This window comes from Rosa chinensis, chromosome 5 (genome assembly GCF_002994745.2).
Source record: "Rosa chinensis cultivar Old Blush chromosome 5, RchiOBHm-V2, whole genome shotgun sequence".
Taxonomy (NCBI): Eukaryota; Viridiplantae; Streptophyta; class Magnoliopsida; order Rosales; family Rosaceae; genus Rosa; species Rosa chinensis.
Window position 1 is genome coordinate 28,229,873 of NC_037092.1, and position 144,179 is coordinate 28,374,051.

At 37.6% G+C, this 144,179-nt stretch overlaps 5 protein-coding genes, 3 long non-coding RNA genes and 1 other non-coding gene across 31 annotated transcripts; 7 read left to right on the forward strand and 2 right to left on the reverse strand.

Annotated features, from left to right (window-relative positions):
• Positions 1 to 32,660: 32,660 nt before the first annotated feature.
• LOC112201597 (plant intracellular Ras-group-related LRR protein 6) lies at positions 32,661 to 41,649 on the forward strand. The gene is made up of 21 exons (XM_024342505.2): positions 32,661 to 32,896; positions 32,990 to 33,053; positions 33,142 to 33,278; positions 33,372 to 33,458; positions 34,239 to 34,314; positions 34,582 to 34,656; positions 34,801 to 34,870; positions 34,962 to 35,039; positions 35,142 to 35,202; positions 35,298 to 35,376; positions 36,060 to 36,150; positions 36,723 to 36,783; positions 36,865 to 36,932; positions 37,200 to 37,270; positions 37,534 to 37,671; positions 39,011 to 39,115; positions 39,340 to 39,464; positions 39,625 to 39,721; positions 40,192 to 40,266; positions 40,984 to 41,039; positions 41,318 to 41,649. The coding sequence occupies exons 1-21, from the start codon at positions 32,832 to 32,834 to the stop codon at positions 41,388 to 41,390; spliced, it is 1,752 nt and encodes a 583-aa protein (XP_024198273.1). The 5' UTR covers positions 32,661 to 32,831; the 3' UTR covers positions 41,391 to 41,649.
• A 3,000-nt stretch (positions 41,650 to 44,649) lies between these two features.
• Positions 44,650 to 44,720, forward strand: TRNAG-GCC. Its single transcript has one exon. It is a non-coding gene; the product is annotated as a tRNA-Gly (tRNA).
• An 11,963-nt stretch (positions 44,721 to 56,683) lies between these two features.
• LOC112167202 lies at positions 56,684 to 60,072 on the forward strand. 3 transcript variants are annotated; one of them, XR_005800377.1, is made up of 4 exons: positions 56,684 to 57,088; positions 58,141 to 58,192; positions 58,726 to 58,948; positions 59,574 to 60,072. It is a non-coding gene; the product is annotated as an uncharacterized LOC112167202 (long non-coding RNA). The 3 variants fall into 3 exon arrangements; XR_005800376.1 differs by having other exon boundaries at positions 58,726 to 58,965; positions 59,574 to 60,071; XR_002923642.2 differs by lacking the exon at positions 59,574 to 60,072 and having other exon boundaries at positions 58,726 to 59,105.
• Positions 60,073 to 68,524: 8,452 nt separating this feature from the next.
• On the forward strand, positions 68,525 to 69,940 carry LOC112165102. Of its 7 annotated transcripts, XR_002922632.2 has the most exons (6): positions 68,525 to 68,807; positions 68,888 to 69,094; positions 69,177 to 69,209; positions 69,308 to 69,444; positions 69,534 to 69,599; positions 69,818 to 69,940. It is a non-coding gene; the product is annotated as an uncharacterized LOC112165102 (long non-coding RNA). The 7 variants fall into 7 exon arrangements; XR_005799772.1 differs by lacking the exon at positions 69,177 to 69,209 and having other exon boundaries at positions 68,528 to 68,745; positions 68,859 to 69,120; XR_005799771.1 differs by lacking the exon at positions 69,177 to 69,209 and having other exon boundaries at positions 68,530 to 68,807; positions 68,888 to 69,120; positions 69,797 to 69,869.
• A 149-nt stretch (positions 69,941 to 70,089) lies between these two features.
• Positions 70,090 to 78,135, forward strand: LOC112165101. 11 transcript variants are annotated; one of them, XR_005799767.1, is made up of 10 exons: positions 70,090 to 70,152; positions 70,267 to 70,336; positions 71,132 to 71,724; positions 73,728 to 74,517; positions 75,454 to 75,612; positions 75,960 to 76,133; positions 76,250 to 76,389; positions 76,492 to 76,542; positions 77,115 to 77,166; positions 77,705 to 78,135. XR_005799767.1 is itself a non-coding variant. In XM_040506314.1 (8 exons), the coding sequence occupies exons 5-8, from the start codon at positions 76,267 to 76,269 to the stop codon at positions 77,902 to 77,904; spliced, it is 426 nt and encodes a 141-aa protein (XP_040362248.1). In that variant the 5' UTR covers positions 70,090 to 70,152; positions 70,267 to 70,336; positions 73,728 to 74,517; positions 75,454 to 76,133; positions 76,250 to 76,266; the 3' UTR covers positions 77,905 to 78,135. The 11 variants fall into 11 exon arrangements, 8 of the variants coding, with proteins under 8 accessions (XP_040362248.1, XP_024157283.1, XP_040362250.1 ...); XR_002922627.2 differs by lacking the exon at positions 75,454 to 75,612 and having other exon boundaries at positions 73,728 to 73,841; XR_005799768.1 differs by lacking the exon at positions 75,454 to 75,612 and having other exon boundaries at positions 73,728 to 73,838.
• A 2,057-nt stretch (positions 78,136 to 80,192) lies between these two features.
• Positions 80,193 to 85,051, forward strand: LOC112165634 (PH, RCC1 and FYVE domains-containing protein 1). 2 transcript variants are annotated; one of them, XM_024302221.2, is made up of 7 exons: positions 80,193 to 80,543; positions 80,656 to 81,222; positions 81,911 to 82,123; positions 82,949 to 83,059; positions 83,567 to 83,935; positions 84,041 to 84,148; positions 84,382 to 85,051. In XM_024302221.2, exons 2-7 carry the CDS (start codon positions 80,887 to 80,889, stop codon positions 84,721 to 84,723), a joined length of 1,479 nt encoding a protein of 492 aa, XP_024157989.1. In that variant the 5' UTR covers positions 80,193 to 80,543; positions 80,656 to 80,886; the 3' UTR covers positions 84,724 to 85,051. The 2 variants fall into 2 exon arrangements, with proteins under 2 accessions (XP_024157989.1, XP_024157990.1); XM_024302222.2 differs by having other exon boundaries at positions 80,198 to 80,543; positions 81,914 to 82,123.
• A 2,072-nt stretch (positions 85,052 to 87,123) lies between these two features.
• LOC112164966 (CBS domain-containing protein CBSX5) lies at positions 87,124 to 88,846 on the reverse strand. Its single transcript, XM_024301336.2, has 2 exons — positions 88,414 to 88,846; positions 87,124 to 88,209 (listed from the first exon to the last, which is right to left on the reverse strand). The coding sequence occupies exons 1-2, from the start codon at positions 88,746 to 88,748 to the stop codon at positions 87,330 to 87,332; spliced, it is 1,215 nt and encodes a 404-aa protein (XP_024157104.1). The 5' UTR covers positions 88,749 to 88,846; the 3' UTR covers positions 87,124 to 87,329.
• Positions 88,847 to 104,533: 15,687 nt separating this feature from the next.
• Positions 104,534 to 113,365, reverse strand: LOC112202500 (mediator of RNA polymerase II transcription subunit 18-like). Of its 2 annotated transcripts, XM_040519598.1 has the most exons (5): positions 113,234 to 113,365; positions 112,371 to 112,441; positions 111,876 to 111,975; positions 105,020 to 105,077; positions 104,534 to 104,909 (listed from the first exon to the last, which is right to left on the reverse strand). In XM_040519598.1, exons 2-5 carry the CDS (start codon positions 112,404 to 112,406, stop codon positions 104,549 to 104,551), a joined length of 555 nt encoding a protein of 184 aa, XP_040375532.1. In that variant the 5' UTR covers positions 112,407 to 112,441; positions 113,234 to 113,365; the 3' UTR covers positions 104,534 to 104,548. The 2 variants fall into 2 exon arrangements, with proteins under 2 accessions (XP_040375532.1, XP_040375533.1); XM_040519599.1 differs by lacking the exon at positions 113,234 to 113,365 and having other exon boundaries at positions 112,371 to 112,577.
• Positions 107,915 to 111,107, forward strand: LOC112202501. Of its 3 annotated transcripts, none has more exons than XR_002937401.2 (3): positions 107,915 to 107,978; positions 110,515 to 110,633; positions 110,724 to 111,107. It is a non-coding gene; the product is annotated as an uncharacterized LOC112202501 (long non-coding RNA). The 3 variants fall into 3 exon arrangements; XR_005810833.1 differs by lacking the exon at positions 107,915 to 107,978 and adding an exon at positions 107,988 to 108,736; XR_005810834.1 differs by lacking the exon at positions 107,915 to 107,978 and adding an exon at positions 107,989 to 108,736 and having other exon boundaries at positions 110,534 to 110,633.
• Positions 113,366 to 144,179: the final 30,814 nt, after the last annotated feature.

The window sequence follows — 144,179 nt, forward strand, 5'->3', positions numbered from 1 at the left end:
GATTAATTATGTAAGTCACTTTTTTATCGTATCTCAACAATTCACCATTCAAAATTTAGTACTTTATGACTAGATTACTTATAGAAATTATCAGCCAAATTATAAATCGCAAAGCTTCTACCACAAAGATTTAAAGAGGTAAACGCAAACTCAATATCAACCGTCAGACTTTGGCTAATTAATGAAAGAGAATTTGAAAGCAACACTACTAATTAATCATAAAAATTTGGAACTTTTTAAAAATCTCTTTCTTTGCATTCTTTTTTGATATGTTAAAGAGGATCAAAATTTTATATAACTTAATTCTACATAATTTTTTACTCTCTCTGTATACTTGAACTAACCTAATAACGATTTGCACATTTGATATTCTTGATATTCTCACGGGTGATGATTGTAATTAGAGCGTAATGATATCGAGGGTTTAGAGTGTAATGCTATAGTTGCCAAATGCAATCTATCCTCTGTTTTTTCCCAACTCCAAAATCTGCTCACATGTGGCATGTGAATCCTTTATCTAGCCACATAATAATACACATTTAAGTACAGAAGAAATTATAAGAATGAGATTATCCACAGATCCATGCAACTTGGAACCTGAGATTCATATGAAAATTAGAATTATTTATTTTGTCAACCATAGAAAAGAAAAAAAAGAACCTGAGGTTAGAGATAGAGGTTAGAGATAAGTCTTAAAAAAGAACCTGAGATTCATATGAAAATTAGAATTATTTATTATGTTCAAGTGGGACGATAGAGGTTAGAGATAAGTCTTAAAATAATTAATTTGTACAGCATGTGAAAATCATTCGATGAAACATTTATGGATTCAAAGAGTCCTTAAATGACAACCGCGTGAAGATTAGGTACAACATTGTAACATATATCCAATAATGGTACCCGTATTAGTCTTATGTAGTTAAAAGGATCATGTGAAAACCTTATAAATTAATTTGTTTTGGTAGTATCTATTTTGGTATATTAATGCATCGATATATCAATATTAGACTGCTTAAAATAATAACAAACCAACTTAATTAATTTAGTGGTAGATTAAAGAGAATTGGTCTACCAAAACACACGCTTGTCTACCACACAATAATTTAGTCTCTAGATGATGTTAATGAATTGAAGACTTTTCCTTGTTTTGCTATGAGTTTAAACATTGAGTCAACTAGCCTTTTAATTAATTACAATAATGTTTTTAAAAGATCTGGAAAATTATTCGAATCTGATATATAGGTGTTAGTGTTTTACACTTAATTTCCAGGCATGAATATATTAAAGCAAGTAGGTATGGTTTATAATTAGCCTTATATGCTTAATACTACAATTGAAAATGAATTTTACTTCCCCGATTAAGCTCAGGGCCAGCCGGCCAGCTAATGCATACAAGAAAGAAGACTAGAAGAGCCAGCCAGTCCAAGAAAAAAGAACTTACGCACAAAAAGGGGGAGGAATATAATTATTATTGTTTATGCTAGCTAGCTCAATATATAGCTATTGCCAAGTACGTGCATGCATCATGCATGATGTAAAATAGCGAGGCCTACAAATTAGCTGGAATTAACAATTAGCAACTACTAATTATTTAATTAATATACGCAAAATCAAGGGCAGTTAGTTTTTCCCTACTGCATGCATGTAACATATGATCATTGTCAAAACTAGTGTCCTGAGTCATGACAGATGGGCAAAGAAGATCAAATGTTGTGTGGTAGTCCTGTAAGATCAAATATGGACATAACACATATCATTATAAAGTAATTGATGATTAGCTTAATATAAATCCTAGTTTAACATGGATACAAACAGTAAATCAATACTTGTAACTTAATGAAGCAGTGTATCTATTCATTAAGGTAAGTAATCATATTCTTAGTCTGCAAGAAAGACTACAATGAAGTGTTACATTAAGAATCTAACTAGGAAACCTAAACCGATATGGATAGCTTTAATGGGAAGCTTCTTGAGGTTTAAGTCACCTATATATACAGATGAATTGGTCCCTGATTACTACCGACGTTTTGCATATTGTTCTGTCCATTGAGAAGCAAGTTGGTAAGTAACAGAAGGCTATATTCAGTGTTCGTGGTTGCAGCATAAGATGGAATCCATGCCAGTGATTGCTGAAGGTAAGCCTTAATCCCTTTTATGATTAATTGTGTGCATATGTTGTGAGCATGTATATGGTTATTTTACAATTGGTATCAGAGCATAGGCTCACAAGTATCAAAATCGTTTTAGGGTTTTGCAAAACAAACACAAAAAAAAAAAAAAAAAAAAAAAAGGGGTTTTTGCTTTACGGACCAAGTCACTGATCAGGTAACTGACCATGTAACTGGTCATGTAACTGATCAAGGTAAGTTACTTAAGTCAATTGCTGCATCTGGTTAAATATCAAGTTCACGCTTCCGCTGTGATTTTTAGCAGCAAATTGGGGAAAAAGCAAAAACAGGTTTTTCTGTGAAATTGATTTCGATTCATAGCATGATAATTGTGTTTTTGATTGTGCTCAAGAACCTTAGTTGCATTCCCGGCGTGCGTTAGGTTAGAGTAGATGGTGACCGGATGAAATTTACAATTTCTTGATTGTTCCGTGGTTTCTTGGAATCAAATCAATTTTGGTTATGCTTGAATATGCATGTTGAATTGATTGATGATATGGTATTGTATCTGTGATTGTGTAAAATTGCATGAAGAACAAAAATCTCCCAGATTTTGTTTACACATTATTAAAATTGACAGATACGAGAGCTTAATTTTCTTACAAGGATGAATCTGGGTAGAATATAAAGTTAAAAGCTCATGGGTTTTGTGGTTTTCTGTTGGCATAAGTGATTATGATGCACAAAGCATTCTTCATTGATGTTGGCAGAAAACAATGATCAGGTAACTGACCATGTAACTGGTTAGGTCACTGACCATGTAACTGGCCAGGTCACTGACCATGTAACTGGCCAGGTCACTGACCATGTAACTGGCCAGGTCACTGACCATGTAACTGGTCAGGTAACTAATCAAGTACCTGATCGAGTGACAAAACTAAAATTGTGTTTTGTGTTTTAAAACAATGCTTCAGTTTTATCTTCCAAAGAAGTGGTCAAGTATGGTTTTAGAATACAAAATAGCAATATGCATGCTTGATGAAAATAAATTCGGATACTTAGAAATTTTTCTTCTGTCTAAAGATGTGGATAAATTTCTTTGGATAACTTGTTTTCATTGAACATGGTATATTGATAAAGAACTCCAGAATGTTATGCTTCTGCTCAAAAGTGTTGCTTAACATTGTTTTTGGTTATGGACTGATATGAATGCAAGTATGGATTGTTTAGGTTTTCTGTATGTTCTTGTTTTGGTTGCTTAAAGCTAAATAAAACGCAGAAAACTTAATGTTATTTTCTTTACAAATTAAGAACTCACATGAATTTTTTGTTTTGCTCCTTAGGTAACTCCTACATGAACTTGAACAGTGTCTTGATGTTAACTGGAACCAACTATAGAGCTTGGCTAGATTCTGTAGAAAACTATATGGGAATGCATGAGAATATAGACTATTGCTTTACTGAGGATAAGCCTATAGAGTTGAATGAAAAGAGCACCAAGAAAGAAACTGACCTTTACAAGAAGTGGCATAGATCCAATAGAATGGCTAAGAATCTCATTCGTACCTCTATGTCCAAGACTGTCAGGGGAAGTATAGAAGAACCTGAGCTAGCATCAGATTTTCTGGAACTCATAGGTGCTAAGTTTAAAGAAAGTGAAAAGGCAGAAGCAGCTAGACTAACCAAGGAGTTTCATGATTTGAAGTACATGGGTTCAGGGGGAGTTAGAGAACATATTATGAAGATGATCAATATAAATGGCAGACTCAGGGAGCTCTTGATGGGGGTTAGGGATGAGCAGGTAGTGCATTATGCACTTCATTCCTTGCCTAACAGTTTTAGTCATCTTAGGACCAGTTACAACTCTCAAAAGGGAAACTGGACTTTAGATGAACTTATATCCATCTGTGTTGATGAGGAAGCTAGGATCAAGGAAGAAAAAGAACCTGCTACAACCATAAATCTTATAGAGAAGCCTAAGAAGAAAAAGCCCCAGAACAAGCTCAAGCCTACCAAAGCCATAACTAAGAGTTCAACAGCTGCAGTGGCCAAGGAAAACAGGCCATTTAGGTTCAAGTGCTACTTTTGCAAAAGAGTAGGTCACATGAAAAAGGACTGCACTGGCTATAAGAACTGGTTAGCCAAAAAGGGTAAGATTTTTTCTAATACAGTTTTTTCCTTAGAAATTAATCTTATAAATGTTGAACCACAGTCTTGGTGGATAGATTCAGGCTCACCTATTCATATTACTAATTCTTTGCAGGGATTCATAAGGAGCAGAATCCCAAAAAGTGATGAAGTGAACCTGTGTGTGGGCAATGGCATGAGAGTGGCAGTCAAGGCTATTGGCACCTTAAAGCTTGATCTAGGATTAGGAAAATTGTTAGTTTTGGATAATGTTTTTTATGTACCTTCCATGAGAAGGAATTTGGTTTCAGTTTCTCTTTTAGTAAAATCTGGTTGTAGGCTTGTTATTGATAGTAATGGAATTCTTATTTCTAAAAATTCTGTTCAAATTGGTTCTGGTGTTATCTCGAATGATTATTTACAGTTAAGTTGTTCAATGGCTCAACAAGAAATTTTACTTGTTGAAGATAACACAAACAGTACTAGCACTTTAACAGGTGTTAAAAGAACCAAACTAAATGAAAAGTCTGCATTTTTATGGCATAGAAGACTCGGCCATGTTTCAAAAGAGAGACTGAAAATTTTGGTGAAAAACAACATCCTAAATGAACTTGATTTTTCTGATCTAACAGACTGTGTTGAATGCTTTAAGGGAAAAATAACTAATACTAGAAAGAAGACTGCATATAGAAGCCAAAATTTATTAGAACTCATACACACTGATATATGTGGACCATTTAGGCATCAAACTATCTGTGGGAATGTGTATTTTATCACATTCATTGATGACTTTTCTAGATACAGTTATATTTATCTACTTTCAGAAAAGGCACAAGCATTGAAAGCCTTTCAAATCTTTAAGTCTGAGGTAGAAAATCAACTAGAAAAGAAAATCAAAACAGTAAGGTCAGATAGAGGGGGAGAGTTCTATGGAAAGTACACTGAATCCGGCCAACAAAAGGGTCCATTTGCCTTGTTTTTGCAAGACAATGGAATTAAAGCTCAATACACAACACCCTATAATCCACAACAGAATGGTGTTGCAGAGAGAAAGAATAGGACTCTTTTGAACATGGTTAGATGCATGATGTGTACAACTGGTTTGCCTAAATTTCTGTGGGGTGAGGCTTTAAAAACTGCAAATTATATTTGCAACAGAACACCTAGCAAAGCCATAGAAAATACTGCTTTTGAGCTTTGGTGTGGCAGGAAACCTAGTCTTCATCACTGTCATGTTTGGGGATGTCATGCAGAAGCTAGGATTTATAATCCAAGCTTGAATAAACTTGACCCCAAAACTGTTAGTTGCTATTTTATAGGTTATCCAGATAAATCTAAAGGCTATAAGTTATATTCTGCTCATCATTCACCTAGAATTTTTGAAACACATCAAATAAAATTTCTAAGTGAAAAAGTTCACAATACAAACCTTGAGGATTTAACCTCAGTTTTTGAGGAAATTGTGTCAGATGAGAATTTAAGTGTAGCATTGCCTTTAGAACAAGATGTAACTGATCATGTCACTGGTCACGTAACTGACTATGTCACTGACCAAGTAACTGTCCCTGGTCGAGTAACTGGTCAAGTGACTGACCATGTCACTGACCAAGTAACTGTCCCTGGTCGAGTAACTGACCAAGTCACTGACCATGTAACTGTACCTGATCAAGTCACTGCCCATGTCACTGCCCATGTCACTGACCATGTAACTACCCAAGTAACTGTACCTGGTCAAGTCACTGCCCATGTCACTGACCAAGTAACTGACCACGTAACTGGTCAAGTAACTGAACCTCAAAATCCTCCAGTAGCTCAACCTAGAAGATCACAGAGAGCAAGAAAACCAACTTATGGGGGGGAAGAGAGTGACTACATTGTTTATCTACAAGAAGCAGAAATTGAAATGGACTGTGCAGAGGACAATGATCCAACTACATTTAATCAGGCCATTGAAAGTAGTGAATCTCATCAATGGCAGCTAGCAATGGAAGCAGAAATTAATTCCATGAGTCAAAATGCAGTTTGGGAATTAGTTGAACCTGACCCCAACCAGAAGCCTATAGGTTGTAAATGGGTTTTCAAAACCAAAAGAGATGCAAATGGAAATGTAGAGAGACATAAAGCAAGATTAGTTGCCAAGGGTTTTACACAGAAGGAGGGCATTGACTTTACTGAGACTTTTTCTCTAGTTTCTACAAAAGACTCGTTTAGGATAATCATGGCTTTAGTGGCTCATTTTGATATGGAGCTGCACCAGATGGATGTTAAAACAGCTTTCTTGAATGGCGAACTAGATGAAGTGATTTATATGAGGCAGCCAGAAGGGTTTGTACAAGCTGGAAGTGAAAACTTAGTGTGTAAGTTAAGAAAATCAATTTATGGCCTTAAACAAGCTTCTAGACAGTGGTACAAGAAATTTGATTCTGTGATTTCTACTTTTGGATTTACAGAAAATCTTGTTGATGAGTGTGTTTATTTGAAGACAGTTGGGAACAATTTTATTTTTCTGGTACTCTATGTGGATGATATACTTTTGGCTAGCAGTAACATTAAATTGCTTAAAGATACTAAGAGTTTTCTGTCAATGAATTTTGACATGAAAGACTTAGGAGAAGCATCCTATGTACTAGGTATTGAGATTAAAAGAGATAGGGCACAGAGACTACTTGGTTTGTCTCAACACAATTATATTACCAAAGTTTTAAAGAGGTTTGGTATGGAGAAGTGTGCAGCTGGAGAAGTTCCCATGTCCAAAGGAGATAAGTTAACCAAGAAGCAAAGTCCCAATAGTAATGTTGAAAAGGAAAATATGGAGTCAAAGCCTTATGCCAGACTTGTAGGAAGTCTCATGTATGCGCAAGTCTGCACTAGGCCAGACTTGTCTTTTGCAGTAGGGATTTTGTCAAGATTCCAATCTAATCCAGGCCATGAACATTGGGTAGCTGGAAAGAAAGTGTTGAGATACCTGCAGAGAACTAAAAGTCACATGCTAGTTTATAGGCAAGTGGAGGATCTGAAACTCATTGGATTCTCAGACTCGGATTTTGCAGGGAATTATCCAGACTCCAAGAAGTCGACTTGTGGATATGTGTTCATGCTTGCAGGAGGTGCTATTGCTTGGAAAACTATGAAGCAAACTCTTGTTTCAACTTCTACTATGCAAGCTGAATTTATTGCAGTATATGAAACTGTGTGTGAAGGACTTTGGATTAGGAATTTTCTCATGCAGACCAAAGTATTGAGTCACATTGTGGCTGGAACACTTGTGATTTATTGTGACAATGAGGCTGCAGTTTTCTTTAGCAAGAATAGTAAAAGGTCAAATAATTCTAAACACATTGATCTAAAGTATTACAGTGTTAGAGAAAGAGTAAAGCATGGTGAAATAGCTGTTTTGAGTATTGACACAAATTCACAGCTAGCAGATCCTTTCACCAAGGCCTTGTCAGTAGCAGCATTCCAGAAGCATACAACAAGCATTGGAGTTTTAGCTAATCTAGATGCTTAGGTTCAGTAGAGAGTTAGTCCAATTGGAGCAATTTAAAATTTTAAGGTTCTTGAGTTCTTGTATTTTTAGTTGTGATATTTTTGACTTTTGTTTATCACAACTTATTTGTAATGGCAGTTTGTTATTATCAATAAAATTTCGAGGTATTTCCAAATATGATTTTGCTGCAGCTTTATTGTTTTATTTTGGAAATTATCATCTTGTTTTGAATGTCATACTTGCTATCAGATGGCTTAAATCATGTATAGCATGATGTTGAGGTTCAAGCAATAATTTTAAGCCATCAGTGTTCAGTAAATTTGCTTGAGTTTCTGGTTTTAGAAACATAAAGTAGGACCTAATATATGTTTACTTGTTGATACACATTAACATATATTGTATCACTTCTGGTTTGACATATGTGGATTGCAGGAGCTTATGTTTGTGGTTTTGAAACTCTGCATTTTTGTTAAAATGTATACTGTTTCTTGCTCTGCATAAGTAATTGTGATCTGACCATGTTGGAATGGATTTTCGATTTGAGTTTGTTATCTGGAGCGCACTTCAGTAAGTTAAGTAGGTTTTGATGTTCTTTGGTGCAAATCATCGAGCATGATATGTGTGAGTCCAAGGGGGAGATTGTAAGATCAAATATGGACATAACACATATCATCATAAAGTAATTGATGATTAGCTTAATATCAATCCTAGTTTAACATGGATACAAACAGTAAATCAATACTTGTAACTTAATGAAGCAGTGTATCTATTCATTAAGGTAAGTAATCCTATTCTTAGTCTGCAAGAAAGACTACAATGAAGTGTTACATTAAGAATCTAACTAGGAAACCTAAACCGATATGGATAGCTTTAATGGGAAGCTTCTTGAGGTTTAAGTCACCTATATATACAGATGAATTGGTCCCTGATTACTACCGACGTTTTGCATATTGTTCTGTCCATTGAGAAGCAAGTTGGTAAGTAACAGAAGGCTATATTCAGTGTTCGTGGTTGCAGCATAAGATGGAATCCATGCCAGTGATTGCTGAAGGTAAGCCTTAATCCCTTTTATGATTGTGTGCATATGTTGTGAGCATGTATATGGTTATTTTACAAGTCCATTAGCGCTAATTAGGTGATCAGATAATACTTTCTGGTACGTACCATTGCTTATCACCAGATCTCCTTTAGAAGGTTCCTAACCTCGAAGATGAGGAATATATATTTCTTTCAATTTAATTAGTCTCTAATTCGTGAAGCAAATGAGACTTTGAGATCGTTTGAGTTGGAAGCCATGTATGCAAACAAACATAGCAATTTCACATTAAAAAAATGGGAAACAAGTTTAAATTGCAATACAAACAAACTTTCCAGGATAGACTGTATCATTTCTTCTACTTGAATATTTAATAAATTCAATAAAATTTGCAACTTACTTGTGGCAAAGTAATAGATAATAAACGGCGATATAACAATTTTCAACAATTATGAATTATGTATGTAACTCAACGGTCAGAAAAGAAATTAGCTGCGTGCTGCATCAAATATTACTGCCACGTACTTAAGCCTTGAGGCAATGTCTATGATGAAATACCTCGATAATTTCATAGTTTTTCAAGCTAGGAGCAGCGAAGACCTTCACCTCTTAATTTCCCTTTTAAGAAAGTATTTTTTGAGACTTCTCCCATACATATATAGTACGCATGCCTTTCACACTTCTTCTTCGAAATATGCATGGCACTTTGCAAAGCAAGCAACTACCACGAGTACGATTTATTCACGCCATGCGGTGACGTACGTGCTACCAGCTAGGTGATTGTTTTTTTTTTGGCAGTTTCAGGTTCTTATACAAATTGACAAATAATTAGGTTAAAGAACAGTGTTAACTGTTACTGTTCTTTAGGTCAACGAATCGTACCTGCTAATATCTGCCTAATCCAGCTAGCTAGGGATCGATACATATTCGATCTGGTCGATGATCTAGCTGGCTTTTGAGAGGTCTAAACTTCTCCTTTGCTTTTTTTTTTTTTTCAGAACTTATTTAGTCGGCCTTAAAAAAATAAAAATAAAAATTGTATCATGTACATAAAATCACCAAAACTCTTACAATCATCAATCGGTCGTGGCCGTGATAAGTTCATGACCGATAGGTTGTGAGTCTCGTAAGGAGCCAAGAATGTCGGAAAAAAATCCCTTCTCGATCATTGGTATGCATTCTGTTATTCTCATGCATGAGCTTTATTTCTCTCGGTTAACCCGTTGAGCTCCAACTAAGATGGATTCATTTTAGGACGTTACTTACATCCTGCTATAAACTGATTCTCATCGCTTAATTTGCGTTGTATATTATATACTTGCTAGAGCTAGCTAGGCAGAGTGGGATAGGATAGAATTATAGATAGAAATTTGTCGATAACAGCCTAGCTATTAAAGACCAGCTGATTAAGAAGGCTAATATATATAGTGATTCGACAGGACGAGCAACAGTGACATTGTGCCAATAACCCATTATTATGGCAAATTTGGTCACAAGTCGCAATAGTAGTGCACATGGTGTGTTAATAACTTTCAAGTGCAATGCTAAAGGGGTCTGCTTTCTGGTAATAGATAATGTATAGGGCAATTGAGAGACAGCGTAACGTTATCGATGAGCTTGGACTTGGACTCGGCTTGATTATGTACACTGGTCAATTTGATGTCAATGTTGAGAGGTTTGAGGTTAGACTTTCATTCAATGACTACCCTAATTAAAAAATTGTGCCTATTGCGGTTTAGATAAAATATTTGCAGATTATGTTCATCTAAAAAAGCATTGAAGCTATCTTCTTCAAAACAGGAAAACTAAAACCGTAGAACTTTAGTGTCAAGACGTCTCGATACTAAAATCATTCGAGTAATTAGAAGACTCTGTGATTACTCAAAATGAAGTGAGCTTAATTAATAGATCGAAATCCTCCAAGTTGAAGGGGGTGGCGGGGAAGGAACCCTAGTAAAACAATGTTATTTTACGTTAGGAAAACCAATCGAATCGATGAAAGATTAATAAAATTGAAAAAAAAATAACATGACCAAAAAGCCACAAATTTGACCCCAACAGGGCAAAAATGTGATACTTGACTAGTGCTCGACTTCTAAATACTGATCACTTTCACTTGCAGAAATTTTCTTATTACCAACTCACCTTTAGCAAGCAACTCTTCTTACACATTTCATTAGACCTGTAAATGGATCGGATTTTGATCTGGACCCGCTCCAGATCAGTGACTATTGGACGGTTTGGATCGAAAATTTTGATCCGTTAATGATCCGAATCAGTTAACCCGTTTATTTAACGGATCAAATGCAGATTTAGGTCGATCTGATCCTTTAATGATCCGCCCCGTTTTCGTAATAATAAAATATTATTTTTAAAAAAATATATAAAATATAAAATTGTTCAAGTAAAACCCTAGTTTGTGTTTGGCCCAAACTCTAGGTTATTTGCTCTAGTGGTAATAGGGTTAAATTAGAAGGATTTAGATTTCTATTCAATGTACGATTACTTTCCTTATATGATTGAGATTTTATACATTGTAATCCTCTATATAAAGAAGCCTCTATTATCAATGAGAACACACAGCAAATTCCTTTCAAATTCAGTTTCTCTACAACACGTTATCAGCACGAAGCCCTAACCCTGATTCAAGAAGTTAAAAACCTTGAATCCGAATACAAAACCTTGAACCCTTTTCTGCCTCTACCTCACACATTGAAGAACTCGATCCCAGGAGTCCAGAACCGGCTGCCCCACCCCAAGAACCTGCCGGAAACTTACCAAACCGCCCACCGGAAGCTCCATACAACTCGCAGCAAATATTTCACCGGTTCACCATCTTCCGGACCTCCAATTTCCACCAAATTTTGGTAGCAGAAGCTCATTGATCTGAAGTTTTAGGAACCAGAAGAAAAAGTACAAAAACCGGCCTAAAAAGGGGTGAACCGGCCACCTGAGCTGCTACATCTGGAACCGGCAGAAAAGAATAAGAGAAGAAAAGAAAAAAAAAGGAGAGAGCAAAAGAAGCCCAGAAGCCCAAGCCTATTGACGCAGACCCCACCGCCACGTCAGGACCCTGATCCACTGCCACATCAGCACCCTTACCACTGACACGTCAGCATACAGGGACCCACTGCCACGTCAGCAAACAGGGACCCACTGCTACGTCAGCATAGGTCAACAATCAACAGTCAATAGTCAACCTCCGGTCAACAACTTTCAGGCCGATTTCCGGCCACTTTTCGGGCGACTTTTTCCTACCAATTTTTCCGGTCAAATTTTCCTGCGACCTATTTCGAGGTATTTTTTATTAAACGTTCCCGTTTTTAGAGTTTTTAAATTCAATTTCTCTTCTTTTTCGGGGACTTGCAACCTCCCTTCTTCTACCCCCCCTTCTTTATCATAGGGGAGACCAAATTAAGCCGAACTGTGGGGGTTCGTGCTCACTCCAAGTTTGGAGCTTGTAGAGTTCTCCAAACTTAGAGTTTGTCAAGATAAAACGATCGACCACAAACATCATTGTTTCGATCTAATCCAACCCCTCTTGGAATCAAATTTCTTGGAAGTGACTACGCTCGGAAATTCCTAATTTCTTGGAAGCAACTACGCTCAGAAATTTTATTTATTTTCGTGGTAGCCTTTTTCCCTCCGAAACTAACCCTAATTTCTTGTTCTCTTTCAGGATGAGTAGCCTGAACAAATTGGACTTTTCTCCATTGGAAACAACTGGCTTTGAATATCACAGGTGGGTTCGTGATATCCGCCAGTATCTCAAGGCCGATGAAATCTTGGATACGATTCTTGAGCCTAGCCAGGACGTGCTAACTGTTGAGCAAGCTCAGGCTTTGGAAGCAAATAGAACGGCCTTAGAGGCAAATAAGGCGAAAGTCATCATCCTAATGACTCGTCATATGGATGATTCGCTCCAGTACGAGTGTATGAATGAAGAAGACCCCAGAAGGCTGTGGGTCTCACTCGAAGATAGATTTGGCAACGTCCGTGACTCTCTGCTTCCTGACCTAGAAGTGAGATGGCATAGCCTCCACTTCTGTGATTTCAAGTCAGTTCTTGACTACAACTCAGAAGCATTTTGCATTAAATCATTAATGGAATATTGTGGTAAAGAGATCACAAATGCGATGTTGATTGAGAAGACTATCTCTACTTTCCCTGTCTCTGCATTGATGGTTGCTAAGAACTATCGAATCGATGTCACTGCAAGACGAATTACAAGGTTTCATAAGCTCATTGGAGTTATGAATGTCGCTGAAAAGCATGACAACATCCTTGTGAAGAACTATAATTCGAGATCCGTGGGAACAGAGCATATTCTGGAATCCAATTATAGTCGCGCCCCAAAGAGAGGGCGCCAAGAGCGAAACCCTAATCTTAGGAATACATTTGGACGTTCTGGTCCATATAATCGCTCTACTTGGGAAGGTAATCTCCAAAATAGGCGAACACGGAACCGAAGAGGTAAACGTGGAAAAAGAGAGGCAGGCAACGCCTCTGGCCATGTTGGTGGCGCCACCAACACTAAGAGCCATCTAAATGACACTTTCAAAGCACCTCAATCAATGGAGTTTGAGCAAAGAGATGTATGTTCTCGATGTGGAGTGTCTGATCATTGGGCACACATTTGTAGAGCTCGTGGAGAAATTGTCACCGCCTACAAAGCATATTGTGAAACAAGAGAAGCTCACTATATGGAACAAGAAGATCAAGAAGATGATCTAGAGTGAAGGGTTAAAGACTACAAATCTGGCTGGGATCAATAGATCGCCAATTCTGTTTATGTCTTTGTTTTTCCAAGAGATGTAATAGGCAATTGCCATATATTTTTGTAGTAAATGCCAATGGTTTAGCTTTTCTTCAAAGTAGGCTCACTCAAAGTAAGTGTGATGTCTAGGAAGGTTCTGAGATTAGTGGTACTTAAGCAAGCCTTGCTCCACCGACATCTCTCTACTCACCTGGTCACATTTATTTTTGAATTACCGAAAGAAGTTAGACGACTACCATTGTTTTGCATTAGCTATCATTTTGGATTAGATTTTGTTTAGTCAAAGAGACAAAGATGTAACTCTGTTGGCTTATGAATAAAATTTTGAGTTTTTTATGACTCCATTTTGATTCTAAGCATATGACTTTTGTGACTACGATGGCTGGGCCATTAGTATTAATTCAAGGACATGGAATAGCCCCAGTTCCACTTGCCAAATGACACCTTAATTACTGTCACAGAAACTCTCTAGGCCTCTAGGGCGAATCACACCTATGAATAGCCAACGGATTCCAAGCGAAAGCTCATGTAGAGAACGGAAATGAGTTCCTTTGCAATACCTCTAATGATTGCGAACAAAGGCGCATCTTAGAGAAGTTTATGTGTCTCTCTAGTGGATTCTATGCCACTATTTGAGCTATTAATCCAATAAAGTTATGAGAGAATATCTCTTGGATTTAGACACATATTGGCTTTGTCACGACAGGATAGATCATCCTAGTCATGATATGATTATCAGTCTACTAAAGACTTCACATGGACATCATTCCTTTCGAGCGAAACGAAGCATGAATCAAAAGTTGATTTCTGGACTAAGTGTGACCGACGTTGCTGCCTAGGGCACCACCTCCGTCCACCACCAGCCTGGGGCTGGCACAGTCCCTATCCATGACACCATGGATAGCGTCCATCATGGTGATGGCGCCCCAAGTGATGCTGTCATCACCAACTTGCTTCAAATAGCGTTTCAGATGCTCAGGCCTAACCAAAATTCTCATTGGTTACTTCTAAAGCCTCTCGATCGTTTTATAAAGCCCGTTCCTTAGGGAAATTAGGACTAAGACCGTCCTATGCAAAGGAAATGAACATACTCATTCTGTTCTTACATAGAATCCATGGGGATTCTGTGGATTGATTCAACCAACTTGCGGACGCTTAAATATTTCATGATATTGGTTGACACGCAAACACGTTGGTCACATGTTGTGCCATTGTCCACTTATAAATGATGTTTATGCTACACTCCTAGCACATATCATATGACAGCGGGCTCACTCCTCAGATCATCCTATTCAGTCAATTGGATTTGACTATGCTAGAGAGTTTATATCGAAAGACTTTCGATGGATATTGCAATGGGACTGATGTTGGACATCATATTCCCCTGTACGCACCCAAATGGTCTTACGAAAACGACTACGATGATAATCTGGACATTGGTAATGCGCACCAATCTCCTTATATCCGCTTGGGGTGATACAATATCGCATGCAGCTATGCTCATTCGTCTACGACCCACCGCCACTCAATGTACCTCTATGTTACAGTTAGTGACTGGGTACAAGTATCGTACTTAAGCATATTTGAGTGAGCCATTTATGTGCCACATGCGCCGCCACAACGCTCTATGATGAGTCCTTACAAGACGAATGGGCAACTATGTTGGATTTGAGACTCCAACAATCGTCTGTCACTTAATGCCCTTGCAAGGCGATCTCATTACCGCTAAATTTGCGGGTTATCACTTTGATGAGACAATCTTCCCATCGTTCGGGGGAGATAAGAACACGGATGTTTAGCAAGAACAATAGGGATTGTCGTGGCCTGTCCCCACCATGTCTCATCTCGATCCCTGTTAAAGTGACGAGATCACACAAATATGCTGCAAACAAACCTGCAAGGGAGGACGTCCCTACGAGAGGACGTAGCGCCACCCTACACGGAGGTGGGCATGGCGCCAACGCCAAAGAGAGTGGCACTATGGCATTACAGGCCATGGCCCCAGCTAGGATGCGTGGGAGGCCCATGAGTTTGAAGGATACTTTGGCACATTCCAATCATTTGATCATCAAGACTCAAAATCCGTCTCATGAGAATCTTCCGAATTATGGTTATCGTTGGGGCACGCCTCAAAGTCAGAACCTATTTCTGAGAATATAGAGCTCTATAAAAATTACACTAGTGTACATGAGACATGGGATAGAAACTCCATCATAATTGATGATGTAGTTGCGCATGAGTTTGTTGAGTCAGATGATATCAAACCACGCTTTTTGATGAATGAATGCCAACGGAGAGAGATTTGGCCTAAATGGAAAGATGCGATCCATGTTAAGATGGATTCTCTAACGAAGATGAAGGTTTTCGAGCTAGAGATGCCAACACCTCCTAACATAAAACCTGTTGACTAATAGGTCTTTGTTAGAAAGCGTAGTGAGAAAAAGAGGTGGTAATCTCGCCTTATGGCGCAAGGCTTCTCATAAAACGCCCTAAAATGGACTACGATGAGACAGATTCTCTCGTATTGGATGTCATTGCACTCCACTACCCTATCAGTTTGGTAGTTTCCGAATAACTGAACATGCAGCTTACAAATGTGGTCACTACGTATCTCTATAAGGATCTAGATACGGAATATACATGAAGGTTCATGGTGAACTTCATTTACCCAAGTCAAGTGGCTCTAGACCATGGAGCGCGTTTACAAAGAGGTTGAAACGCTCGCTAAAATGACTACTTGATTGGGAGGGGATATGCCCACTCATTTCCATAACAAGTTTTGGATTCCATTGCGGTTCATGTTGGACATGATCTTCATTAGAAGCCCTTAAAGGGTTAAGGGAAACCGCTGAACACTTGAAATTCGATTTTGAGATTAAGGATTATGGGAGAACACGATTATGACTCAGTTTGGAACTTGAGCATCGTGTTGATAGTTAGTCATTTTGACAAAGTCAAACCTTCAAGCATCCCCATGATCATCCGTAGTCTTGATCCTGAAAATGATCCTCTTCGTCTAAAGGATGATGACGAAGATGTGCTAGAGGCAGAAGTGCCTTACTTGAGTACACTAGACGCATTATTGTACTTAGCTCAATGCACAAGACCGGACATCTCATTTGCAGTGAACTTGTTAGCTAAGGTATAGCTTTACGCCAACGCGACGTCATTTTAATTAGTGTAAAAGATATCTTTCAGTACTTGAGATGTACGATTGATATGGGCTTGTTCTATCCCTACAGAGAGATGATGGATTCGGATCCATCACACACCAGAAACGCCGCCAACGTTGGCCTGCATGCTCTATCCCTATCCCAAAACGATATAAGTGTTTTGGAAGGTTTTGCTGATGCTGGGTACCTCTCTGACCCACAAAAAGGTCGCTCCCAAACTGGTTAAGTGTTCACCATGGGAAAAGACCATGATATCTTGGAGGTCTACAGAACAGACTGTCGCTATATCTTCGAACCATGCAGAGATTATTTCTCTTCACGAAGTGGTTCGTGAATGTTTATGGATTGGATCCATAATCACGCATGTTCGAACAATTGTGGTTTGAAGTCTACCACAAGATGAGCCTACGAGCATTTAGGATAATGCTGTTCGTTTTGAACAAATAAAGCTAGGCTACATCAAAAGCGACAACACCAAGCATAATCAGCAACAACAGACTCTCCTCAAGATCAAAGTGAATTAGGTTCAATCTGAGGAAAATATGGCAGACTTGTTTACTAAGTCATTGCCCAAATCCACGTTCCAGAAACTTGTGGCAAGAATTGGCTTGCAGAAATTATCTGAATTCCCATAATCATAGTCATCAGGGGGAGATGTCTACATGTTCACCTCGAAACGTGAAGGGTGTGTTGTGCTCTTTTTCCCCTTCGACCGAGGTTATTTTTGTCCCACTGAGTTTTTGTTACTCGGCAAGGTTTTTAACGAGGCAACGAGAGAAGCACCGCGTTTGGGCAACACAAGGGGGAGTGTTCAAGTAAAACCCTAGTTTGTGTTTGGCCCAAACTCTAGGTTACTTGCTCTAATGGTAATATGGTTAAATTAGAAGGATTTAGATTCCTATTTAATGTACGATTACTTTCCTTGTATGATTGAGATACTATGCATTGTAATCCTCTATATAAAGAGACCCCTATTATCAATGAGAACACACAGCAAATTCCTCTCAAATTCAGTTTCTCTACAACAAAAATAGAAATATTTTCTAATTCAAATTTTTTGCAGAAATCTAAGGGACAATCCATCACCCAAGATTCCAAGAAACATTAAGAATTTTGATAATGTAATTCTACTTTTGGTGATATTTTTCATGTTGTTTTAATATTTTATTAATATCTTATGAGGTATCATGATATAAATTTAATATTAATATTTAAAATTTTAAAATATTTAAAATTATAAACGGGTCGAATTAGCGGATCGGGTATCTGTTAATCCGGCGGATACGGATTTGGATCGAGCTATCAATGATCAGCAAGGTTAACGAAGTGGGTTTGGATCGAATTTTTTTTTAAGTAAGCGGATTTGGATTTAGATCTATCCGATCCAAATCCGGTCTATTTACAGGTCTACATTTCATCTAGAGATGGCAAATGGATACGTACTCATGATACTTGGTGTCACCATCAATCCTCCATTTTCTTCTCCATACAAAGAAGAAGAGAAAGCAACTATTTGATGTGTTGTAAATACCCATAGAAATACCCATTCGTCGTCCCAAACTTATATCTTGTTGGGGAAATTACTGGTTACGCCCTGTACTTTGGATATGTCGACAGTTCAGTCCCTGCTATTCCAATTTTAACATTACTCCTCGCACATTCAAATTTCTCCCAATTTCGTCCAAAGTGACTATTTTACCCCTCACCTTCTTCTTCTTCTTCTTTTTTTAATTTTTTTTTATAGCTTCTCTCTCACACTCTCTCTCTCTCCCCTCTCCTAAAAGCAAAGAGAGTAGCCAATTTGGAACCAGTTTAGTCGCAAGACCAAAACTGACCATAACCACCACCACCAAGCTCTCTCTCTCTCTCTGCTGCAATCTTTTCTTCCTCTTGTTCCTTTACCCAAAACCTAGCTCATCAAAAGCCTTTTCTTCTCTTTTTCAAGCCACCATAAATACCACCCATTCCTTCTCTTCCCTAAAATCTTTCGGCGATTAGATTGCGAAAATCTCAGGAAACCCAAAAACCAGAGTCTCCTCGCCGATGGTTCAGTGATCCGGGAAGTCTACGCAGACAGCCTCGTTCCCCGTCGCCGCGGGGATATCGGCGCACAGCGTTAAGGGGGCTGATAGGTCGTGATCGAAAAGCCATTGCTGGAGGCGACGATGGAGGACTTTTTGGACAGGCAGGTGGTCGGCGACGGCGACGAGGGGGAGTTGGTGGTGGAGGCCGGTGAGCCGATGCTGAGGATTGGGATTGGTTTATTAATCTCAGTGCTTCAGATTGATTGTTTTCGAGTAATTTTGAGTTTCAGAGAAAGAATTGGGGTTTTGTGAGTTTTGTGAAATGTGGAATTGCTATTTTGGGTGTTGGGATTTGTGGGTTTTGTGAGGATTTTGGTGGTGGTGAAGGTAGGGATCTGGGGGATGTGCAGGTGGTGTTTGCGGCAATGATGACGATATAGGTGGTGACCGGGAACTCACCTTAATCCCACCACCATCTCCAGAATTGGGATTTGTGTTGTGTTACTGATGATAGCAATTTGAAAAGCAACAAGGCTTTGGATTCAGGCCCTCCGACAAGCTTCCACGGCTGCTTATAGGGGTGTGCAAAACACGGTACAAACCGGCCAAACCGATCAAAACCGACCGGTAAATATGGTTTGGTTAAGGTTTTTTAACTTTAAAAATTGAAAGGCGGTTCAATACCAAACCAAACCATTTATGAATTGGGTTGGTTTGGTTTCTCTTTTCCTTAAACCGCGGAACCCGAACCGACCGGTATGTTTGAAATATAATAAGAAAAAATGTTCTATATATATATATATATATATATATTTGTCCAGTTGTTGTAAGTAAGTTCTAAATATTCAATTATAATTTTATTCTCAAATGATATACTACCATATCGCAACGATTTATTTGATCCTCTCATATCACATATCTCAATCTCTCATTCTCTAACCTTTAATACACCATATTAAGCCAGTATTTATACCTAAGCCATCAAATAATTCAATCATTTTGGATCTATTCTAGATTTTGGTTTTTTAATATTAGTTTTGGATTTGATTATTGTATTTTAAATTTAGATTATGCTTATTTAATATAATTTTTATTCTTTAGATTGAATTTTACTAGAATTTTTTTTTTTCATAAATAGCATGTTAATATAATATAGGTTAAAACCGCCTAACCGACCGAACCAAACCATCTTTAATTGGATTGGATTGGATCAGGTTAAGCTTTTTTTTTTTAATGACCGGTTGTCCAAAATGCTTAAACTGCTCACTTTAGTATAGAGACGGTTTAGAGTCAAAACCGATCCAACCCAATCCGTGTGCAGCCCTAGCTGCTTACTCTAATTTATGGTTTGTAAGTGTAGATCATGTAGTTCAAAGGAGTCAATTATGGTTTTGAAGGATTCAATTCAAGAAAGAGATGCTCATTCTTTTACCAAACCAATGTTTGTATATTGTTGCGGTTCTGCTTCATCCTGGCATCCTGTATTTTCGAAACTTGTGGGAAATATTGTTGCCATATCAAGCCTGAAAAAGAAGAGGATGAGGAGATTAGAGAGAGACAGAGAGATCGAGAGAGAGAGGAGAAGAAAAAAAAAGGAAGTGAGGGGTAAAATAGTCATTTTGGACCAAATTGGGCGAAATTCGAATGTGTGAGGAGTAATCTGTTAAAATTGGAATAGCAGGGACTGAACTGTCGACACACCCAAAGTACAGGGAGTGACCAGTAATTTCCTCAATCTTGTTTTTCTAGAACCGATCAAATATATAGTATGAACCTTGACTACAACGTATAAAATTTGGTGAATTGATTAAGTTGTTGCGTCTAGTGGAAACTGATGGTCGACCAAGCCACAGAGCGAGGAGCTCCATCAAGTTTCCTTTGCATCTTAAACCTCTTAGCAGGAGTGTAGGACAACAATTGAAATTAAAGATAAGCAACACAATCATATAAAATTCGTAAGAACAAAGCAGTAACTGGATTTGAATGGTTTTTGTTTTGGTTATCATTTTCTTTTCTTTTTTATTACAAGGATGCCCGAAGGCTAAGGACAAAACCTAAATCACAATTAATCTTGGCTTAGACAAGCCCAATAGATCAGATTCCAAAAGAGGCAACATCAGCAGGAGGGGAGCTAAAGAATCCATAGCCAGGCGCATAACCATGCCCAATATTTGCTAACAAATCAGCCACTGAATTACACTCTCTGTAAACATGGGTAAGGGACACATTCCAATCCCTACTCAAAAACTCTTGACAACTTGCCACGATACTATAAAGAGGATGGAGATGATCAATAGGAAAGAGAACCAACTTGACTGCAACAAGTGAATCCATTTCTATTTTCAACTACCAAGCCATTTCCATTCCTTTTAGAAGCCCCCAAAGTTCAGCTTCAACAACTTGACCACTGCCCAACTTGGCAGAAAACCCATTCATCCATTCACCCTTATCATTTCGAAGGGCTCCTCCAGCACATATAATCCCAGTATTGTTATGCAAACTGCCATCAACATTTAACTTGAGCCAATCCTGAGGCGGAAAATGCCAACACAGATGAGCCACCTGTCGTGAAGGTTTAGCATGTGTAATCTTATTTGCTTCAAAATATTCTCTGGTAAACTGATGAATAATTAAAGAAGGCCAAACTGGAAATTTAAAAGTATGATCCAATATGATGCTGCACCTCCATTTCCATATATACCAAAGCCCCATAGCAAAATAGCAACACCAAGGAACCTCATATTGCATTCTCACAGAGGACTTTAAATTGATAAGCAACCAATCATTAAAGGGAAGGGTGTAAGTGGAAGAGAACTCACTTGTAGGATGGAGGGCAGACCAGATCCTCATAGAAACAGTGCAGTCTTTGAAGAGATGGTCCAAGGATTCAAGCGGGAAGCTGCACCTTGGACAATAAGTATCTATAGCCAAACCTCTACGAACCCTGACTTCATTTGTTAACAATCTATCATGCACAAGGGTCCATAAAAAGGTTTTCACCTTAGGAGGAACTTAAAGCTTCCAAATAAAGTTCCATGGCCATGGTTGAGGTTCCAAATTCAAAAACAGAGAGTGATAAGCAGATTTTACAGAAAAATTACCATTCTGAGAGAACCTCCATATGATCATGTCATCACCACTTCGAATACCTCCTGCATGCGGACTCAAAATTTTTAATTTCACATCCTCAGATAAGAATTCTTGCACCCAGTATAAATCCCATCCACCATCACCGAGAACATCACACACTCATAGCCCTTCAAGATTGGAAGGAATAGGCTTCAAGGCTATAGCAGACAGAACACCAAGACCTGCCCAATTATCATTCTAGAAGGATACTTGCGTACCAGATCCAATCCTCCATTTAGACCCCTGAGGGAGCAGTTGAGCTCCATAATGGATGCATTTCCATGTACTAGAACTAGAAGGAAAAGGTGATGAGAGCTTTTGCATAATACAATCATCTTTAAGATATTTTTTATTCAAAGCCTGAGCCCACAACCCTTGTTCCTATTGAAGAATCCTCCATCCAGTTTTGGCTAACAACGCCTGATTCATCATACATGTCTTCTTCAATCCCAACCCACCATAACATTTAGGTTTACAGACCGTATCCCACTTCACAAGATGAATTTTCTTCTGTTCTTCAGTGTGTCCCCAGAGAAAGTTCATGTTCAATCGATCAAGAGTATTACAAATGGACATAGGAAGTCTTACTGATTGCATAGTATAAACTGGAAGGCCAGCTGTAACTGATTGAATTAGAGTGTGTCTCCCAGCCATAGAAATGGTGTGGCTTTTCCATGAGGCAAGTCTGAGTTGAACTTTTTCAACTAGGCCTTTATAAGTTTCAGGAGTAACTCTCGAGTGTAACAAGGGCACTCCAAGATAATTCCCTAAGTCATCTGTTAACGGAGAACCACATATATCTAATAATTGAGTAGCTAGGCCTTCCTCAGTATTTGGAGAACAGAAAAGGGAGGATTTCTCAAAACTGACTTCTTGGCCTGAATTTAAGCAAAAGCAATCAATACAATAGCGCATCACATCAGCTTGAGAAAAAGAATCCTCTGCAAATAATATCAAGTCATCCGCGAAGAAAAGATGAGAGACAACAGGACCATTTCTAGAAATTTTCATAGGTTTCCAGGTACCTTGCTCCACCTGAAAATTAATTAAATGCGAAAGTTTCTCCATACACAAGACAAAAAGGTAAGGGGACAAAGGATCCCCCTGCCTTAGCCCACTCTGTAGACTGAAAGTTTCAGTAGCTTCTCCATTAACAATGACTCTGGAATTAACAGAGGTAAAACATTGGATCATCAACTGTAAAAGTTCACCTCGAATACTCACCTCCCAGAGCACACTTTTAATAAATTGCCATTGCAGCTTATCATACGCTTTAGCAAGATCAATCTTCCAAGCCATAAACCCAAGGTTCCCTTGTGAGTTGCAAAACTTATACAAAAGTTCTTGAGCTACGATAATATTGTCAGTTATATTTCGGCCAGGAATAAAACTAACCTGTGTAGGAGAGACCAACGTACTCATCATGGGCCTTAATCTTTGCACAATGATCTTTGAGACCACTTTATATAAAGTATTGTAAAGACTAATTGGTCGCATCTGCTTCATAGAGAGAGGGCTTGCCACTTTGGGAATTAAGGCAATGAGTGTGTTATTCAGATTCTCAGGAAGCTCGCATTTATCAAAGCACTCTGTAACCATCTTAATAAGGGATCAGAGAGATAGAGATCGATCGAGAGTGGATATATAATTTACATTGAAGTTATTTGCTGGTTAATTATGATAATAATCATTGGGATTGATTTTAGTCATTCTCATTGTACTAATGAAAAAGAGGCTCCCTCTTCTCTTTCACCACGTATGTTGCTTTCTAAAATATCATCGATCGATCTCCTATCCATTCAACCTTTCAGCAAGGTGATGTTTGCAGTAAGATTGAGCAAACAGGGGATTCCCCCGCCCCCGCGCCCCCCGCCCCTGCCCCGCCTCAAGTTTCCCCCGCGCCCCGCGCCCCCATTTGGGGATATTTTCAAATGGGGATACCCCGCCCCCACCCCACGGGTAATGGGTTCCCCGCCCCCGCCCCCGCCCCCCGCATTGGTCAATTTCTCTATATGAGGTTTTTTTTTTTTTTTCCTTCCTATTTTAAAATTCTATTTTTTATCTTTTCAGATTTTTTCTTTCCTTTTTTGACAAAAATAAATTTTTTTATTCTTTTTATTTTTTTTGACAAACAATAAATTTTCTCTATATGAGTACTTCAAAATCCGACTGAATAAATGTTATAAGAAACTACTTAATCATATTAATTGACAATTAATAATCCGACTGAATACAAAAGTTGGTGATCCATTGAAATTCTACTTAATAATCGTACATTAATCATTCTAATCCCCAAAATCCTACATTCATCAATAATTCCGTCTTCTTCCAATGTCAATCATAAAGAGTGACGTTATCCTTCATGGTCTCGGCTAAGTCAAAATCATCATCAAATGTGCTATCGCCTTTTGAAGTAATTCCTGCAGCTGATAAAAGAAAAAAATAATTTGTGTAAAAAGAGTATGAGTATGCATATATAATAAAATTATTATTATTGTATACCTTTCATTTCATTCCACATCCAGTCTCGGGCGCACATAAGAGCCTCCAAGGTGTCTGCATGTAGACGGCTCCGATGGGAGCTCACAACTCTCCCACTAGTGCTGAATGTCGACTCTGAAGCAACAGTGGATACCGGTATAGCCAAGATGTCTCTCGCCATGGCTTGCAAGGTGGGATACCGTATTCCATTAACCTTCCACCATTCCAAAATATCAAACTCAGGGGAAGTTCTAGTTCTTGGTATCAGCTTCTCTCCCAAGTAATCCTCTAATTCAGACTTTAGGCTATCCTTCTTTTTCTTACTAGAAACATATAAATCGAAAGATGCCAAAGAGTCGTCATCCAAATCAAAAGGTAATGAAGATGGAGAAGCTGAAGACTGAGATGATACCTGACCGGCTTTGTAGGCTTAACTGATAATGCTTTGTCAGGTTATTTGTCAACTCTGTGATTCTCTCAACTTCCGATGAGTGCCGCTCTTGATAAATCAGAGGAAAGAAGTACTCAATCAACTCCATCTTGTACCTTGGATCTAATATGGTTGCAATAGCCATCATGCCATGAATGGAATTCCAATACTTGTCAAACTTCAATGACATTTTCTCCGCCATCAACCTCACTTGAATGTGTTCGGACTTCAACCAATCATTGATCCCAATTTTGATATGGCACACATTCGGGAAATAGAGATTTGCAGTTGGATATTTAGTCCCAGAAAACAACAAGGTAACCTTATAAAACAAATTCAACTTATCAGCAATTACCTTTGTCAGTGCCCAATCTTCTTCACTTGGTATAGCCTTGTACTCACGCTTCAATCGGGGGAAGACATCCTTATACTTCAATGCTGCGTGTAGCATAAGATAAGTTGAATTCCATCTAGTTCGGCAATCCAAAATCAACTTAGTTATGCTCTTGAAATTCATTGTTTTCACCATGTCTAAAAACTTCTCTTCTCTTTTTGGAGTTGCCGTCCAATAGGCCACACACCCTCGAATCCTCTCAATAGAGCCACTGATCACCTCCAGACCATCTCTCACAATTAGATTCAATATATGGGCACAACACCTCATGTGAAATAGCTCTCCATCTACCAACTGTGAACTAAAGGAAATTCTTCCTAAAAGATCATCCAGCATTGCATCATTTGTAGAACAATTATCCACTGTTAAAGCGGACAGCTTAGCATCAATCCCCCACTCAGTCAAGCAATCCATCAAAGCATTAGCAAGTACTTCAGCTATATGCGGACACGGCACATATATAAACCTATTAAAGAAACAAATACATTTGAGTAGGTATGGTTGGCCATGTAAGACAAATTAAAACAAGTTGAAGTTTTAAAAAAAAGGGTACGATTAATATAACTAGCCTCACAAGCCGACTATTCAACACCCAAGCATCATCTATGAAATGTGCGGTCACGGTCATGAAACCCCTCTTTTGGTTGTTTGAAGTCCACATGTCTGTTGTGATTGCAATTCTACTACTATTCGTACTCAACAATTGCATTGTTCTCTCTTTCTCGTACTCATAGATCTTTATGATATCTCTCTTGATCGTGAATCGAGAAATAACTCTAAACAATGGTTGTAAAGAGTAACAAAACTCCCTGAATCCATCATGCTCAACCATGCGCAAAGGATACTCATGTTTTATAATCATGTGTGCAAGCAATTTTCTTGACTCAAATTCATCGAAATCATACCCTCCAACCTTGACAGATGCAGACCCATGACCCTTTTTTCTTTTATTTTTCAACTCGGGGCATGATTTATGATGTCCATGTAAACCATGTGTCCCTATTCTGCCCCCACCAGCTATGACTTTACTACAATACTTGCAAATACACTTTCCATCTGCTTGTTTTGTAAAATGATTCCAAATAGCTGAAATCTGTCTCCTCTTCTTACTATCTGCATCACCTTGAAGCGTTGACTCTATCTCATTTTCATTTGAGATTTCAATTGGTTCTGCTCCACTAGCCTCTGTGTATGTCAATTCCATATTTATACACCTGTCAATCATACAAAAAATGACAAAGCATTATTGAAAAATAAAACAAAGCATTAATACAATCAGCTTAAACGAAAATGTTAACTCAACAGGTTTCTTACAATACTCACCAACAAGTAGATATAGAGCTTACAAAATAGAGATTATACTGTGCAATACAAACTAAACTACATATGTAATTGCCAATACTATTATGCATTTACTTGTCAAATTTGACACCTAAACGAAATCTTGAAAAATTTGAAATTCATCTGCACATATAAAAAGAATATCGACTTATCCATATTGCAATCATAAATAAACAATAACAGAGATAAGAATCATACACCCAAGTTTTTCCTCAGCTTCAGTGTGCAACAAAAGCGTCCCTGCCTCTAACCAATGCATAAAAGCAAGCAGCGAAACCACAGTCTGCATCTCAGACTTCCAATCACCATGATATCTAAACAAAACCAACACATCAAAAGCCAGTTCTGCTCCTCAGAAGCCGAAACTATCAGTCCCCGATTCTTTTTCCTCCCCAACCACGAACTCACAGCTCCATTCGATTGATACACTGATCCGAGAAACACAAAATATCAGACAAAAAACAAAAACTTCCAGTAATCAGAAACCCAAAACAGAGAGCATACCTCAGAATCGAAATAGCTACCTTTGACCTCTCACTTAGATCCCTCTTCAGTCAAAACACGAACAGAGCTCTAAACCCTTAAGCCCAGATTAACTTCTTTACTCCTCGATTTCTCAGATTCCAAAACATCCATGCTTTCAAGTGAAGAAGATACTCTAAACCAGTTCAAGTGAAGAAGAACCCTTAAGCCCAGAAAGAAGGGAAAACCCAGAAGAATGAGACAGAGGTATAGGCAAGAATGAGGCGGCTCTTCTCGTTGAAGGTGGGAAAGAATGAGACGGAGGTCTAGGTTTTCTGTTTTTTGAGATTGAAAAATAATAGTTCTTAATTAAAAAAAAAAAAGAAAAAAAAAGGGTAAAGTGGGGAACCCGCATGGGTAATGGGGAACCCCGCCCCCGCCCCCGCACCCCCGCGGGGGAAATAAGTCCCCCCATCCCCGCACCCGCACCTGCGATGGGGAACCCCACCCCTCCCCCGCTTGACAAATGCGGGGAAAACCCGCGGGTACCCCGCCCCCCACCCTCGTTTGCTCATTCCTAGTTTGCAGCAAAGGCGTGAGAGGAAGCTCGTGAGCGGAAGCTTGGGGGTGCCGTGAAGGCGTGAGCGGGAAGCTCGATGGTTGCCGGGAAGGCATGAGCGGGAAGCTCGGGGGTGCCTCTAAGGCGTGAGCTGTAAGCTCGTGAGGGGGGAACTCAGGGGTGCCGCAAAGGCTTAAGCGGTAAGCTCGTGAGCGGAAGCTCGAGGGTACCGCGAAGGCGTGAGCGGGAACTAGGGGGTGCCGCGAAGGCGTGAGCGGAAGCTCGGGGGTGCCGCGAAGGTGTGAGGGGTAAGCTCGATGTTTGCCGCAAAGGCGTGAGCGGAAGCTCGGGGGTGTCGCGAAGGCGTGAGCGGTAAGCTCGTGAGCAGGAAGCTCGATGTTTGCCGCAAAGGCGTAAGTGGAAAGCTCGGGGGTGCCGGGAAGGCATGAGCGGAAAGCTTGGCGATGCCGCTGAGGTAAGAGCATGAAAAGCTCGGAGATGCGACTGAGGCATGAGTGTAACCATCGCTAATTATGCTGGGTTGTATGTATAAGTCCCCAAAGTCCCCAGTCAAGGAGGTTTTCTTGCGGGGTTGATACCAAAGCGTGGCTTTATGCCTTATTATGAGCATAATTAGTGCAAGTGCGTCATCCATCTAGAATTGGTGGGAGCGAACGTTTATGCCCTTTCGGGTAGGCCCTAGCTAGGCCCTCCGAGGAGTCCCCCACTCCTGGCTATAGACCTCCGTATGGTCGGAAAATTGTTTGATGAGGGGAGCTATATATAAGCAGTGGGCGTTAGATAGCAAACCTAATCTTTGATACCTAAGCGTCGGGGGTTAACTGCCAGATCAATGACTGCCTTGGGCTGCATTAACCATCCCTTTACTCTTTCTCGGAGGAGAAAAGCTTGACTTCAATGTCACGTAGCGGTCATTGTCATTATAAGGCATTGCCTTACCGCTTGGCAGTTGGTAGTGGACCATAGACTCGTGGAGTCTAGACCCGTTTAGGTTTATTTTTTCCGTAGGGAAATTTGACCAAGTATGGTGCCCGAAGGCTAGACAATGTGTTTACATATAATGTACATGTAAATCTTGCTTAATTGTATGAACAACAAATAAGTATGGTATAGCTTGTTTAAGTAAGCATCACATGTTTATTTAATTGGGTTGCAATTAAATAGAAGCATGACATATGTGTATAACATGTACTTGTAATAAAGTTTGCTAATAACATTTTTATTTGTTTTGAACATGCTTAAGGATCATGGAGATGTTTGAAGCATGGCAATAGTATGACACTAGCTCAAATTGAAAGAGCGTAGAAAAGAAGATATAGTTACTTAACTTATGCCGATTTTGAGCGAGTTGGAGTTGGAATTTATATAAGTACTCAAATCATGTTGGAGTTGTCCAAGCATGACGCTCCATTGCTTTGGCGGATAAAGTACTCCGATAACGTACATCAAATCGTAGTTGAGGTATCATTTGTAAGTAGTTTGGATGCTCAGTAGAAATAGTTGAATTTCCTTGAAACAAAATAGATGATTAATATGTGGATTTGTAAAATCAACATCAATGATTTGCATATGTACTTTGATAAGGTTTTAAGCAAAGTGTACAAGCAAATGTTGTTTCATTTGTGGGTTTGTACCATGAACTTCAAAGTTTAGAGTGAATAGCTCAATTGTATGGGAGAAATAAGCAAAACCCATTTGAATGTGTTGATAGTATTATGAGCATGGTAGCATATGTCTAGCAATTAAGCTATAGTTGTGTGCAGGCGTATAGAAAACATTAGCCAAGTTCAATTATATGTGCCCATGCTTTATGAGTGTTATGTGTGAACAAGGCATCCAAATAAAAAGTTATGTATTTGTATGTGGTATACAACTATCGTAGTTGATACGTGTAGCATAGACAAGAGCATATACGTGTGCATGATTATAATGTTGTGTCATGCTATTTGATAACAAGTGTATGCAATCATGGTCTAATTGCAGCACGTGAGAGTGTAATTGCATCAATGCATAAAAAGTTTGTACAGGAGACAAGCAAAACTTAGATGTGGCATTGAATTATTAACCATGCATCTGTTGACCAACTGTTCTAAGTTAGTTCATCCGTGTGAACACCTAGGCACGTGAATAACCAAATAAAGAGATAAGAAGACTTATCTTGATGGTTGGCTCTGCTGCAAGTTCAGTGAAGGGACCAAGTGTTCCATTTAAATAGATTCAAAGTGGAGGCTCGGTGAAGAACGTGGGGATGAGCAAGGTTGACCATCTGCAGTTGATGGCTGCCTTTTGGCGGTTTCCTGAGAGCTCAACGATGAACGCTGTTGTCGACGGAGAGAATTGCTCTCTGGTGCCAAGAGAAGAAAAGATGAGTACCGCACAACTGGGCTGGTCAGCGGAGGAGCTCAGAGGAGCCTTGGCAGAGATGCGGATTGGAGGAGCGATGTTCTGGCTAGCGGCGACGGTTGGTTGAGTCTGATCAGATTAGATGTGCCCTTGTTGGTGCGTGCCGCTAGGCCTACTGAGCGGAGTTTGGTGATGGTTGTTAGCCTCTTCGGGCGGAGGATGGCCGCTAGCCACACTAGCGGGGGCGTTGGTTGCTAATGTTAGATGTGATTGGAGTTCGGCGGAAGCTCAGAGTTTGGCAGAGAGGATGATCGAAGATGGAATTGGTGTCCAGAGTAATTTCTGGGTGTCCAGAGCCTGGTGGAGGATCCCAGCGACGGCTGTTTGGCGGTGATTTGCCCCGCGGGTTGGATGCAGCTGAAGTTGCCTAGCTGAGGCTTGGCTTGCTAGAGGTGTACAGTGTGGCGGAAGATGGCCGAATGGAGGCCACTGGTGCCCAGCATGTGTTTTTTTTTTTTTTTTTACCAGCGGAACTTGGTCAACGGATCTTTTTTCGGCTAAGGATGACTAGCAGTCAGCGGATGTTTTTGGCCAGCGGTTTGTCGCTGGCGGAGGCTCTTGGAAGGGCTTTGGCTAGCAGTGGCTTCTTAGTGGAGGTGTTGTTCAGCGGAGACTTGCCAACGGAGGAGTTGCTCAGCGGAGGATGCTGAGCTTGCGTTTGTTTCCGCTGGGTGTCTGGCGCTGACTATGATTGATCAAGATTGGAGTGCCTAGCACTGATGATGATTGAAGAATGGTCATGGGTGCCCAGAGAAGTTTTCTGGGTGTCCTGAGTAAATTGGCACTCCAAGTTTTTTTTTTTGAATAAGTAGTGCAACGTTGACCTTTTGTTGTTGGCATTGACGAGCCCTTGCGGGCGTTGACCAAGCATTGACCTGTCCCGATGGGCGTTGACCGGCCCCGATGGGCATTGACCAGCCCTTATTTGATGTTGACCGAGTGTTGACTCGAAGCTTACGGGTCAAAGTTCGTGGAAGGTAACGAAACCTTTGTGTTGACTTCCCACAGACGGCGCCAATGTTAATGTAAGTGACCGATGGGTCTAATTAAAGTAAAAGAGAGAGAGAGAGAGAGAGAGAGAGAGAGGGAGAGAGCGAGACACAAGAAGTATAGTGATTCGTCTCCCGCATTTGCGGGAAACTACATCCACTTGAAAGCTTAACTATGTGTGTTGGGCCTTGCGGCCCAAGATGATTACATGAGATGTAATGGGATAGCTTCTAAGTGTGAGGAAGGGTCTCTTTTATAGGTAAGGGAACCCCTCTAATTTACATGTTCTTCAATGTATGCAAACCCACTATTCTAGTACTGTAGAAAGGCTCATTATGGAGGTAACTTGGCAAGGTCGAGAAGGTGGCTTCCCGGCGAGGCATTGGCCGCTTCCGACTATCGTGGCGTAGCTTGGACATCGGGCTACAAGATGCAAGTCGCGGTTGGGCCCCACCATGGCTTGTGGGCCCCCCCAAAAGGGTGTTACTTATATTTGGTGATGTTGCAAATCCTCCATATTGTTGGAGGTATGTACAGCTAATAAAAACATTGTAATCCTTGTTCTCATAAGAATATTTCAGCATATGTGTTTTTAATAACTAAATGTTAATTTGATAAACATATCACACTTACATGGGATGAAGATGTGAGAGTAATGCTAGGTAAACCATTTTTTGGTAGCACATGCATCTCATCTTATGTGGCAGCTGATGTAACATAAATCCCAATGAATGAAAATTTCATTAAATGATGTGGTTATACCACATCAACTGTCAAATAAGGTGAGAAGCATGTTATTCTTAAAAAGATGATTCACCTAACATTATTTAACGTAACATCTTATGTGGCAGCTGATGTAATACAAATCTTAATTAATGAGAATTTCATTAAATGACGAGGTTATGTCACATCAATTGTCATGTAAGATAAGATGCATGCAATACCCCAAAAAAGGTGGTTCACCTACCATTATTTGACGTAAACATTTTAACATGAGTGACTCATTTCTGAATTCCATCTTTCCTCACTTTATTCTCTCTCTAATTCACTCTAAACATTCAGAATTAGTTAATCACGACTCTAATTCTGAAATTCCAGTTCCAATTCTCTCTCTGCGATCATCGAGGAGGCTGGTGAGGATAGAGGTGGTTGGGCTGGGCTTATGACTTTGGGCCCTTGTTGGTGGGCTTCTGGTCTCTTTTGTTTAGGTTGTTTTGTTTATTTTATAGTTATTAGGTATTTGTCTAAAATAAGTCCCTAAAATGCTATTGTAGGGAGAGTCTGGCTGAATGTTTGTGCATGCACTCAAAGTGTCTTGTTTGTCATAGAGAGGATGCGAGTCACTATCAAACAGACGCAAACTCCTAGTAGTAGGATGAAACATAGTGTCGCCGGTATAGTTTTGGTCGACAGCATACTGAGAAAACAGGTTTATTGGTTATATGGCTTTGTATGAGCTTAATCTTTCCGTTGTGTCACTATTGTGAAGCAAGTGGTGTTGTCTAGATATTTGGTATGTCAATCCTTGCTAGTTGGTGCATGATTGAATGCATAAGATTAGTAGAGGCTCCTGTTATTATTCAGGATGTTTTTCTCAATAGGCAATATTAATTGTAATTCGGAGTTTAGGTTTTACGTCTCTGTACTTTATTCAGCAATTTCATTAATGAATGCAGGTTTGATAGCATAGACACCGGCTCCTCTTAAAAAAAAAAAAAAAAACACAACATGTACTGTGGGAAGTAGCAAATGGAAAAGGAAGCTCTGCTCTGCTAGTCTGCTATGTCCCAATTTGGTCACCAGTTATTATCAGATGAAAATCACGAAACCAAGCCAGAGACTGAAATGCAGATCTAAAACCTAACACAGCTCCCGCTCACTACATTTCCATGGATCGGGTCATCAAAGCCGCCAGAGCCTCCGGTTCTCTCAACCTTTCAAGTCGCTCTCTCAGGTAACACTGAAACCGATCGCTGCACTATGATCCATTATCATTCTTCTTCATGATTCTCTTCCGCAATCTAATCCCTAACACATCGCTTATTAGGTTCGTGCCCGATGAGGTATACAAAAGCGTGAATGCGGTTGGTGAAGACGAGAAGTGGTGGGAGGTAAGTTTCTTCGTTCTTGTTTTTGAATTTCGGAAACCGGAGCTTCTAATTTTGAAGCGGATTGATGTGAGCTGTTACTTGGTTTCAGGCTGTGGAGCTACACAAGCTGATTCTAGCTCATAATGAAATTGAATTGCTCAAAGATGAGCTGAGGAATTTGCCTCTACTGACTGTGTTGAATGTCAGCCACAATAAACTTTCCGAGCTTCCGGCGGCAATTGGAGAGTGAGTTCTCTTTCGAATTGTAGTTAGTCGTGTTCTTGCTTAGTGATCTTTGGCTATGTTTTTGTTATATTGAAATGTTGGACCATTTGGCAGGCTTACCATGCTGAAATCGTTAGACGTGTCATTCAACTCGATTCTAGAGCTGCCTGAGGAAATTGGATCAGCAACTGCTCTTGTCAAGTATGGTTCCTTATACGGATATATATACTATGGACACCAGTAGAGTTTATCTGTTTGTTATTGCTGTCCGTGGGTGGGAGTGCATTCCTCTTGTGTCTTTGTTGTTTCATTGTACTTGAGTACGATAAGGGACGACTTGAAATGGAGGCTTTGAGTGCGGTACCGTTTATTATTGGTAGATTTCATATATAGCAACCAAGCTGCGGAGGCTTGCTAGACATCTCTTTCTTTTTGTTACTGTGCATAGGTTCATTTACTATCCAATTAGGTTCTGCTTGTATCACTTCTCACTATGTCCTCCCCTGGCCTTTTAGTTCCATAGGTCTAGAGGAAGCGGCCTTTACTTATCAATACGTTTCTTAATGTTTGTTTGTCAAATGTGAGATATATGAGCTTCTACTAATAATTTTTGGAAATCAAAATAAACATGAAACAACCATGTTTTGAAATAGAAGGAAACTAGAATCTCTGTCCCAATTAACTAAAAGATTGGCACGCTTTTGAGAAGGTTGGCAAGCGTAGATCCTAATGCCAATGGTGCTTTAATTGAAAGAAAGGGATTTTACAGTTTGTTGCATATATAATGTGGAGAAATGCTAAGTTTGCATTTCTAAAAGTTGCCCCCACTACCTGTTAAGTTTTGGAGTTACTTGTTAAATGATGCCTGCCCAATTATCTTGCACCTATTTTCCTGGTTGTGGTACCTTACTTCTCTTAATAACTTAAGAGCTGAATTTCCCCCACAGTTTGAGTTAATCGAGCTGCTGTTGATCCTTCCAGATTTGATTGTTCAAATAATCAGCTTAAGGACCTCCCAAACTCACTTGGGAGATGCTCAGATCTATCAGATTTCAAGGTACAACTATACTTGGGTTCACTATATAAGTGTTTGTGTGGGCATGTCCATTTGGTTAGTAAAATTTGACCCAGGAATGTTACCTAACGTTGTGTTGTGTCCTGCCTTAATCTATATGCCAAATTAACGTATTATATCAATGCCATATCCAGTTTTGGTAGAATATAATTTATGGCACTGAAGATTCTGTGATGTTTTATTCTTGCCTCGCTTTGTCAATGTGATGTCCAGTTGTTTAGAAACTAAGTTATGGCACTCTTTATACAGGCATCAAACAATGTTATCATCAGCTTGCCAGAAGATCTAGCAAATTGCTCAAAATTGATGAAATTGGATGTGGAGGTATGGGAAAGATTTGTACTTTCAGCACCTGAGGATTGTGAATTAGTCCTTTTTGTTGTTCATCTTTTTTCTTTGTTGATGCAATCCTTAGTGATTGATAATTTTTGGGGCCTATAAGCGAATTTTATCATCTGCATGTACCAGGGAAACAAGTTAACAAACCTATCTGAGAAGTTGATTGGATCGTGGACTTTGCTTACAGAACTCAATGCATGTAAAATGTCTGCAGATTTACTCATTAAGTGCTCATCTCTATTTGCACATCTTTAATATATTGAATCATTGTTTGTTATTGGAATATGCAGCAAAAAATCTGCTGAGTGGAATACCAGAGAATATTGGAAGCCTTTCTCGTCTTATTCGTCTTGACCTTCACCAGAACAGTGAGTCAATTTGAAATGAAAGCCATTAAACATCCTTTCTCTACTCTCCTGCAAGCCATGTTCATTTTTCATTAAGTTGCCAATGTTTTACGAGTTTTGCAGAAATTTCAGCGATCCCAGTTTCAATAAGGGGTTGTTGTTCCCTTGCGGAGGTCCACATGGGGTACCGACTTTTACATGGTCCTTTTTTTAGGAGCATATGGCAAGATAAATTTTGCATCTTTAAGATTTATCTGTCCTTGTAACTTCAAATTTCAGGAATAATGCACTCTCTACTTTACCATCAGAGATGGGGGAACTTTCTCGCCTAGGAACTCTAGATCTGCAATCAAACCAGGTAGTTAGAATTTCATTTTATTTTTGTTCTATAGATACTGTGAACTTATGTGGGAAGAGCAACTAATTTCTAATGTATTTTGGCTTGAGGTATGCTGATCCTTTTTCTTACAAAGTTGCTGAATCATGAGATTATAAATATATTTCTTGCATCTCTATATAATTTATGTTATTAAAGTAAAGTATATCCATCTATTTGGAATTATTAATTGTTACTATATCAGACTATAGTAACAATCCCCTCAGTGCCATAACAAGCACTCGGCCATCCCCCTCCACTCAGTTTAGGAGGTATGAACCCAACCCATCAATTGGGAGCTACTTTGACCTTGTGAAATCCATGGGTAAAACTATAGAACTCATTCTTGAAACTAATTGTTTGTGCCCATGGTTTTACACTACATATTGCAGAGGCACCCACACAATGTAGACATAACCTCATTATACAAGAAAACAACTTAAGGGAAGGGATGGATAATCCTAGCTACATTAGGAATCAAAGACAACTTATTAAGCGGGGATGGTGACTTTACTTATTTCCAAAAAGACAATTGCTAGCTCAGAAGATTAACTAGTGGGCTTTTATTTGGGGTTTTGACGTTCTAAAAACTACATGAGTTCTTGTAGAAGTTCTACGTCATCTTTGGATTTTTCAAGTCTGCTAAGTGCTTCATTTGTATGCAGTTGAAGGAGTATCCTGTGGAGGCATGTAAATTGCGTCTTTCATTATTGAATCTTTCAAACAATTCATTGTCTGGATTGCCCCCTGAATTGGGTAAGATTAGCTTGTTGTAGGTTTGATTGAACAATATATCTGGTATATGATAGCTCAACAGAAATTTTAAAATGTTGCATAGCTTTTGATGCTCTAAAACCCGCTTGTTTTGTATTTTACATTTTGAGGTAAATGAAGGAAATAGAATTCTACTCCCATACACCCAGTTAGGAAACAAACTGTTTTAAGCATGGATGAGTCCTATTTATTTACGGAAAGACCACAATGTCCATCTTTTGCAGCACCAACATGTCCTACTTTAACATATTAGCTTAAAAAGATCTTAACTTTTAAAAAATAATGCCACTAGTCACAGTTTTCCAAAAAGAGTAGGGTGCTTTAAAAACAATTGGGGTTTAAGAAATGTCTGGATTGTATAGTGGCAGAAGTTGGTCTTTTACTAAAATATAATGTGGCACAATTTAGTGCACTAGTTTCAGCTATATCTCGTATAGATGTGGTGAGAGAGTGTGGGTGAGAAATTAAAATGATAACTACCCTGAATCATTATATTCATCTCAACAAAGCTCTAATGTATATCTTAATTCGCTCAACTGTTATTCTTTGTTTAGGCAAGATGACTACCTTGCGAAGACTTTTACTTACCGGAAACCCAATACGAACTCTACGAAGGTGAGAGGCATTTTGATTACCCTTTCTTACATGATGATTCTCTTGATAAGTACTTAACCAACCAAAATTTTTCTCTCCCAGTACATTGTTGTCTGGACCAACACCTACTTTATTGAAGTATCTGCGAAGTAGGCTTTCTCAGAATGAAGGTACAGTCATTTGCCTACTTATGCAGTAGCATATTTTTTGCCTGCTTAACATGCTAATTGTTTACTTTTCCGCTGTATTGCATGTTAGACACTCACTAAAACTCAAAAGCTTAAGCTGTTAGGGAACATGGTCAATAATGCATGCAAGAGAAAAAAATTTAAAGTACCACAGGGTGATTGTCTTCCAGTTGCAAAAACTCATCATAAATTAAGTTTTGCACCAACTACTGTCTTAATTGATTTTTACGCAAAATTCTAATATAATAGATCCTGAAGCTTCAACTACAACAAAAGAGGATGTGATTGCCATGGCAGCTCGATTGTCTATTGCTTCAAAGGTACTGCTCTTTAACTTTTCTGAAGAGGATAAGCTTTTCTGAGAATGATGATTCTATAGCTTCTTGTGATTTTGTGTTGGGTTGGGGGGTACCTAGAAAATACTAGTATCTCTATGCCCTGTATATGGTTTATGTCTGAGGTTGTACTATACACCCCTGTTCATGATATTGGTTATTCTAGTATTGAGATCAGAATTCACCTTTCATTTTATTCTTTGTTTTCAATACTGGACATTTATGCTCAGAAGTGGTTTTACTTTCAGGAACTTTCTATGGAAGGGCTGGGTTTGAGTTCTGTCCCATCAGAAGTATGGGAATCGAGTGAGGTCATAAAAGTCGATCTAACTAGGAATTCCATTGAAGAGCTCCCAATTGAACTTTCTTCATGCACCCACCTCCAGGTAAATTGTCTTTGTGCATATATCTGTTTTTAATAGTTGAGAGGAAACATTGCTAAAGGAAGTCCTGTTTGTATGAACGCTGCCTTACTAATTCATGCAATACCCTGAGAAAGTAAGAAGAATATATAGGCTGTCTTGGGAACTCTGTGAAAGGATAAATAGGGAACTCTGCAAGGATAAATAGGTTACAGTTTGGTTGATATTATTTAAGACTTTTAGATAGGGTTGCCACTTGGTTTGGTAATTTCCAAACCGACCGAATACCAACCGATATTTTAGGTTTGGTAAACCAATTTTTTGGTAACCGAGACCGATAAAACCGAAATCGAAAATTACCGAAAAAGTTGGTTTGGTTTTGGTAAATACTGAATTTACCGATTATCTAAATATTAGCTTTATATACTATAGTTTTAAGTACACATACATGTATATTAAGAAATAAACATAAAAATTGTCATAATAGTATGAATATAACTACATATACTACATCAATAGTACATGTATCTTAAGTAACCTGGTCAAAAATGGTTAAATCACCTAGTTTTATCAAATATGGCTAAAACTTGATGTCATATGTACAAAAAAAAGCTAATAATAAGTAGATGAATACAAAGTTTATGACTATAAAATTGAAAAACCTAGTATTGCTTATTCTAATTTATATTACAAAGAATTAATTGTTCTAAAGTTGGTAATACTGAAAACCGAAAAAACTGAATTTGGTAGATATGATTAAAAACCGAAAATTTGGGTTGGTAATTGGTAACTCAATTTTGAAACCGAAAACTTTGGTTTTGAAGTTGGTAATACCTAGAATCGATTCGAACCGACCGAGTGACAGCCCTACTTTTAGAGTACAATAAAGGAGATTTTAGTAGGATTTGGCTGCTTGGTTGATCCACTTCTATTATGCCTATTAATCACTAGTGTTGGGATTATGTCAACTGACGGATTTACTTCTTGGACATTAGATATTTACTGCAGTAAGGTCATATTGTTAGTTTCTTTTATCAATTATGAAATATGGAGCTTTGGTTGGTTGGTGCTATAAAGTATGGTTATGCAGGCTGCTTCAAATTATCCAAACTCGTAGTCAGTCTTAATGCTTCTGAATTAAGCCCTCCATTGATTGATATTTTGTTCTCCCTTTGAAGTACTTTGTATCTCTTTTCAATGAAATATTCAATCATAAGTGGCAATATCTTATTGGTTCTTGAATCTTTGATTAGTGGGAAGAAAGATGGGGTGGGGTGTGGGGGGAGAGGTTATTAGGGATTTGCATATTGTTAAGTTGATAGGGTACGCCAAGTCATTAATCTATATCTATGTCAACGTGCAGACACTAATCTTGTCCAGAAACAAGATTAAAGAGTGGCCAGGTGCAATTTTAAGCTCACTTCGTAATCTTTTGTGTTTGAAGCTGGACAATAATCCACTAAGACAGGTGAATACATGCAACCGGTACATTCATCGTTTCTTGTCTTGTTAATATATTAACCCTGATAAAAGATCAGAGGTTTAATGAGAAACAAACAAGGGATGTGGTCCAGGAAAATATTTTATTCTCAAATTTCCAATATAACTACTCTTGTATTCCAAAAACTTAACTTGTCAAGGAAGAGGGAAACAATTTATATGTAGCTAAGAAATCTACTTATTGACTTGTAGATACCATCAGATGGATTCCAAGCAACCCCCATGCTTCAGATTCTGGATCTAAGTGGTAATGCAGCTTCGTTACCAGAACACCCTGCATTTTCTAGCTTACCGCATCTGCTAGAGCTTTACCTGAGGTTAGTGTACTTGTGACACACACTCACTTCGAGAGTAGGTGTGCATGTGTATCTGTGTCTGCTTGTAAATATTGGTTTTCAATAATGTCTATGCTTTTTGCATATATCTATTTTCCACAGTTTCATCATTAGGCTAAGCTACATCTATTTCACTTGATAGACGAATGCAGCTACGCGAAGTCCCATCAGATATCTTGAGTTTGCAGCAACTGCGGATCCTAGACCTCAGCCAAAATTCCCTGCAGTCAGTTCCAGTGGTAATATATTCCTTGATTAAGAAACAAGTATGCATTACCTTCATAGCTTTAAACTTAAAAGACTTGTTAGGAGACGCGTGATTTTAAGATATTGAATAGGAGTCATCTTTTTATGCCAAGGAATAAAAGCTATCTATTGCGTGCAAACTTATGCTCTTAGATTTTTTTTGTTTTGGTCGAAAGAAGTGCTCTTAGATTGAGGCTGACTTCCTCATGATAGGATAGGAATGCGTCGGTAAGAATATCATAACGATCTGCTTTCTGTTGTATCTAAACAAGTGCTTTAACAAATGCCACATTATATATGGTATAAGTCATGCTTTAATATACTAGAGAAAAATGGACACTTCACAGTTCCAGTGCTAATTGTAGGTTATATTCAACGTTCTTAAATCATGTACTTCTCATTTATTCTTGTGTTAACTCTATTGCTATTCACATTTTATTGTCTTCTTAATAATGGCATGCAGGAGTTAAAATTTTTTACTTCACTCACTGAGCTAGGCCTATCTGACAACAACATATCAACACTTCCTCCAGAATTGGTCAGTATACGAGAACCTCTTGCTATTGAGTTGATCTTATATGTTGTGACTTCAACTGACTATAAAAATTAGCAGATTGATTCTATATTATAAAGAAAATAATCATAATAAGACTTATAAGTTTGACTATATAAAAACAGTGCCCACTTCATGAGGTTCCTGCCGTTGCAGAATCTAGAGACTGTCAGATACTAGCTCACTTGAGGAGAGATTGTTTCTCATTTCGTACCATGGTTGCAATGGAGCAACCTTACCAGGCAAATTGACTATGTAATTATAAAAAAAATCCTAGGAGCATGGGTTTGTGGAGTTACCATGTAATTCTAGATCCATTGAATAACCACCTTTTTGGCTCCTATAAAGTTCTACCTAATAATTATTCACGTGTTCCTGTGTTTACACTTTACACCAACAAAATATGGTCCTGCAGTGTTCGGCTTGGTTCAGATGAGTGAGAAATCACTCCGACAGTTTTCTTTCTTAGTCAAAACTTAACTGACAATTTTTTTATCAATCGATTTCTCCATATGCAACTATAAATATTTTCTTACTCTTCTGAATTTTTCAATCAAAATTGACTTGTTTTATGTACAAATGTCACATTATAAATGGTGCACGAGTAACCAGATGCCACTGACTTGGCTGTTAGCTCAAGTAATATGTTTATGCATACTTGAGTTGTTACTGTATTCTAAGCCTACAGATTTTTTTGATCAGGGTATGCTTGAACCCAACTTACAGGCCTTAAGACTTGACGGAAATCCATTAAGAAGGTATGCTACACTTTTCCACATTTCCTCCTATTTGCCATTAATTTTTTGTTGTTAATAGTACCAAACTTCCTACACAAACAGAAAAATTAAGTCCATAAATATTCAGTGTTATAACTGGTTCACTGCCAATCTCCTCGCACTGTAAAAACACACCCTGAAGACTTTCATGATAATACAATTCATTTATTTGATAACTTGCTGTTATAGTTCCGAGATTGCTGGTTCTAATGCATCATGATTCATGATCCTTATCATTTTCTTTGCATATACTTAAACAGCATCCGGCGGACGGTTTTAGATAGAGGAACCAAAGCTGTTCTGCAATATCTCAAGGACAAAATCGTGGAATGAGTTCTGCTTACCTCTCCCTCCTTGTCCAGAACGTGCCCAGAATCTTGATTTCACGAAGCATTAGGTCGATGCTTGTATCATTGTATCACTATGTATGACAGCTTGTTCCATTTGAGTTTTCGGATTGATAGTTTTCATTTTCAAAATACTGTAATGTCTGTTGTTTTATTACTGGCGTAATTGATGCCTGAATTTCACACATGTATAATGAGTATAACGATACCACGGGATCAGATAAATAACTGGCGTTGGATTTTCCCATTCTCTCGTAATGCCGTTTAGCCTGAACTGGTGTTTCAGAAAGCTCTCAGGTCAATTATAAGGGGATTCCAGGCCCTTAAAAGAAATAATAACTAGAAGTAGATGAAAAAAAAAAAAAAAAAATTCGCTACTTTAATGGTCAGGAGACTTTAACCTCATCACCGGTGCTCAATTGTACATTTGTACTAGTCAGTTTTTGAAGTTCAAAAGAAAAATGATTCTTGAAGGGTAAAAGAGAAATTTACCATACCTGGCCTTTTTTTCACCTTTATTGAAACTGAATCTCCTACAGGTTTGATAAGGTCACACTGCAGTGACTCAATCGAAAGAGAACAGTCCAGTGACTAAGCTGTGTGGACCCCACGGCTTCGTCTCCTTCATAACCACAGCGGTCACGCCAATTCAGCCTCACTGCTCCACAAAATTTCTCTGCAACTGTGTAACCGATTTCGTTTCACAAAGCTTTTGAGTGAGAGAGCGACAATGGTGCTGGAAATCGCCGTCAAGTTCATGAGGCCGGAGCCTCGAACCGCCGTCGAACTCGACGTAGTCCCAAAGCTCTTCCACAGACGCGCCGTCCACGACCTCTACACCGTCCACGTGGACTCCACGCAGATCCTCACCGTCGCCACCCGCGACGACAACATTGCCGGAAAATGGCTCACCGAGGTCCTCAAGTCCACCTCCTCCAACACCAAGCCGCTGAACCCTAACCCCGAGTTCAGGCCCGACTCCATCTTCGTCGGCCTAATCGCCGACATGGACTACGAAGTGTACGGCCCCGGCGGCCTCCAGGACCACCCCTACGAGCTTCTCACCTTCTGCGTCGGGTCCCACTGCCTCATGTACAGCCTCCCGTGGCCGGACTACCCCGGGACGCCGAAGGTCGTCAAGGCCTTCTTTGAGAACCCCAGGGTGGTGGTGCTCGGAAGGGACATGGCTAAGGTGGCGAACAAGCTGAAGAAAACGCACGGGATCGAGATCAGGAAAGCCGTCGATCTGAACGAGCTCGCGATCCGAGGGATGAAGAGGGACGATCTGGACCTCGGCCGCTACGATCTGGACCGCCTCGCCATGACCGTGCTGGGGAAGCACTTCGACGTCATCAGGCCGGAGGAGAAGCTCTACGAGTGGTGGACCTACGAAGAAGGCATCTACGGCCAAGACTCGTACGACGAGCGGCTCTGCGACGAGAAGGTCAAGTTCAGTACTCTTGACACCCATCTCTGCTTGTTGATCGGCACCGCGCTTGCGGAGGCCATTCACGGTGCTCGGTTCTCCGGCGCCACCAAGAAGAAGAAGAAGGCCACCAAAAGGAGCCAGTAAGTAAGCCGGTAGTGATTGCCTGGTCTGCTAATCTGGTTAGCATTAATCTCTTGGTTAAGTGGTTTAGGGTTTAAACTCATCAGTTGAATAATTTCAAGGTCGTTGTTAATTGTGTTTGCTTAATTAGTTTCTTCTAATTTGGACTCGGATCTACTCTTAAAAATCCGTAGAAAACCTTCATTTTGTTTCAGCTTAATTAATTCCCTGGTTATATCTCTTGGTGAACTAGCTGCGTGATTAGGGTTTACAATTAGTTGAATTAATTTCACGGTTGTTGTTGTTGTTGTTGTTTTTGCTTGGATTAATTGGCTCGTTAATTAATATTACTGCATCCTCGATCAGTAGTGGTTTCCGGTCACTATTGCTTAGCTGTGGCCTGTGATTTTAGTCAAAAAAGTAGAGATTCTCTTTTACTATTCCGGCGAGAGTTGCAGAGTCTGCAATGCCTTGCGTGATGGTACTGGTTTGGCCCGTTTGGGAAACGCATGAACCCAACGCGCGCGCGTGGTTTCACTTCTTTTGTTTTTCTATCCATTGCCCGTAGTTTGGATTTATTGCTGGAATTAAATTTTGTTTACCAAAAATGAAAAAAAAAAATTCAGGTATTGACTTTTGTACTTTCCGGGCCTATTAGGAGGTGGCTTCCTCGAGAAGTTAAGTGGTTAGGTAGCTGTAGTTTTACCGGAAATATAACTAGGCTGGAACACTGTAGGAAGGAGTGGTTTCCTTTTTCCGGTAAGATCTAGGCCTTGTCTGCATGCATTGCAGAGAAGGGGCCTGCCATTGGAGGATGTGTAACGTGCTCGTTCATTAGGGTTAGTAGAGAAGGTAAGGAATTTCTGAAAATTTAAAGCGTCTTCTCTGTTTTTGAAATACACAATTGCCTTTGTTAATAATGTTTCCAAGGACCATTTCAATTTAAAAGAGAAGAATTAAATACTAACTTATAGAAAAATAGTGGAAGAACAGAATTTAGGTGGTAAAGATTTGGTCTTATGCAACTGATCACTTGAATATCTATAGAATAAAAATGAACTATCACTCAATAAAAGAGTGAATGGATACTTTTGAAAATAGTAAGAATGAAAAGAGGTTAGAAGTTACGAATGATTTTGATTAGAGTGAATGTCTTTTAATATCATAACATTCGATGTAAGTCATGAATTCTACACACCACATGGAAATGTCAATGTCTAATGCGTTTCCTCTCTAATTTTGTATTTCCAAACCTTATGGAAAACGATATTATGGTGGAGTCTTTTCATATCACAAAGACACAAATCTACTTCTGCTTCAGCTGAAAACATTCTTATATAAATATTTCTTCATATAAACCGTCTACTTCCCGAAGAAACACTTTGTGGATGCGAGTGCTAATAAGAGGCACTCATGACCTTAGCTATTTGCAGTTTTCCTCGCTCCTTAAACATGGTCGAGTTTAGTAAAAGTGCAATGTAAAAAAAAAAAAAAAGAAAGAGAGATACTTTAAATTATTCCCATTGATTTCATGTGACATTTTCTTCAATTCTTGTAAAAGAATTCCAATGTGAACGTTTGAACCAAAAAGCCAGTGTGGCAAACCTAAACTGTATATGATAGTATACTTGTTTATTCCAATTTAAAGCTCATTACTGTCTACTTGTTTATTGAATTTGCTTTGTTGTCAACTACGGCACCAGTGGTCTAGTGGTAGAATAGTACCCTGCCACGGTACAGACCCGGGTTCGATTCCCGGCTGGTGCAAATGTTTTTGACTTTTAAATTTTCAGAACATTTTATTTTTATTTTTGGACTTATCTTTATATCCGCTAATTAATTGGAACTCGAATATTACCCGAAGTAATAATAGTTGGTGCATTTTGATCGGTTTCCGGCTTTTATTTGGTCTCTATTTTTCTTTGAGACCAAAACACCCAGTTCAATTTAACCTTCAACAACTTACAGTAATAAAAAGATTCCACCACTCCTAGCCCTCCTTGTTTATATAGGTCAAGGTCAGAGCTAGCTCTAGCCATTATGCAATTCGTGGCAAACCCTGCTGGTAAGTGGTAGCAGTTTTTTTGGTATATAAACAGTTGTCAGCTCTTAAACTTGGAAAACTTCAAGGCTAAAAGCGTAATTTGATTACCAAAAACTTACTCACTCGGTAACTTTTACCAGTTTAACCTACTTCTGCGGTTAACAAATCCATTCCTTTCGTGCACTCTCAACGTCAATGGAGTACGTAATTAAGAACTAAAATTTTCCAAATTTGACACGAGGGTTCTGCCACTGTAAAACCACGCCTCTACTCTCAGTAAAATATCCCCGGTTAAACAGAAAAATCCCAATCCAGAAGGTTCGAATACAAAGAGAGACTATCAGCAGGTAAAAAATGAGGTAAAAAAAGGAAGAAAAAGTATATGATACGGTAACAGTGCTGTGACAGTGTGACTCATCGTCGAGCGGGCCCCACTTTCTTTCCTATATAACCACCCGTGGAGGTCACGCCAATTCCACCACCACACCAGTACTACTCTCTCTCTTCTGCAACCGATTTCAGAGAAAAAAAGCTGTGCAAAAATGGTGCTCGAGGTTTCAGTCGAGGAGATCACAGAGCCGGAGGTCATCCGCGTCTACACCGAGTACCTCCACGACCTCTTCACCATCCATGTGGACTCTAAGCGCATCCTCACTGTCCTCACCGACAACGAAGCCGTCGCCTCCAAGTGGCTCAAGGAGGTCCTCCGCTCCAAAGCCTCCAACACCAAGCCTCCTCTCCCCGGCGCTCCCACCACCTTCATCCCCGACTCCATCTTCGTCGGTCTCGTCGCCGAGCAACACTCCCCCTTCTACGGCTCCCGCCCCTACGACGAAACCGACCAGACCTTCGACCTCCTCACCCTCTGCGTCGGCTCTCACTGCCTCATGTACGAGCTCCCTGGCCCCGAGTACCGCCCCTGGTGGTCCGACGAGCTTCCCTACGACGACGCGCCCAAGGTCTTCAAGGCCTTCTTCCAAAACCCTAGGGTCGTCGTCCTCGGCACCAGCATGGCCAAGGTCGCCAAGAGGCTCGAGGCCAGGCACGGCATCCAGATCAAAAACGCCGTGGATCTGAACCAGCTCGCCGTCAAAGGGATGCAGAGGCACGATCTGGACCTGGCTCGCTACGACTTTGAGAAGCTGACCATGACGGTGCTCGGGAAGGAGTTTGACGTCATCAAGCCGGAGAGGGTTTACTGGTATCGGAGGCAGGCGTACTGCAACCGCTGGGGAATTTTTTACCGCGAAGACTGCGATAGGCTGACGAGCGAGAAGGTCATGTTCACCACTGTGGATGCTTATTTGCGCCTCATCATGTGCTTCAAGCTTCTGGAGGCCATGGACGGTCCTGGTGAGTCCTCTTCCTCCAACAAGAAGAAGAAGAAGAAGACCAAGAAGAAAACCACCAAAAGGAGCCAGTAAGGAGCTAGATCTATCCATCCTCATGAGCACTGATCGAGTAGTACTACTATATCCCTTAGCTTGAATAATTTCGTTGAGTCTGTTTGTTTAATTTCCGGTTTAATTAGGATTAAGTCTATTGGTTGATCGATCTCTCTTAATTACCTGAATGCATGTTGTGTGTGGCTTGATTTGCATTTGGTACTAGATCGACTACTATTACTATGTGGATTTCATGGCCTATTAGTGAGTTTCTGTTCATGTTTTGGTGATGGAAAAAGTACTGGAGAAGTTTGCATTTTCAATTGAACCACACAGATTTCCAGTTTTTTCTTTCTTTCTTTGTTAATTCATTTCACTCTGCATATATTTTTGCTGAATTTGGTTAGTGTTAGTAATGGTGTTGGTGATGTCAATTTGGTCATGAAAAGTAATGGCGTGGTGCATTAAACGTAACAAACAGATATTCCAGATTTTTGTTTTTGGGTTCGGGGTGCACTGCAAGTTCATTGGTGAATGGGTTTCTGGTTGGGTTTAACTTGTTAACCAAGGTCCAGCTGTGGCCTGCAAATTCTCCGTCAAAAAAGTAAGCTGGTAATAATGGTTGGGTTTATTGTCGCGAATTTTTGCAGAGAGATAAGAGTTGTACGAACTCTCTGCACAGTGCACACACACTCTCACGTACGCGATTCTGCTTTGCGTGATAAACGGGCATGTGGTCCGACGCGCGCGCGTCGATTTTCAACGACCCAAACGCTCTCTGGGACGTGGGTGTTCACTGTTTTAGACTTTTTGTTTCTTCTGCCCTGATAGGTATACTATATTATATAATACGCAATTTCGAAATTCCCGCGCTTTCTCGCTTGGAATTGAACAGTGCCTTTTTAATTTATTTTTTAAACTCTGAGGGAGTGTGTGATAATAATAAAGATGCCCAAGCTAGGATAGTAGTGCCCAAACCTGCAATAGCCAATAAATGCATATGAACGAATGTATCCAAGTTTAATAAAGGGAAGTGAATTGATTATTTACAAAGAGTTAATATCCCACCATTTTTGTGAGGGTTTGAAAAGATAAGTTTCCTTCATGAGATAATCGATCTTCTTCCTTCAACTTTTACAAAAGTCAGAAGTTAGCTAGCCTCTATTTTTCTTGAATCTAAGGAGTTGTATATCCAATCTAATCTTGTGCACCAAATGCACCATAAAAGTAGGAAATATGTAAAAGAGGACAAAATGCTGATTTTCAAAATCATCACGTATTTCTGATGACAAAATAATTAGTTGAATCATTTGTTTATGTATAAAAAACATGTTTGTATGGTCAAATCGAAAGTCATTTGATTGTCTAAATATTTCTTATTTTAAAGATATAGGTCATTGAATAAAATTGAAATGGGTAATGCTTGTAACTGATTATTGTAACGAATGAAAAACAACAATATTTCAGTGAATTTTTACGATCATTGCAATTTTTTTTTAGGGCAACGGAAGACTAATCCATTGATCGAAATCATGACGACCACACTCGGTCAAGCATGAAGGGTACAAACACCCCTCATATTACAATGCGAGCTCAGTAGAGCACTAAAACCAAAGGAAATCCAAACAAACTAGAGTTCATACTTCACCAAAACTAAAATCCTAAAGGAACTGCTGAAAAAGAAAATGCAGAATTTTAAAAAAAAACTCCCTAATCCTACACAGCCCTAAAATGGAACCAATGTCCTGAACATCTTGACGCCTAAGATCCTTTTGGTGTACGCCGCAACATTCAGTACATCCATAGCAACATTTTAGGAACAGATGCAGGACAAAAGAGCAAGACAGACGACCCCCAAAAAGCACAAACCCGGCCCAAGTGTGAAAAAAATATAGGGGAATTGGGCTAACCATGACCCAATTCACTAGACTGCATCTCTGCAGCCCAGGAAGGCAGAGGCCCAAGGCCCACTACCCACACCCTACGCCCCTCACACCCAGCAGCCGACTCTGGCCCTTCCAGGAAGCTGCCCGCCACCGCCGTTTCAGTTTGGTGGCCTCCCCAGGCAGGAGACCACGGCAACCATCTCGCCGCCCACCAAAGCCCGTGCGAACGACCGCACTTGTTGCACCAGGTTGGTTCTTCAAGCACGAACCACAAACCTCAGCCGGCGATCCAAACGCAGATCTCAAACAGAAATCTTCGACCTCGCTCGTCCTCTAGTCTCGAAACCGTGGCCCCGATCTCCTCCTCGTCAAGCCCAATGCCACCAAAGCAAATGACAGTCTCGTTTGCAAACCCACAGCAAAATCTGTACTTCGCCTCTTTCCTCCGGCCAAAGCAGCCGCTACCCACGACGGAGACGAAACCTTGTCCTCGTACCTCTTGCAGCGCCGAAACGCCCTGTTGCAGATCAGAGCCAACAAGCGCCGCCGCACTGCTCGCGAAACCTAGGTTTAGGTTTCGGTCTCGCTCCGATTTTTCGGGAGCCCTTTGGTTGCTCCACAAGTAGTGCTGTTTTTTTACGATCATTGCAATTAATAAAGAGCATATTAGTAATAATCGTAGTATTGTCCTTAACCTTAACATTTTTGCAATGCAATATTTTTATCTTAATTTGTCTAGAGTACCAAAACTGAGAGTAACGTACAAATGGTGCAATTATGTAGATGAAAAGTTGAGGGAATTAAAAAGGATAAAATTTCAACTTCGGCCTATGTTGGTAACATCTCATATGAATGCATGAGTTAATTATTTGATCGAGAAACAATTACATCGTATGGGATACGGTTCACGTTGAGGTTCCACAACCAATGCTTTTGATGAAGATGAATCAACGTCGCATTCTTATTCTTTGTGGCAAAACCTCCATGGATTTTGTGCTCTGGTTGGAAACTGTTGTTCATCAAATGGGAGGCGGAGGCAAAGCCAAACCATATTTGTCACCAAAGAAATCAGCACATACACCATCATGAAATCCACCGGAAAAAGGAATTGGTGTCACGCTCAAAACTCCTGGAATTCAAGGAACCAAATAAGACCGTCAGAATGAAGCAACTTCAATAGCAGAGATTAGTAACTATATATATGTGGAGAACCAAGGAGTGCGTTCTCCGTTAGAAAGGGAATTTTCTCAATCTTACGGTTTATGGTATTGCTTCCTTTTCCTTCTAAAGGCTAGGAGACCTACAAAGGAGAACTACTTTGGTAACTTTTCTGCGAGCGAGTTTCAACCCAAATTTGTCATATACATATCCAAAGTTACTTTTGTTTTTTGCCTTTTTAGATCTTGTAATTTGTTCATACATGTCACATGCTACTGGAAAACTCACACTATTTGTTAACTCATCACTTAAAAGTTGGTCGAGATGAGATACAAAATCAATAACAATGTATGATAAATTGTATATAGTTTTCCACCTTTTTTTTTTTTTTTTTGGTAAAAAACTTCTCGTAATGTTGCTTATGTCAAATGACTGGGTACGTAGCTGCAGAATAATGAAGTAAATTAGTTGAAAGCATCGACGGTATTGGATTTATCTTTCACACATGCATAAACAACATATTGCATATCTTGAAATTCCTTCTCTATTGTAAGTCCATGTTGTGTCTTTTTTTTTGGTTGAAAGTCCATGTTGTGTCTTTATCAAAACTAATAAAAGCCATTTGACGCATGTTCTCATGTATGACCACAACAATGCAATCTTTTTCTTTTGAAATTGGATTTGCTGAAATTGTAGCCTTGATGACATAATAATCACAGAATTTAGCGCATTTGACCCTAAGTACTTCATCGGTCTTGAGAAGGTTCAGCGTAGGAAACCGAATGATTGAATTTTCTTTTGTTTCCTCCCTTTAACTCTAGATGACTGATCCTTAGCCAATAATTTTTCTACTACCAGATTTTTTTTCTTCTCTATTTTTCAAAGAGGATTAAAGGATTTCACTCCTACCCCCATGGTGACTCGAACCCATGACTTCGTACATAGGTAGTATAAGGTGCTATAATCTTTCTACCACCAAATTAAAGATACCAATTATAGTAAAGGAAGTAAAGTCTCCCACATAGGACTTATGGAACTAATTACACGCATAACTTTCTGATTTAAAAGGTTGATTGGGTTGCTTATGAGAAAAATAAAAGTAAACAAAACAAATAAACGATTGCTTAAGCTTTGAGAAATCAGTTAAGAAACAGAAGCTAGGAAATGCATTTATTACCAATCAATCATATATACTATCTAGTCATGTTTAACATAGTCTCACTACAAGAGAAAATAGCAAAAGCGAGGAATTTTATTGTGACAACTCAAAATTTGTCGCAAATGCTTGGCAAATACGAGAACTCCGGAGTTGTCGTAAAATGTCTAAATTTCTCGCTAAATTGAAAATGCGACGACTTTGGGTCGTCGCAACAAATTGTCGCCTTATGTGTTTTACTGATTGTCAAAAGCGACGAAATTACAGGGTTGTCATTTTTTCAGTATGCAACACAATTAGTTCCTCGACGAAATTATATGAGACAAACAAGAAGCCTCGCTTATAAGTTTCTACAACAAAAACATATGTGTCACATATTAATATATGCAACAACAATGAAACCTCGCAGTTACTTTTTGCAACAAAAAAAAGTCCCGCATATAAATTTTTGATCAAATATATAAGCCTCGCAGACGAAATATGCAACGTAAATGAGGTCTCATATATTAGAAATTGTAACAAACATAAAGTCTCGCTTATAGCATTCTGTAACGCACTCACTTGTCTCGCTATATGTCATACGTAAGGAACAAATTGCGTCGCTTATTGAAAATGCAACAAACATCCAAGCCCTGCATATGGAATATGCGACGTAAACGAAGTCTCATATATTAAAAATAGCAATAAATATAAAGTCTCGCATATAATTTTTAGTAACACACTTATGTGTATCACAATTTGTTATATGCGAGGAACCAAATGAGTCACATATTGAAAAAGCGACAACTGTGTAATTTCGTCGCTTTTGACAATCAGTAAAACACATAAGGTGACAACTGGTTGCGAAAACCCAAAGTAGTCACATTTTCAATTCAGCGAGAAATTTTGACTTTTTACGACAACTTTGGGTTGTCGCCGATGACATTTTCTCTTGTAGTGTCTTACTTATCTATGGATGAGGGTGCTTAAGTTAACTCACCGCTAGAATTAAACTATTGTATGTTAGGTGAGAGACGCTCTACACCTAACCTATTTTCTAAGTTCTAACATACAACCTAGGATGATGCATCTCTTGATTTAACACACAAAGAAATCATTAAGAATTAGAAAAACGAAACAACACAAGAAGTACATCATGAGTATGACGCGTCTCAATTAATCTAGGAATCTAATCACATGTCATAGACACTTGCTACTCTACAAAAGAACCTTATTTAACAAGGAGCAGGCAATGATCATTCACAACAATTAAACCTTGACATGCAGTCTAAGTTAGCCACCAAAGAAAACACATAAATGATCCATCAATGTAAAACCAGAAATTAGGTTCACATCCATTTGATAAATAAAACTAACTAAAATTCATAATTTAGTATTACAATCATGATCGAGGCTTCAATAGCCCCTAACTATAAAAAATTAGTTAGACATGAATTGGAAGGAAAGCATAAAAGTTTCATAAGCAAAGAATGAGGGGCTTGCTAAGTTAGTGAAATGAGAGTGTTTAAATAGCTAGAGAAGATGAGGAGAGGCTTCGGGTGCGATTTGCTTCATTTTTGAATTTCATGATCATAGTGTTGTCATTTCAAGTTCACATCATTGTCGTTTTGGACCCTCGTATAGTCTTATTTGCATTTGCAGTTCATTTCAATTACATTTTCATTTAATATATTTCGTTTAGGTAAATTACTCTCAAGTTTTTACCAGCAGTTGAGACCCGTTCAGCTCTTATAAAGCTTATATTCTTTCCCAACTATAAAGCCAAGCCAAAATCTTCACCAAATTGTGGATTGCCTATAATACATTTTTTGATGAAAATCATTTAAATGCTTATCAGGGAAGAAAAATACATAATATAAAAAATTGAAAAAATAGTAGCAAAAAAACTTTTACGTTCTTGTTCCTTTCACAACATGCATCACACGAGCATGAGGGTATAGTAGAACTAAAGCATAGTTAAAGTATGCCTTGATACCTAGATTAACAAAGTCACACAGATCATTTCAACAAACTAAGGATCAGATATCTCTTTTGCTCTTCATCTATGTTTCTTATCCAACTTGCATGTATTGATCCAAACTTACTTGGTTGTTGAAGCCTTTAGGCCATGGAGTGCATGTAGCACAAAAATACAGTTTGGGCTTCCCTTTATCATCAAATTCTCCAGTTAGCTTTGCATTTGCATTCTCATGTTTAAGCCTAATCTGTTTCAATAACATTTTCATTAAGCTTGCAACAGATCAAACTGCAAAACCAGTTCATTATAAAGCCTGCAACAGCCAACAAATATCATTTTGGTAAATTACCCAAAAGTACTAATTTCCCCTTAAGTTTTCCCAAAAGTTGAGACCCATTTAAAATTTTTCCGATAGCTCTTATAAAGCCCATTTTCTTTCCCAACTATAAAGCCAAGCCAAAAGCTTCACCAAATTATTGATTGACTATAATACCCATTATGACAAAAATCATTAAAAACGATTATCATGGTAAAAAAAAAAAATACATGAAATAAAAACTGAAAAAGTGGTGACAAAGAAACTTTTACATTCTTCTTCCCTTCCAAACATGCACCATGCATGTATGAAGCTAGTATAACTAAAGCGTAGTTAAACCATGTCTCGATATCTACATTAACAAAGTCACACCGATCATTTCAACAAACTAAGGATCATATCTCTCTTCTGCTTTTCATCAATGCTTCTTATCCAGCTTGTATTGATCCAAATTGGATTGGTTGCTGAAGCCTTTAGGCCATGGAGTGCAATCAACACAGAAAAACACTTTTGGCTTCCCTTCATCATCAAATTCTCCAGTCAGCTTTGCATTTGCATTCTCATGTTTAATCTGATGTGGTTTGCGAGATCGACTAGCTTTGCTTGGTAGTTGCAGTGCAGCCATTTTTTTTTGTCTAAAATCAAATAAAAACATTGTGCTTAGTTCCAACACTTCATAGACTATTTAAATGAAGAACTAAGAGTCTAGACTGAAGAATTGAGAGGCTGGATTAAAGAATGAAGAGGTAGTAATGAAGAATTGAGAGGCGAAGATGTATACCTCACTTCGGATTCTGTTCCAATGCTTCTTGGTCATTGCTGCTGAGCTCAGAGAGGGAGGGTTTCTCTAGCTATGGTTTGGTAAGTTGGTGAAATGAGGGTGTTTATATAACTAGAGAGGATGAGGAGATGCTTGGCAGTGGGATTTTCTTCGAGGCCATAAAACGACCTCTCCCGCGAAAATATTGAAGAGTTTCACACCCATGTGCAGGTTTTCATTTTTGAATTTCATCATCACAGTGTTGTCGTTTCAAGTTCACATCATTGTCGTTTCAAATTCACATCATTATCATTGTCGTTACAAGTTCACATCATCATCATAGTGAAAAGCGTTCTCGGGTTTGAGCAACACCAGAAAATAATTCCAATGAGAAAAAAAAATTTAATTACAATTTCAACGAAGAAATTTTAATTTTAATTACAAAGTGATGATTGGAAGAGATAAGTTTTCTTAATGATGATCGATCCTTTTTCTTCAACTTTTATGAAAGTTGGAAGATACTCAGCTAGCCTTTATTTTTCTTTTCTTTCGATCTAGTAAGTTGTATATCCAATTTAATTTTATACACAAAATAAGTTGTAAGAGTGGGAATTTGGTCCATCTGCATGGACAACTTGAACTTAAATTCTTTCACATCTCATATGTACGTTCATCAACCAACCAACCAAATAAAAAATTAGGGCAGATTTTGTTCACACTTGTAGAAAACTTGAGCTACAATTCCTTCATATTTGATATGTTCATCAACCAACCAAACAAAAAAGTTTACAATCTCGTAAAAGAAACCATGATTTGGTTATATATAATAGAGTTGATGGAAAACTAACGTTTCAAAAAAACACAATCCATCAAATGCAGTGGAAAAGCGCAGTTCATGTTGAGGTTCCTCAGCCAATGTTTTAGATAAATGTATTGATGTCCAAACGATGGGAGGAGGTAGAGGTAGCCAAACCATATTCGTACCAAAGAGGTAAGGACATACGCCGTCATGAAATCCAACATGTCCATGGATAGAAGCTTTGGTTGGAACGTTTCTTTCCAAACAATGAGAGGAGTTAGAGGCAGCCAAACCATATTTGTACCAAAGAGGTAAGGACATATGCCTTTACGAAATCCACTAGAAATAGACATTTTGGTAAGTGTTTCCCTTGCATCACCAGTACAATAATTCGACAATCTCGACTAATATTGTTGAATTTGATACTAGAAAATGATATGTTTAGCTTCAGCCTCTATATGGCTCTTTACTTTTCTACATGATATTCCAACTAAATCAATATTCAGATCATACTATAAGAAGTACCAGATTACTAGATCAACACATAGAACTAAAGTGCATGTAGTTAAAGGATTCCTAGATACCTACATTAGCACAGTCCCACATATCACTTCAATGAACCAAAGGATCAGATCTCTCCATCAATACTTCTTGTCAAGCTTGCGCTGATCCAAATCCACTTGGCTGCTGAAGCTTTTCGGCAAAGGAGTACAAGTAACAGAAAAACACCTTTGGCTTGCCTTTGTTATTAAATTCTGCAGTCATATTGGTATTTGGACTCTCGTGTCTGAACTTGATGTGACTCGCGAGATCAACAACCTTCGCATGGTAGTCGCAGTGCAGACACTTCTTTGTCTGAAAACAGAGAGAAACGTTGTGTTTAGTTCCAAAGACTTAATAGATTGAAGAATTGAGAGGCAATAAGAAAGAATTAAGAGGTGAAGATATGCACCTTGCTTTTTCTTGTGTTCCGATGCTTCTTCGCCATTGCTCCTCCTGAGCTCAGACAGGAAGGGAGAGCGAGAGAGAGAGAGAGAGAGGGAATTTGAGAAGGCTACAAGAGGGAGGGTTTCTGTGGCTCTGATTTGTTAGGTTGGTGAAATGAGGGAGTTTATATAGGTAGGAAAGATGAGGAGAGGCTTCGAGGCAACGAGACGGGTTTCTCCCGTGAAGAGCTTAGCACTCATGCGCAGGTTTGAATTTCATAATCGAAAGTGTTGTCGTTTTGACTTCATATCCATGTCGTTTTATACCCTCGTATGGTCTCACTTACATTTGCATTTCATTTCACTTATTACATTTGCATTCACTATACTGTATTTTGTTTTTTTTTGTTTTTTGAATAATACTGTATTTCGTTTTACTATACTGTATTTCGTTTTGGGCAAGGACTGAAAAATCAATAATATCCTCGAAATTTCTGCGATATTTCCGTTTTTTTAGGGTCTTGATATATTTTTGACTTACCAAGAGAATATCGGGAGAAATTTTTGAAATTTCGCAATATTTATGGAAATATTCGAAATTTTCACGATATTTCCGGAAATATTCATAATTTTCGAGAAATTCCGAGATTATCGCCACATCTCGCGATATGTGGCTCGTGAAAACTAACCCTTGTCGTTATCCAATCTGAATAACTGATAACATCTAAAGAGGAAAACTTTAAAAATTTATAGGGTCATGTATTGCTCTTTGTATCTTTTCCCTTCATGCTTATAAATCTTCTAATTATCTAATTTGCTAACTAGTAAACATTTGGCTATATTTAAAAAAAAAAATTCTATATATTTCAATGGACCATTTTCTACTTCTTTTCTATTTATTTGAAGACCGATTTATTTTTTTAATAGATGTATTTAATTGTAAAATATTATTATAATCAATAATGAACTCTCCTAATCTCTTTCAATCCAAAAAAAAAAAACTCTCCTAATCTCCTATTTAAATCATTTTTGAGAATTCTCATGTAGAATTTCATATGTTTGTCATTTCAGTGTATCTTATTATACTCCAAATTACTACAATCATTATACAATTAAATTCATCAAACACTTTTTTTGAAATATTATAGGTAACTGATTATGTAAACATTTCATGAAAATTTATTAATGATTTCCATGTTACTTTTTAAATTTCCATCATTTTTTTTGAAAATTTACTTGAATCAAAATTTTCATTTCCCAGACTATCGATATTTCCTCGATATTCAATATTTTACTCTTTGGTTTTGGGTGCCACGCCCCGTTTCCCCTTAGATAGAGAGAAAGATAGAGGGGTGAGGTGAGAAAGAGGCACACAGAGGACCGAGAGAGAGAGAGAGAGAGAGAGAGAGAGAGAGAGAGTGAGTCAGTGAGGTGAGAGAAGGAAGGGAGTGGAAGTGGGAGTCTGAGTTCTGACACCACCGGAGGGAGCGGGTCCTCCTCCACAAAAGCTAGAGCCTCTCAAAGGTTTTGATCGGAGAAATTGGAGGAAGATCGCGGTCGACCCACTCGGAGCGGTGGCTGTTCGACGTCGATAAAGCAATGGTGACGGAGGCTTCTGTGAGGGTTTACCCAGTCGGAGTTCCTCACGGTGAGGCGGTCCAGATTTTTCAGCACCGTTAATATGAAATTCCGGATTGAGAGTTTGAGACCAAAGACCCAGTTCAATTTACTTCACAAACTGATACAGGGTGAGGGTTTAGCTGTTGGTGCATGCTTAAATTTATTAATTTTGTAACTTTCATTCTCTATATTAATTAAGCAATTGAAATTGGTTAGTGCTTTTATGCTTTTTATGCTTTCAATGTGTCCGGGATCCAACATAGTATACATACTCTATGGAGGGAGATAATGTTCAGTGAACATCAGGAAGAAGATGAATATGTATTGCTTATTTGCTTGATCTTGATTCTGTTTACTCCCAGCTTTAGATTCCACCAAATGCACCATATGTTCTTATGATCTTCTTCCTTTTTCAGTACCTCGTTCTGTTATATGTTAATTTCAGCATCTGAACTTTTTGTAATGCCATTTTAATGTTCAAATGTGTCTTGATTTTCGGGGTTGGACACAATGAATCCAGCATTGATTCTAGATGACAAATTTAAGTTGGTGAGTTTAAACCCTACAAAAACCTGGATTAAATTCGATTCTGAAGGGCTTTACTGGTGGTCTTTTTTTTGTCTGTTGGTTACTGGGGGAGTAAAGTAAGAGTGACAAAGGATGAGGATTAATGTAAGTTATCCAACACTGGTTTTCAGTGGAAAAAGAGGCGACAAACTATGTTTGCAATTAGAATGGTTGTCATATCTTGGCACGTCTTTTAAGTATTGAGAAGGACTTAAAAAATGATAGAAACATATCGGACTATTTTTTGGAATAATCGCTAGTATGGTGAATGACACTGGAATATTGGATGGCATCAGGTCATTGTAATTTATTACCTATACATTTGCAAATATTAGAATCACAGAAGATGTGATATCTATTGCTTTATATACCTTGATCAGATATTGATGGTTCATTCTTTCATTTGAAATGTTCATGGCAGTTGGACAGTAGTTTATAGGTTAATATCACACTTTGATATTCTCTTTTTGAGTCGTGTGGGATGGTGCATTAACTGTTATTGGTGCTTAGCATGCTATGCTCGGAAGAGCAGGATGAATTTCTAATGAGTGGAATGGCATAAATTTTGAAGTGGGCTGACAATCTCCTTTAACAAATTCTTATTCTCTCGCAGATTGGAAAATGGGATGAGGCGATTGGGACATGCCTTTTATTCAAAGAAGAAGGTAAATCTCATTTTCATCCCACTCAGCACACACCTGAAAGAAATTGCCTCTGACAAAATTCAAGTTTCCTAAGACAATCTAGATCAGAGTAATGTCAGAAAATCCATCAGGTTTTATTCAGATTCCGTTCTAGTATTGAAGGGTCGTATGAAGGTTTTTAGTTACCTGGTGATAGACTTTCATGGTTCTTCTACCTTTTTTTTTATTATAACGATCTTATGGACTGTAATATGGAGAGATGATCTTGATTTTTGATACATAAACCTTAGGTTCCACTTTCATTGTCTGTTAATAGATATTCTTACTGTTCTGTGAAGCGGTTAACAAACAACATGTCATAACCTGTTTCCTCCTCTTCATCATTTACATTAATTGCTGAAGTTCTCATTCAATCAAAATATTACAAGAAAAAAAAAACTTAGAATTGCTGGTCGGTTGTCATTGTTTCTTACAATGTTTCTCGTATCTGCCTGCAATAGTAGAGTTGAGCTCTGATCAGCACTTGTGTATACTAATGCAAGTTCTATTTGCAGTTGTCCCTGTTGTTCATGAAGAAAAAGGACCATCAGAAGCAAACTCTTTTGCTGGCAAATGCATAGTTGATCAAAACCAATCTTCAAGCAAGCAAAACCACTTGGCTGCACTCATAGGATTCTTAAATTCAGATTGGCACCAGATTTTGACTCTAATACTACATTTGCACCGACTCAGCAAGTAAATTTGTAGAAGTTTTGTAGCAACTCCGAGATTGAAATGGTACGAGACTATGAGAGGTATAAATGAAGCTGTTGATGTTACTAGCTTATTTGCATCATTCCCTTATAAATGTATCTTCTAACAAGATTAAAAGTATTTAAAACTACCCTTCAATTCAACTTATGAGAAATTAATGGTGCTTCTAAATGTGTAGAAATGCTATTCAATTCGCAGTGCTTAATGTTGATTGGAAATTTGAAAAGCTTTTATGCGCATCAGATTATATTGAGATTTGGCAGTTCGGGAAACTTTGAAAGGGATTTCCAAGTTTCAGAATAAGACTTGCATGTTTAGATAACTTGCATGTTTCTTACCTCCATTCTCATCACTGCCGCACACCTGCCATGGCCACCACCATAAACCCCATAACCACCCCACCAATGCCAGTACTGCCATCAAATCCTCAAAAGTTTAAAGAAGGATAAATTGCATGTTAATCTAATAGCTGAGTGTTCCATTTTTTGTTTTTGTTTTTTTTTTTAATTGCATATTTCTCCTTTTCACTTGGCTGGCAGAATGACATGTATGGGTTTCTGATTTTCTGAACATAATATTTCTTTTCCGGCCAACAAATATTGAATAAGCTGTAGTAATGATTTGTTTTATTGCTTTTCCGGCGACGCAGTTGCGGATTTTCAACGACCCAAACGCTCTCTGGGACGTGATGTTCACTCACTGTTTTGGACTTTTTCTGCCCTGATAAATTAATAGGGAATTTTGAATTTCCCGCGCTTTCTCGCTGGCTGCAATGAAAGGAAGTTTGTGGTTAGGTAAAATTGAACGCCTGAACGGTACCATTGCAGCCCTGTGTGTGATGATCATAAACAAGCCCAAAGCTAATTTAGCTACTGCCCAAACCTACAATAGCTAATTAAATGCATCTCAACAAATGTATCCAAGTTTAATAGAAGGAAGTGGATGGATTATTTACATAGAGTTAATATATATCCCACCATTAATATTGTGAGGATTAATGGAAAAGATAAGTTTCCCTTATGAGATAATCGATTTTCTTCTTTCAAACGATTGAAAGTTAGCTCTGTGCGCAATGAACGTGAGGATGAAGAAGAATATCTGTTGCTTGATCTTGATTCAGTTTACTCGAAGCTTCACATTCCACCAAGAACAGCATATATGTTTTTCCAGTACACTTTTTCCTTCTCAATGCATCATTAATTATTTGAATATGTTTTCAGGAATATCGTCCATTAAGGTCTTTGCAAAGCATTTTGATCTTGATTATGTTGAGATGAATATATAGTTAAAGGAACTAAAAAGGATTAAACTGCGACATGACTCTTCTTAGCAGCATATGTTGGCTGACATCCCATATGAATGTATCATCCGATTGATTTGAGAAACAATTACAGCATATAGGATGCAGTTTACGTAGAGGTTCCTCAGTCAATGCTTTTGATCGATGAAGATGAATCACTGACGTCACATTCTTATTCTTTGTGGCAAAACCTACATGAAGTTTGTGCTTTGGTTGGAAACTTTTGTCCAAAGCTGGTCCTGAGATTCTATAGGTCTGAGATCCAAAAAAAAAAAAAATTATGGCCTCACTTGAATTTCACATTTTAGCAAATAAATTGTTTTTCTTAATCTCCCAATTCGAGTTTATAGTGCTTTGGGCATATTTTTGATGCTTTATTATTCTAACATATATATATAAATATAAGGATAAGGGACACTTTTTTGACACAATTTTTTACATCTGTAATTAGCCTTTAGATTTAATAACATCAAACGGTTCTCATAGCTCCATTAATGATGGGATAATTGAAATATAAATAAATTCTTTTTATTAAAAAAAATAAAATAACTCTTCCCCCCCCCCCCCCCCCATATTTACAAAATTTTGGGTTAGATGAGATCAAGTTCGGAGGAAGCAGGGAGGAATGTGTTGGAAATGCAGTGCTAAGTCTACTAAACCACTAAACCAAATCAATCAAATAGAGAACTCAATCATAAATAAGAGGAAGGAAAAGGGTTAGAGAAATCTGGCCTGTGAGAACAAAAGAGGCATGACAGTTGCTGTTCTAAAGCCGTAGGCGCCTCCCCTCGTGCAGGTGTTGGCGGTCGTCTACAAACTCCAAGATACAACCCTTATTCCTCACAGGTTGTCTAATCCGCTTCGCACGTTCACAGTAGACGGGATGCCAAGCTTTTATCGATTACCCAAGAATGGAGAATATGAATTGGTATAGAAGAAAGTTTTGATAATAGAAGAAGATGAAGAATAGGGAAAGGAAGAGAGGTATTCTGCGTCCTTTCCTTGTCTGAAAAGTTCAGGTTTATATAAACTCTTCATGCCTCTTCAAAAGAACATGACTCTTGAAAAACCAAAAACAGATAACTTTTGATATTATTTAAAATAATATTAATAATAAAAGTTTTGAATCTTTAAATGTAAAAGAAAATAAAATAAAACCAACAATCCCCCACAAGATTCAAAACTTCAAAAACTCAAAGATATGGGCAGATTAAAAGAAGGAATTTCTTGGGCAACTTTTATACCATGTGAAAGATGTAGGTGTCTTCCGGACTTGAACCTACACTTAGTGTAAACAACTTTCATTTGAAGGAATCATAGTGAACTATAAAGCCTCGTTTGCTTCACGGAAAGAAAAGTAATTCCTTTGTCTTTCCCATGGCAACAACTTTTCATTCCAATGTTTGGTAACGTAAGGAAAGTTATCAGAAAAGTTGTTAAAAAGTTTGTAAATAATGTAATAAAATAATATGTTGTAAGTAATAAATGCAAGGAAAGAAGGGGGGAAAGTGATTCATTTGAGATTTGGAAGGAACCACTTTCCCCCTTATTTTCCTTTCCTTCAGGAAACGATTTCTTTTCCTTTTGCATCCCAAACGCAGGAAAGGAATAAGTTTCATTTCCTGATGCTTCCTTTCCGTGAACCAAATGTGGCCTAAATGTCTTGAACTAGACCCCTTATAGTCAAACTATACATTGTCACACACATGATATCGATACATACACTTGGCGCGGGTTAGCGCTATTTATGGCCATGCGCTCTATCTTGATTATCATGAGAGTTAATAGAGAGCAGCCCATCTCTCATAGTTGCGGCCTCACAACTACTCTCACTTAGGTGAGTTCTCCAAGAATACATGTGACTTGTACCCCGCGGGGGTATGCCCGCCTCGAAACTCATTCAAGGTATAACCTTTCCTTAATTTCACATGTCAACAATACTAATGTCATAGGGATGAGCAAGAGAGTTTTTTTTTCCCCTCTCCTTTTATCTTTTTGTACTGGAATTTTAAGTCACGCAATATAGATTGTTTCTACCTATTGAACCTCTTTCATGGGATCTCCAATCACAGAGGTTGGGTTGCTTCCCTAGGTGACTTCCTTATGGGCTTAAACACATCCCCCTCGACAAATCTAGGACTACACTCCTAGATAGACCTTTGGTCAACTGATCAGCAATGTTCTTTTCTGATTTTACAAAGTCTAAAGATACAACTTCTTTGTTTAATAGACTTTTTACAGATTTGTACCTAACATCTATATGTCTATTCATTTTTTTATTAGAATGTGTTTGCTTTACTAACTCTATCACAGCCTTGTTGTCACAATGGATAGAAATAGCTGGAATAGGCTTTCTAATCAAGGGTATCTCAAGTAGGAAATCTTTTATCCATTCAGCCTCAGTACATGCAATATCAAGTGCTACAAGTTCAGATTCCATAGTACTTCTAGTAATTATAGTTTGTTTCTTGGATCCCCAAGATATGACAGCCCCTCCTAATAAAAAAACATATCCTGAAGTGGATTTTACATCCGAGCTATCAGAGATCCAATTGGCATCAGTATACCCTTCTACTACACAAGGAAATCTTTTATAGCAAATAGAAAAATTTAAAGTACCTCTCAGATACTTAAAGACTCTTTCTAAAGCAATCCAATTATCCTTACTTGGGTTGTGAGTATATCTACTTAATCTACCAATAGCAAAAGATATATCAGGTCTGGTCTTATTTGCTATGTACATCAAAGATCCAATCATTTGTGAGTATTTTAGTTGAGACACAGGTTCTCCCATATTTTTCTTTAAAACTAAGTTAGGATCATAAGGTGTTGAAACAGACTTGCAAGTATAATAATTAAATTTCTTTAGCATCTTTTCAATTGCACTAGCCTGATTTAAAGTAAAGCCTAGAGAAGTTTTCTCTAATTTCATTCCAAGGATTATGTTAGCTTCACCTAAATCTTTCATATCAAATTTCTTTGATAAGTAGATTTTCACATTTTCCACAATTTCTAGACTTGTTCCAAACAACAGAATGTCATCAACATATAAACATAATATTACACACTCTCCGGCCATCACATTCTTTATAGTAGACACATTTATCATGTTCATTGATTTTAAAATCATAATCTAAAATGACTTTGTCAAACTATTCATGTCATTGTATTGGAGCTTGCTTAAGACCATAAAGGGACTTAATTAATTTGCAGACTTTGTGTTCTTGACCTTTGACAATAAATCCCTTAGGTTGCTCCATATATATCTCCTCATCTAAATCTCCATTTAAAAATGCAGTTTTTACATCCATTTGGTGAATTACTAAATTATGTATGGATGCTAAAGCTATAAGAATTCTAATGGTAGTGATACTAGACACAGGTGAGTATGTGTGAAAATAATCTATACCTTTCTTTTGTGTGAAACCCTTGGCTACTAGTCTAGCCTTATATTTATCTACACTACCATTAGGTTTCAGCTTTTTCCTAAAGACCCATTTGCAACCAATCGGTTTAGTTCCAGGAGGTAAGTTGGTTAGTTCCCAAGTGTGATTTTGTAAAATAGACTCAACCTCACTATGTATTGCTTCTTTCCAGAATTGAGCATCTGCAGAAGCCATAGCTTCTTTGTATGTAGTTGGATCACCCTCAATATGGAATACTACAAAATCATCTCCCTTTTCTCATTCTTTTAGTTCTTCTAAGTTCTTTTAAAGGTTCTAATTCAACAATCATGTGATTACTTGTACTAGCAGAAACTTTATCAATATTAGTAATGGCTCTATCTCCTATTTTATTTGCGATTCTAGACTTGAAAGGGAAAATATCTTCAAAGTAGGTTGCATCCCTACATTCAAGTATAGTGTTATTGGAAATTTCACTAACCTCAGAATTTATCACTAAAAATCTGTTAGCACTACTATGGTGAGCATAGCCTAAGAATACAGTATCTACAGTTTTGGGTCCAATTTTCTTTCTTTTAGGATCAGGAATTGTAACCTTGGCTAAACACCCCCACACTTCCAAGATTTGAAGTTCTCTTCTTCCAAACTTCATAAGAGATTTCATTGTTGTTTTTAACAATGACTCTATTTAATATAAAACAAGCTGTTAGTAATGCTTCGCCCCACAAGTTTTCAGGTAGACCAGCACTCAAAAGCATTGCATTCACCATATCTAATAATGTTCGGTTTTTCCTTTCGGCAACTCCGTTAGATTGTGGAGAATAGGGTGGTGTTACCTCATGTATTATTCCGTGCTCTTCACAAAAGTCACTTAGATCATTCAAAGTATATATATTCACCACCTCTATCAGACCTTAAACGTTTAACCTTCTTTTCTAATTGATTCTCTACTTCAGTCTTATAAATTTTAAATTTGCTAAATACTTCATCCTTTGTTTTAATCAAATAGACATGACAATACTTAGAGCAATCATCAATAAAGGCCACAAAATATTTATTTCCAGCTCTAGTAGGTGGCCTATTTGAATCACAAACGTCACTAAGCTCTAGGACTTGTGTTGTTCTAACAACAGACTTAAAAGGCTTCTTGGGTTGCTTAGCTTGCACACAAATTTCACATTTGTGTTCCAGGTCTAAGGTTGATTTGGGAACTAGATTCAGATCCATCATCTTCTTAATTTTCCTTAAGTTTATGTGTCCCAATCTTCCATGCCAATTAAACATTATTAGTTTCAACATTCAGAATTTGAGAAGTAACAATATCTTGAGATAAATTTAACTTAAATAATCATTCACAAACAAAACCTTTACCAATAAATACATTATTTTTGGTTACTACAACCTTATTCGATTCTAATACAACTCTATATCCTTGTTCCGCTAAAGCAGAGCCACTAACTAAATTCTTGTAAGCTGTCGGTATGTGTCGCACATTCTTTAGGCTTAAGACTTTTCCAAATGTCATCTTCAAGTCTACATCTCCAATTCCATAAACTTGTGCGACCGAGTTAATGTTGAAACCAGTTACACGTCCTCCACTTGATTTCTGGTAAGTTTTAAAATAATCACGGTCAAGACAAACATGTATGTTAGTTCCAGAATCAAACCACCAAGTTTTACTTTCATAAGTAAAATTGACAGAAGGATCACTTGAATAATGGTTGAGAGGACTCTTGCTCCATTAGCATATTCACTTGAGATTTTGGACCATTCTAATTTGCTTGAGACTTGTTCTCCTCGGTCCTCTTGTAGAAGCAATTCCTTGCTACATGGTTGGTCCTCCCACAAATAAAGCAAGATATCTTTTCTCTCCCTTGATTCTTAGATTTCTGGAACTGTTTGTTATGGTCGGCTCTATTGTTCTTAAAGTTTATCCCCCTAGGCTGAAAATTGCTTCTTCGATTTCTGTTGTGGAATTTAGTCCTGTTATGATTATGGTTTTTGTTTCCCACAACTAAGTTCACAATGGGTGTTTTCTCAGGTTTTCCCTTTTGGTCTACCCTTTGTTTTTCTTCAACTCTAAGGTTATTCATAGCTTGACGAAGGGTAAACTCTCCTTGTTTATGCCTAAGGCTCTTGGCATGTTCATCCCAAGGAGGAGGCAATTTATCTATAAGGCAAGACACTTTGAAGTCTTCACTAAACTTGGTTCCTTTCTTTTCTATTCCTCGTAAAAGCTCTTGATACTCATGGATTTGGCTATCTAAAGATTTGTTTTCATCCATCTTATAACTATTAAAGTTAGAGACCGTAAACCTATCAACTCCGGCATCTACAATCCCATATTCGGCTTCTAATGCATCCCAAAGTTCTTTGGCTGTGGATGTTGTAGAGTGATACACATCATAAAGATGGTCAGACAAAGCACTTAAAATTTTATAATGACAGTTAACCAAGAAGGGGATGCTTTGTTTTGATCATGCCCCTCAATGGCAGAAATATACCCAAGAACTGTTAGTCAATATTTTAACTGTTTTTGCCATCTACGGAAATGTTGACCACTAAATTTTTCAGGTTTGACACTAACAGCCTCTTGATCTAAGTTTGTCATGTTTATATACTAAGAACAAGAGAGAGATTAGATATATAGCAAGCACACTGTGAGAACAAAATACAACGTCAAAACACACAACAGATGCAATGTTTCAAGTATATAAACCTTTTGCAGAGTCGAACTTATGTATAAACAATTATGGTCAAATCAGTTTCAAAGCCAACCAATATATACACACATACTACGTATAACTTTGAATTTGGTATATGTAATCTCAGAGCATCAATTATATATAAGAACACTATAGTTTGATACTTTGATTACAACTTCCAGATTCTTTTCCTTCCGTTTTTGTTTTTTCCTTTTCAATACCAATTGATATATATATATATATATATATATATATATATATATATAATCAAAGTTTGATATTAATATCTTTTCCTCTTAAACCAACTCGGCAATATACAGATAACCTTCAGGAAGTTTGTATGCGTTCTGAAGAAAGGCAACTACAGTTCAATTTGACTCCTCCATCTGTATCATCAATCAATGATTCTTCAGAAGCAATCTGGTTATTATGGGAGCGGAGGAAAAAGAGAAAGGAAGTATAAGATGATGAAGAAGAAGCCTATTGTTTCTCTAATTCTCTTCCATCTGCAGGACTTATATTCCAGGAAAAAAGGGTGGTCAATCTACTCGTCTCCATGCCATTCCCATATTTATTCACCTCTTCAACTCTATTATTTTATCTCCTTTTTTCAGAACACCAATCTAATCTTGAGCTTAATTACAACTGCAATTCTCTCTTCTCGCTGGTATTTTCATGTTTGATAAGAAGAACAAAGCTACTAATAATTATCCACTTGTTCTGTAATTTAGGATGGGCTGGTAGGTTTCGGCGGGGTTGTGTGGTTTTATGGTTATTTATTTTTATGATTCTTGATTTTTGTATTTTAGGGAAGATTATATATTTATATTTTTACATTATTGCCACATCATTTATTGGAGCTATAAGAACCATTGGATGTAGTGAGATCTAAAGGCTAAAAAAGAATGTAAAAAAATGTGTCAAAGGATGTGTCCCTTGATCGTGTGTGTGTGTGTCTATATATATATATGTATATGGATGTGTCAAAAATCCTGGAGTTCAAGGAACCAAATATATAAAATCTTGAGCTGAGAATCAAGAAACTTTAATGGTAGAGATTAGTAACTATATCTGGAAATTCAAGGAGTTTTTCAGTCCTAGGGAGTTGAGAGAAGTGTGTGGTTTACGAAAGTTTTAATTCCTAGTGGTTTATGCTTTAGGGGTGCTTCCTCCAGATGGACTTAAAAGGAGTTTTTATTTTTATTATCATTTTTGTATATTTTTAGATGTTGTAATTTGTTCATACATGTTACATGCTACTGGAAAACTCACAACATTAGTTAGACCACAACTTACAAGTTTGTTACACAATCAATAATCTGTGATAAAATTGTGTATATCAATTATCAACCTTTTAGTTTCTTAATTACTAACATTCCTTCATAGTTTCTTAATTACTAACATTCCTTCATTCCCCTAATATCATCCATTTATTCTTAGGGGACATTAGTAAAACACTATGTCAAGGAGACCAAATAAATTCATGATAGCAGGTTAATTATGCCCCAACTATATGTAGTGTTTTGAGATATTGGAGTAAATTTAATAGTGTAACTTTACTATATTATGCTCATACACATTCCATAATATAGTAAATCTACGTACATTTTGTTACGATTTAGTTGGATAAGGAAATTAGGGATTATTGGAATGTCAGTATGTCTCCATTTGTATCCAATATGGTAATAAGTATATTTTGAGAGTTATACGATTTCAGAAGATGATCTAGAATTGGGCCAATCATGTTTATTAGATGTCCATAATTGAAATGTGACTTAAATTATTCAAGTTTCAAAGTAGTAATAGCCAATTGTTTTCACTGTCACACTGATATGGGTCAAATAGCTGTAAGAAAATCTTCATGATGTTCTTATATATATAATTCATATTTTTAGGGCCAGTTGATATCATTGCTTATAAATTTTTGAGTAAGCACATCTAATAGTGTTCAATGTAATATTGTGATTCCGAGCAAACAGTTTTCTTGCTGACTTGGAACTGCAGATTATATGGATTATGCAATACTTGACATTACTCATTTACTTCATCTAGGTTAGCATCTCACTCTATACGGCATTAAGTTTTATGAGTTTGAGACTTTGGGCATCTTAAAATACAAATGAATAATAATAAGAATGAGCTATGGACGGGCCTTGTGATTTGGGATTGGACTTTCTTTACTCCTAATTATTATACAAGCATCTAAAGCCGAATTACTGTTCATTCAACTGTTCTAGACACTGTTCATTTTGAAGTGGCGGTTTTGGCCATCGTTTTTGTCTCAATTACAGTTTGCAATTACTTTTTGCACTGTGGTCTGTTTCTGCGTGGCTCTGTTTGCTTGCTCCACGAACAGAGAGGCAAAAAGGATCGAGAGAGCCAGACAGGGCAAGAAGGATCGAGAGTGTGCAGGTGTGTTTCTTTGCTTTGTGCGGAGAGAGAGAGAGGAGATATTCAGGATCGAGAGAGTGCAGGTGTGTTTCTTCGATTGGAATTTAATTTGTTCTGATTTTGCATGTCTTCAGATTGTCAGATACTGTAATCAATTTCCCAGGTTTCACTCTTTGTGCAGGTATTCTTTTCTTTTTTGGCAGTCTGTGTTTAATCCGGATTTTGTGCATATTGAAGGGGGAGAGGTTTGGACTGGAAACAAAGAAAACGACGAATCTTGGTATTATTGCTGGTGTGGCTGCTCTGGTTTTTGGATTCAATGAGTTGCCTGAAGTGGGTTGGAGGGTGAAGAGGGTCTCATCACTGAACGGTACTGTTTTCTATTCGATATCTCAGGTAATTCCCTTTATGCCCTGATCAATTCTTCACCAATTTTCTGTTCTAAGGAGTAGGTTCTGAAGCGGAGGAGAAGAATGGCAAGAAATGTATGGATTATATATAGCACTTGATTTCTTGGTTATTGATGTTTTGAGTTTAGCTATTAAAGCATGAAATTGATGTTTTGATGCTTTTTAACTTTCAGAGTTAATCTTTATGTGAATGAGATACCCCAAAGTTTACCAACATTTAGGAATCTCAATCAATTGAACTTGGACCTCTTTTCATACTGAAGTAAAAGTGAAGATGTTGATCGGGTGCCTGATTCCAAATTCTAACAAGGTACTCTGCTTTTAAATTTTCTGCAATTTTGTTTTGTTTTGTATGGTTTATCTTTCAAATGAGTGATCTGGGGTTTTGTTTTTGTTAAGACTGATCGGGCTTCAATGCTGGATGAGGCAATTGAGTATTTGAAGCAGCTCCAGCTTTAAGTACAGGTCAGATAGTTTTCACTTTTTGGGATTATGCTTTTAATACGTTTTCAAAGACGAGTCATGTTGAGTAGTGTGAATTTTTTAGCTATGCTCTTGATTTTCTGTTGTCTAAGTTCAAGTCTTGAAGAATTATATTGGTGCTTTTTTCAATTAGCCATATTCGATTGTGTGTGATTGATTTCTCATTATAGTTAGCATAGTTGTGGCTTTTGGGTTTTCAGAGGGGAGAAAGGAAGAAACAGAACAAGAAGGAGAAAGGAAGAAACAGAACAACGGGAAGGACAGAAGAGGCAGAGATATCCAACAGAGGAGAAGAACTGCTCTACTTCACAGATTCAAGGCACAAATTTATACACCAAATTAATTTTTATGCTTATTGGTTTTGTATCATAATGATTAATTTCGGGTCGATACTAGGTTTTCAATTTTGATTGAGTTGGTATAATGTTGGGTACATATTTGGCATCTTGAAGTCCCTTTTCTTTATGATAATTTCCAGTGTAGAGACGCAGAAGGGATGTTCTTGGTATATTGGGTCTGTCAGTAGCTTTGAAAGGTGAGTTCTTTTTTTTTTTTTTAAACCCAACTCGCTTATGATCATTCAAGGCTTCAAACTCCTAAATCTGATTCTCAAAGTCTTGATCTTTTGTTGCTTTTGATTTACTTGCAGCACCTGTGTACTCAATTGGACCAACTTAGGAGTGGAGTGCCTTCTGTGTAATAAAAAGTTTCTGGTCAAGGTAAGTGTTTTGATGCCCTTGATTAGGTTTTGTGTTTGGAGATGGTCAGTTTCCCTAAAGAGTTATTTGATTTAGGTCTGAAGTTGTTATCTTCATGTGTGTGTAGTTGCAGATGCCTTTGATTAGGTTTCTGGGTGGGAGATAGTAATTTTAGATAAAGTTTATTGTATATGGACTGAATTGTATTGTCCTTTGCCCTTTGTACATAGTATGAAGGAATTCCTGGGAATGGAATAGCTTAAACACGGCTTATTATGGTGGAGTATCATTAAAATGAGATGTATTGTTTGACATATATTATGTAGAATCCCCACTTATTGTCAAAACAAAAAGAAAGTGAAATGGTTAATTGTGCTATAAAATCTGTGTGCTTTAGTGTGAGGTCGTAAACTGTGCTATAAAATCTTTGTGCTTTATTATTGTTTTTTAAAAAAAAAAAAAAAAAAAAAACATAGATATGTTTTAGGTCGATGCAATATGTACATATCTGGTTACCGGATTCTGGAATCAGAAAAAGATACTTTGGTTACTTATATAATGTTTCATAGGTTTCTAATTGCTGTAGTTAAACATATAACTTATCCGCAGCATCGCGCGGAGGTTGATTCCTAGTCTTAAGTGATTTGGGATTGGACTTTCTTTACGCTGGAACACTGTTCCTAGCACTGTTCATTCAACTGTTCCTAGACACTGTTCATTACGAAGTGGCGGTTTTGCCCTCCGTTTTTGTTTCAATTTTGATTGCAAGACGCACTTTTCCCGATTGCTGCTTCTGAGACCTTCTATTTGTTTCAGTGTAGAGAGAGAGAGAGGGGGAGAGACTGGAAGGAAAAAAGGAGTGATCGATCTAGATTTAGAAAGAAGGAGAAGAGGGATCTGATTCTCGGTTTGTTTTGGGTTTCTTGGGGGAATTTGATTTACCGATCATAGTCGGTAATTTAGAAAGAAGAAGAAGAGGGATTTGAGTGTAGCTTTGTTTTGGCTTGCTCGGGGGAATTTGAGGTTTACTGGTTGTGTTAGAAGGGGGTGTACAAGGAGAAGAGGTAATTTTGCCCTTGAGTTTAGTGAATAAAGAAAACGCCCGATATTGTAGTGGGTTCGGGAAGCCTCTATTGACCGTAGCCGTGGAACCCAGATAACTCTCTTCACTGTTTCACTGTATCAGATGCATTGATCAAGCTCGCAGTTACGAAGGTTGGGCGGATAACGAGTTGTAAAGGTTTGGTTTACAGAGTTTATGTGCCAGATTTTGATCATAGATCGCCGGCGTGGGAAGAAGAAGAGGAGAGATTCAAGATTTTGGTGGCCTTTCGGAGCAAGGTTTGGGTTTGTTTCGGAAGAGGTTGCTGCTAGAATTTTGATCGAGTTTGGGAGGAAGCTTTCAATAGGTATGTGTTTGATTGAACCGGAAAAGGGTAGCTGCCAATAGTAGAGGTTGTTTTTAAACCGAGAACATTCTGCTCTCCATTGTCTCTGCTTATGCATCATTAGAAACTTGGTGCGTGAAGTACTAAAGTTTCCAACCAAAGCCTTTTTTTTTTTTTTTGCAAAACAACATATCAATTATTTCAGGCCAAAATTCATGGCTGAAATGTTAACTTGCACAATATTCATATAAAACAGAAGAGAAAATATAACCTCTGACATTACTGAAATTGTATCATAAGTACTCAACAACCAAGATATCAACCTTAGCACAAATAGATGCATGTTTCTTTCCAACAGAGGCAACCTTTTTCTCTAGAGCATCCACCTTTCCCAACACCTTTAATATCATATCATAAACAGTCAAGTAGGGGCAATTGAAATTAACTATACATATCACTCAAGATGTAGAAACAATCAGAAAACTAATTTGAGAAACATAAATCAAAACTTCATTCAAAAGTCAAAAACTGTGTATAAATGTTGCATTTTGCACAAATTGAAGCATCAAAATACATACATAACTCATATCTGTACTACAGTTATAGGATGTGGTAATGTGGTATGCTAATCACTTTGACTAATTTTTGTTAATCATAAATCTATAAGATTCCTGATTTGCATAAACAGAGATTGCCCATGATTTTCTTACGTAGCTGTTCATAATTTCCATCCCCGAGAGTTACTTCAATAAGAGATTGAGCAAAGGGTGAAGATACTTTTAATTGGAAAAGTTATCCGAACAAGTCCTCAACATAACTACTATTTCCTGAAACCATACAGAAGGCTCTGGTCATCTTTGAAAAGTCATTCCACATGAGAGAAGTAAAATAGAAAATAGGGGATATCTTGATTGGATGTGGTAATGTGGTATGCTAATCACTTTGACTAATTTTTGTTAATCATAAATCTATAAGATTCCTGATTTGCATAAACAGAGATTGCCCATGATTTTCTTACGTAGCTGTTCATAATTTCCATCCCCGAGAGTTACTTCAATAAGAGATTGAGCAAAGGGTGAAGATACTTTTAATTGGAAAAGTTATCCGAATAAGTCCTCAACATAACTACTATTTCCTGAAACCATACAGAAGGCTCTGGTCATCTTTGAAAAGTCATTCCACATGAGAGAAGTAAAATAGAAAATAGGGGATATCTTGATTGTCATTTAGAAATAGAGTAATAAAGTCAAAATGTAGAGGCATGTAGCTGTAACTCTCACAAATTCTAAAGCCCATTTTGGAATTTGATCCTCAATTTCCATTCATGAAAATCTCAAGACTATTCTTTCACTTTCTATGTTATCTGTATGATCGATTTAGTTACTTCCCTGCATTTTGTCTACTTAGCGAAATTCAGTTTTAACAACTAACATGCTTTAGTGACCATTGTCTTTTGTCACTGAGTTTCTTGGTTTCAATGTTGTGTTTTACAGTGTTTCATATTACTGCTAAAGAGGAGAATAATCTCAGTAATGATGCAATAGCTAAAGATATTAAACAGATAAATATTTCTCATCAAATTTTCAGAACAACTAGTTCCATAATTTGCATTCTGCCAATAATAACACACATCTGTTAGATTTTAACTCTCAACCTTTATTTACATATTCCATACCATACTTTGGTCATTTGTTCCATCAATAAAAGATTGATATCTTTCTGCTAGACATAAGATAGTACTGCTCATACATTTCTCTTCTTCTAATTGTATTGGTATTATTCCTCACGTGCTATCACTTGAAAGTTGGGAATGAAACTGAGCTGCCAGTAGATGTTCAGATTACAAAACACTTGGAGATGCTCACTTTCAAACACAAATTACATATATGTAGTTGCTCACTTTTAAGTTTTACAAATCTGTCATATGAACAACGAACATATTACTAGATATAACAACTGATCTAAGCATTTGAATTGGATGACTAATTTAAGCATTTTGTAAATGTTTCAATGTCTGTGTATAGCTGCTGATCAGCTGAAACCATTGTGCTGATGACCGGACATAATAGGGAGATCAGATTTTAGATCACCAAGCAACTGGCAGCGCATGGACAACTCTTTTAAAGAAGAATCAGGTAGTAGTGTAGTGCCTTAAAGTTACAGGGGGAACAATATAGAGAGCTAGAGGCTCTGTAAACAATTTTGGAGGCAGGAAACTTTGTCTCTTATATTTTGCATTACTGTTTGACACACTATACTGAAATGTGTGATATATGATGTTCTATCATTTTGATCAAGAATCAAATCACTTTAGTTAGATCTTTCATTATTGCAAATTGTTAGCAACAATAAATCCCGCAGCAAAGCTCCGGGTACCATTGCTAGTATATAGTAAAACCAAAGATGTGTTACTGTTCACTCAGGCCCGAAATGGAGTGACGATTTTGCCCTTGCTACTTGCCTCAACTACAATTTTACCATAGTTTTACAGATAAGCGCGATGGAAACTTCGAGGGAGAGAGAGAGTGATCGGCAGAGAGATACAACAACTCTGAGATAGAAACTCTGAGAGCGAGAGAGAGAGAGAGCAACTCTGAGAGCGAAAAAATAATAGAGATTTGGGTTTGTTTTGGAAGAGGTCTGATTTCAGTTGATCGACAGAAACACTGAGAGAGAAGTAGAGATCCATAGCAAGAATTGGATCCATATTAATCCAAGATTGTGGTGTTTTGATAGAAAGAGAAGTAAGAGTGTTTGGTTTCAATTATCTTCAATCTGTTGTGTTGGTGGGTTTCGGGAGAGAAAGGATTGCAGGTATGGAACTTTTCTTTTGCTATGGTTTTTGTTAGTTGTCGTTTCCGTTGATTGGGTGTTGTTGGTTTTGGATTAATATGAGTTTTTATGTCTTGGGGGTTTTCTTCGTCTTTGGATTTGGAATCTCGGTAATTGATTGAGAGGGTTTCAGGTTGTAGTTTTATTGTTACATGGTGGTTCACTTGATTTCATGGATGTGTTTTGTGAGTTTTGGTTGGTATTAATTTTTGATCAAATTCTGCAGCAATTTGTAGTTTATGTAAAGGGATGGGTTTAGGCGGTCTACTTAGGCAGCTAATTAATTACATATTAATGTATATAGAGCTCGGTCTACTTAGGTTCATATCCCTGCAGATAAATTTCCTATTAATTTTTATGATTGCAATGCCATTTTAAAAAAAGAACAGCTTTATCCCATGTATCTACAAAATCTGTTATGTTCTTATCTATTTTTAATCAATATGAAATGCAATCTCTTTGCAGATAATATCCCTATTAATTTTTATGATTGCAATGTCATTAAAAAAAAAAAAAAAACCTTTCTCCAATGCATCTACAAACTCTGTTATGTTTTTATCTATCATTAATCAATATGAAATGCAATATTTTTGCAGTATTGGTTCCTTGCTTAGTTTCTGTGCACAGTTTGTTTTCCCAAAGAAAATACAGTCACCTGATTGACAAATAAAAGAAATGAATAGTAGATAATTCTTTTGGGTACCTATTATTACTATGTTGTTGATCTCTGTGTACTTCTGAAACCATCCTGACTGCATTGGATTACCATTCATTTTCAATGTCATGTGTAAACACGGAAGTTTTTGCTGCTTCTGTTAGCCAAGTTGCATAAGACCTTGGATTCCTTTATTCAGTATTTGTGACCTTTGGCTTTTGCAGAACTCTCAAGTCAACCAAGTACTAAGCTAAAATTTTCAGGTATTGACAGTTGGAGAAATTCAAGGACGTGAATGATACTTTCAATCATGTGAGCATGTTGGAAGTGGACCAACTCGATGCTATTCTTCTCATCAAAATTGGATTGATACAAGATGATGCTGGATATGGCTAATGTTTAAAATCACCACAGGAAATTCAGTATATACTGTTATTACGCCCCTGAAGTTTATTTAACTTTTCAAATATAGTCGTTTAAGTGGATTTAGATATATGGGAAGAGAGCAGAGCATCAAGCAATTTACTCTTCTAAACTTCTAACTTTATTACTGTTGGTATTAAAGTGTGAAAAAGTGAAGAATACTCAGCCTGTATTCCTTTTTTATTTTGGTTTCGTTTCTTTTCAATTTTGTTTTGAATTGGTTTCGCTATTTGGATTCTCACTGTTTTGAAACTGTGAACTTCATTTGATTCTTGTTGTTTGTTCAATTAGAAATAAAGCAATTGATAATTGTTAAATGACTAAAACGTAGTTACACTACCCGCAGCAAAGCACTAGTCATCCCCAGATACTACTTACCCAGTCGACTTTCTCCTCCGGCCTAACCACGTCGGAACCCTTCACGGTGACGTCGGCACCGTTAAATTCCCATTCCGGATTGACCCAAAAACCCCGTTCGCCACAACCCGGTTCAATTCACATCTTCACAAACTGATACAGGGTAAGGGTTTATGCTGTTCATGCTTAAATTCATCAATTTTTGTAATTTTCATTCCCTAAATTAGTTGAGCAATTGAAATTGGTTAATGCTTTTTTTACATGTTTGAACATGTCCAGAATAGTATACATAAGCTATGGAGGGAGATACAGTGTGCAGTGAACATCAGGAGGACGAAGAAGAAGAATATGTATTGCTTGATCTTGATTCTGTTTACTCCCAGCTTCAGATTCCACAAAACGCACCATATGTACTTTCAGTATGATCTTCTTCTTTTTCACTACCTCGTTATGTTTATGTTAATTTCAGCATTGGAACTCATTGCAATGCCCATTTTAATGTTCAAGTGTGTTGATTTCAGGGTTTGGATACAATGCAACCAGTATTGATTCTAGATGGCAAATTTAAGTTGGTGAGTTTAAACCCTGCAAAAACCTGGATTAAATTTGATTGTTAAAGGCTTTAGTGTTGGTCTTTTTTTCTTTTGGTTAGAGGGAGAGTAAAGTAAGAGGGAAAAAGGATGAGAATTAATGGTAAGTTCAAAAACAAATAATCCAATACTGGTGTTCTGTGGAAAAAGAGTTGACAAACTATGATTCCAATTAGAAGGGTCGTCATATATCCTAGTAAGTATCGAGAAGGACTTATGAAATGATAGCAACATATGGGATTATTTTTGGAATGATTGCTAGTATGGTGAGTTACATTGGAATATTGGATGGCATCAGGTCAGTAATGTATTATCTATGCATTTGCAAATATTAGAACCACTGGATATTTGATAGTATGATAGAAGATGTGATGTCTATTGCTTTATATACCATACCATGATCAGATATTGATGATACATTCTTTCATTTGAAATGTTCATGGCAGTTGGACAGTGGTTTTGTTGGTTAATGCCACACTTTGATATTCTGGTTTTGATTCGTGGAAAAAGTACTGGGCTAACACCTCCTTTGACAAATTGTTGTTTTCTCACAGATCGGTCAGTGGGATGAGACAATTGGGACATGTCTGTTATTCAAAGAGGAAGGTAAATCACATTTCATCCCACTCAGCACATACCTGAAAGAAATAGGTTTCTATATACTTCAGGATCTGGATTGTCTTAGGAAACTTGAATTTTGTCAAAGGAGTATTGTCAGAATTTCCATCCGGTTTTATTCAGATTCCCTTCTGATTTTCATTGAAGTGTCTTATGAAGGTTTCTAGTTATCTGGTGTTGACTTTCATGGTTCTTCTACATTCTTTGACAACGATCTTATGGACTATAATATGGAGAGATGATCTTGATTTTTGATTCAGAAAACTTAGCTACCACTTTCCTGGGCTGTTAATAGATATTCTTACTGTTGTGTGAAGCGGTTAGCAAAAAACGTGTCATAAACTGTTTTCTCCTATTTACATAGATTGCCAAAGTTCTCATTCAGTCAAAATATCAGAGGAAAAAAAAAGCCTTACAATTTCTTGTCAGATGTTATTGTTTCTTACAATGTTTCTCGTATCTGCCTGCATTAGTACAGTTGAGCTCTGATCAGCATGGTGTATGCTAACGCAATTTCTATTTGCAGCTGTCCCTGTTGTTCATGAAGAAACAGGACCATCAGAAGCAAACCTTTTTGCTGGCAAATGCATTGTTGATCAAAAGCAATCTTCAAGCAAGCAAGTAAAACCAGTTGGCCGCACTCATAGGATTCTAAAATTCAGATTGGCACCAGATTTTGACTCTCCTAATACTGCATCTGCACAGACTGAGCAAGTAAATTTGTAGATCTTTTGTAGCAACTCTAAGATTGAAACTGGTATGAGAGGTTTATACCTATGTTGATGTTACTAGCTCATTAGCATAATTCTCCTTGTAGAGGTCTATTCTAACAAGATTAAAACTACCCTTTATTTCAACTTACGTGAACTTAAGGGTGTTTCTAAAAACACATGTAGATATGCAATTCAATTCTTAGTGCTTAACATCGAGTGGAAATGTGAAAAGCTTTTATGTGCATCAGAATCAGGTAGTTTCAAATCACGTTGAGATTTGGCGTCTTGTTCGGGAAACCTGGGTCAATGCGACTTGGAGCCCATATAACTCCCTCTTAAAAGTGCCACATGATTAGATATGTTGCGTGGTTGTCATCTCATTGCCATCACCACCGTACCCCATGGCTGCCACCATAAACCCCACCACCACCGCCCCAAGGCCAGTACTACCCATCAATCCGTCAAAAGTTCAAAGAAGGATAACTCGCATGTCAAGCTAATAGCTGAATGTTCCCTTTTTTTTTTCTTGTTTTTTTCGTAGTACTGTTTCTGTTCTTGTTTTTGTCTTGTCTTTTAATTGCATATTTCTCTTTTGACTTAGCTGGCAGAATGAGATGTGTGTTACCAAGCCATCGCATTGCTTTCAGACCATATTCAAGAAAACAAAACCATAAAATCGAAATCTAAACCCTAAACAAGAAGCACGCGCTCTTCTTGTTTAATTGATCCTGGATCTTCTGGTCATATTCCAGCCATATGGGAGTGGTTGTCTTTGCAATTTTCAATTCTGTTGCGTCTTCTTGTTGGAACACATCCCTCCCAATATTGCCAAATTGGGTATGGAATATGGAATGAACACTACAGCCTGCCTTGTTTAGACCTTAAATAATGGAATCCAAGCTTTCAAATGGAATTGCATTTTAGAACGATCTTAATGATCTTCCAGAAGTCTGTGACATGGTCTCAAAGTAGAGTCTTTTCTCTGCAGGCTGCACTAGCAAATGTTGATTTATAATTCTTCGCGCCGAATTTATAATAAAGAAAAAAAAGGACAAATTATGTAATCGTATTGTTTAAAAAAAATTTATATAGTTTAAAAGAAATTAAGAACTACGCCTACAAAATTATTGACTACAGATCTAATTCAAATGTGTCCATAATATTCTTCGACATGGCTTACCGACCAGAGTGCCTCTAATATTAGTAGTATTAATACTTCTATAAACCGTCCTTAGGCATTAAACTTGACCGCTTTTCCTTTTTTAGTATTACTTTCGGCAATCTAAGTTTGGTTTTTACAAATCTTATTTGGGGCACCTTGCAGTGTTGCAAAAAAATTTCTACGTCTCATGTTTTGGGACCTCGAAACCAGTTTCTTAGCATTCTTCTCAAATTGTTTGGCTACTAGCACGAAATAAGGCATAATAGCCAATTTGCTACCTTAGCTTTCACCTTGCTGTCAATTTGCTACGCTAGGTTTTATTTTAGCCAATTTGCTACCTTAGGTTTTCACAATTAGCCAATTTGCTAACCTAAAGATTATTTCTGGCAATTTGCTATCTTATATTTTTTAAAATTAGCCAATTTGCTACCTTTTCGTTATATTAATTTGTCTATTTCTTCATCCAAACATGGATTAATTTTGAAAATCTAAGGTAGTAAATGACTAATTTTGAAAATTTAGGAAAGTAAATTGGTTAATCTTGAATACTTAGAATAGCAAATTTGATGGAAGGGTAGCAAATTGGCTAAAATAAAACCTAGGGTAGCAAAATGACTAATTTTGAAAACCTAGGGTAGCAAATTGGCTGAAATAAAACTTAAGGTAGCAAATTGACATTAAGGTGAGACATAGGGTAGCAATTTGGCAATTAAGCTCACGAAATAATTGTTTTTGCTCAGAGTCATGTCATTTATGAAAGACAAGTCACCACGCAACACGATTAACTCTTTTGTATGTGAATCATATCGTGTTAATATTTCAGTTTTGTTACTGGAGCTGATCGCTAACTCCCATTGCCTCCTTTGGTAACTGGTGCTTTTTTGTTCTAAATTATTTCTCCGAGTAGGAAATGGAAAAGGAAGTTCACAATCCCACGGTGGCGCGTGTATTGTGTTTACAAGCAATCCGAGAGTAGTCCGGCGCTGCAGTCATTTGTTCCACGTTCGGCAGAACTCAACTCTCAACTGGGTGACCTGGAAGTTTGAATTTGGAAGCACCCACCGTCTTCCACGTGTCAGCAAATCCGCGACAGCTGAGAAACAAGAACAACAAACAAACCCATCACCCATCCAATCACACACCACTTTCTTCCTCCTCCTCTGCTGCTTTGCTTCCATTCCCAATTCTCCCATTTCATATTCCATCACACTCAATTCTCTCCCTCCCCTAAATATAAACCAACCCCCCCCTTCAAACTTTACCCAATTCTTTAATTTAATGATGGGTTTCCTTTAAGAGTCACACCCCATAAACAGAGCTCGTAGCCTCATAGCCCACCAACTTTATTTCCCCCTTTTCTCGCTTCAACTCGAAAAAGTCGACACCCCATTACCCCCATCTTTATTTACAACAAGCTCCCAGCTCCAATTTTCAATCTTTCAGTTTCCAAAACAAAAACCAAAAATCAAAGATCCCACCTTTCCTTCTTGGTAAAGTTTCCGTTACTAATTTATTTCATTCAATTACGATTATAATCAAGGCGTTTTGAATTTGAATGAATTACTGCTCTTGTTTGATTGTTTTTTACTTGATTGTTTGCAGGTAAAAGGTTGTCATTGGTAATCTTGTGATACTGAGCGACCCTTCTGATGTTTTATTTCCAATCAGTGTACCAAAAAGCTGTCAATAATTTTTCATCTAGGCCTCCCTTCTTGTATTCCATTTGCTGCCCTTTTCTCCCTTCTAACATCTTCTTTATCCGTTGCCTTAATTGCCTCCGATTCCGCCTCAAAATTTGACACTCCCTACTGCTTTGAATTTAACATCTGTATAATGGCGGGGTATAGGCCTATTTCAATTCAGGACTTGCCGACACATTTGGTTTTGGAAATCTTGTGCTCCGGGAGCCTCAGTGCCGTTGATCTTTTGCATTTAGAGTCGACTTCTAGGACTTTCGGAGGGAGCGGGGGGTTGTATCCTCACAAGTTTCGGTCATTGGTGGATTATGCGGCGTTTCAGCTGTGTATTTCCCATTCTGTATATGCTAAAATGGAAGAGAATGCTCAGACAGTGCTGTTTGAGCGGTGCGGTGGCAAGTGGAAGAGGATTTTGAGGTTCTTGCAATCCGTGGAGCAATCGTCTGACATGGTGGAGACTTCAGCAGGCAATGTACTATTTTCTTGTTTTTTAAATTTTGATTTGCTTGTTGTAGGAGGTGTTGAAGGAATGAGCAATATTGTGCGATGCATATTATAAATTGTCGAGTTACTGATTACATTGTCATTTGATTACCATATTGACTTAAATGGAGTTTGTTATAGTCTCTTTTTCTACCTAGTTCTCCAAATTCTTACCTTCATAATAGCTGTTATGCACGTGAAAGATTCAGAACGAAACCTGCCTCCGTTGTGTGGCATTCCATTCTCTTGCCTATGTTAATACTAGCCAGTAGATTTTGTTTGTTATTTTTAATTTTAAGATCTTATCTGCCTATACATGCATGTTATTCTCTTGAGAACTTTTCCAAGTTTCTTTTCATTTGAAGTAAAATGAGAAGTAAGATATAGATTTGAAAACAACCAGGAACGGTAATATATAAGATTGCCTACCATAGCCTGACCATTTGGAATGGGACTTGACAGAAAATCACATGATTTAGTTTATCTGCCAACAAAATGAAGATCTGAATTGTATTTGGGGTTTCTTCTTTTCGGATTTGTGAGATAGCTTGATTATTTGTTGACGTTGGTAATAGTCTTCATATTTTTATGCTACTTGTTAAGTTTTTGTACTATTTTTGGGTCACTTTTGCTAAATGCTGCAAAAAAGATTTGTTAACTTAAATTGTTTATATCAGCAGATGCATATTACCACTGGAAGGTATCACACTCTGCTAATAAGCAATTCATCAGTCTACTCATGTGGTTCCAGCTTATGTGGTGTTCTTGGCCAAGGTCCTGAGACTAAACTATGTGTGACATTTACCCGGATTAGTTTTCCATCTCCAGCACATGTGGTCCAAGTCTCAGCCTCCCACAACCATGCTGCTTTTGTTATGCAATCTGGAGAGGTGAGTATCTGCTCATGCCTCATCACTGCTCTACCTTATTTTGATCTGAAGCAACTTTTGTGATGTCCTGTTTGTCCTTGGCAGTGAATGATCAATGATTTTGATGTCAGGTGATAGTATGGATTTTTTTTTTTTTGGGGCAAAGGATGGCTAAAACTAGGTAAAATAAATGAAATATGGGTTTAGACACTGTCAATTAACATCACAGAGAAGGCAGTAATGTAGACTGATTCTTTACATGGAGTCGTTCCACCTGAAACATGAATTCATAAGCAATAATGTTCCTGCTTTCGTATTTGAAGCTATACAGTTCCATTTAGAATCTGCATGTTCCATTTTTTGTCTTTCTGTTTTATGCTTTCATAGATGTCTATGAACAATATGACACCCATGACTTGGGGGTCTTCTTCCTATGATAGATTATTGTGGAGATAGGTGTAGAACTGTTGAGGCAAAATGTGTGTTAGCCTGGAAGATCTCATCATGAAACCAGGTTTAGAGTTTGGTTGGGATTCTGCTATCTATATCTAGTTATCTAATCTTAACATGACTACTTTCTGGAACTATATGCCATTTATTCTCCGTATCTTGTATACCTCTTATATACCAAAGTTACTTTATTTTTCCCATGTTAAGTAGCTCTAAGCCTTCTAATAGTTTCCTTGATGCAGTAATGATGTACCTATGTCTTGTTATTTGCATGGAAGCTGCATTGCTTAATATTTTAGACAGTTGTGCATGATCATCCTGCTTTTGACATTGACATATTATATTATGAGTTCAAGTTTGGTATAAGCACATATGCCATGCCTCTTAATGATACAGGTTTTCACATGTGGGGACAATTCGTCATTTTGTTGTGGGCATAAAGATACAAACCGGCCAATATTTAGGCCTAGGCTCGTAGAGGCAATGAAGGGAATTCCTTGCAAGCAGGTAAGTTTTATCAAAATTGTTATAGGTACTTGAATTAGGTTTTGAATATAGGTGAACAAGTGCATAAGTGATGGACATCATCCAATTTTCTCGGCAAATGATAGACTTTTTACTGGTGGAAGTTATGGTGGGAGTCTTGACCTCTCATGTCAATAACAGGAAACTCTAAATCATTGAAATGATTGTGTAATTTGAGCATGTTGTCAGCTTGGTATAGTATTATGAATGTAGAGTTCCTAAAGGTCTAGTTCTGATCATTCTTCCGATATATTTCTGCTTTTCATCCTGAAAATTTACTAGCCGCAAGCTCACATCAACAATTTCTGAAACTTGAGTCTATGTTACTTTTCTATTAATGATGCAATAATAGACCTCTTCGTTTCCATTGATTTCAATGCATAGTGTTGTATCCTTATGAGTTTTCTTACAACTTCTTTTGTGCAAATTCCTCTTTGTTCTTCCCTCTTCGATGACATTGTAAAACCCTCTTCCTACAACTTGTTTCAGGTTGTTGCAGGGCTTAATTTTACAGCTTTCCTTACAAGACAAGGCCATGTTTATACATGTGGGGCCAATACACATGGACAACTCGGTCATGGAGACACCACAGATAGCCCAACTCCCAAAATTATTGAATTTCTCAAGCAAATTGGCTCCATAATTCAGGTTGCTGCTGGTCCGAGTTACGTCTTAGCTGTAACTGACAATGGAGTAGTCTACTCTTTCGGGTCAGGTTCTAATTTATGTCTTGGCCATGGAGAGCAGCATGATGAGTTCCAACCACGTGCAATCCAATCATTTAGAAGGAAGGGTATTCATGTAGTTCGAGTCTCTGCAGGTGACGAGCATGCAGTGGCACTTGATTCCAGTGGATTTGTTAGTATCTAAACCAAAGATGAACTTTCCACATTTTGTGCTTTTGCTTGGCATGTATTTGAATTCTCATACAAACCATTCTAACTTTCTCTATGGTAATTGCAGGTATATACCTGGGGTAAAGGGTACTGTGGTGCATTAGGCCATGGGGATGAGATTGACAAGACTACCCCGGAACTCTTGAGCAGAGTTCAAAGCCAGCTGGCCGTGCAGGTTTGGCTTCATTCCTTTTACGAAGTTTTGTTATTTTATGCCTTGTTGTGCTAGGTTGGCCCAAATTGTAAAAAAAGGATGCAATTCTACATAAACAATGAACTTGATATTCCAAAACTTGCATACCTGTTGAAAAGAACCCAAGTATGCACTCTTTTTTTTCTCCATGCTCAGGAGGCGCTTCTCATTCTAAATCCATAGCTCTGCTCTAATCACATATTGAATTTTTCTAGGTGTGTGCAAGAAAACGGAAGACCTTTGTTCTAATGGATAATGGTTTAGTATATGGTTGTGGTTGGATGGGGTTTGGTAGCCTTGGGTTTACAGACAGGGGACTATCTGACAAAATCTTGAGCCCTCGCATCCTTGATAGCTTAAGACCTCATCATGTTTCTCAGATTAGCACTGGGCTGTACCATACTGTTGCTATCACTAACTCTGGACAACTCTTTGGATTCGGAGATAATGAAAGAGCACAACTTGGGCACGATACACTGAGAGCATGCCTCAAACCAACTGAAATTTTTATAGCAGAAATGACTGATGAGGTGAATCTTGTTTCAGAAAACCTCTGACGTCAGGGAGATGCCATCTGTTTTATGGAGCAGTATGATTTTCTTCCCTAATAGAACACCATTAGATTTTTCACCGGCATTTAAGAGATCGTCGACAAACTTGTTTTAAGAGATTGTCGACAAACTTGTAACTGTGTAAGTAGGTAAATAGTTTTTGTATCAGTATAGTGTGCTATGTGTGTAACACGATAGTAGTTTTTGTTATTGATTTTTGTGTATTTGTTGTGGGAAATTAGATTCCATAAGAGAGTTTCAGCTACAGCTTCATTGGCCACTGGATTTCATCTGTAAGTTGCCTACCAATAAAGCTTCTTTCAGTTGCTTTCAACTTTCCATCTGTAAGTTACTGGACTTGAAGTCTTTAACAACTCATTTAAGGGGCGACTGGTTTTAAAATGATTGGACTTTCTTTTGTGCTGTCAATTTGGATTTATTTTTGCATAGTTGTTGAGGAAGTCTTTCAGTTACTGGTCCTTCTTATAATCTATTTTTGTATTAGATGTGTGCAAAACCAGAACACAATCCAATCCATCAAAGGGACTCGGTTATTTCTTGTGAATTCCCAGGGTACATAGTACAAATAACCAAAGGAGTAGAGAACCGGTACATCATAGTTACACTAGATCAAAACATGGAAATTAATTTCCAATACATTAGTGTACCAGTACATCATAGTTAGTACAATAGTAACCAACCTGTTGTATGGTAGACGAAGGATCCTTAATTAATCGCAAGGAGTTGGTCTAATTCTCGGGGGTCTACTGCCAATCGGTACAAAAGGGGCTGCCCTCAAAACATATTGGATCTTGCTTCAAAGGGGTTTGAGTCTCACTCGATCTAGTTCAAAATTCAGAATTTTTTTTCTTTGGTTAAGAAGTACAATGATCAGCATTCCCCAGCAGGTATACAAACAACTTGAGACAAAGAAAATGCTATGATGAAGATGAGAGATATAGCCAAGGAGTAATGTTACATCACCACTATTAAAGATATGATCAAGTATTGAAGTATATAGTCCAAATAGTTTTACTCATACAAATCCAAATCAATATAGGCAGTCTGAAGGTAATTGATGTTTGACACTTCTATAACTTTACTTATGGAACCCACTTGCTAAATGCTTTAGTATGTGGCTGTGTCTAATCTCCACCTGCTTGATAATTTCATTTCTAGGTATCTTCACACCATAGGTGTAATAAGTTTTCACCTAACTTGTACATCTGGTCACTTTGGATTTTATTTAAAAAAACAGAAAGGAGGTACAATTTTCAGTTCCCAGTCCTTTTCAGTATTATTTAGGCAGTATCAATGAGACAGTACCTACCAGCCAGCTCTGATTGAAACCACGATTAAACTTCACCAGCTTCTGGCATTTCCAATTGTGAACAACTGAACAAGCATTCATGAGCTTTTGTGTTAATTTGTCCACTCTTGAGTAGTTGAGTAGCAGAAATAAACAATGTGCCCTTCTGTTCTGTTAATGGATTAATCTTCAATCAATGAGTCTTTAACTTTCCAAAGTCTATACCTCATATTAGAAATAGAAAGCAAGTATATTATATACTTTCCTTAAATGTCTAATTGTGTGTCAACTTATTGAGAAACAGATTCTAGTTTTGAATCTGGCATACTACAGATAAGACTGTTGATTTCCAAATTATGTGATGTTCTGAGTTCCTCGATCGTCAGGTATACTTTCAAAACATGGTAAAAGTCTTGAAAAGGAAAAAGTCTTGCTTTTCAATCTTCACCATGACTTTTATCTTTTTAGTTGCTGCTCTTTTGTTTAGTTCTGTAATCAATATATAAGGATAGCAGTAGCAGCATAACACATTCTTCCGCTGCAAATGTTGTCATTACCATACAATTCCAATTCCATGAGTTTAGTCTCTGCTCACATTGGGAATCTGCCAAAGGCCACAAAGCTGAAGACTGGGAAATGAAAATGATTGAAACAAAAGAATTATGCCTTTTTTTTTTTATAGAAGAAAAGAAAAGAAAAGAAAACAAAAGAATTATGCTTTATTTCCAAGAAAAAATAAAAAAATTGATGCTTTGTTTGATGTGTTTACACATGTATTTTTTGTAGTATTTAAGAGGCCACATGTCCCATGAGCTGTCAACACAGTAGTTTGACAAATCTTCTCCACAGACAAAAATCTTTGAAAACCAGAAGCCATGTGTTAAACTTTCTTGATTCTTTTATACACCAGAAACCCAAACTTTCTTGATTCTTTTATACACCAGAAACCCAAACTTTGAGAGTCAATGACATAAGCATCTTGACATGACCAGACAAATAGATATACCCAAAAACAAGAAAACAAAATAATTTAGCACTAAAGATACTAAAATGTTTTAAGCTGCCTTGAGCCTGGTTTTTGTCCCTTCAAAAAGTATAATGAAAATGCCAAAATAGGCAAAATAAAGATCCCAACTGGAAAAGAAGAAAAGATCACATACAGAATCATACAAATCCCAGGTCCCCAACATTGCAAGACAAACTTGATAATTTTGAGAACCAAGATTTCTCTCCCTATTCACATCCACACAAACCTCAAAACATGACTACCCAAAACCTACAACCAAATACCCTCTTCCACATTCTAGCCCATGGTTTCCAAATGCTCCCTGAAAACCTTTAACATCCCAGAAAAAGTGACAATCCCCACAAGGCTGCAATCATCCTCAATAACCCAAACATAGTTCACTCTGTGAGCAATTGCCTGAATCATCACAGCCACCAACGAGCTCTTGGGATGACACACTATAGCCTCAGCCCTCCTCACCATCCTAGCTGAGTAGCTGTTAGACCTGCTGAACCTCCCAGACCTCACCATTCTGGTGCTACTTGGATATACTGAGGACTCCTCATCTGATGATGAAGAAGAAGAAGAAGAAAACATTGGTGAATTGGAACTTGAAGTACTTGATGAGTAACTCTCCAAAGCTCCTTGTAATTTCCTCTGTTTGAGTCTCTCAGTCACAATCTTGATCAAGTACTCAGGGGGTCCTCCACAGTCAATGTAGGCCATGAGCTCTCCGCATGACAGAGTGGCGATGGCTGCAGCCACCGACTCGTCACAGCTGGAAAGAGTAAAAGGCGAGATCTCGCCGATTAACACACCATCAATGTCCACAACCGCCACTGAGGTTTGTTGTGTCAGCGACTGAGTTATGAGCCGGACGGCGGAGTCAGCCGGGGAGTGGTAGTTGATGGCCAAGATGTCAGCGGTGTTGATGAGGCCGAGTGAGTCGATTGAGAGAGCAGGAAGGGGTGAGAAGACCCCAATAGAGTTGAGGAGGAACCGGACTACGTCTTCCTGTGTGAGCCAGCAGAACTCTTGTCCGTTGTGGATGGTGCTTGTGGTGCTGTTGATGGGTTTTGGGTGTTGCTTTCTTCTTGAGTTGCTGCTTTGCCTGGTTTGGATTGGTACCACCAGGTTCTGGATTCCTTGGAGCATTAGATCAATGGCTTTTAGTAAGCTGAAAACAGAGGAAACAGAGATTAGAGACTGTACTAACCAAAACAAGTGACCAAATTTGAAAACTTTTAAATAAAATCAGATTAGTTTTGGGACAAGTATCAAAATGAGTTGTACACAGCCAAAATGAAACTGAAAAATGTAAAAAGCCCGGAATTTGAGTAAAACCAGAACTTCTGAGAGATGGGTTGGATTGGTTAAGTACCTGCAAGAAGGCTCTACGTGCATCACGGTTCCTGCAGTCTCTGTCATGGTTTCAGAGACGGGTGCCTTTAGAGCAGCGGAGGGAGACACGAGGTTGGCATCTTGGGAAAGGTAGCAAATCACATCGACCATGCAGACCTTCCCGACGCAGCGGCACTGTTCGCCGGCGAGGGTTTTGGAGTGGTGGTTGCAATCCCAAATGCTGAGGAAGTTTTCTTCGGAGGTTTTGAGGGCCTCTAAGGCATCGGCGACGGTGGCGGAGACGGACAGGGACCTCAGAGCCGGCTTGGCTAGACAGAGGTCGGATACCTCGTGCCTCAAGAAGCTCACTGCCATGCAAGACGGAAGGAAACAATGGAGAAGTGAGGAGGAAAGGTTGAAGAAGACGATGTAAAAGAAGCAGAGGAGCTGGTGAGGTTGTGGAGTAATGATGGTGGTCATAGTGGGGAGGTATTTATAGGAGAACGATACATTTGGTGAGGTCAGAGAGTTTGGAAAAAATGTGGAGGTAGTAACATACGTACAAAATGGGTGTGGGGGCCATACTAAACAAAAGAATTATCTCACAAATTGCAAAACTAGAGACCAGATTTAGAGCATGTTGTTGATCCATTTGAGCCGAGGCAAGGGGTAAGAGGGCAAGGGGTGAGCATTCATCCCTTTTTCTGTACTTTGTTAATCTGTCGGGGGCATGAACATGAACGAGAGTAAAAAATACGTATTAAAGTAAGTTTACCTGTTAGGTTATTGGGTCAGCACACTGTTCACTCTGTTTTCATCCTTTGTGTCTGAATTATTGGATCAGTTACCGTTCATTGAACATTCTATTAATTTATTTATTGTAAATGATAAATATATGATGTAAATAAATAGTAGTAATACATTATGAAAATACAACCAACGAAATCGTAAATGTGGACTACTTTATCGAACGTCCAGTGTCCAAGGAATCGGAATTACTGTTATACATATATACATTACATTACTTCAAAACAGTTAGATCTCCTCATTAATTGAAACAAATCATCCATATTTAGTGACGGTTGGTTTCAAATTTCTAAAGCAACCAATGGCTACATTGCACATGGCCTAAACAACTGTTTCTTTTTTGCGCTACGCGACAAAAGCATATTCTACACTCGTCAAATGCTTTTGTGACGTTACGCGACAAGAATTTGCGCTTGACCCAAAACCTGTAGGAATCACAATATACACTTCCAATTCGGAAGAATCATCCCTAAAGATAGAGTACCCAAAACCTGTAGAAATCACAATATACACTTTTAATATCAAACACCATCCTTAACTCCTGGAGTCACCCTACTCCCCAAATCACATCAACTCCAATTACAAAAATACAAGTCTCAATTGAAAATCTTTAATCCCACAGGTTATCAGGGCAATCTCACAGAGTAAAAGAAATCAAGATATAGGTAGGTTTGATAGGAAGCCTACAATCAAAATAGAACCGTAGTAGATGCTATGCCTCAAATCCTACTATGCTGAACCTGCTAATCTGCAAACTACGCATTTGAAACCGAAAGGCCTGAGGGAAAGTAATTGAAAAACGTTAGCGTGAGTGGACGAAAATAAATAATCTGAAATAAAACGAAAAATGATAACTTAATACTTTCCCATATTTACTTTTGTAAAATCAATGATGCATGTAAGTGTTGAAGAAAAATATTTCAAAGAATAATAAATTTGTGAAAACTGAAAACTTATAATTCGGACCAACGTCACCCCACTGGTTAAGTAGTGAAAGAAAACCGAGGATTCCGATAACTCGTAAATTTGGACAGCCCCACTAATCAAGTAAAATCAGACCAGCCCCGCTAGTCAAGTAAAGTAGAACAAGGAGAATAAGCATCGAAAGAAAACCGAGGATTCCTATAACTCGTAAATCTAGACCAGCCCCGCTGATCAAGTAAAATTGAACTAGTCCCGCTAGTCAAGTAAAAAGTAGAACAAGGAGAATAAGTATAAGTCATACAAGTGAGTATCCCAAGCTTGGGTAAAGGCCTCTCAGGCTAAAAGTACTCCCATACTCATGTACCTATACACCACAGAGGTGGATAGGGTACTGGGCTTTCATGATACTACCACTAAGGCAGCACCACATCACCACAAAGGCATAAAAGGGCTTTCGTTACTCCACCCTGAAGGTAATAGTCACATCGCCTCGAAAATTGAAACGACATGCTAGCATGGTAACATGCTCACAACAAGTATGGCATAGGATCCGAAGGTCATGACGGAATTCAAATCAAGTAAACAATTGTCAAACATTTCCAAAAATGATGATCGAGGATCAAGCCAATAACCAAATTTAGTTCATATTCTGAAAAATAATCACTGAATACCAAAACAATAAACCAAGCCAAAATTTCATATTCCGAAAACAAGATATAAATAAACGATTATTTAGGAAACATTATTGCATGCATATTATTTAAAAAGAAAATGTTCACTCATAGTATAAGGCTAATGAGGCCAAGCATAGGGATCTTCGTTGAACGATGGCTCAGTACATCATCCTGTACACCATTACAATTAGTAATGATAATTCAAAAATTAAATACGATTTTAAAACGAAACTTGAAAACCCCTGGCACAGGTAATTCGTCGAATCTCCGAAATCACATCAGAATCAACCCAAACTTCAAGAGTTTCACCAACTTAATTACTTTAGCATCGGAATGAAAAATAAGGACGATTTAATGATCGGATCTCCTCGAATTATAAATCAAAAATACGAAAATTATGAAATTCCGATCGTTTTCAAAAGTTCACCAATCACCACAAAATTCATATCAACACCTTCGTATCGCCAAGCTCGATCAAATAAGCCAAGGCAGAAGGCCAGAAGAGGCACATGCGCTGCCGAGTCAACCCGTAAATTGGATCACAAAACAGGTGCCGAAATGTTCCTCTCAACAACCCCTTCCGTTCCTAAAACTACAACAAAATCCAACTGGAAGCCAAAAATTTGGAAATCACCTAAAAAAGAATCGGAAAAATCCTAGAATTTCAATTCTTTGATTCTGCCTCCTTGCTTTGAGTCGGCGCAAGATACTTAATTGAATGGTTGGAAAAAGAAGGATCAGCTTCAAAACCCGACTAGTGGAGCCGCCTGAGGAGGCCGAGAAACTGAGAACTGATCGGAAGAAGAAAACGGGTCAGCCGAGAACTTAAACTCTTTGATTCATCGTTGCCGCCTATTGGTGGAGTCTGAGGCCGGAAATCGAACCGACGAGAAGAGGCGAACCGAATGGTGCAGGTCCGGCGGCCTGAGGTGGCGCTATGACGGAGGATTCGTCAGGTTTCTGGTGGGGGTCGAGTTGGGTTCACGGGTTGTACAGAGAGAAAAATGGTTAGCGGCATGGGGTAAGTTTCTGAAAATGGAAACTTACCAAAGGTAAATGGGCTATTTTTAGTAAATTTTTCGAAACAATAATTTTTAGGTTTTAGACCATAACTTTCTCATCGAACGTGCCACGTGTCCACTGTCTTGATTGAACGTCCTCTACAACTTTCATAAAGAAAATTTTCTTAAATGATGAATGAAACAAAAAGTCAACTTTTTAGTCCACTAAAAGTTCGAAACAAAAGTAAAAAGTAAGAATAGTTGTCGTCTACCGTCTAAATGATTAGTAAACCGGTAAATTAAGGTAAGGGACGTAACAATACTTTGGTACAAGCAATGCAGGATGAAAATGAAGGCTAGCCTATAGCCAAGAAGAGGGGGCGCTTGTTGGTATCAAAGAAAAAGAACCCCCCAAAGTAGAAGAAGCAATATGAGGAAGCTTGTCCTCTTCGTCTGACCTATCCAAACATACCTCCTTGCCCAACGTCATATTTTAAGGAGAAAATCTGAGCTAAAAGTAGGTAGTTGTTTTCTGCCTGCAAACTATAAGATTTTTTTACATCTTGATAATGGAACTCCTGAAGTACCGTAATTGAGCGCATTGGCGAAGGGAGTTTCACTTAATATTATCTTTTTGTAGGGTAATGTTATAGTTGTTAGGCTCCATGAATAAGTGAGATTCGATGTACAAATGAATGGTACATAGTTCCCGTATTGGAAGATTTATAAGTGTCGTTCTGGCCTGCGATTGTTAATGAAAATTTTCATTTACTTAAAAAAATGAAAACTATATATATTTCTAGAAAAAACAAAAAAACAAAAATTTGAAATTTTTTGATCCATCAAGTATCACAGTGTAAGATGATATTAACAAAAATAGATTAACATAACTAAAAAGTCAATTCATCATTTGGGACATTTTTGAATCCCGCATTTTTGAATCGACAAATGCATTGGGCAACTCTTTAGTTGAATCAACTAATACTAGAAACTGCTCACACACCCTATGGGTGTAGAGAAGTGGGTGGTTACCAATCTAGAAGTGTGTAGTTAATTTATGAAAAATAATATTATACATTTTGAAATTATTTATTTAAATTTTGACTTTTTCTTCCCTGACAATTAGATGGATATATAAATTTATTTAATATTTTAAGGGTATAAAAGTAAAAAAATTTAGTTTTGGCTAACAAACTCTCTTCTCTTAATGATAGTATAGATAGATTATGTATATAAAATATTTGAAATTCTAGATAAAGTAATAATTACAAACTTTTCTAATAAACTCATTCAAAAATGAAATTTCTTTTGGAATAAAACTAGAAAATTAAATTTGACCATTTTTTTTTTCAAACAAGAGTTTTTGGCAATGTTGTGACGAATTTATATCATAATTGTTAATGAGATAAAAAAAAATTACCTCCTTAATTTCATTAGGAACCACTGCTTCCTCTATACATGAGGTGCCTTCGCCAATAAGTTTTGTGGCCTTTTTTCGCCGTATGACTGAACCAAGTGTTGAAGCCTTCTTTGGCTCTATAAGGACTGGTTTAATGTGGTGATCAGGTTTAGTAGTCTCGATAAGCTTTGCTCTTAGAGCAACTCTAACAGCTTCTCTGTAATTTTTGTATTATAGGAAAGCAAAAATTAAAATCTCCATAATTTTTTTGCTCCAACTCCAACAGATTCCTTATTTTAGAGATTGCTGTAAATTTAGAAATTTTTTTTTTTCTCTTTCATCACTATCCCTAAAATGGGGATAGATATAGGGAACCTGTAAGAGAAAAAACAAAAAAAAACTTACTTTTCCTTAACGTAGAGAAAAATTCAAATATGAGAAAGTTGCTAGAGTTGCTCTTAGCGGGTGAAATTGTTCATTTACTTATCCATCAGTCCACAACTTTGTATTCCTATTTTTCCAGATCGACCAAATGATCATTAGAAGTTTGTCAAACACCTCAGACTTCAGGCTACATGCCCTCTCAAGCATCCACTATTTGAAAGGCAGATTGAGCTGCAAGGAGTTGTGTAACTGGAACGGTGGCCTTGAGAAAAGCTCAGTCACAATGGTGTAATTACAAAATAGATGTTTGGTGTCGTCCAATCAATGCTGGTAGAGTAAACAACTAGGATCCCCATCATAACCCTTGAGCATCAATTTGTCTCTTATAGGTAACAAATCATGACAAGCACGCCATACACTTGCAAATTTGAACTTTTCCAAGTATTTTGGCTTTCCACAGTTTCTTCCACAATGGTTTAAAGGGATATCCAGTTGACGTAGCAGTCAAGGCATCATTTAACACTTGTTCTCGAGCAATCCAATATACAGTTTTTACTGTGAGTATTCCTCGAGCTTCTGGTTACCAGTACATCTTATCTTGTAAAGTGCGTCGACTTAAAGGAATAGCAAGAACCTGTGCTGCAGCTTCAGGATGGAAATGAAGATGGACCGAGGCCGAAATCCATGACATGTTCTGTGAATTAATTAAATCTTCCACTTGATCAATATCATTGTTTGGAGGATGCTGTAATGCATACTGAGAGCAGTGGGGAATCCAATTATCTTGCCAGACATTAATTTGTGAACCATCTCCAACTCTCCATCTCACTCCTGCTTTTAAAATTGGTCTACCTTCAAGAATGCTTCTCCAGGAGAAAGAAGGAGCTTCTCCTAGTTCAGCCTCCCAAAAGGAACAATTTGGGAAATATTTAGCCTTATAGAGTTGAGCAATTAGGGATTGAGGATGAGAAAGAATTCTCCAACACTATTTGGCTAGCATGGCAAGATTGTAAGGATATAAATTTTTAAAACCCATACCTCCCTCCTGTTTAGTGAAGCAGAACCGATACCAACTTCTCCAATGAATTTTCTTTTTGGTGTCAGTGTCTCCCCAAAAAAAGGATGCACAGAGTTGGTGCATATCATCACATAATCCCTTAGGTAGTAAGTAATAATTCATGGAGTAAAGAGGCATGGTCTGTGCTACTGCCTTAATGCGAGTCTCCTTACCCGCACTGCTTAGAATTTTGGATTTCTTGCTTTCAAGCTTCTTTGTCATCTTTTCTTTTATGTACTTGAACTTTGCAGATTTAGACTTGCCTACTCTCAAAGGGGGTCCAAAATAACGATCATGCTCATCAACCCTCTAAACCTCAGGTATGGATGCTAGAGACTCCTGAATCTCCATAGACACATTTATGCTGAAAACAACACTGCTTTTTTTGAAAATTTATCTTCTGTCCTAATGCTCTTTCATACACATTTAGAATACTCCGAATTGTTTGACACTCTTCCATAGTAGCAGACCCAAAGAAAAAACTATCATCAACAAAGAACAAGTGATGCAGAGTGGGAGCTCCCGAGCACATTTTAGGCCCTTGATGACCCCAGCTGTCCCTGCTTGAGATAGAAGGCAGAGAGGCCTTCTGCATAAAGAATAAATAAGTATGGAGAAAGTGGATTCCCCTGACTGATTCTCTTGGTGGGTGCAATCACCTCAGTTGCTTCCCCATTTACTAAGATGGCATATGTTACAGATTTAACACAATTCATAATCATATTAATCCACCTCAAGTCAAAATCCAATTTAGCTAAAATCATTTGCAGGAAAGGCTATTCAAGTCTATCATATGCCTTTGAGATATCTAGCTTGAGAGAAAAGAAGCCTTCTGTCTGAGTTCTCAATTTATACATGAATTGAGCCACCTCATTTGCTACCAGAGTGTTATCAGAGATAAGTCTTCCTGGTACATAAGCACTCTGTAATAGGGAAATAATCTCAGGAAGCCATTTTTTTTAGTCTATTGGCAATTACCTTGGAGCTGATTCTATAAAGAACATTGCATAGTGCAATAGGTTTGAAATGTGAAGCATTTATAGGGCTCTTAATCTTGGGAATAAGACAAAAATGTGTAAAGTTGGAGGCTTCCCAAATATCTCCTGTGTCGAGAAAATTACGGATAGCAATACACGTACATATCCATCCTAACTATATGCTAATATTTTTTTTATAGAAAAAGGGAGACATACCATCAAGCCCAGGACTTTTTGAAGGTTGCATCTGAAATAATGCATTCCTGATTTCAATGTCAAAATAGGGCAACAGCAAATCATCATTCATGTATGCCAATACTTTCATAGAGGTAGCACGAAAGACTTCAGATAGGGCTAGCTATATCATCAGTGCCCTCTGATGTAAAGATAGACTTGCATGTAGTAAGTTACCAAAATATTCTTGATAGCAGCAGGTTCAGTTTGCCAGGTTCCTACCTCATCTAGGAGACCCTTGATGCTATTTTGACTTCTTCTATTTTAGGCCTTTTGATGAAATAAAGACAAGTTCCTATCCCCGTCTTTCAACCACACAGCTCTAGAGCCTTGTCTCCAGTATACTTTTTGCTGAGAGAGGATTTGACTATGTCGAAAATGGAGCAATCTTTGCTCCTCATATTGTTCTGGAGTGACTTCGCATAATGTCCTCCAATTTCTCTCGAATTACTCTCAATTCCACCTTTTGCTTCTGAAAGTCAATGACATGCCACCTAAACAAATGCTTGCCAGTGGCAGCAATTTTCCGACTAACCTGATGGAGCATGTTGTCAGTTGTAGGAGAGGCCCATTGTCGTTGAATAATGTTAGTACAAACAACGTTCCCATGCCACATCTCTTCAAACCTAAATCGGCTCTCAGGTTTTCTGAATTTGCATCCATCAGTCCTCAGTTCAACAAGTATATGACAGTGATGAGATTCACTTGGTGGAAGAGTGAGTGTTCGACTATACGGAAAAAGATTCCTTCATTGCACAGACTGAAAGCTTCTATCCAGGCGCTCTTTTGTGTACTTATTGGACCAAGTATACCTGCTTCCAATGAACCCCATATCATACAATCCACAATCATTCATTGTTTGCCTGAACACTGCCATGGGGGCAGGAGCTCGTGGCACTCCTCCAGACTTGTAAGCTTAACAGAAGATCTCATTGAAATCTTCTTCCATAAGCGAAGGTAGGGCATAAGTTTATGCAGCTAGGGTACAGATCAACTACCATATTCGACCTCTATCACACTTTGCAGCAAAGCCATAAATGCCTGTAAAACGATAGACAATAGGATTTCCCGGTTTCTTAATCTTCAAGTCAATGTGATGAGGTGATTTCGATCGTAAATCAGCATGGATCTCCCCACTTAAAAACTCACAAAGACACAAAAAAAATGAAACACACTAAGCCTTTCAACGTTTGTCCAAAAAATCTCATACTTTCATGGCATTAAGATTAGCACAACAACCAAGAATCAATCCAACATTTATTCGAGAGTCAACAAAAACATATAACTTAACATATAAACATGTAGGACATGGGGGAAACATTGGTGATATTAATCTCAGCATGCTTTAAACAAGTTATGACTCAAATCCTCACCAGTTTACCCTCTTTCTTCTCTCAGATTCATGGGCTCATGCAAAAGCATATATTCACTCAAGTTTTATGTGAGAGAGATAATATATAAGACAAACAAATAGCTCACATATAATAGAAAGAAAAAGCTTTTTCTGAAAATATTTTTTTCAAGTATGATCTCATGAAAGATACCAACTACTTGCACAAATAGACCCAAGTCATAGGTTCAACTCTTATAACTCATCTCCACAGATCAAAGATTGCTTTTTTCAAGGATCAAAGAGGTCTTATAATTAAGGTTGTAATCGGGCCAAGGTTTAGGGTTTATAGAAACAAAGGAATAAGAAAATCACAAAGTATCCTAAAAACCTAATAGAGCTCTTGTTGATGTAGAGAGACAATCTTGAAATTCCACCAAATAGAAACGTCATAGACTCCTTCAAAGTCTTTATAAATGGCCAAATGTCATCATTGTTGGGCTCATGCTTCATTCTAAACTTCCTTTGAACACTTATGAATTGGACAAAGACCAAATTTTCTTGAATGAGCCTTCACTTCAACGCAAACTCCAAATCCACAATGGAGGGACTAAAATCTATAAACACTTACTTTTTTTTTCTTTTGCGGTCACATATAATTTGTTTCAACTTCTTTGTTTTTTTCTTCTTCTTTTCACGGCACATACGTACATATTTATTTTTTCTATGGACAAGTCTTACCCCCACACTTGAACTTCCTTTTCTTCTCCATCTTCATTCCTGATGCCAAAAACTTCTTGTATGTCTCAAAAATTAGCTCTACTAAGTCTTTAGAACAAAGGATAAAGATATAACTATACTAAGGTTCAAGGGTTAAGGATTATGAGGGTGATAAAAGAAAAAGCTTAATGTAGGGTCAAAGGGGTTTATCTAGGGGGGGTGTACATTTTGTGCACAAATAGGGATATATGGCTATTTGACAATCGTGATAATTTCCTAGGGTGCCTTTATCCTTTCCAAGGTCTAAGCATGTATTGATAAAAGTCTCGACAAGTATAAGAGTGAATTCTAGCATTCTATAGTCCATTAAACTTAATCTATGGCAAACAATCAATCAAGATGAAAGAATAATTAGATCAACAAAATCATCGCCAAGAAAATAAGATGACATATATTTTTTTCATTAATCACTCAACAAAGAAAAGGCATATAGGCTCAAATATCTCACATAAGTTATGTATGAATCCAAAACTTATCCTAACATGCTCTTTTCTGTACCATGTAAGCAAAACCACATCCACTACACATACATATGACAATCATACATCCTTATTAACCAAAGAATAAAGTCAAACATCATCTCAATTTTATGATCCTCTTAAGCCATGATTTCTGAAATAAATACTCATCATAGTTGTTGAAAGGCCTAAGACTCAAGAAAACAAAACCAAAAGTAATGACGCACAAATAACAAAGAAAATACAATTTTTTTCTCTCATTATTATGATTTTTACGATATTTTTTTTTTGAATTTTTTATAAACCCACAAAACTAACAATCTGTTGTAAATAATTATGGCTAATATCATGTAAATAGATGGAGAGTCATATATGCCTTTCACTATAGATTAGTGATTGATAGGATTGTGAATAGGAGTAATTGACGTTACTATTAAACGTTGCCTATTTGTATACATCATGTACTCCTATATAAACCCCCTCATGGTGAGATGAATGGACACACTCTATCTCCATGCGCCCAAACTCTCTCTTTTCTGAAACACTTTTGTTTTCATTTTACAACACAATCCTAATAGAAACAAAAATTGAAATCCCTTCCCCCACACTTAAATCTAACATTGTCCTCAATGTTGAAAGAATTAAAGCATGCAATGCACATAAAAGCATGGAGAAGACATAAGTGAAAAATAAAAACAAGAAAGTAAAGAGAAGAGTTTAGAGCTCCCTGGGATATATTGAAGAATAGCATGAAGCTGATGTTGAAGTCAAAACGATCGCCAAGGTCGTTGGAAAAAAATTTCAGCGCAAATTGAGCATTGTTCGGTATTTCTCAAATATCTCTTAGCTCACAGCTCCGAATGATGATCTGTTTTTTTCGTTGGAAACTAGACTTGTGTAGCTTTCTGGTGATATGCAATAGGCCAATTAGAACTTCCAGTAAGATGTCCAGAATCTACATCACAAAGAAGGTGCAGAACCTGAAACACAAAAGGATAAATATTTAGCAAACTTAAAACCAAAAATTATAAAAACTAAATAAACAAAATATAAAATCAGATTAGTAATCAAGTTAGAATCAAAATCAATCATCAATCCCGAGCAACGGCGCCAAAAACTTGTTGTAAAATTTTAATTAAAAATCGCAAGCGCCTGAATCGTCGTTAGTATAGTGTGCAAGTACGAGGTCGTTCCAACTGAGAATTGATAATTAATTTAAACCCTAACTCAATTAATCCAAACACAAAATCACAAAAACACAATAAACAATTAAGATAAAGAAAGTATTGTTTTTAGATTTTTGAATAAAGAAGTAATGTGAAACAAACAAAATAAAGTTTATAAGTTGAAAAACAAAGATGATAAAAACCTAGGGTTTTGGAATCAACCACTAACAATCCTATTTATGTTTCGATGCAATTAATAGATTCTTTTGTTTCTTTTGATGACAATTCCTGTATCTAAGTCCAGGTACACGGCACTTAGACCATAGTTTTTCTTAAGTGTATGATTCTCTTCAGGTACGACAGATATCGTATATCCTAACATGCAGTGTATCCATGTACAGCATAAATTTAACACATAGGACTCATTACATTCTAGAAAACAAGAGAATCATGCAAACCATTACTTCAGGTACGACAATAATGTAATTCACAACTCTTAATCACAAGAAGCTAATTTGAATTATATTGCAGGTACGTCTCAAATTCATCTTCTAATTACTAGATGCAAAGCCCTCAGGTGATCAATCAAAGAACTTAAACATAAATCATCAATTCAAATGGTGACTAAGAATTCATCATAAAGAAACTATAAATCCATCAATATAATATCAAAGTACATAAACAATCATGATAGGACATCATCTTAACCCTAGAAAAAGGTTTAGGTGTGTGTGTGTGAGAGAGAGAGAGAGAGTAGTTTGTTAAATAAAAGGGAGAAATATCACTTTGGTCATCGAACTATGGCTCGTTTGACACTTTGGTCATCCAACTTTTAAAAACTTCATTTTGGTCATCGAACTATATCACCGTATATCACTTTGGTCATTCCGTCAATTTTCTCCGTTTTCTCTGTTAATTCTAGGGGTATTTTGGAGATGAAATGTTTTACCCACCATTTTTATAACTTAATCCAATTTTCCCCGCCTAAACATAAAACTTCATCCAATTTTGGCAACTTTTCCCTCCTTTTATTTATGCATTCATCATCAGTAATCAAAGCATACAACAGAGAAAAATAATCAAGTCAGAGAATGATTCAAAGGGAGGGAATATAAGAGGAAGAAAAATATTGATTTAATAAATCAAGGAATTATAAAAGGAGGGAAAAGTTGGCAAAATTGGATGGAGTTTTATGTTTAGACGGAAAAAGTTGGATTAAGTTAAAAAAATGGCGAGTAAAACTTTAAATCTCCAAAATACCCTTGGAGTTAACAGAAAAAACAAACGGAATGACCAAAGTGATATGCGATGATAAAGTTCGATGACCAAAATGAAGTTTTTAAAAGTTGGATGACCAAAGTGTCGAGCGAGCCATAGTTCGATGACCAAAGTGATATTTCTGCCTAAATAAAATGAGGGTAAAATTGTTATTGTCATTTAAATTGGGTAAATGGGATTAAAAGTGGGTAATTTTTAGGCTTAAATTGTGTAAATGGTCAATACCCCTAATATTTTTAAAAGTGCTGTTAGTACATAAAACAATTGCATAGCATGTTTTGATCCATAACAGCTTTTAAAAACAATATCTGGGCTGCTTCTAAAATCTGCTGCCAATAACCTATAACCTTCAATTAAAGCTACTTTTTATTTATTGGGCTAAAGTCTGTTTAGTCCCTGTACTATGCCTTTCTCATCGTTTCAGTCCCTGACATTTCAATTTAATCTGAAAAGTCCCTGAGGTCTCAATTTCCGTCTAATAGGTCATTTTCGCTGGAAATTAGGAATTGGCCTTGGGTGAAATGTCCAATATACCCCTCAGTTATTTCTTTTTTCTTTTTTTCCTTTTTAATTTATTTTTTTCCTTTTTTTCTTTTCCTTTTTAATTTCTTTTTTTCTTTTTTCTTTTTCCTTTTTTTTCCTTTTAATTTCTTTTTTTTTCTTTTTTCTTTTTCCTTTTTCATTTCTTTTTTTCATTTTTTTCATTTTCCTTTTTAATTTCTTTTTTCCTTTTTAATTTCTTTTTTTTTCATTTTAATTTCTTTTTTCCTTTTTTCTTTTTCATTTCTTTTTTCCTTTTTTATTTTTCCTTTTTAATTTCTTTTTCTTTTTTGTTTTGCCTACTTTCTATTTCCTCAACCCACCAATCCCATTCCGATCAAACTCCACAACCCATCTGTTTCTCAATCAGCTCGGAAATTCGCTGCTAAACCACTCCACTCTTGTTTTCACAGCCTACTTCTCTCTCTCCCACTTTCTCTCTCCACATCAAGCCTCAATTTGGAAACTTTTCCTTGAAAATTACCATTTTTTAACTTTTCACTGAAAACTACCATTTTTTCAAACTCTGAGGTTTTTGGGTATTGTTCAAATTGGTGATTTGGATTTTGGGTCTGGTTGAAATAGTGGTTTTTGATGGCCAAGTTGACAAAAACCAGAAGTGAAAAAGAAGAATAGTGATGGAAAAGAAAAATGGCCGCTGGCGTGGAGAACAAGAATTGGGGTTTCGGGTCGATCTGGATTGGTTCGCCGACGTGGCGCTACTGATGCAGCAGAATACGATGGTCATTAAAAAGGAAAAAGAAAAAAGAAAAAAAAAAGGAAAAAAGAAATTTAAAAGAAAAAAAATAAAAAAAGAAATTAAAAAGAAAAAAGAAATTAAATTGGAAAAAGGAAAAAGGAAAAAAAGAAAAATAAAAGGAAAAAGAAAAAAATAAATTAAAAAGGAAAAAGAAAAAAGAAAAAAGAAACAAGAAAAAAAAGAAATTAAAAAGGAAAAAGAAAAAAGAAATAAAAGAAATAAAAGAAAAAAGGAAAAAATAAATTAAAAAGGAAAAAAAAGAAAAAAGAAATAACTGAGGGGTATATTGGACATTTCACCCAAGGCCAATTCTTAATTTCCCACGGAAAGGACCTATTAGACGGAAATTGAGACCTCAGGGACTTTTTAGATTAAATTGGAATGTCAGAGACTGAAACGATGAGAGAGGCATAGTAAGGGACTAAACAGACTTTAGCCCTTATTTATTTACCAAACACAATAAAATCTAAAATTTTGAACAAAAGGTGATTTTTTTTTAAAGCGAAGCAATCCCAAATGGGGCCGAAGTCAAGTTTCTAAGTTTTATGTCTATAAGTTTTCTAAGTTTCTTTGAACTTGCTTTTAAATTGGAATTATGATTTGTAATAACTTAATGTTTGGAACTATCGTTTTACAGTTTAATGATTTTCTGTTAAATCTGGGTCTGTAATAACTTAAATTTGGTACTTTGGTTTCATGCTATTTAGAAGCATGAACTTTCAAGTTTGAATGTTTGAAGTTTGGTTAGAAACTGAAATGTTGAATAGCTGATGTGTTATTTGAATAGTTGATGTTAGGTTACAAGTTTGATAAATGCTATTTAGAAGCATGAACTTGTAAGTTTGCAAATGCTAAGTTTGGTTACAAAATGAGCCACTTGGGCTGAAAATATGAGGAAAAGAAACACCCGTCTAAAACTGACCCTGAACAAGGCCGATCTAAAAATTTAAGTGACCCGAAGTTTTCAACCCACCCATTCTCTTTCGATTCTCGGACCAAATTTTAGACCGACAACTCCGGGTCAAACTCAATTTAGGCCTAAAACCGAATCAGGCCGATATGCGCTCACCCCTAGCCGAAGAGTCTAAGGGATCATATAGAGCTTCTTAAAAAAGACCGATAATAATTATGTCATATACGAGTCAAGAGACCAATAGTAATTATGTCATATTCGAGTCATGTCATTTTACATTTTTATCAATACTCTTTCCTTCTAATATTATTTTCATATGACATTGCGAGGGTCTCTAAAATTGGTCAAGTAGGTAAATGGTTGTCAGAGCAACATGGAAAAACAAATGTCGATTAGGTTTCTTCCTCTCCCATTTTTTCCTCAATCTATTTTCACCACCCAACCCACGATGGTTGTAAAGAACTAGAAGTTTCTTATGTCATGGCAATTACGCCTAAGAGAGACTTATATCCAAATAACTACAAAGAGGCAACTAACAATTAAAGACAGGTTTTACATTTTTCTCAAGTTGCTGAAGTCGAGTACTAATCACATTTAGACAAGTTTAACCTATAATGATCATTATCAAAGACGATAGCTGAGGACTGTACTGCTCATAACCAACTGTAATTCAGTACACCAATCGGTGTATTATGCGTAAACAAGTCTTTCTCCTTCATTCTAGGCCTTGAAACTCTGGGATGCTTCTCCAGGAACTAACTCATCGCCTAGAAAAGAAGAGCACAACGAAAGAAACTATTGCCAATCCCTGTCAATGATTCAGCATACTAGCAAATGATAGAGCCCTTTCTAGTATGCAGTAGATGCTTGGAAAAACATATAAAAAACATAGTTATGATTATTGACTTTGCAGGTGATGAGTAATTGTCACCAGCACACCTCTTAAGTTTTAGCAATGAGAAACTACTGTAATATATTGTTATGAAGTTTGACAAGCAGTTATGATTACCAACTATTGTTAAACCAGCAAGTCATCACTGTAACAGTAAATACAAAATTTGAAGGAAATTTACAACTTCTGCTATAAGGTAGTACCCCCACCATCAGATATGAGAGATGCAGCAGCGGCAGCAGCAATAGGAACAACCCCAGTTGAAATTCCCGGTTCTGACAAATGCAGGAGGCTGAGAAAATCAATTTCAGATGTAAGAATAAATTGTCAAGTCAATATAAATTCAAGACTTGCATCATCCCATAGTGAGTTTGCCTAATCCATTTAAAGAACCAACAGTTTTTAGGTTTATGTAATTTTTATGCTCTATCCATTTGCTGCCTCATCATATATTGTATGATCAACCAACATGCCAAATTGTGAATGAGATTATAATGAAGGTAAAGGGCATCTAGGCACTACATATGAATTAAAGCTCACCCAGCTATAACTTCGGCTTGGGAAAACAGAAAATAGAAGAAAAAATATAAATAAACTAAACTTACGGTGCAAGATATTCGCAAAATGATGACACTGCCAACGCAACTTCAGTATAAGTTTCAGATGATGCAGGGGCTGTAACTTCAACCAACTGTATCCCGGGAGTTACTGGGACAGCTTCATCTGGATTGTGTAGTTGTGGCATCTTATTAACTGATGACACAGTCACAGTCATCTGTGTGCCTCTCTGGAAATGGAACGCAAACCCGACCCTCAGTAACTCATGATCCAACTTGTAGCCAAGTGCATAAAATAAGCGAAGCACATTCTTGCTTGCTTTGCTTTCGATCACAGTTCTTACTAAAACTGAGAGTTGCTCAGCACCTGCACCTCTCATCGCACCCCCAACGAACCTCACAGTCCTACAAAATTTAGGATGTAAAATATATGCAATATGAAATCAACTAATCATATAAAAATAAAAATACATACACTGATGAATTTGAAAGGGGAGAGATTTTTTGAGCTTTACCATGTAGGTTCAGTTTGTTCAAGATTGCAAATAAGTCGAACCTCAGAAGGTACAGCTCCTAGATAAAAAAAAAATCATAACTAGTAAAGGACAGCCAAATCATCTCTTTCGGTGCTATTCAACAGATATATATAGACGACTCACTACTAGCAAAATAACAACACACACGGATTTACTGTAGTTAAAAGCCACAGATATCCGTGTGAAATAGAAATACTAATAGAAATCCGTGTGAAATGAGCATAATCGGGCCCACAATAATTTATACAATAACAATATCAACGGAAATCCGTGTGCATAAACAACAGTCACAGATATCTGTGTAAAAACTAAAACATTTTCACACGGATATCTGTGTGAAAATCAATTCACACTGATTTCTGTACGTATTATAAATTAGTTTATTTCGAAATCATTAATTTTTTATGTTATGTGAATTATGGAGGGACAGATTTCCGTTACAAAATGTATTTGATATAGATATCTGTGTGAAAAGAACATAATTGAGCCCCACAGTAATTTATACAATAACAATATCGACAGAAATCCGTGTGAATAAACCATAGTAACGGATGTCTGTGTAAACACTAAAATATTTTTACACGGATATCTGTGTGAAGATCAATTCACACTGATTTCTGTACGTATTAGAAATTAATTTATTTCGGAATCATTAATTTTGTTTGTTATGTGAATTACGGAGGGATAGATTTTCGTTACAATAAATATTTGATACAAATTTCTGTGTGAAATGAGTAATACACACGGATTTCCGTGTGAAAATGTTGACACAGATATCCGTGTGAAAAAAACAATTAGCTACAGAATTCCGTGTGAAAAAGGAGACTACACACATAAATCCATGTGAATAAACAACAGTAACAGATATCTGTGTAAAAACTAAAACCTTTTCACACGGAAATCCGTGTGAAAAGAACAATTAGCTACAAAATTCCGTGTGAAAAAGTATAGGTGTATATAAGGTTGACCACTTATTTGATATCGAAATAACGGCAGATTGAGTTAATTTTTTTACACAATACCTATTAATACACTATAAATATATGGGTAATGTCAAATTTATTAATTTTCAATTTTCATTTTTTGGTTCGCACAAAATTCTTATATGTCTACTAATGTGGTATAACTAGTTTATTAGTTGTAAAGAAAAGTATACCTTCCATGAGCAACAATGTGGAGGAAATATACTTTAGCAAAATTGACCGTTGGATGTTGTCATGATTAGAATAAATAGTTACGGTCAAAATTTCAGCTATTTTTGTTATCGTTTAGGTCTCGATCTACTAGATCAACCCTGAACCCTAAATACCACATAAAACTAATATGTTCATTCACAACTTATTTTTTCGATCTGTCAGCTCTCATACTCTCATGAATATAAGGTATACCAAATAATGTAAAATTTTTGAAAAATTTATCTCCTCGTGGTTTTACTCCCCTTAGGGAAGTATAGGTGTATATAAGGTTAACCATTTTATTTGACATTAAAAGAACGGCGGATTGAGTTAATTTTTTTACACCATACCTATTAATACGCTATAAATAGATGGGTAATGTCAAATTTATCAATTTTTATTTTTTGGATTGCACAAAATTCTTATATGTCGACTAATATGGTATAACTAGTTTATTAGTTATAATGAAAAGTATACATTCCATAAGCAACAATGCGTAGGAAATAGAATTGATCAAAATCGACCGTAGGATGTTATCATGATAAGAATAAATGGTTGTGTTCAAAATTTCAGCTATTTTCGTCGTCGTTTGGGTTTCGATCTAGTATGTCAACCCTAAACCTTAAATACTACATAACACTAATATGCTCATAACCGCTCACTCGAAACTTAATTTTTTTTTATCTATAAACTCTCATGCTCTAGTGGGTAGAAGCTATATCAACTAATGTAAAAATTTCTGAAATTTTATTTCCTCAAGGGTCGGCTCCCCTTAGGGAGTAGAAGCGTTTAAAGGGTTGCCGGTTTTTGGTACAGACATCTGTGTGAAATGAGTAACACACGAATATGTGTGTCAAATGTTAACACGGAAATCTGTGTGAAAAGAACCATTAGCTACAGAATTCCGTGTGAAAAACTCTATTAGCTACAGAATTCCGTTACAATAAGTTTTTAGTACAGAATTCTCTGTGAAATGAGCAACACACAAATATCTGTGTAAAATGTAGACATGGATATCTGTGTGAATAGACCAATTAGATACTAAATTCCGTGTGAAAAAATAGAATAGAGATATAATTCCGTGCAAACAATAATTAACATGACAGTTATATATTACCGAGATAAATACACACGGATATCAGTGGTAAATATATATATATATATATATATATATATATATCTCACACGGATTTTAGTGGTAAATTGTTTCCCGCTCACTTTTTTGGAACAAATTCAATTTCCCGCCCCTGTCTCTCTCTCTCTCTGTGACCCTTTTCGGTTTTTCTTAGCCGATTAAACTTTCTCCCTTTCTCATCTCTCCCTCACCTACAAACCAAGAAAAACAGAAAGCCTCAAGATCTGTTTTCTCTCTCCTCCGACACCCACTTCCGGTCACCACCGTGACTCACCTCCACCATTACGGACCTCACCGACCTCCGACGAGTTTAAAGCAGCCTCCTTGACTTCCGGCAACAATCGACGCCCCGACGCTGCTCACTTCCACTGTCAAGCACCGCCTCCCTCCACTCCATTGGCATAGCCGACCCAGATTGCCCTGGGAAAATCAGTTTGAAGCATCGACAACCGCTTGAAGCACAAGTCCTCTCTCTCTTTCTCAATCTCTCTATCGACACCGGTACTCTTGAGAAGCTACCATCGCCACCTCCAGGATCTCTCTCACTGTCGCTGCTGGTCTCAAGATTTAATCTCCGCCATCGTTACTTTGTGGTCAATTTGAGATCTGAATACTTTTCGATTCAGTGGTAAGTCTCCGACGAGATTTGATATCTAATCTTGATAGTTGTTCACATTGTGAAGATTCTCCGATTATCGTTTATTGGTTTTGTTTCATGAGATAACTTGGCGAAGCCCTGGCTACCTTCTTCCTCTTTTCTGAAAATTTTCTTTTGTTTTGAAATGTTAGGGCTTTTTCTGCTAAGATACATATGTTAACGTCTTCTGTGAAATTGAAAAGGATTTCAGACAAATCAATTAGTTTTATTTTAGCTTCTATTGATAATATATGTGGATATCCAATTCAGTAATCATAAAAAGTTGAAGCTTTTGTGAGACTGTTTTGATGGTATTGATATTACGGTTTGTTTTTTCGATTGGAGTTTGAGGAGGTTGGAATGAAAAGGGTCTATGCTTTTGATTTTTGTGTGAGCGTGTGATATGAATTGGTGAGTAACATTGTCGATTATTGATGATTCACATTCTTTTGGTCTTAGCTGTTTGTGATTAGTTGATTATGTGGGATATTCACTGCGTTTGAGACCTTTTATTAAGCAAGGTTGATCCTGAGTGAAATGGGTCTATGGGGATTTTGCTAAGGCCAAAGTTGAGATCTTGGCTTTGCATTCTTTTTTCAAGAAACCCATTTAGTAAAAGATAGATGTTTTAATTTTCTTTAACTTCAATTCATGGGGTTTGCAGCTGAAGGTCGTGGAAGCTGCAAGAGTGGAAAAGTGGATAATGTTTACACACCAGGAAGGAACTCCATTTATGATCCCTACCACAGGTATGTTAATGAAATGAGAGAAATTTTGAGAAATAACCTTTTTTCATCCATTGAATTGATTTTTAACCTGGTTTTTCAAAACTATTGATATGTAACCTTTTGAGCAGGTTAAAAGTCATTTATACCCTATTCATATCCATATAAGTTTACAACCATTCTACTTTTTCACACTTCCGTATTGGTGTCGCAAAAATTATTTGAAACTCGATCAAAAGTTCAACAATACATGAAATGGTAATCCCCAATTTCATGACAGAACTTTGTAGACCTAGTTAGGATGAAAGGGGGGCGGGGGCAGCAGAAAACCTATATCTTCTTTGTGCAGCAACCCAAAACCTTCACTCAGATCCAATCTGCAGGCATAAGAAACCACTATATTTTTGATGCCCCAACAGAAATGGAAAACAAAAGTGTAGGAATGTGAAACAACTGGAAGGGAAAACAATAAAATTCCATCATTATTTGGTGTATGCAAGATAAACTCTGCAGCTCCATATCAATTTTGCACTGTTTATCTCAATTTAAGCATGATAATGGTGGGAAAAGAAAGAAAAGAGAGCCTAGAAAAACTACAAGAGAAACAGAATGAAGGTTCTGAATCTGGAAATGGGTTTTGTTGAGTTCATGGCACTTGAACAAGGAGTTGGATCCAGTTGAGCTCGTGATATATAGCTTTCAATGGGGTGGAACCATCTTTGCCTTGTTAGCCACTCACTCTCTACCCAATTGATTTTTTATTTTTATTTTTACTGGATGCTTTCCGGCTGGTTAAATTTAGTACCCACCTCATAAAATTTTGTTTTACTGCTAAAAATATGTTGGGTTATTGTTGATTTTCTAGTACTCGTTTCTTATTTCTTGCGGACCGTGCATGGCTAAATCATGAGATATGAACTTGTCTTCATGATCAGCTATTGAGCTTCCTGATGATGGGAATACAGTATACTAATTGATATTGTAGAGCGTGCACGAAGAGTAGGGTTAATGGCAGCAAGTATTAAATAAAGGGGTATTTGAGACTTTTTAACACACTAAAAGGTCATATTTTACTAACTTTTAAAACATAGGTTAAAAATCAAAACAGAACCCAAAAAATGGTCAATTTTCTAAATTTCTCATGAAATGAAGGCGGTTTAGCTTTCCTTTTTCAGGTTTTGTCTTCTTGAGATGACATATTTTATTTTTCAAAGCTCTGGCTTCCATTTAAGATGTAGTGATGCTGCAAATAAAATGGGGTTGTTCCGGTTTTGCATTTTCTTTGGCAAGCGACAAGATAGTAAATTATTCAAACATGATTGCAATGATTCAAGTGCAAAATTAAAGTTTGGAACTGCAAAATTTCCAAACGATATATTCCTATATTGTAGTATGCTAATGTTTGTATCAACAAGGCAATATCATGTTGCTAGGAGGATTTCAATATTTGTATGCTGATGTGTGTGTACAATGTTATTCTGCTTTGTAGATGTAATTGCAACCCTTTTTTTTTCCACCTATGTAGCTATATATGCTCATACAATGATGTTCACTATTCCATGAAATTATTATCAAACTAAGTTTTTCACTATGTCATTGAGAATGCTTAACTATTTTGGTATCAGCATCAAGGATGCCACATAGCTTAAGTGCCCATAGAGGAAAATTAATAGATTTGCCTTTCATTTTCAGCAGCCAATACAAATATTTCATTGCTATGCTTTTATACTAGCTGTCTTGTTACTTGTGAGCCAGTTATCTCTTTATAATACTAATGCAGTAGTGCTGGATTGTTTTTTCAGTCCAAATGTGTTTATGTAGTTTTTGTTTAGGATTGCCGATGCTGAAGAAAACCTAGGATTTGGAAGTCAGAGAAGCTCATTTGGCCAAGTCCCTGTTCTTCATCCGTATAGGTGACAAGGTAGATATATTTGAAATTGTTTGTCCTAGAAATCATATTTGCTTTATGTTACTCATTTGATAATGTTAATTTCTTTCCCTATGGCCCTAGGAAAAAGCGCTGGAACAACTCAAGGTAACAGAAAGCAAGACAGTTGCAGTAAGGCAAAAGATGGACTTGGTGTTCTATACGCTGCAGCTTGGTTTCTTTTACATGGATTTTGACCTCATTTCTAAGAGCATTGAGAAAGCGAAAAAGTAAGTTGTGGCCTGAGCATTGAGATATGGACGCCCTTGGTTGAAGAGAAGAGCTGGGTTAGGCATGGGTATGGTTGCAGCCTATAATCCAAGTCTCCATTATCTCATTGAATCTCATGGTTTTATTGAAGAGGATGCAAAATCTTTTACAATTTCTTTGCTTCTTTAATGTAAAGCACTTCATTGTAAATGTTTGAAGTATGTTTATTGTACAGAAATAAAAGTATTATTATGTTCAGGTTGCAAATTAATTAGCAGAAATAATTTTTTTTTAAATGCTGTCACTATTACACACTGAAATAAGTGTGAGATAAGAGTATAGGGATTTCACACGGAAATCCGTGTCAATAAGGTTATAAATTTTAACACAGAAATCAGTATGAATTGTATTTCACACAGAAATCCGTGTGAAATAGAGTTGTTCACACGGATTGCGTTCTATTTCGGTAATTTATATTTATGGAATTATAGTGGGGCCCACGTAACCTTTTCACACGGAAAACATAATCCGTGGGAGATGAGCATTACCCCCCCTCCAAACCCCACGGTAACACCAATCTGTGTGTGTACTGTGTGTAAAAGCTATCACACACTGAAATCCGTGTGAGAAAGTCTTATTACCCACAGATTAAAATCCATGGGTAATTGTTGTTTTGCTAGTAGTGACTCTATCAAAATAATGACACAGTACCATTTTAGTGAAAGTAATCATATGTTATTTTTGCTACTTAAAAACAGGAACACATGTACACAAATTCATAAGAAAGACTCTGTCACATGGATCAATTCAAAGGTCACTCAAGGTGAAAAATCTGAACTTGAAGTCACTAAGGAAAAGAACCAAACAAGTAAAAAAGCGAACAGACTGCTGGGAAATTTTGTATTGAACCACACCAAAGAAGGCTTTGAGCTTCTCCTTAATATGAGTCCACAAAAGAGGAAAAATAGCATACTGATTTGTCTAATCACTACACAGATCAATAGTGTATGAGAAAACAATATGTACCTAAGTTTGGGCCACTTTTAAGGCATATCTCATGGACCCTCAAAGGTTCTCTGCGAACACCACAAAGACCCTGAAGAAGAATCTCAAGGGCTTCAACATGCTGCAAGACGTAAACCATATGTTAGTTACAACTTCAAATACTCCACGCATAGGGGGGCAACATATAAAATGAGGGAATACGGTTCTTTCAAGGATGTTCCTCCAATTATAAGCAAACTAGAGTTGATAATCATAAAATCTCTATGCATGTAAAAAAGAAAAGTACTAACTAAAATTATCAAATTCAAACTTGGTTCCTCACACATTAACCTCAAACGAATCATTTGTTAACTTGGTAAAGACTTAAAAACCTACGCACCGAAAAGTAATGTCAAGCAAGAGATTCAATCTTTCTCATCTAGCAGCAACACAAAGACAGCTAACCAAAAGGTATCAAATGCCATAAATCCACACTCGAAGAAACTGCATTACAAATTGTAAGTCCAACTGCATTACCTGTGTTTCTATGATTCCCTGAACCACGCACTCCATCCAAATTTTGCTGATATAATCAACCTCACCAAACCCTAATGAGCAATCATACCCAAAAGACAGAGAATTCAAGATTGTAAATTTCACATCATGGGTCTCTAATGTAAGAATTTACAGCATACTAGTAAACTATAAAGTACCATTCAAATCTCCCAGATAGTGTTTTATCAAAAAAATTACAAAACCCTGTAAAAGTTCTCATTATGATCCCACCATATATATATTACCAAATATATATATATATATATATATATATATAATCCCACCTTCACATCCCTATACATTCTCATTATGATCGTCATATAACACCAAAGTTGATACAAAGTTCTTAAGTTACCAAAATTGATAAAACCATTCCACTCAAATACCTATATCTCTAACCCCAGCACAAACAAAACTAAAAGAAGAAGAACACAACAGCAAAAAACACAAATTTCCGAACCTGCAATCCCTACTCTCCAAACCAAACTCATATCTATTACTCCTCTTCTTCCTCTACCATTTGAACACACCACTGAACCCTGTTTGGAAAAAAATTATATTGCTATTACAATACTTAAAGGCCTCGGCAGATACTAAATCTTAGCCAACTCTTCAATTAAGCATAAACAGAACAAACTCAGAATCAAAACTCTGAAATTACAGAATCAAATTCAATCACCCAAAAAAAACCCCAATTCAGTAACCCTAACCGTAAAAGCTAATCAAAATCAACACAATAAAACTCAATTCCCAATTTCCGAAACCCAGAGTCAATAACATGAATCAAAAGAGAAAACAAAAACCCCAACAAAACGAAAAAAACATAGAAATCTGGGAAACAATACCTTCGATACAAAACGCTTTCTCTCCACCGATCTGAATCTTGCAGACAGATTCGACATAGATCTTCTTTCCCCTCGCAGCAAAATGAAATCACCACTCTCTCTCGGTGTCTTTCTCTCTCGGTTTCTTTCTCTCTCTCTCGGTCTCTTTCCCGCTCTCTCTATTTCGACTGTACTTCCTCTAGAAACCACGAACGAAATCTACGTCTATAGAACGATGGCATCCCGTAAATCAGAGAAACATAAGGGCAAAAGTGTCACTCCACTTTGTGCACAGTGATGAACAGGAAACCGGGCAACTGAGCTTTAGTATATTGTGTAATTACGAAAATGTTCATCTGGTCAGTTATTAACCAAGAAAATAATGCTCAACCACCCTTGGATGTAAATCTAATGGCAGAGAGAATTATTATTAAGTTGAGGTGTTTTGTTTTCCACCCTTGGATGTAAATCTAAGGGTTATTGAGCATAAATTCTTTAGTCAGCAACTGACCAGGTGAACACCACTGTGTATAATTATCTTTATCAAGTGTCCGTCCGTACGGAAAACGTTATCTTGGGTCTTTCATACCTTATATGCATAAGATGAGTCACCACCATCAGATTTTCTGACTGTAAAATTGGAATGAGTGGAAATTTTGTAGAACTGATTGAACATAACATGTCAGAGGGATTGGTCGTATTGCAATTGGTATTATGAGTGGGATTAGTTTGGATTAGACAACCTTATCTCCAAAACATCATCTTGGACTTTTTAGTTTCCACATATTGAATTTTGCTTAGTATCCAAACTTGACTAGAAATCCTCATTATAAACGGACCAAAAACCATACTGACTGATCGACTTTATTTCATCCTCTTCAACTAATGTTCGGGTATCAATGTGGGCACACTTGAGCTTATGTTTTCAATCATCATCACTGTTCTTGCTCTTCAGAGCTTTTAGATTTTTCTATTTCTTGCTTTGTTCGATTTGATGGTTGTTCACTTCATATTGTGGGGCAGCTCTTAGGTTGATGATCGCACGTTCCTTGATTTAGAAAATTTATAGACAGATTGTAAGAATTTACTCCTTTAATTGTGGATCATATGAAATAATTGGTGTTTATGGTGTATATTTCATATATGATTTGATAGACTAATTGATGGATCATAATTGATCAATCAGAGGGAATTTCCTATATCTATTTCCATGATGGATGGAAATCACTTAAGTCATTAATGGAAATTGGTCCTCTCTCACCCTATATAACCAGTGCACAATTTCATCTTATGTACACACATAACGTATTCAAAACACGTATGAGAGTTTGAGGTGCAAGGGTTGAGAGAGAAACCATTTCCTTTGGATTAACGACTTCGCCGAGCCGCTGTGTCTTGGTATACTACATATTGCTCCAATGGATCAAGGTATGTAGTTTATGTTTCCGCCTTACGCTTAATGTTGTGAGATCATGTAAGTTCTAGATCTTGGTTTTATGTATATATACTCTTACATGTGGTATCAGAGCTCAGTAATAGAGCTTTCATGATTCTCCGTTAATGGAATATATATTGTTTTGTTGTATATTTCCTGCCGCATTTATATATGCATATGAATTTTATTGACAACAAAATATATTTATATGAACGTATCGCTAGTTAATTATATGATTAATCTGGTTTGGTCATATGTTGTTCATCTGTAGCTGTTTGTTTTTTTATAAGACTTGCATCTTATGTATTATGATAGAGAAAATCGTCCGTATAGTACTTGACATTTTCCCCATTCTAAACTTTCACGTCTCACGTTAAGAAAATATCAAAAAGATACCTGAGGTTTCGATCCCGACCGAAAATTGGTACCTGGAGCCGTTAGCTCCGTTATTAAGACTAACGGCTGAAGGATATTTTCGTCTTTTCATATCTTAATCCGTTATTTTTTAATCTGAACATTTTTTTTAAAATTTTTTTCTCTCGTTCCCATTCAAACCTAGAGCTCTCTCTCTCTCTCTCTCGTCCCGTCCCTATTCAAACCCATGATTCTTTTTCTCTCTTGTTCCCATTTAAACCCATGAAACCCAGAATTCTCTCTCTCTCTTTCACATGCCCATTCAAACCTAGCGAACCCGTAGTGACCATCAAAACCTCAATATTTCGATTTCTGTAAATCTCCTCCAAATTGAAATTCAAGTATATAGGGAGGTAGAGCTCGACAAGGGAAACAAGTTTGATACCTAAGTCGAAACCAAACTTCGCCGGAAGACTCAAAAACTTCTTCTCCTCGATTATCTCTCTTGGCTTATCATCTGAATGAGCAAATACCATGAATAGGTCGGCCACATCAAGAGGAAGCTTCTGATATAGGTGCAAGACCACGACGTGGCTGGAATCGGAAAAACCTGCCGGAGAAGCCGCCACATTCTGTCCTTCAATTTTCTGTCATTGGACGTCTTTTGACAAAACAGAAGGCAAAGGGATGACGGCAACACCGAGACGAAGAAAACTAGGCCGATCCGACGTCGGGAATATGCCGGAAAAGTGTGGCGGCTATTCGGGTTGGTACTGACCCGGTCTGGGTCTCGATCAATATATTCCTTCAACGGTCAAGATCTTCTGCCATTTGAAATCAACGGTCCGGATGTAGCTGACTTTAAAATTATATTTTTAATCATATTTTTGGATATTACAAACTTCCAAAAATCATTAAAATTAGCTTGGGTGTTCGAAAAATCTTTCAAAAATTCATACGAACTCATAACGAAGTCTAGTTTAATCCTACGGGTTAGAAAGATAAAATTTGACAAACCAAAAATTTAAATAAATTTTCAAAACTAAAAATAGTTTAAAACTAATAGAAAACAATTTTGCCTTTTTTTTTATTATATGAAAAAACTAAAGAAAACAAAAACAAAAGGGTAAATTGGTCATTTAATGATAAAAATATGCCAGCTGTTAGTTTTTGAAACGAAGGTAACTGCACCAGGTACCGATCTTCGGTTGGGGTCAGAACCTCAGGTACCGTTCTGATATTTTCTGAACGTGAGGTACTGAAGTTTAGAATGGAGAAATTGTCAGGTACTGTAGGGACGATTTTCCCTTATGATCATAATGGAATAAATGAATGAATATGGTATTGTAAGCACAAATGAAATAATGGCATAACGCTAGTAGTTTGGTTTAGCTAGTTTTATGAATGTCAATTTTGATTGTTTATTTTATTTAACTTTTGAATTCATAGTATGGCGGTTTGTTAATCACCAAAGTGGTCAAACCAGTAAGGTCTCATGAATCTCAAATTACATGATTATCAATTGCTTATGATATTGATGCATATGAAATGAAAAATTGCCTAGTAAAGTTTTAAGGTTTACTCACAAGCATATTGATTTTCATTATTCATAAGAATTTAAGAATCACCCAGAGGTCTTGTCATGCCCCGATTTTTAAACATAAATAAAAAATCTATATATATATAATCTCATAATTATACATGCGTGATGATACAGCCATCAATACAAAATACCTAGAAAACTTTTTCCTTTTAAACGAAGTACATACTGATGCCCTAAACCCACAAAGTCAATATATACTCGCTCCGCAGAGTTATATATTACACGAGTTACGAATTAAATTGCCACAACAAAATAAGAAGTAAATGCTCCTCAGAGCTTACTACAAGCGGAAGTCTTAATAACAGTAAAGTCACAAAATTGGCTTCCTACCGTAAAGCAGCTAGCACGCTACCTCAGTTTCAGCCACGATTACCCTGACCTGCAGGATTAACCTCTATACCATTGAATAGTACACCGGGTTGACACACAACAAACTCGGTAAGCTTATGAAAGCTCGTATGGACATGCCCACTCCAAGAAACCTGAAATCCTGAAACCAAAGCATACTTAGCTAGCTTGTGAGCTAGCATATTTGACTCTCGATAAACATGAGAGAAATAAGAACCAGCAAAAGAAGAAATAGACAAAGAGATGTCATCAACAATTCTACCCAATTGCGAGGTACTGATGGCTTGAACCAACTGCAGGCAGTCAGATTGAAAAATAACTGGAGCTAGAGACTTATCCTCCACTAGCTTGCAAGCTAATCTGCTTGCCAAGGCCTCCAAAACATTGGCCACACGCACCTGCCACCACCGTGCTATCAGCATCTCTTACTACGATCCCTAACCCTCCCCGATGTGTGCCTTGATCAAAGGCACCATCAATATTCACCTTGAGCCATCCTGCAGGAAGAGGACACCACGGCTTAACCTGTCTCCTCAATCTAGGCGTCACACTATGTCTGGCTACCAAAAATGAATGCAATAGAGATTTAGTATGACAAAAAACATGTTGCACAGTCCTTGCCTTGCCAACCCAAAATCTCTGGTTTCTCTCTTTCCACACTGCCCACAACAACATCAGCAATAGAGCAAAAGCACTAGGTGTTACTAGAGTATAGCATAGAGCAAGCCAATCTAGCAAAGAGCTTGGTGGAGTATGCAAAACCAGAAGCAAATCTGGTGCCAATCCAATGACATCACGCACAAAGCAACACTCCCTACTAACATGAGATGGGGTTTCCTCGTCCGAGTTGCAAAACAAACAACCATCCCCCACTGGGACTCTTCTACTTCTAAGTTGAGAGGCAGTTGGGAGTATAGAAGCACAAACTTTCCAAACATGTATCTTAACCTTTTCAGGGATAGGAGCTGCCCAAATAAGCTTCCAATGACTCGGATTGGAATTAGCGGAATAACCATTAGTAAACACAGGATGAAGTGAGGCAAATGCAATTTTATATGCACTCTTTGTAGTAAACAAACCTTTCTTATCAAAATGCCAAATTAGTCTATCCGGAACAACGCTTCTATTAAGCAGAATAGAGCAAATGAGTAAAGCTTCATCATCAGAAAAATTGTCAGAAATAAGCTCTTTGTTCCAATGTCCATCAACCACCAGATCACTAACTAACACCAGAGGAGAGGGACCGTACCTTACTGGATGAAATAGATTCGGCCTTGGGATCCAAGGATCATCCCAAATCCGAATAGAAGTACCGTCTCTAACTTGCCATCTAAGACCCCCTTGTAACACTGATTTAGCAGCAAATATGCCTCTCCAGCAAGCAGAAGCATGAGTAGGTGGAGTAGCATCTAGAAAGGAAGAGTGTGGAAAATAACAAGCTTTAAATAACCGACTTACTAAAGAACCCGGATGCCGTATTAGTCTCCATCCTTGCTTGGCAAGCAAGGCCAGATTATGAGCATGCAAATCTCTAAAACCCATTCCACCCTCCTCTTTGGAGCGACAAAGACGTTCCCATGACATCCAATGAATTTTCCTGTCATTGGGTTTGCTGCCCTACCAGAACTTAGCACACATTTGATGCAGATCATCACATAAATTTTTTGGAAGTAAAAAACAACTCATAGCATAGGATTGTAGAGCCTGCGCTACCACCCTAACCAACAAATCTTTACTAGCTCCACTCAAAAGCTTGCCTTGCCAACTAGCGAGTTTCTTACTCAAGCGTTCTTTTATATAAGCAAAAGACTCAGTCCGGTGCCTCCCCAAATAAGTCGGAAGTCCCAAATATTTCTCGTGCTTGACTTCAATGGTCACACCCAAAAAACTAGCCAAAGAAAGCTTATTAGCCTCAGGAACTCTCTTACTGAACACAATGCTACTCTTAGCAAAGTTAATCTGTTGACCAAATGCCAACTCATAAGCATTCAAAACATATTGAATATGTTGACATTCGCTTAGAGTGGCCTTCCCAAAAAGAAGACTATCATCAGCAAAGAGAAGATGGTGAATTGTCGGAGCACCCTCACAAACTTTGATCCCTTATAGCTCACCATCATTAACTTTACGTGCCAATAGAGCAGAGAAAACCTCAGCACATAATAAAAATAAATATGGTGACAGGGGGTCCCCTTGTCAAAGTCCTCTGGTGGGAGTTAGATAACCTCTCGGTTGACCATTAATCAAGAAAGAATATCTCGCCGTAGTGACACATTTCATGATAATTCCAATCCAATTCTCATCAAAACCTAACTTGTAGAGCACCGCTTCCAGGAAATTCCATTCCAACCTATCATATGCTTTACTCATATCCAACTTCAAAGAGAAAACACCCTCGGAGCTAGAGTCACAGTTATGTATGAAATGAGACACCTCATTTGCCACCAGAGTATTGTCCGTAATCAACCTACCTGGAATAAAAGCGCTCTGAAAGGGAGAGATAATATGCGACAAAATTTTCTTGAGCCTATTAGCAATCACTTTAGAACAGATTTTGTACACCACATTGCACAAAGCTATAGGCCGCAAATCAGAAACTGAAATAGGATCCTTCACCTTAGGAATGAAACAAATATGTGTATGGTAAAACATAGAAAGAACATAAAAAGAATGGAAGGGAAAAAGAAAGGAAGATGGATGAGTTGTCTCTGCTCCTTAGGCGTCTACATTGTGCTCCCGAGAATCTCATTCTCATGTAAATTCATGCTCTCCCTTATATAAGGAAGATTTCTGCTCATCTTTGGCTTCATGTTTCCTTGTAAAACTTGGGTTTAGATTACTTTCTTCATTTGGAATGGGAAGACCTTGAAATATCTCTTGTAGAAGTAGGAATAATTTCATCATTTAATCTTCATCTGAATTAACTTCCTTGAAACATTAGGATTGATGATCTTGTGCCACGGAACTTGAGTTCTCCACGAATGGTTGTAAATTCCCGAGCAGATTTTCTGTTCTGACTTATCTTCACTTAAACAATCATAACTTTCTCTAGAAGTATTGAAATTGAGATCCGTAAAATTCTACAGAAAGTAGACATCCGTAGCTTTCCATGCATATAAGGATCATTATCTTATTCGATTTGAACATTTCTCAGTAATTCGGCAACCTTGGGTGTTCTGCACAGACATATTCTGGAATATGGTATTGCAATTGCCTTTCAATCCTAGTTAGCTCAATTTAGCTTCTTTTCTTCTTTCTATGGAATAAACCTACAAAAACACTAAAAGATGTAAATGAATCATAAATAAGAAGAACTAAACATAAAAATCAAGATTATGAGGCATAGAAATATAGGATAATATGTGCACATCACCACTCCATAATAATGCTAAAACTTGCGCACCCTCTTCATGTGAGAAGAAAATATGTCCAGCAAGACCGAGTTTATTGACAAGAGGGGCAATTTGCTTTGGTTGCGCTAGGGTTTCATATAACAAAATTTGGTTTGGCTTCTTTAACTGTACGAAATCCACAAGAGCTCGTTGTGTTTCATTGCAGACAATCCCTCTGCAGTTCCATACCAGAATGTTTCCGGAAAGCATTCCTCCACGGCGAAAGTTTGACGCTAACCAGCATTGGAGGCAGCGCAATACGTTATCATTTTCTTGTAATTGATTAATATGGGAAACCTGTTGAAGTTACTCTTAGCGGGTGAAATTATTCATTTACCTTATTTGTGATTGACATAATCCTTTTTTATAATTTTATAATCATATATTTTTGTTTTCTCAATCATTAAGACCTTTTAGTTATTCATTTCTATGAAATACATGGACGGTTCATCATAGTAGTAGTAAGTGTTGTTAGAACCATCCATTTGTTTGATTCAATTAGATAATTAAACGATTTCCGATTTGATTGATTTTTTCAAGAAATGATCTTTAAAAAATAATTTAAGATATAGACCGTTGGATTATAAATTAATTAAATAAAAATATGTTAATCAACAACGGGGGTGAACCGGTGAACCTAAAAATTGTTCATTTTCATCTATTAGAAAAAGAACATCTATTTATTTAATACGAATGAATGACTAAATATCTTTACTTTCTCTAATTTCATTGAATTATCATTAAACTAATGATTTTAATGCTACTAGGAAGTACCTACCTAAAAACTAATTAAATACCTCATCAAACCACCACAGGTGATCGAGTTGGTAAGAGCCTCCAGGTGTGGAACCCCCATACCCGGGTTCGAATCCCGTCGACTCTTATTGGAGTTAAATCCCAATATATTCTTGATGGCCAGGGGGAGGAAGCATTCTGACAAGATCTCCCGAGCACTGATTAGTCTCTGGGCCTAGGAAGCCTTGGAGGACACCGTGTGATTGAACAATACAAAAAAAAAAAAAAAATTAAGTACCTCATCATGTATGTTAATATTTCTCATATATCAACTATTTTTACCACTTTAAGGACTCATTTTACCACTTGAGGACTCATGTGGTAACTATGAAAATTTACCATTTTAAGGACTCATGTTACCACTTTGAGAACTCATTTTACCACTTTAAGGCAATTGTATGCATGTCATACGTTAACAAATTGTAGAATTTTCCCATTAGGGGACGTCTAGGGTACCTTGATGTCTGTCATGCCCTTATTTTTTTATTTTTAATAAATTAATATAATGAAAACCTATTGAACCGGTTAATAGGTTACCCACTTAAATGTTGACATGTGTCATGTTTAAAATAAAATTTATTATACTAACAACACATTCTTTCTTGATATGTAATATTGTTCAAAAACATATAACAAATATTGTCAAAATAATAAATTACACCTAGTAGAACTAAAATTACGGTTATGACCACACTTATTGTGGTTATTGTAATTGAGTGGTTGAAATTACAGAATGTATATATGTGTTTCCCAACTAATGCAACTGATCAATATGTCAACAACTTTAGAAATCAGTCTTAGGAGTGCAGGCCTGTTCGCATCCTAATACAGGATTGCAATATAACTTGAATCCTAATTGAAACTATAGATGTTTGATGATGTTATGATTTATTCAATTCGCCAAACCATCCAAAATAAAATCATCACATATGACACAAGATCTGTTGACGCAGTAAAACCCTCCAACGAGGTAAACAACTGCGGGCACTATGCCGGTGAACAATCCACTATATGAATAGGAAAGTACATAAAGATATTACACAACTCATCTACTAGAACCAATCTAGTGGGCAGTGATGTCTTCTCGTCTTCGCTACTTTTAGATCAGCGAACTTGTTCTCCTTTGTCAATCTTGAGATGGCACAACTCTCACCTCGGTTGTCAATCACTTCAAGGCACAAATCATGCATGAACTACCAACTCACATGAAGCATAAAACCAAAAAACTTTTTTGACAGAAAGAGCTTGGAATTTGATAATCCTTCAAAAGCTAAACAAGGAACAGCTTATGAAGGATTCTCACATGAAACTTTAGCTCAATGCTTTTTGAAGATAAAGGCAGAAAACTCTCAAGAAGGCAACGACCAAATATTATGATATGTTCCGCACCTTGAACAACCCTAAGAGAAACATATATATAGGAGAGTACGAGCTAGGGTTTCTGATGTACATGGGCTTCATGACATCTTTTAAAAAGCATGGATTAAAATAGAATTATCATTTAGAAAAGCCCTAAACCAATTTAAGAAAGTTTGAATGCTTTGGATAAAACCATCTGAAAATTCGTAGATCAGTACAATAGGATTGAAAAGAGGATCGCATCCTATAATAGGATTTAAAGGAAAGTTCAGTCCTAACCACTTTACAAGCATGCACATGTATGCAAGACATACCTGATTGATGAGAGTTGTGCATGAAGCTTGAAGTATTCCATTCTTCTAAGGATCCAAGAGTAGAAAGCTATTACATGAAAACATGACCCTTGGTTGTTGTGCTTAGGAAATGCCAATCAATTAAACATTGCACTAACAGTGGTCAAAGATGTAAATATCATAGTTAGACAACTTTTATCAAATGGAGAACATTGATTATCAAGTAGAGAACCTCCTTACAATACTAAGTACTTACATATCTTTTGGTCTAATATTAATTTGGATTAAATATTGTTTAGTTCTTGAGCTTTTGACCAAAAAACACTTCAGTCCTTGACCTTCTAATTTCACACATTTAGTCCTTGTACTTCAAAATTTCAGACCAATAGGTCCTTTCCGTTACTCTCCGTCCAAAACCTCTGTAACTAGCTGACGTGGCCATATCTTCCTCGTTAAAATGTCTATTATACCCTCAATTTTTTTGTTTTTATTTATTTATTTTCCTTTTTCTATTTATCTATTCTTCTTCTTCCAACTCTCCTTCTTCGCCTACAACTCGTCAATGCCGTGCTCTCACTTCCACACTCTTTTCTTAAACCCCTCTTCTCCATCTCTCTCTCTCTCTCTCTCTCTCTCTCTCTCTCTCTCTCTCTCTCTCTCTCTCTCTCTCTCTCTCTCTCTCCTAGTTCGCACGGCTTTGATGATATACAATTGCGGTGAAGGCATGAAGGGTGGGTCAGTGATAATTGTGGGGACTGAGGGACATGATTTGATCTTGTTTTTGGGGAGCTGAGTTTTGGGCGACGGAGCAGTGGCGTTGGTGATGGCAGTGGGGATTGGGGCATGGATTTGGAGGCGGCAGTGAGGAGGGTGAGTAAGAAATTTATAGATTTGGTTCAAGAACATGAAAATACTCAGATTGACAACGGCGGGGAGAAGACTTGAGGAGCCCAAGTGCAGGCGATGAAGAGGAAGAGATGGGCTATGTCAAATCGGTTTGATGGGCATAATCAGATTATCCCGCCCACCCTGCTTCCGAAGCTAGAGAAATACCTTTCGGACCCATGACTCGAATTCCCAACAAAGTCGACCAGAAACTCTACAGTTGGATCCGCCATCGGTGAGGCTCTAGGTTAGATTCAAATGGTCATCTTCTTCTTCCTCACGGCCATTCCTAGCCTAACCCCAAGTCCATGACCGATCCTAAGGCCTAGGGAGGCGGCTTTATTCCGGAAGAGGAGCACTCAAATGAGTCTGATTTGCATCTGTGTTCAATTTGAATAGTAAAGCTTTGATCTTGGTTAGAAGTTAGGTTATTTGATCAATTCTAGAGTTTTTGTTCGTTGATTTTGGAAGTTTAATTTGAAGTTTTTGTGATGGCCCAGGTCGAGATTTTAGAATGTGTTAGGTTCCTATGTCAATTTCAGAGAGTCCACTATGGTTTTTTGGGATACATGAATGGGTCTTGAATTATTATTTGTCTTGTATCAATTGGAATTTTTGATTGAGAGTAGAGATGACTCTGCTCATGAACGCCATCTAGGTAGGAGACGATGAGGCAGAGGTAAATGTAGATTGGGGAGGAGATGCCGGATTGAGTTTGAAGTTGCGGAACTTGACGGCGGAGATTTCGTGGAGCTGGAAGAAGGAAGAAGAAGAGATAAAAAGGAAAGAAAAAAACAGAAAAAAAATTATTTAAAAAAAAGTGAGGGCATAATAGACTTTTTGGTGTCAAAAAATTGTCACGTCAACTACTTAACGGTGGTTTTGGACAGAGAGTAACGGAAAGGACCTATTGGTCTGAAATTTTGAAGTAAAAGGACTAAACGTGTGAAATTAGGAAATCAGGGACTAAAGTGTTTTTTGGTCAAAAGCTCAAGGAGTAAATAGTATTTAATCCTATTAATTTTACCATGTTCACAACACAAATGTTGTCAGAAGTGTAAAATGGTTGATAATTTTGTAAATGATGTAGTTTTTGAAGTAATTACTACAAATAGAACAAAAGTTACCCCTTTTACATCAATTGTTGTGGGTTGTGGTAAAATATGTAGTCATTGTAGTAATCATTTCATTAATGATAAAAACATAAAAATTTGTTGTCACACTTGTTAAATTATCCATAAATTAGTACATTAGATTAGGTAGAGTAATTACTATAACTAGAACAAAAATTACCGTTTTCACATCAATTGTCGTGGTTTATAGTAAAATGCATGATCATTGAAATAATCATTTTATTAATGATAAAAACATAAAGATTTACCACTCTGACAACAAATTAGATGTCACACTTGTTAAATTGTCCATAAACTAGTACATAGGTTGTTTGTGGAGTAATTACTAATATTAGAATAAAAATTATCATTTTTACATCAGTTGTTGTAGTTTGTGGTAAATTACGTCGATTGAAAGTAATTACAACTTCGACGATGGAAGTTACACGATATATTACTTAAATTATGCAAGGGAGAACTTCATTACACCAATGAGGACATACGTGCTTTTAGTCAAAATATAATAGTCTACCTATATTATCACACATTGTGGTAGGGGTGTAAATGAGCCGAGCCGGAGCGAATACCAAGGTGATCATGTTCGGCTCATTTGTTTTTTATCGAGCTCGAGCCGGGCTAAAGCTTGAATTTTTTTTTCCATGCTCAAGCTCGGCTCGGCTTGAATATTTTTCTTAGGCCCGAGCTAGGCTCGGCTCGGCTTGATTTATTGGACGAGCTCGAGCTTGAATAGGCTCGGCTTGGCTCATTTGACTTTAAATTTAAAAAATAAAAAGGATAGAAAAAAATTTAAATTAATAATCCAAATTTGATGTTTGACCATCATACAAATCCCTTTTATTGTCTAGAATAAACTCAAAATGATGAATCCAACTCAAAATTGCACTTAAACTAATTAAATAAGAATGGGGCCAACTCAGATTCTCTTCCAATTGAAAAGGAATGTAATAAAAAGAATTGAAGAATTGAGATTAGAATAATTATATTTTTATAGTATAAATTTCATTAGTCGAGCTTTAACAAATGAGCCGAGTTTTAACAAGCTCGAGCTACTCATGGAAAATACAAGCTACTCACGAGCTAGACGAGCCGAATATATCCTTGCTCAAGCTCGGCTCATTTTTTGGCCGAGCTTAATATTGAGCTCAAGCTCGGCTCATTTATCTTACGAACACGAGCCGAACGAGCTAAAATCGAGCCGAATACGAGTCGAACACAAGCTGTATCGAGCTTACTTACAGCCCTACATTGTGGTAACATTTCTAAATTAGTTCAAAAAGTAGTAATAACAAGTTGTATGTGAAGTAGTTACTACATCTAAAACAAAGATTATCTATTTTTACATTAATTGTTGTGATTGTCCTAAAATGCATGTAAAAAAGAATTATATTTGGTTAAGGAAACTACTAATGCTATAATTAATTAGTAATAAAAATTATTTAACTAATACTAATTTCGTGAGCCTAGGTTAGAAGGTATTTATTTTTAATAAGGAAAAAACATAATTGTCAATTGTGTAATTGTCAATTGATAATCAAGCATTCTTCAAACATTAATTGGCTAATGATAAAATTAATTAGTAATAAATACTATTTTGTTTTAGAGAAACGGGAATTGAGAGAAAATCGTTGTGTGTGTTCTCATTGATAATAGGGGCCTCTTTATATAGAGGATTACAATGCATAGAGTCTAAATCATACAAGGAAAGATAATCATACATTGAATAGAAATCTCTAGATTCTTCTAATTATACCCTATTACCACTAGGTCAAGTAACCTAGAGTTTGGGTCAGACACAAAATATGAATTTACTTGAACACTCCCCCTTGTGTCGCCCAAACACGGTGCTTCTCTCGTTGCCTAGCTAAAAACCTTGCCGAGTAACAAAAATACAGTGGGACAAAAATAACCTCGGTCGAAGGGGAAAAAGAGCACAACACACCCTTCATGCTTCGAGACGAACATGTAGACATCTCCCCCTGATGTTTGCGCCTCCCCCTGTTGACTACGATCATGGGACTTTAGATAATTTTCGCAAGCCAATTCTTGCCACATGTTTCTCGAACGTGAATTTGGGCAATGACTTAGTAAACACATTGTCCTCAGATTGAACCTGGTATACTTTGATCTTGAGGAGCTTCTGTTGTTGCTGATTATAGAAGAATTTGGGCGATATGTGCTTGGTGTTGTCGCCTTTGATGTAGCCTTGCTTTATTTGTTCAATGCAAGCAGCATTATCCTCATAAATGCTCGTTGGCTCATCTGTGGTAGACTTCAAACCACAATTGCTTCGAACATGCGTAACTATAGATTGAAGCCATATACATTCACGAACTGCTTCGTTAAGAGCAATAATCTCTGCATGATTAGAAGAGGTAGCGACTAAGGTCTGCTTTGTAGACCTCCAAGATATCGCGGTCTTTCCCATGGTGAAAACATAACCTGTTTGGGAGCGACCTTTGTGTGGGTCAGAAAGGTACCCAACATTAGCAAAACCTTCCAAAACACTTATATCGTTTTGGGATTGGAAGAGGGAACGCAGTCTACCATGTGTGGCGTCCCTGGCACTTGATGGGTCAGAATCCATCATGTCTCTGTAGGGATAGAACAAGCCCATATCAATTGTACCACTTAGGTATCGAAAAATATCTTTAACACCAGTCCAATGGCGTCGTGTTGGTGCAGAGCTGTATATAGCTAGCAAGTTCACAGCGAATGAGATGTCCGGCCTTGTGCATTGTGCTAAGTACAAGAATGCGCCTATTGCACTTAGGTAGGGCACTTCTGCCTCTTGCACTTCTTCGTGGTCATCTTTTGGACGGAATGGATCCTTCTTTGGATCAAGACTACGGACGACCATTGGGGTGCTTGAAGGCTTAATTTTGTCAGTGTTGAAACGCCAAAGCATCTTTTGGGTATAAGCTGATTGATGAATCAGGATACCATCTTTACTGTGCTCAAGTTCCAAACCAAGGAAGAACCGTGTTTTCCCAAGATATTTAATCTCAAACTCGGATTTCAAGTATTCAGCTGTTTCCCTGAACTCTTTAAGGGTGCCAATTATATTCATGTCATCGACATAAATCGGTACTATTGCAAATCCGGAACTTGTCCTTTTCATGAACACACATGGGCATAGTTCATTGTTGACACATCCCTTACCAATCAAGTAGTCACTAAGACGGTTATACCACATCCGTCCGGATTGTTTCAATCCATATAGTGAGCGTTTTAATCTTATAGCAAACGTGCTCCGTGGTTTAGAGCCACTTGATTTGGGTAAATAAAGTCCATCTGGAACCTTTAGGTATATTTCTGTATCTAGATCCCCATATAGATACGCAGTAACCATATCCATAAGCTGCATGTTCAGTTTTTCAGAAACTACCAAACTGACAAGGTAGCGGAACGTTATGACGTCCATTACGGGAGAATAAGTCTTCTCGTAGTCGATTCCAGGGCGTTGTGAGAAACCTTGCACCACAAGACGAGCTTTGTACCTTACAATCTCGTTTTTTCTCATTACGCTTTCTAATGAATACCTATTTGTAACCAACTGGTTTGGTGTTGGGCAGTATTGGTACAACCTTTCCAAATACCTTTCTTTTCGCTAGAGAATCAAGTTCTGCCTGTATCGCATCTTTCCATTTTGGCCAATCAGCTCTACGTTCACATTCATCAACGGAGCGTGGTTCGATGTCATCGGTCTCAATAATCTCACCCGCCACTGAATACGCGAATATATCATCAATGATGATGGAGTTTCTTTCCCACGTCCCATGTAAACTAGTGTAATTTACAGGGATCTCTATGTTCTCAGGGATAGGTTCTGACATTGAGGCATCCCCCAATGATGTCTCTTGGACATAACCATAATCCGAAACATTCTCATGGGACGGATTTTGAGTATCGATGATCAAAGGATTTGTTTGTGCCTCATTCGCTCTCTTTCTAGGGCGAGTATCCTTCGAACCAATTGGTCTACCGCGCTTCCTTGTGGGACCTGCTGCCATAGACGCCACATCATTGCCATTCTGAGTAATGGGGCCATCTCCTGGTGTCACAAGAGTGGCGTTATGTCCAATATTCAAGACATTGATCCTTGCAGGCACGTTTGCAGCAGGTATGTGTGATCTCGTCACTTTGGCAACATCAGAAAACGCATCAGGCAGGGTGTCTGCTACGTTCTAGAGCTCGATTATTCTTCGTACTTCAAGTTCGAACTGTGCAGTACGGGGATCCAGATGAGACATAATGGGGACAGACCACGACAATTCATGTCGTTCCTGTTGAACATCTAATTTCACGACACTTTGATGAGACGTCTTCCCATCTCCCCCTAACGATGGGAAGACTGTCTCATCAAAGTGACAATCCGCAAATCTAGCTGTAAAGAGATCGCCTGTCAAGGGTTCAAGATAGCGAACGATAGTTGGAGATTCATAGCAAACATAAATGCCCATTCGTCATTGTGTACCCATCTTAGTACGCTGTGGCGGAGTAATAGGCATATAAATGGCACACCCAAAAATGCGTAAGTGCGAGATATCAATGATAGGAGCATTTTAATGCGACGTTTTAACTGTTATTTCCCTATATTTTCTGCGTTATTTCCTTATTAAAACTCTGTTTAGGGAAGTTTCCATTCTTTGATTGGGAAAGTTCCTAATTGTAGAAAGTTTCCGTTTTGTAGTTTCTATTTTCCATTTTTAGAAAGTTTCCATTTTAGTTTAAGAAAGTTTCCATTTCTTATTTTAGAAAGCTTCTATTTTCAGGTTTTTGGAATAAATAAGCAGATTTGAGTTCATAAATGGAACGAGAAGTTTCATGAAGATGACATGGCAAGGAGAGAATCAAGGAAGAGTTTTTTTTTAAAAAAAGGAAAATATATTTTCCTTGGGGATTAAATTTGCCGTGTAATATTTAAGGAAAAACAAGGTGACAACATGGGAATTGAAGATGATTGATTAAGGATTTCAAGGAGAGATTTTCTTGGGAGACTTTTATGGAAAGAAATATTGTTGGAGGAATAATTTGGTGTGATTGCCAACGTGAAAATCAGAAATAATCAAGGAGATGACGCCAAGAGAGATTCAAGGGAGATATTTATGGAAGGAAAATATGTGTGCACCAAGGAAAAGCTAAAAAGGCGTCTAGATTCATCCCTAAATTCCCTAAAAGAATGTTGGCCGAAATTCATGAAGAAAATCAGAATAATTTCAAGGAAATTCGGCAATTAAATATTAGGGAGGTATTTTAGAGAATTATGATTGGTTGGAACACATCACAAGGCTTACTTGGCATTCTATGATTGGTTGGATCACATCACAAGCTTACTTGGCGAATTATCATTGGTTGAAGCTATGTGGAAAATTCTGATTGCTTTGTGAACCCTAGCCATGCTCCTATATAAAACTCCCCCTTTCTCAACGTCAAGGGTTCCTCTCCCCCATACAATTTACACTTTAGAAAAAAATCAGAAAATCTTCTTAGCATAGCCGTGAGTTTCTCCATCCTCTAGTCATCTCCACGAGTTCAAGCAAGGCCAAGGGAGAAGAAGCATAGCCGTGAGCATCCATCATCCATCTCCAACCTTGAAGCTTGCTTTCGAGATTCAAGAGACCACCACATCAATCGTTCATCACCATCCCCATCTCACGGTGTAATCCGATTCTCCTTTGTAACCTTTGCTTTGAATTTCGTTGGTTATGAACTAGTTGACATATGTGTTTGAACAAATATTAATTTCTGGAATTTTTATGATTAATTGAGAATTTTCAAATTCATATTATTGTGATTCGAGAGTTGCTTATGTGGGTTTGTTTAATTAAATTTGCGTTATAGATAACTTTTGTATTTTAATCTTATGTGGTTGCAAACACTTAGGGTTTCGATATAATTGGTGCTAGGTTTAAGAACATGAATCAACTTTTTGCTTTGTGTAACTTGAATCAAAAGTAGTAAAGGTTCTGGACAAGAATCGAATTTAATTAAAGAGAATTGCAATTAGGTGGACTTTTCCATACTAAGTTGTACACTTGAGTTGATAGCCTTTCTCTATGTGTAATGCGTTAAACATGACATGATTGACTAGCTTTCTAGGGTTTGATTGCATGTTTGATAGGATTAATCTAGGTGCTTTCGCTTAGGTTAATTAGCATTGAAAAGTAAAAAATGGGAATTCATTTGCTTTCGAATGTTTCACATGATCAACTCCTTTCTCATGACTTAGATGAACAATATTAGGGTTTGAGTCAATTTTAATCATATGTTTCGATTTTGATCTTTGTTCTCTCATTCCATTTGTATTTTTATGTTTTTGCATTTTAATTGTTTTGTTAACTTAGCTTTTATTTTCGGAAATAGAAAACCAAAAATCAAAAATCCCCCCTTTTTCGTAAATATGTATATATTTTGTTATATTTTTGTAAATATTATACTTTGTTTTAATTTTAATTGTTTAATTGTTTGACATTGACAGGTGTACCCTCAATCCCCGGAATAGAACGATCCCTACTTACTTATACTACTAATGACATTTCAGGGTTAAATTATGCGCTTGCTTTCAGGCGCATCAATCAATCTCGTACCCAGTCACTAGCTGTAACGCAGAGTAAAATTGGGTTGCAGTGGGTCGTAGACGAATTAGCGTCGCTGCATGCAATATTGCATATCCCCAAGCAGAAACAGTCAAACAGGGAGATTGGTGCGCAAAACCAATGTCCGTGCTATCATATGTAGTCGTTTGATAGCGGCTTCTGCGAGACCATTTTGGGTATGAACATGGGGAACTGGATGCTCTACATCAATCCCCAGTGACATGCAATAGTCATCAAAAAATTTCGATGTAAACACCCCAGCATTATCAAGTCGAATTGACTTAATGGGATGGCCAGGGTAGTGAGCCCGTAGACGGATAATCTGGGCGAGGAGTTTAGCATAAGCAGTATTTCGAGTGGACAACAGCGCGACATGTGACCAGCGTGTCGACGCATCAACCAATACCATAAAGTATTTAAAAGGTCCTCATTATGGTTGAATTGGTCCACATATATCCCCTTAGATTCTCTGTAAGAACGGAATGAGTATTTTGGGATCCTTTGCGTAGGACAATCTCGGTCCTAATTCCTGAAAGAACAGGCTTTGAAAAATGAGCGAGGGACCTTAGAAGCAACCAATGATGATTTTGGTTGGGACTAAGCTTCTGTAGCGCTATTAGAAGCAAAATGTGTGACTACATCACCCGTCATGGCGTTGGAACCATGGAAAGTGGCATCCATGGCGTCTTGGCCATGGGGAGAAACATCCATGGCATCATGGCCATGGGTGGCGCATTTATGGCGTCGTCACAAGGGATGTGGACGGCCCTAAGGTGGCCCAAGACAGCAGCAGCTCCAGAGGCTGCGGTTGTTGCGGTCTTGCTAAGTCTGGGAATCAATTGTCGATTCTTGCTTCTTCTCACTCTGAAGAATGGATGTCCGTGTGAAGTATTTAGTATACTGATCATCATATCACGACCAGGATGTCCTAGTCGATCATGCCAAAGCCAGTATGTGTTAGAATCCAAGAGATCTTCTCTTATCACATTATTGGATTCAATTGGTCGAATTGTAGTGACATAAATTCCACTAGATTGACACATAAGCTTCTCTAAGATGTGCTTCCGTTCACAATCATTAAAGGTAATGCAAAGGAACTCTTTTTCGTTCTCAGTATGCGTTTCCGCATGGAATCCGTTGGCTCTTATATCTTTAAAGCTCAATAAGGTCTGATTTGCCTTAGGAGCGTAGAGAGCTTCTGCGACTTTAATCAAGGTACCATTTGGCAATAGGAATTGGGCCATTCCATGTCCTTCAACTAAACCTGATGGCCCAACCATCGTAGTCATAGAGGAATATGTGGGCAACATCTTTACGAATAATTGCCTATGGCATAGAATGGTGTGCATAGTCGCACTATCCGCAATACATTGTAGTTCTCCAGAATCCATTCCTAAAAGAAAATCTTGTAATTAAAAAGGAGTCATAAGGAAAAGAACTCAACTTTTATTAATAAGCCAAACGGAATTACATCATTGTTTCTTTGACCAAAGAAAATCTAATCCAATAGACTAGCTAATGCAAAACAGTGGTGGTCGTCTAACTTCTTTCGGTAATTCCAATGCAAATGTGACTAGGTGAGTACAGAGATGTCGGTGGATCGAGGCTCACTTAAGTACGACTAATCTCAAAACCTTCCTAGACATCATGCTTACATTGAGTACACCTACTTTGAAGAGAGACTAATACCATTGGCATCTACTACAAAAATAATATGGCAATTACCTACATCTCTTGGAAAATAAAAGGACTTAATCAAAATCGCAAATTTCTTGGCCCTTGAAGTCGTCCACCCTAAGTGCAACGTCATCCTCTTGATCTTCTTGCTTCATGCAGTGCGCCTCCCTTGCTTCACGATACGCCTTGTATGCGTCTGCAACATTCTGGGATACTCTACATGCTTTGGCCCAATGTCCAGTTGATCCACATCGAAGACAAACATCATTATGGTCAAGCTCCCTTGATCTAGACGCCTTTGGGGTGTGATTTGGACAACCATTGCTCTTGGTGGCATCACCACCATGGCTAGATGCTCCGCCTCTCTCTCTCTTCACACGTTGACCTCCACAGTTCCGTGCATGCCTCTCTTGGCTGTTTCATTCCTCTTTAGGGCGAGAATATGGACCAGAACGTCCATAATTGTCCTTACTTTTAGGGATTCGCTCCTTGATTCATCCCTTGGGAGCGCGACTATAGTTAGACTCCGGAATAGACTTGGTTCCCACGGGTCTAGCAATATAGTTCTTCACAAGGATATTGTCGTGCTTCTCAGCTACGTTCATGGCTCCAATGAGCTCATGAAACCTTGTGATATGTCCTGCATTCACATCAATCCGATAATTTTTTGAATCATCAGGGCAGAGACGAGGAAGGTAGAGAGAGTCTTCTCGATCAACATCGTATCAATTATGGTTTTGCCACAAAAATCCATCAAAGACGTGATATGAAGAGCTTCCGAGTTATAATCAAGCACAGACTTGAAATCACAAAAGCAGAGGCTATGCCATCTCACTTCTAAATCAGGAAGCAGGGAGTCACGAACGTTGCCAAATCGATGCTCAAGTTCCACCCATAGTTTTCTGGGGTCTTCCTCATTGAGGTATTCACTTTGGAGCGCGTCATTCATGTGCCTTGTCATGAGAATTATGGCTTTAGCTTGATTTGCTTCAAAAGCAATAGCTTGCTAAACAGTGAGCACGTTCTGACTAGGCTCTTGGATGGTTTCCAAAAGTCCATCAGCCTTAAGATGTTGGCGCACATCTCGGACCCACCTATGGTATCCTGCGCCAGTTATCTCCAGTAAAACAAGGTTCAACTTATTCAGGTTACTCATCCTAAAAACAACACAAGATTAGAGTTAGTTTCAGAGCGAAAATGGCTATCACGAAAAACTATAAAAAAATTTAGCGTAGTTGCTTACAAGAAATTATGAATTTCTTAGCGTAGTCGCTTCCAAGAAATCCTATTCCAAGAGGGGTTTGGATTAGATCGAAACAACGATGTATGTGGTCGATCGTTTTTCTTCTCAACAAACTCTAAGTTTGGAGGACTCTACAAGCTCAAAGCTTGGAGTGAGCACGAACCCCCACAATTCGGCTTTTGGTCTTCCCTATGATGAAAAAAGGGGAGTAGGAGAAGGGAGGTTGCAAGTCCCCAAGAAAAAGAAGAAAAGAATGAAAAACTTCAAAAATGGAACTTTTAGAAAATTTTACCTTGAAAAATAGCCGGAAATCTTGACCGGAAAAAGTTGTTGAAGATGGCTGGAAAACGGTCGCAGGAAAAGTGGCCGGAAGTCGGCGGTGGTCACTGGCCGGAGTGCTGTGAGGCTTGTGCGGGGCTGTCGGCAGATGTCGACAGCTAGCTAGGCTAGTTACAAGGAGCTGCGCGCTGGACTCAGCAGGTGCTGCAAGGGCTGTCGACAGATCTCGGCAGGGGCCTGTTTTAGAGAAACGGGAATTGAGAGAAAATTGTTGTATATGTTCTCATTGATAATATGGGCCTCTTTATATAAAGGATTACAATGCATATAGTCTGAATCATACAAGGAAATATAATCATACATTGAATAGGAATCTCTAGATTCTTCTAATTGAACCCTATTACTATTAGGTCAAGTAACCTAGAGTTTGGGCCAGACACAAAATATGGATTTACTTGAACATATTTAACTAACAGGTTACCAAATTTTAAATATTTTGGATCATTTGATATATTACTACTTCAGTGATCTAAAATATTTAACAAAAATGGTACCTAAGAAAATTCTTATATATATATATATATACAGGGCCCTTCTAGTGAGGGATCCCTTTTTTTTGGTATTTTATAGGGATATGCTTTAGACCAACTTTTCGATCATATTTTCACATCTTAACCGTTCAGTTTTTAGGTCCTAATGTATAGATCACTTCTGCAAATTTTCAGCCAATTTGATGATCGTTAAGGCATCCAAAACTGCAATTTACCATTATAAACACGAACGGTTCCGGTTCGACAAATTCGGTCCGTTCGTGTAAATTGCAGTTTTGGATGCCTTAACGATCACCAATTTGGCTGAAAATTTGCATAAGTGATCTATACATTAGGACTTAAAAACTGAACGGTTAAGATGTGAAAATATGATCGAAAAGTTGGTCTAATGCCTATCCCTATAAAAGACCAAAAAAAGGGATCCCTTAGTGGAAGCCCTATATATATATATATATATATATATATATATAGGATTTTTCTCAAGTGCGGACGTCCGTACGGAAATTTAGGTACGGATTTCCGGTTTTCACCTACTTTCCGATCACATATTTTGATCTTAACCGTTCAGTTTTTAGGTCCTAATGTATAAATCATCTCTACAAAATTTCAGCCAATTTGGTGATCATTAAGGCATCCAAAACTGCAATTTACACGAACGAACCGAATCTGTAGAACCGGAACCGTTCGTGTAAATTGTTGTAATTTGCAATTTTGGATGCCTTAACGATCACCAAATTGGCTGAAATTTTGCAGAGGTGATATATACATTAGGACCTAAAAACTGAACTGTTAAGATGTGAAAATGTGATCGGAAAGTGGGGGAAAACGGGAAATCCATACCATTCGCACGGTACGGACGTCCGCACCGTAGCCGGACTGTATATATATATATATATATATAGGATTTTTCTCAGGTGCCGACGTACTGAAATTTCGGTACGGATTTCCGGTTTTCACCCACTTTCCGATCACATATTTTGATCTTAACCGTTCAGTTTTTAGGTCCTAATGTATAGATCATCTCTACAAAATTTCAGCCAATTTGGTGATCATTAAGGCATCCAAAACTGTAATTTACACGAACAAACCGAATCTGTCGAACCGGAACTGTTCGTGTACATTGTTGTAATTTGCAGTTTTAGATGCCTTAACAATCACCAAATTGCCTGAAATTTTGCAGAGGTGATCTATACATTAAGACTTAAAAACTGAACGGTTAAGATGTGAAAATGTGATCGGAAAATGGGGGAAAACGGGAAATCCGCACTGTCCTCACAGTACGGACGTCCGCACCGTAGCCGGACTGTGTGTGTGTGTGTGTATATATATATATTTCTGTTTTAAATTAATTAAAGTTTGTAGTTTTTGTTCTCCATGTGTTATTACTAGTAGAATCGATAAAGTTGGATTTCTTAATTAATGACTTTTTTGTTAATGACTATTATTTGTAATAAGTTGGCTTTTTTAGAAATATAGTGACAAATTAAAATCTTACACTAAACAAGGGAAAAAGGAAAAGGATATTTATATCTAATGGAAAAGTACTTAATTGCTCTTTTCACTAGTTAGGTGCAACTGCATCCTTTTCTGATCATTAGGTGCAACTCCATCCCAAAACTGGAGGGGTCATTGGTTTATTAAAAAGAGTTGATGTTTGAAGCCCTACCACTCGCACAATAACTCAACTTTATAAAGAGAAACCAATAATGTATCCTAAACGTTATATTAATATGTTTGAAGAATAGTATCACTGCTTTTAGCTTTTGTACTAATGATGTACTGGATTAGCTAGTAATCTAGTTGTTAGATATATGCCTTCTAATAGTTTACGTGGTTCGCACACGTAGGAATCGATCCTTTGATCAATTATTTGAGTGCGTGTAGATATAAAAAGTGTGTGATTTGTTCTGCTTCTTCAAAAAAAATCTATATATACATATATATATATATATATATATATATATAAAATATGCATGGCAATTTACGCATATTAATTCCCTCTTCTTTTTCCGGTACAACATATTAATTTTTTTGTACCAGAACATATTAATTTCTTTTGACTAAAAGGAGTGTGAGCTATTTCCAGGAAGGGGCAAATTAATATTGAAATTTTTTGTATTAGACAATGGAAAAGAAAACCGTAAAGCAACCCTGGAAATGATGTGTAGAGCTTTATGGTTCCCCAGTGGAACACGATGGAGATCTGGGCATGGTGAGGGGACTGCCTTAAGAAATTCTAGAATATTGGATGGTCCAGATAACTGGGATGGCGACCCATACAAAGACTTTAACAACGTCAAACTCCCAACTGTTCTATGTAGGGCTAATTTCTAATGGAGAGTGACGTGAAGGTCCATAATGTGTTACAAATTAGTGGACGTAAATTCGTGCTTTTAACTTTCATTTGAGAAAGAACCAAAGCATTTCCTGGGTAGTTGATTTAAGTCATGTTTAAAGTCTTGAACAAAAGCTTTTAAAAAAAAAAAAAAAAGTTTGAACAAAAGAACTGATGGTGGTACAATTGGGGAAAGCACGGTGGCTAATGATGATTAATTAAAGAGCATCAAATGGGAGCTCCATTCATCATTTGAAGAGATCACAATGACATTAGGAATTTAGGATCATATCTGCTTAATTAACTCATCTTAACTAGTGAGTGAACTTTTTACCTACATTTGCTAGCTGGGTGACACAGGCATGGCATCCGAGCATTATGAGTCTCCGGAAAGCCAAATGATCCACTCATCGATCGCAAAAGCTTAAGGGTACGAAGTCGTCGATCGTTCTCTTGTCAAGTAATAAGATATATTAAAAGTGTAGTTATTGCACAAAGATATTATTAAATAAATACATGTGATGTACGGTGTACCTATACAACTATACAAGCGAATATAGAAATCCGAAAGGTCATATATATATATATATATATATATATATATATATCTATATATAAGGACAAAATATTGTTTACTCTCTATACTTATAGGGGGTCGATGTTTCAGTCCCTGACATTTCAATTTCACCTAAAAACTCCCTAAACTCTATAATTTCACCCAATTGGTCCTTGCCGTCAATTCTCAGTAAAAATCTTCGTTAAATTGCTGACGTGACATTTCTTACACGTTGAAATGTCAATTATACCCTCACTTTTTTTTCTTTTATATTTATTTTTTTCCTCTCTTTTTTCCTTTCTTTTTATCTTTTTTGTTTTCATCCCTCTCTCTCTCTCTCTCTCTCTCTTCTCTCTCTCTTCCCTTAACCATTGTCAACCACCACCACCATCACAACCCTCATTCCTCTCCTAACCTACGCCTCCCTCATCTCCTTATCCCACGCCCTAATGTCCTCACGCACCCCCCCCCCTCCCGCTGGTGCTTCTGCCCTACCACCACCTCCACAACCCCTCCTCCACAGTTTTCAATACCTCCTCGGATCCGCCCACATATCCGAGGCTTTCGGGGTTCGAATCGAGAAGGGTTTCGATGGTGAGAGATGCGATAACCTAGAGCTGTCGGCATCGAGGCCGCCATGAGCTCCTTTGAGTTAATGACTTCCGGTTTGGACCGGATGGGCTTGGAGTCGGACCAGAGCGATCTAGGCTCGGACAGGGAGCTGGGAAAGATGGAACCCAATGTGAATCGAGAAGGTGGCGTGGTGGGTAGGGGTGGGGGTGGGGGGTCAAGGGTGAGGAGGCAGTAGGTGGAGGAGCTCTGAGAAAAGAGGATATGGGCCTGGGGTGAATCATGGTAGTTGGAGGAGAAGTGCAGAAGAAGAAGTCTTGGGTTAATCTGCCTAATCATGTATCTCGACATGAGCAAGTGCAGCAGCAAAGACCAAGTCATTTGGAAATCAGCAGACCTGCAAATTTCCTCTTCACACCCAACAGATTGAGGAATCACATCAGAACCCTATGAGAAAGAGAAACTGAGAAAGAAATCGAAATTAGGAATCCATTTCAATTTCAATTTCTAGGGTTTGTGGACTTGAGAAACCAATCACCACCACCAACAAAGCGGGACCAATGTCGGCCCAACAAGCCTAGCAGAGCAATGCGAAGCCGAGGCTCTGAAAGCCAGTGTTCATCGAGGTCAGCGATCTCAGACCTGGAATGAGCGGCCACACTCTCGTCGTCAAGATCATCAGCTCCACCACCGTGATGCAGAAGGGACGATCGGTGTCTCAGCACCTCTGCCAGACCCGAATCTCCGAGTGCCTAAATAGGGATGAGACCAGAAATGATCAAGGTATCAATTTTTCGGGATTTGTATAAGTTTCGTTGCTTATGGAACTGAGGACACAATGTGAAATGTATGAGAAATTTGATGTTAATGGTGGGTGTTGCGAAGGAGATGGGCAATGGGGTTTTATGGATTTTTATGTTAGAAGAACGACGAAAGAAAATGAACAGAGAAGAACGAAGAAAGAAGAAGAAAGGAGGAATTTTGGGGATGGGAAAAAAAGGAAAAAAACAAAAGAGAGGAAAAAAATAAATATAAAAGAAAAAAATAAGTGAGGGTATAATAGACATTTTAGTGTGTAAGAAATGCCACGTCAGCAATTTAACAGAGATTTTGACTGAGAATTGACAGCAAGGACCAATTGGGTGAAATTAGAAAGTTTAGGGAGTTTTTAAGTGAAATTGAAATGTCAGGAATTGAAACGTCAACCCCCTATAAGTATGGGGGGTAAACAATATTTTGTCCTATATATAACAGTGGATCTGAAGCACTCGACTCATCAGATGCATGATGCATGATACATGCATGTATAAGTGTAAGTGAAAGCTTTCACTTATGTCAAAGTCAATCATAGCATACCGTGCTAAAATGGTGAGTAATGTACTATGTATTCGATTCGAAATCGACTGGAAATATGATTGTCTGTAGCAATTGAACAGTCGATATGATGTTCACGGTATAGTTTGTACACAGAAGGTGAAAGTATGGCCGATTTCAGGCATCCATATGATTCGATTAGCCCATCCGATATCGATGGTGATGGACGGTTTTCAGTCCCAATGCAATGACTCCCATGATGGTTTTGGATTGACAGACTTGGCAAACAGAGTTAGTCGTTGTCCATGTACCTGAATAGAATTGACTAAAATCATCATCAAGGTTATTGAGCTGTTAATTACTTGAAGAGCAATGCTCTTCTCACTTCTCTAACAAGGATAAAACATTTTAACTATAGTAATGATTGATTTTAATTTTAGTTACAAAAATTATTATAACTAAAGGTGTTGAAATTTGAGATTGTTTAGCTATTTATTTGCTTTAATCATCATATTAATTTTATCAATTAAATTATATGTTGTAAATTCTATAACGAATAAATGTAAAAAACTTTAATATATGAATTAAATACTGTTTACTCCCTAAACTTTCAGGGAAAAAACAGTTCAGTCCCTCCCTTTTTAATTTCACACGTTTACTCCCTCATCTCTCAATTTTGGACCAATAGGTCCATTCCGTCCAATTTCTCGGTTAAGTCACTGTTGTGGTTATCCCTTCCACGTCAAAATGTCTCAAATACCCCTCAATTCTTTTTTTTTAATTAATTAATTTCTCTCTCTCTCTCTCTCTCTCTCTCTCTCTCTCTCTTTCCCTTCTGCTTTTCTCTCTCTTCTTCCTCTTCCACCACCGATGGGATTGGGTGGATCCTAAACCACAACTCCATCCTCCACCTCCCTCCCAACTTCTCTTTCACCCCATCCGAATCCGAATTCCTATCAATCCCACCTTCTTCAAGTTCAACCTCCAGCTCCTCGACGCCAACAGCTTCAAATTGGTGAGACGAAGAACATAGATACCAGATTTTAGGAACTTGTAGACTTGGTTTGCAAAAGCACTCGAAGATCGAGACCCATATCGATCTTCTTGATCAAAAACCCATATTGAAACCCAGCCGGCTGGGACTTGATGGCTTGTGCTGAGATCGGGTCTGGAAATACGGCAGCGTTTTGCTTCCCGATTTGCAGCAACGTCTCCGGCGAGTTCTTCAATCTTGGTTAGAAGTTGGGTTGTTTGATCAATTCTGGAATTAGAATTTTTGTTCGTTGATTTTGGAAGTTTAATTTGAAGTATGGAGTGGGGTTTTGCAGGACGCCATTGGAGAAATAGGGGATTTTCATTTCGGATATGGTTTTGGGCGGTGGAGCAGTGGTGGTGGGGATGAAAAATTTCTGGGTTTTGAGGGTTCGGAAGTGGTGCACTTACCTGGACATGCAGCGGTGGTGTTGAGTCAGACGTTGATCTTGACCCAACCCTTCTTTGGCTCAAGTCTCCACCTTCATAGGATTGTTGTTCTAGCAAGCATAGCAAGATTGGTGGAGTGGTGGTGCTGATAATGGCAGTAGTGATGAATGTCGGGGATTGGGTGCCCAAACAATTTGCGTACCCGAAACAGCTCTCTCTCTCTCTCTCTCCAACAATTTGGGTGATCTTGATGACTCAAAATTTCTAGATTTTCATTTGGGATCGATGTTTGAGAGTTCAAATTGGTTTGATCTCTGTGGGTGTTGTTAGTAGATAGAAAAAAGTAGATCCAATTCAATTTTGAACCGAGCTTTCTGCTGCTAATTTTGTTTTGTGTATTGTTCTGCGGTGATGAATTATGCTTTGTGTATTGTGCGTTGCCAATTGAGGGAGGTCGGAGATGGAGTGGAGAGAGCTATATGGGGATGGATTACGAGAGTTTATATATGGGTTTTGGTAGAAAGAGAGAAAAGTAAGAGGGGGGGGGGGTGTAAAGGAAGTGTGGGTGATAGTGGCGGTGAAAGGGTGTCGCAGCAACTTTTGGCTGCAACATGGGTAGTGATGGTGGTGGAGACCGTGGAGGTGGCGGTGGCAGCGGCACGAGGATGGAGGGGAGAAGAGATAAACAGAAGAAAAAAATTAAAATAAAAGAGAAAGAATAAATTAAAAAGAAGAAGAAGATGAACTGAGGGTATAATAGACATTTTAATGGGGTATGGATTGCCACGTCATCTAGTTAACGGAGCTTTTTGACGGAGAGTAATGGAATGGACCTATTGATCTAAAATTGAGAGATGAGGGAGTAAACGTGTGAAATTAAAAAGGGAGAGACTGAATTGTTTTTTCCCTGAAAGTTCAAGGAGTAAACATTATTTAACCCTTAATATATATATATATATATATATATATGGACGTAAGTTTAGACAATTTTGTACAACAAGTTAAAAGATGGGGAAAATTTCAAGAACAGTACATGAAGTATAGGTCATTCCGAAGTTCGGTGTATCACGTTTCAAAGAATTAACTTCAGTACATGACATTACAATTCCGACCCAAAATTAGTGTATGCCGTTACAGCCCCCGTTAGTCAATGTAATTTTAGTCAAATTTGTAAGGGCAAATCCGTCTCTTCATGAATTAACAAAAAACAAAAACAAAAAAATAGTGGAAAAAGAAGGAGAAGGAGAAGGAAAAGGAGAAAGAAGAAAAAGGAAGAACAAGAAGCGGGAAGAAGGAGGAGAAGAAGAAAACCAGATTTGGGTGTCCATATCAAATCGGGGAGGGAGGGAGGAAGAAGAAGAAGAAGAAGAAGGAGGAGGAGGAGGAGAAGGAAGAAGAATAAGGAGGAGGGAAAAAATCAGATAATCTGGGTATCCAAATCAAATCGGGGAGGGAGAAAAGAAGAAGAGGGAAGAAGAATAAGGAGGAGGAAAAAATTTGATAATCTGGGTTTCCAAATCAAATCGGGGAGGGAGAGAGGAAGAAAAGAAAAAGGCAGAAGAAGAAGGAGGAAGAAAAATGAGAAAAAGGAAGAAGAAGAAGAAGGAAGGAGAAGGACACCCAGAACTGGGTGTCCATCTGTGAGAGAGAGAGAGAGAGAGAGAGAGAGAGAGAGAGAGAGAGAGAGAGAGAGAGAGAGAGAGAGAGAGAGGTGAAATCCAAAATTACCCTTTAAAAATTGAATAATTGCATAGATTTAACGGTGTTATTGACGTCATGTACTAAAAATGGGTCAGGATTGAAATTTCATGTACCAAAATTAATTCTTTGAAACCAAATACACCAAACTTCGGAATGGCCTATACTTCATGTACTGTTCTTAAAAATTTTCCTAAAAGATGTACAGTTCCAATTAGTATAACGAGTTGGAAAGATATAATTTTATCACTCTTGATGTTCATGATTGAAACAATGTCACAATGACTTGTTTTTCAACACGACACTAGGTCTTGCATGTAAACTTACTTTAATCATTCACTACTTGATCTTGATCTTCGATACCAAAATAAAAATCTGGCAATAAGGAAAAGAACCCAATAACAATTGAAAGCAGACGCGGAGCCAAAACAAACCTACGATAAGATGTGACCCAGAAAGCAATCCTGCCCACAAAACCCAACAACGAGGGAATAGGGAGGCCATGCCCTTTATGAAGTTTGATACCTCATTGCTCAACAGAGATAGGGTAATGCTGCATTCCAAGATCTTCTGCAATAAAGGGTATCAACAGGTCCACCACGTGGATGTCGTTTCTAGTTTGAGAAGGACATTCATTTCTTTCAATTATTTTCGCAATAGAGAAATACAAAAAGTATATTTGTCAAGTTGTGTATATATACATGGTTTTTGACAGTTTCCCGATTTACTGATACACTTGATGTACAGTGAAAAAAATGACCGATGATTGTTTGATTTGATCAAGGTTTCAAATTTCTCCGAAACCACTAAAATTTTCATCGAAATTTCCGTAATTTGAAAGTACCGAAATGAAATTCATATGCTACATCATTTCCTTCAGGAGTTTCCTAAATTTTTTTGAAATTTTCCATACATTTCAGCGAGATTCTTAATCTTTGAAATATCTACACACAAAAATAATATTTAAAAATTCACACAGAAATTTTGTCTGAAATTTCTTCAAAATTTTTGTGAAATTTGTATGCCATCGACAATGAAGTTTTTGACTCATATTTTCATAGAGAAAATATGAAATTTTGATTTTTTTTTTTCCAATCAAGTTGAATACAACAAAAAGCCTTTTTGCTTT

What these genes read in the sequence shown, in the direction of transcription:
- LOC112202500 (XM_040519598.1), bottom strand. Translation starts at nt 112,406, where the DNA reads ATGGAGTGCGTGGTTCAGGGAATCATAGAAACACAG. An exon ending in AGGGAATCATAGAAACACAG is followed by an intron (nt 111,976 to 112,370) that starts GTAATGCAGTTG and finishes TACGTCTTGCAG; the next exon opens with CATGTTGAAGCCCTTGAGAT. An exon ending in TAAAAGTGGCCCAAACTTAG is followed by an intron (nt 105,078 to 111,875) that starts GTACATATTGTT and finishes TTTTTTATCTAG; the next exon opens with GAGCTGTACCTTCTGAGGTT.
- LOC112164966 (XM_024301336.2), bottom strand. Translation starts at nt 88,748, where the DNA reads ATGGCAGTGAGCTTCTTGAGGCACGAGGTATCCGACCTCTGTCTAGCC. An exon ending in CACGTAGAGCCTTCTTGCAG is followed by an intron (nt 88,210 to 88,413) that starts GTACTTAACCAA and finishes CTCTGTTTTCAG; the next exon opens with CTTACTAAAAGCCATTGATC.
- LOC112201597 (XM_024342505.2), top strand. Translation starts at nt 32,832, where the DNA reads ATGGATCGGGTCATCAAAGCCGCCAGAGCCTCCGGTTCTCTCAACCTT. An exon ending in TAGATCTGCAATCAAACCAG is followed by an intron (nt 35,377 to 36,059) that starts GTAGTTAGAATT and finishes ATTTGTATGCAG; the next exon opens with TTGAAGGAGTATCCTGTGGA. An exon ending in ACAATAATCCACTAAGACAG is followed by an intron (nt 39,116 to 39,339) that starts GTGAATACATGC and finishes ATTGACTTGTAG; the next exon opens with ATACCATCAGATGGATTCCA.
- LOC112165101 (XM_040506314.1), top strand. Translation starts at nt 76,267, where the DNA reads ATGGAGGGAGATACAGTGTGCAGTGAACATCAGGAGGACGAAGAAGAA. An exon ending in ACGCACCATATGTACTTTCA is followed by an intron (nt 76,390 to 76,491) that starts GTATGATCTTCT and finishes TGTTGATTTCAG; the next exon opens with GGTTTGGATACAATGCAACC. An exon ending in TAGATGGCAAATTTAAGTTG is followed by an intron (nt 76,543 to 77,114) that starts GTGAGTTTAAAC and finishes GTTTTCTCACAG; the next exon opens with ATCGGTCAGTGGGATGAGAC.
- LOC112165634 (XM_024302221.2), top strand. Translation starts at nt 80,887, where the DNA reads ATGGCGGGGTATAGGCCTATTTCAATTCAGGACTTGCCGACACATTTG. An exon ending in AGGGAATTCCTTGCAAGCAG is followed by an intron (nt 83,060 to 83,566) that starts GTAAGTTTTATC and finishes AACTTGTTTCAG; the next exon opens with GTTGTTGCAGGGCTTAATTT. An exon ending in CACTTGATTCCAGTGGATTT is followed by an intron (nt 83,936 to 84,040) that starts GTTAGTATCTAA and finishes TGGTAATTGCAG; the next exon opens with GTATATACCTGGGGTAAAGG.